Below are 109,307 nucleotides of genomic sequence, written 5' to 3'. Positions count from 1 at the left end.
TGAGATGATAGGAAGGCTACACTGACTCAAATAACCAGTCATTACAACCAAGGTATGCAGAAGAGCATCTCTGAACATACAATTATATTATACAGCGCCAAATCACAACAACAGTCTCAAGGCGCTTTATATTGTAAGGTAGACCCCATCATAATACATACAGAGAAAAACCCAACAATCACATGACACACTATGAGCAAGTAAGACAGTGGGAAGGAAAAACTCCCTTTTAACAGGAAGAAACCTCCAGCAGAAGGCTCAGGGAGGGGCGGGGCCATCTGCTGTGATTGGTTGGGGAGAGAGAAGGAAGACAGGATAAAGACATGCTGTGGAAGAGAGAAAGAGATTTATTGAGAAAGGTGACTGAAGAAACACTCAGTGCATCATGGGTCACCTGATCCAGCACAACCTATACGCTATGAGCATCATTTAAATGCCACATTTAAAAGCCTGTGTGAGTATTGTTGCAGACCAGGGTTTTTATGATGTATTTTATGACTGTATTATGTTTTTACCTTGTAAAGCACTTTGTGACATATGTCTGTGAAAGGTGCTATATAAATAAACTTTACTTACTTACATGTCCATTTTTCACCATAAATGTGCAGAAACTGTGTCATCCTATCCTGCCAACGTGGACCAAAATCACTGTTTTGTTTTGTTTTCAACATCTACGCCAAGAATGAAGGCAGATTTGAAGGGAACAGGGGTACCTAATAAATTGGCCAGTGGTGCGCATTCCAGTTTTTGGTTTTACATTTTCATTTCCACTGTTCCGCCACCAGAGGGCAGCCTACCCCAGCTAGTGAAAAAAAAATGTAGCGCATGCTTAAATAAAGACAGCCGTTCACAACATCATTAAGCAACTTGTTTATTTTCTTCCAAATGTTTCTAAAAGTGGACTATTTCATGTTTTCGGTCTCACCAGCGAAATATTCTCCTTTATTGGTGAAACCACGAAAAGAGGTTCCAGTCATGCTAGTTACTAAAGGAATAGACATTTACACTGTAGATTCTAGGTTTCTGTATTGTGGCTTTAGCATATAGGCAGGAAAAAAAACACTACAGATGCTTTTTTTTTTTTTTTTCTTCAAATATACAGCTGGGTCCAAATTAAAACACAATAAAGAAAACAGTGTGGCACGTCTCAAATCATTTGCCATATATAAAGTATTCAAAATTGTATAATGGCTTCAAATCGGTTCCTAGAAAAAGGACACTTTAAAAAAAAAAAATCATACTTTGATTATTATTATTATTATTATATATATCTATATATTTTAACCCTTTAATTGAGAGTACCAAGGTGGACAAACGGGTAGCCTCAGAAATGTTCTAATTTGGAACAAATAACACTAGAGATGGGAGAGCCTGAGCTGTCGAGTCACTCGGCAAACTCATCAGACAACTTTAATAACACGAAATCCGTCTGATGAGTTTAAAACGTGACCGTTCAGTTACCAACTGCGCTCCCATCTCTATCTCACTATGTTACACCTGGCAATAAATACACCGACAAACAGTATTTGTTCATTCTGACATCAAGAAAAGTTTTTTGTTTTAAATGTTAGTGTTTTATGGTACGGAGACATTAAGGGGAAGACTTATCTCATATTCTAAAAAAGAAAAAATAACTTCAATAAAACACGCACTGCATAAACACACCTGCTGAATCCATGATGCGAGAAACGGTCTAATATCCATCTATGTGACTTTTCTTTCCCTACCCTTATCGTCAGAGATACAGTGGTGTGAAAAAGTCTTTGCCCCCTTCCTGATTTCCCAGTGTTTTGCATATTTGTTACACTTGCATGTTTTGGATCATCAAACACATTTTAATATTAGGCAAAAACAGCCCGAGTAAGTATAAAACACTGTTTTTAAAATGGTGATTTCACTGATTAGGGGAGAAAAGTTATCCAAACCTACCAGTTCCTGTGTGAAAAAGTAATTGCCCCTGTTGTTAAATCAGGAATTAACTGTGATTAACCACAGTTCAGTTAAAAAAAAAAACAAACAAACAAAAAAAACCAAAAAAAACCCCCCAAACAGTTCAGTTTCACTAAACACACTCGGGCCTGATTATTGGCAGACCTGTTGAATCGAGAAATCACTTAAATAGAACCTGTCTGACAAAGTGGAGCAGGCTAAAAGATCTCAAAAAGCAAGACATCATGCTACGACTCGAAGAAACACCTGAGAAACAAAGACACTGACAGCTTTCAGTCTGGAAAGGGTCACAGCGGTAGTGTGATGGGCTGGAGCTGCTAATCCGCCTCAGGAGGAAGACTGGCTGTTGTAAATGGAGCCATGAATTCTGTCGTCTACCAAACCATCCTACAACTGTCCGGCCATCTGTTTGTGACCTCAAGCTGAAGCGCACTTGGGTTCTGCAGTAGGACAGTGACCCAAAACACGCCAGCAATACCACCTCTGAATGCCTTAAGCAAAGTAAAATGAGTCCTGACCAGAATCCGATTGAGATGCTGTGGCAGGACCCTAAAAAGGCGGCTCATGCTCGAAAACCCTCCAATGTGACTGAATTACAACAATTCGGCAAAGATGAGAGGGCCAACATTCCTCCACAGCGCTGTCAAAGACTCATTGCCAGTTATTGTGAATGCTTGATTGCAGTTGTTGCTGCTTTATTGCGGTTTTTGCTGGCCCAACCAGTTATTAGGTTACCAGTTATCACTTTTTGCACACAGGCCCATGCAGGTTTGGATTTTTTCCCCATTAATAATAAACACCTTAATTTAGAAACTGCATTTTGTGTTTACTTGTGTTTTCTTTATCTAATATTTAAATTAGTTTGATGATCTGAAACCTGCAACTGTGACAAACATGCACTTTTCAAACCACTGTATTAAAAAAAAGTTTCAGAGCAGATCAAACTGAGTGGGGAGGTTCAGGATATTTTAGTTATTGAATTACATTTTATTTTGGATGGATTCAGAAAATGTCTTCATCAGCCTTCAATCGGGCTGTAACCAGGGTTCAATGGCCCAAAAAAAGAGGATTCACAGGCAGATGCTACAGCTCCAACCATTCAGTCTCCTCCCACACAGACTCACACTCTTAAACACACTCACACACATGCGCGCACGGTCACAGATGGGCAAAGGTAAAGCTGTAGCCCTCCCAACCTGAGAGAATGATTGTCAAGCATGCACACAGCATACAATTTTTAGCCCGTTTCACAAAAGTAAGAAAATTTATCTGTTCCTTAATAAACAGAGCGAGACGGCAGATTCAGAATGGCCCGGATACATTTGAACGAACATTACAGAGAGAAGGAGTAAGAGCAATTCATCTGGAAAAGAATGATAATGATAACAATGACAATAACAAAAAAAAAGAGTATTACCAAAAGCAAACCCTGTTTGAGGTCTGTGTGTGTTTGTATATGTAGGTGTGTATGTGTGTGCTTTTTAAAACTCAATTGTTGATCACATGGCCACGCTAGAATACAAAATAAAGTCAAATCAACAGAAACAATGACGTAATGCTATGGTTTTATACATAATATACACGAGTTAACAGCGATCTCTAGACTTTATTATCCATAGACTTGTCTTACGAGCAAAAAGGCGCTAGGTCACAGTGGGTTTCACTTGGCTAACATTATAGAATGCTAATGCTAGTTATACTCATTGACCGCTGGAGGAAGTGGGGAGGCGGGGTCATACATGTGACAGGAGCTCGGGAGGGGATGGGGGTGTCTCTCTCCATAGAAACTAGTATTAATCGCCTCACTGTTGCCAACTTCTGCCCCCCCACCCCCGTCACCTGTGCTCGAAACCACGTCTCATCCCTAGCTTATTACAGCTCAGCTAAGCTCTAAAGGAGCGAAAGCGGGTGTTTGTTTACAGAGAGAAAAGAGAAAGCCTCCAAACCGATGCAGAAAAGTGGCGGGTTGGTGACACTAGCTGCCGGCTGTCAACATGTCAGCGCAGAGATCCAAAAACGTATACAGGCAACAACGAGACTAACAGGTCCATTCTGTAGCCAGTCTAAAAAGAGAGCGTTCGCCGGAGGAATGCCGGGTGCTGTCGGCAGGTGGGAGCACGGTGGCGTGACGGGTCCGTGTAGGTGCAGGTGGGAAGGTGGCGTTTCAGGTGAGTGTGGATCCTGATATCTCTCCGTCTCTCTCTAGGGCTGATATGCTACAGCGGGCCTTTGAACTGGTTACCAGAGAGGTGCTGTCTGACGGACAGCTTTGATCCTGCTGCATCACCCAGTTTTCTCCACACCACCTGCGAACAGAAGAGGAGAGAAGAGGAGCTGAGCGAGGAAGAGGAACAGCGAGAGAAAGACGGGCAGACACAGAGGCTGGAAAGAAAAGACTTTCTTCTTCAAGAGGGAAAACTTCAAATGCCCACAGTTTGGCTTTGAGCTGGGAGGACTACACACACTCACACTACAGTAGAGCTTCAGTGCAGTGCAGAAGTCTCGAGCTTCTTTATATTTTGCTTTCAAGAAGCCGGATTTTCTCATAATTTTTTTAAGTGGTCTTGAGCAACAGTCCTGCAGCCTTTCTGAAGGTCTTTCAAAGTGTTTCTTTGGACTCATTCTTCAGTTGATACGTCTACTGTTCACTGAAACCTGATCAGAAATGGCTTCAGTAGAAGGGGTGGCCCATTCTTAAGAAAGGCAGGGTGTGTATGTATGGCCGAGGTCAGGAGAGAGGGACAACAGCCATGTGTACAACACGGTGGAGGCCCTGTCATGGTTTTGGGCAGCGTTTCAGCCAGTGGTGTTGGAGATTTATGGAATTTTAAAGGGAGAAAAGCACAGTGAGGTTTTAACCCACCGTGTAGCACCATCTGGAAAATGTCTGACTGGCAACAGCTTCATTTTTCAGCATGACAACGATCCCAAACACACTCCCAGTGCAGTAAAAGCGTACACGGATGGAAAAAAAAGCACACAATGGAGCCGTATCAGTCATGGACAGGCCTTCCTCTTCAACATTACTGAAACAGCGTGGGATCAAAAAGCAGCCATGAATGGCCTTCAGGAAGCCTGGAGAACTATTCCCAAACACCACTTTAAGAAATGCTGCTTAAGAGAGTTATTAAGGAATAAAGGTGGACACATCAAATATTGACTTTTAAGCTCTTTGGAGTTATCCCAACTGTTATCTTATACACTGTATATGTTTGAACATTTCAATGAAGCACTGCACCCATTTTCCAATTCTATCAAAGCATAAAGACAAGAACGGGACTCTATCTCAGTCCGTGTCGTCTCTCCGGTGCTGAAATCTCTCTATGAGAGTGAGAGGGGCCCCCGCGGGACCCCGGTGATGTTACAGAGGTACTATTGTAGTGCTTCCCCATTCCTGGCCTGTCACATACCTCTGCAGGGCCCAGATAACCCCACTCTCGTACTCGCTCTAATCAGCAGACCTTTTTATCCTGGGAAAGGCCTTTTCAGCACAGACAGAGAAAGATGAGGGGAAAATGAGAGGTGGAAGAATAGAAGGGTGAGGTGGAGGAGTGCTATTGGGAGGGAGGAGGGGGTGGTGCTCTTTTTCCTGCCGCACCAGTTTAATTGCTCTGACAGCTCAACTATGAGCCTCTATACTTTGGGCTTTCAGCTTTGGAGTGGAAAAGGGGGGCACAAAAAGAGAGACAGAGGGATGGATAGAAAGAAAGAAAGAGGGAGAGCTGCTGTGTCATTCCAAACCAAATGAGCCCAAACGAGTTCCTCATTAGCCAAAAAGGCTCAAAACTGACCTGATTTGAATCCAGTATAATGAATTTAAAAAGCTAATGAACAGACTGAATTTACAACTATCAAATTCCTCATTTTTCCATTGTTACACTAATGGTCTGCATATAGTGCACTTTATATTATTGGCACTACATCAGTGACAAACCTGTGGTGTGATTAGCTAAGTGGTTCTGCAGTGATGGCAACAGACCTGTGTGAGAGCTCAGACACCCACCTAGCCCCCCACTTTCAGGCTCTCCAATAATCATGACAACACACAGACAATTAGAATAAAGACCGGGATGCGAGTACATCTGTGGGAGCAGGAGGTGCACTTACATTGCACATCTCTCGCACAATGGCCTTCTCTTTCTCGCTGAGATCATCCTCATAGTCCTCAGGAACCTGCTTATCCAAGTTCTCGTGGACCTCCAGCACCTGATGGCAGACACAGGGTTGGACATGTCTTATTTTCCTTCTGTATTTACAGAACTACATTAGGCAACGCTGTTATCTTCCAGCCTAACTGCCAATGTGTTCTTGTTTTTTTCCATAGCGCTACCAGCCTGACCCACTTGAACATGGTTAAGTACTTCTAGGCATGGTCTGGTACTACTTTATCTGCTAATATAATGCTACCCCCTTTTAACCATTTAAAAGAAAGTAACATTACATTAGCAACAAATGTGTTTTTCCCACATTTGAACTGTCACGCTGGTCGCAGCTATACCATAATAGCCTTCAGGCATCATCCTGCAAATTCTCCAGGAACAGCACTATGATAGCATCACAGCTGCATCAATGATACAAAAGCTGTAACACAACAATTACACCCTGTGATTGATTTCCCTGACTAATATTACCTTCATGGCATGGACCACAGCCTCAGGCTTTTGGACGCAGGACAAATAGCCTGTAGCTGGAGAGGACTCGCTAGTTGGTAGGCGTCCAGTCCCCTAAGGGGAGAGAAAAACAGAGAGTGAGAGAAAGAAACAATAACATAACAATGATGAAGATGTTAGGGAGCGGGAGAACTGTGACAGAGGTTAAGAGGCAGGTGCAAACCTGCACCAGCCAGGACATCTGCAAAGAGCTCTTCATTTGAGTCAAGATACCAAAAAAGAGGCCCCACTCGTCCCATCAGGGGGCACCTGTTCGGATTTAAAAAGAGAGTATTCCTGTACTGTCACACTGAAAATGTCACCCCCTTCATACCAGCTCAAATCACCAATCCTCCACTGGTGTTTTTCTTCCCTGTTTCTTTTGTATTCCACTCCCTCCTCTGGTCTGCTACCTGCACAGAGTGATTTAACCTGGTGTGATGGGAGCAGCCAGCCAGGAAAGAGACTGAGGGGGAGTTTGCTTGACTCATCACCACCCCCCTCCCGGGTAGTTCCAGACAGTGGGTCTCTGTCTGAGGGACACAGAGATCACTGGGATACACAATGGGTCCCATTCACCGTAACCTGGCATCGGGGTCTTGCATTAGACACAGATCCCTGGCTCTGTTAGCCTGGGTTAAATTCTCTGCTCGCTAGTGATGCGCCTGTCAGCTCCCTCCATGCCCGCTGGCCCCATTTGGGTGCCAGAATGATCCCACGTAACCTGATAGCACGGAGATAAAATAATAATCCCACTGCACCCAAGAGGACCGATTTGTGGAAACTGCCCAGCAGTTTATTCACATCACATAAACCGCACAAAGCACTGATTTACATCTAGAGGCTTTTGGCCATACAAACCAATAAGAAAAGTATTCTTTCAACCATTGGACAAGAAAAGGTCAAAGTGGCAAAAGAGCTTAACGGCACGTTTCCATGTTTTTAAGCATAATTTGATGTTATCCTCAGACAGGTTGAGCATTATATTTACAAGCTCTGACATGAGAAAAATAGGATGAAAGTGAATGTGAGTGTACATTTGCACATTTTGCCAGCACTTGAACTGACGCAGTGTCTTAGTTTAGTAACTACATCAAAACAACCATTTATGACATCCACTTAATTACATACAGTACCAGAAAAGCTTGGACTGGTTTGATACTTGATGTAATCCAGTGCAGATGCCAGTCCAAGCCCCCTTTTTTGCACATATTTAGTATATTAAATTTACCCACCGTTTTGTTTTTGCCTGTGTGGATTCCAAGGTTTCTCTTTAAATCTGCAACTGTCTGATCAAAGAGCAGCTAAACAACACAGCAAATTCATCCAGACATCCGAGGGAAACATTTTGTTTAGTATTCCACAGACACAGTTGAGTTCGCTCGTTGCAACAGCTGCTCGCTCATGTTTGACCTAAAAATCATGCTTGCAAAACTTTGTGTGTAAAAACACGTAATACAAAAGACAAATGGAGTTGTTTTTAAAATTTATGCCATTTATGATATCCAATTATCTGTGTGTGCATCACAAAGACCCATCCATACTTTACAAGCGCTTCAATTTTCCAGTGAGTTAAGACTGTGTCTTTATACCAACAAAAGGTAACAGCTTCCATACAGTGAAGTGGACTTTGGTCTGACTGAAAGTATGAATGTATAATTCATCGTTAAGCCTTTTGTGATATTTAATATTTGAAATATGTAAACATTCACTGCAAGCATTTGCCAAGAGCAGTGCAGTCAAGAAAAGGATTTGGACACAGATAGCTCGGGGCAGTGTTTACTGCTCGTAACTGTAAGCATCTCCTGCATTAACAGGGCTGATTTGGGTCATTGCAGCAGGAGGCAGGCAGGGGGACAAACACTGTCAGGAGCAATGGTTTGAAGTTTAAACATACGAAAATGAGCACAGACTGTTGAGCGTCTTCTATTCGACAATCTCATGTACGCTCACTGACCTGAAACTTTGAGTAAGACAAAGAAGTGAATATAGAGGATGAGCTGATCGATTGGGAGGGACACACACAACTAAGAGTCCACTTCACTGAAGTCATTCTGAAGTCCCACATCTCATCTTCGATTTTATGCCTTCTTTCCCTGCTCCTCAACATGAACTGGGCAAACTACAGAGCTCAACGTTAGTGCTGTTCTGTGGGCTTGTCACAAACAAGGCCATTATCAAATCAAATCAAATCAAATCAAATCACTTTTTATTGTCACATCACATGTGCAGGCACACTGGCACAGCACATGCGAGTGAAATTCTTGTGTGCGAGCCCCACAAGCAACAGAGATGTGCAAACACAACAACACAAACGAGCAAAATACAAGAATGGCCAACCTGAAACTAATAAATATATGTACAATATATAATAGTGTATGCATTTCTGGATGTGTATACTAAATATTTTCCTACGTGTGTGTGTGTGTGTGTGTGTGTGTGTGTGTGTGTGTGTGTGTGTGTGTGTATACACATTTTTACAAATTAAATAGTAAAAAAATAAAATAAAATAATAATAATAATAATAAAATATATAAAATATACAGAGTTGAATATGTGCAAAACAAGTGGCATTTATATACAGTGTGGAGTGCAGAAAAAGCTAAAAATAAATAAATAAAATAAAAAAAATCTGCCTTTATTGTACAATTTATAAACCCACAAGAACATATTACAGTCATGGTGGTGGATTATTTTACTGTCAAATAGCTCCAGACGAGCCATTTCTCACCGCTTTATCACTAAGCTAAGCTAAGCTAAGCTAGGCTAACTGACAACTAGCAGCTATTAGCTTGCCACTCTCTTTACTTCCTCTCTTCTCTCTCTGAATAAGAGTTTCACAGCTTTTTATATTTATATAAGCATATACTAGCTGCTACGCTTTGCTAATGTTTAGATTTAGATTATTATTTTATGCTTTATATTTATATTTAAATATTTCTAAGATTATATATGTTGCTCTTTAGATTGAACGACTTAACTCGAAATTTCGAGTTAATAACTCAATATTTTGAGAAAAGTAACTCGAAACTTCGAGTTAGCGCTGCCAATCAGTAATCTACTGTACGTGAATTATGTCATTTCCTTGTTAACCGGAAGCTGAAGCCCTCAGCTACAAATGCTACAGCTAAACTACTAGTATTACAGCCAGTCATGAATGCACAAATTACTGATAATTTTCAGCGTGGCTTCACAAATGATGAAATCTTTGTGTTAATAGCTGAATCACATGGTGTTACTATCACCAAACGTACTCTCAAAAGCACCAATTTGTTACGATCTGGTTTTGAGTGCGAATTCTACGTAGATCACTGATTGGCAGAGCTAACTTGAAATTTAGAGTTATTAACTCGAAATTTTGAGAAAAGTAACTCGAAATTTCGAGTTAAGTTGTTCAATCTAAAGAGCAACATATATAATCTTAGAAATATTTAAATATAAATATAAAGCATAAAATAATAATCTAAATCTAAACATTAGCAAAGCGTAGCAGCTAGTTTTCAGGAAAATGTTACTATAACGATCATAGGATGTGTACATACATAAACTATCTCCTCCTTAACAGAGCGACAGTTAAGAAAGAACTTTGAAATATTGTCACACATACTTATTAATATCTATACATTTTTTCGATTTATATTACATCCCAATTCTTATGGATGTAACATAAATATAAATATGTTCTTTTCTGATATATTATGTACATTTAATCATCTCAATGTTATCTTCATCGCTTGCGTTTGTTCGGCGTACGTCACCCATACATAATTTAACAGTCACCAAAATTGGTGTGGACTGAATTTTTAAGACGCACCACTAAATACACAATGAAATGATGAATAAATGAAACAATGAATAAAAGGCGCTGCTGCTAATAATTCTAATTTAACAATACATAAAAATCTATTTTAATACCAAATTCATGATGCTAAAGCAAAAATATAGTTACATGATGATTTAATCAAATATATCCAACATTTTTATATCCAGCATATTTTTTCACAACACATGCCTGTTAAATGTCTTATTCATAGCACATCAAAAGTTTGACCTTATTTCATATAAAACTACACTGTAAATATGGGGAACCTACAATTCACAATTTACCTCTGTGCTGCAAAATGACCCTGTGATTAAAACAAAAATATATATATATTTTTTTAACACAAGGAAGATTTAGTCTTCTGAGGAGCGGCACAGCCCGACTCTGACCTTCCTTAATTGCCAATCCTCTCCTCCTGAAGACATTGGCAGGGTTAAGGGTGGAGGTGGAGTGGAGAGGATTATTATTTTCATAGTGGAATTTGGTTCAAACAAGCTCCAGGGAGGAAGAAAAAGCAGGGACAGGATATGAGGAAGAGTGCTGACTATGCTAAATTTCTATCCTGGTCTCTGCCTTAGTTTCTCTTCTGTCTAAGACTCTGTCTGGATCATCCCCCTTATGCCCCATTTCCTTTCATTCCTTTTCTTCTCCCTCTCTCTTTTTTCTTCTTCCTGTCACGTGTAAGCGAGAGCGAGGTTGCCTGTGGAGGTTTAATTGGAGTGTGAGAAGTAAAGTGAATTAGAGCTGACTTGACTTTGCCGTGGAGGCACTGGCATAGCGCTCCCTACAATTAAGCATGTGCATGTCTGTGTGCAATTAAGCCCTGTCTCTTTATGTAACCACATCTGTATAAGCAGTGTCATAGCGCTGACTGATTGCTGTGACTATTGTCTTAGCGGTTAGTGTGAGCGGGTATTCATCTAAGCGTGTCAGTGTGAATCTTAGTATAGGTGGTTAGCCTTCTCCAAATTTGTGTGTTTGCGTATGTGTGTGTGTGTGTCAGTCTTCTCATTACTGACCATGTGCATGGCTTCCTGGCGCTGGGGCAGTGAGGACAGCTGGGACTCTGAGTGGTACAGAGTCATTCCCTTCCTCAGGGCACGAAGGTCACCTGGGTTACACTGCTGGACACAAACGGTCACAAAACAAACACCAAAGGAAAAAAAAAAGAAAAATAAGACTTCAATGTGAGTTTTACCTAAAATTACCCAAAGAGTGGCTTCACTGCATGCTAATAAATCAAAGTTAATAATCCAAGACAGAGTGCAAACACACAGGGAATCCTGTCAGTTTGTTCACTTTGGCACTAATTTGACTTTAATATTCATTCTGACAATGTTGACAAAAATCAATGTATTTGCCTCTATGAGAGATATTTTAACATAAAAACGGCCACTTTTTACTCAAATACTCAAAATCCTGAGGTACTCGCAAGTACCATCACCAACATTTGATAGAGATTAGCCCAGTTTTGTGCACATAAACAGAGAAAACACTGCCTGTGAAGCAATTTTACACCAATTTTCTCTTCTTGCATCTGTGTCACTAGACGCACAACTACTAGCATCTTTGTTACTACCCAGGTTTTGCCCGTTGGTATTTCCATCCAAGGGGGTTTATTAAAGTCTTTGGCTGTGTCTCCCTCACCATACAAGGCACTTTTCCTCATCACTCTCACGCCATTGCTCGTGTGCGGAAGTATCCCGTTTTGCCTTCATTGAGGTTCACTACATAGGGGCAACATGCCTAAAATTTGTCCTCATTAGCAGCCAAAGACCACTGGTTCCTGGGGGGCAGTTACCAGCCCAGCTTCGCTCTGCAGGCAGGGACACGGCAAACACCACTGTTTCTTGTGACATTTCTCGTGTCGCGCACTAGTGTTCCCTCTGTGCGTGGCGCGGTGCATGAACACACGTGATGCCTGGGAGCGCTCAGCTATAAATAATGTGTGTGTGTGTGTGTGTGTGTGTGTGTGTGTGTGTGTGTGTGTGTGAGAGACGCACTCAGGTGCACGCTCGCACGCACAAAGCCACAATCAGCATTCCCCTCGTCTTCCCAGTCCTTTGATATTCCTGCTCCTCTTCTCTCCTCCAACTCAGTATCCTTGTAATGTTCCTCTAACCTTTTCCAGTCCTCCCCCTGGCGCTTCTTGATCTATCCTTTCAGTTTCCATATTCATGCCCTCAATAGTGCATCTTTTTTGACATCTCTATAAGCTTTGTGTCTGGTAACCTTAAATGTCAAAATCAAGAGGGGTGACATAAACGCATAGTTGATCACCTGAATAAGAAGGCTTGCTAAAGAGTTTTATGTTACCGATGCAGACCTCTCCCTGAGTCTAGTTTTTAATTTAACCATCACACATCTCCAACTTTACTTCCCACCCCGACATGACCTTGACCGCTGAGACCAGCAAAGCCATTTGTTTGCCAGACAGCTGAGGACAGTTGGCTCGCTGCAGTCTTCCTGGCTAAAATTCAGGGGCCCTGCATCTTATCCATCCATCACAATGTTCTTGGTGCTGACGGGAAGATGCTGTGGGTGTCTTGCATCGTTTCCTGTTTGAATTATGAGGGGCAGGGGTGATGCCACTTTGACAAAAGGGTAGGAAGGACAGCGGGATGCTCCTCCAGAGCCGTGATTTAATCAAATACAGGATGGAAACTGTTAAATCAGAGTAACTCGTGCTAGACTGAAATAAGAGGCGTTTCCTTATCACAGTTACACCGTTAGACAGTTGGGCTGTACATCATATGCCGGTGCAGTATGGATGCTAATCTGGGACAAGCAGCTTTAGCCTCAGTATTTTTGCATCTGAAATCAATGACCTGGTCTTTAAACTTAAATACGTCGCTCTTCCATCATTATTGTTACCTAATTATGCCATGAATGCAAAGCCTGACAGCCATAACATTAAGTGTTTGAGAGTTTGGGGCTTATTGCAGTGACTCAGGGGACGGAGCATCATCTGATATACAGATCATTACGTGCTTACACTTGTCAGTTTCATGACAAAGTGTCAGTGTGGATTGAGGAGGAGCGCATGAGTGCTTCACACACTGTAGTGAGTTGACAAAAGATATTTTCTCCACAGGTCTGAGCCTCTCTCAACGACGGCGCAAATTTCTGACATTGGGTGATAAAAGTGCTTTGGGTTGCAAGCTCCCAAATGCAAAGTTTACAAGATGCCTGACTCACCCTGACCTAAACCAAACAGTATTTACCAAGAGTGAACTTCCGACAACGTCCGGACCAGATTATCTCAACATCGTCCGGAGTTCGTGTGCGAGCTCGACTAGAGACAAGTAACAGCTGGAAGAAATGGGAGAGCTTAGTGGGAGAAAGCCTGAGGAGGATGCGCGTGTCTGAGCATGTCTGAATGTGTGCATCTGAGTGCACACACCTGTTTTTCTAATTGTGTTTACACCTGGGCTGCGTAGGCCCTTGTTAATGTTAATATCCACTGTGGGATCCTGCTGTTAACTCCCTCCACGCTCCCTTGAGTATGGTTAAAATACCTCAGCCAAGCTGGTCTGGAGGGTCAGCATTCCTGCACTAAGAGGCCATTGTTTCCTCTAGCTGAACACAAGTTTCGCTGGGCCGGTTTCATAACACAGGAAGTTAGGCAATACAATCCACTGGGGAAGATAATCCATTGTAACAATTGAACCTGCTAATATGCACACACGTCATCAGGTAGGATATCATGAAATCTAACTGAATGGTAAACTTCAGTAATTCTTATTTTCACCCAATATTTTCCTGTTATCACCTCTGTGGGAAAGTCATGTTTAGTAACAACAACCAGAGATTACAGATTCATATTTTTCAGCTTCAGATTGACAGTCCTTCATTGTTCAGTTGCACTCCCACAAAGGTTTCAGCCATGCATAACAGATGCCTGAATCTACCTGGCTTGCCCCCCGGATCTTTAATTATTCAGCCCTCCAGACGTCAACACAAGCTAGGACATGCGTGTGTCATTTATGCACCAAAGCACAATATAGCATTCATTCACTTAAGTTACCTTGTACCAAACACTGTGCGGAGCAGTTCCAAGGACAGATAAAAGCTTTCTTGCCAAGAAAGGCCACGTACAAGCAAGGGCCACCTGTGTTCATTCATTAGCACAGCATGCTAGCAGCACAGAAAGGAAACCCCTGGACACAGAAGCCACAACCCTGCAAGGCGGTGCATTTAACTTCCTGTGTTCTCGGAAAACCGGCACAATCACAAGGTGAATCATTTCTGTGGTGATGTTTGTCAATGCACTTTACTGTATTACGAAAAGTTGGAGATCAATATCAATATTAGGTGTGTATCAATGATATGAAGTCACAACCAGAAACCGGTTAGTTTAGCACTACAGGACGAGAGGGAGTGATGGGGACAAAGCTCGTTTGAGTCTGATAACACGCTCTCTCATGATTTGACCACTGATAAGCAACAGAAGTTATGTGTTATTTAACTTTTTTTAATGGTATAAAACATGAGATATATTATGTTAATTAGAAGTTCTAAGTGTTAATAATACTGTTATGTTAGCACTTTGAACCACAGACAGTGGGTAAATCCAAAGTGTTTTTACGGTGGCCCTGAGAGGCCAAACGGACTGCAACTTAAGAAATAAGAAAAATGCTGCAAAAGCACACAAAGTGTTTCTGGCGAGACAATAACCCGACGGACCAGTTACAGGAACCAAAACATGCTAAGTAAGTGTGTTTTAATCTCATGATTCATAAAATACTGATGACGGATTTTTAGGCTAATAGTTAAGCTAACACACTTACCTCTCATCTTTTCTTTTCTCACAAAACTAATAGATCCTCCACTTCTTTTAAGTGTTTATCGGCAAAATTATTGGCATATTTTGTTTCCTGCAAATAGTCCGTCGGGTTATTGTCTCCCCAGAAACACTTCCCTTGTGCTTTTGGAAATCAGTTTTTTCATATTTCCGTTGTGTTTTGTGTGCTTTTGTAGCGTTTTTCTTATTGCTGGTGTTTTCTTAAGTTGCAGTCCGTTTGACCTCTCAGTTCCACTGTAGTTTTTGCTTAAAAACAAAATGATTTCAGGTCCTGTAATTTATGTGAAAATGGATTTCTGAGTTGACTTTTGTAAATACTTTCCAGCTGCGTTTATGGGCTCAGTCGCTCATTTTTGGTCATGAAAATTAAGTGTATTTCATAAATCCTGGTCCTAATAGGTTTCAAACTGGAGGATTATCTGCGGTATGCTCATTAGCTAACGATTTGATATTGACAAATTCATAGCCGATGAGCAAGTGGTTTGACGGTCAGACCCACCCCTCCTCGTCATATTAGATTTGTTTTTTTAACCAAAGTGGAAATGGTTTCTTCAGAAGCCAGTGGATGATGTCACAGTCCCGATCTTTGCCGCAGTCTAGCTAGCGTCTAGCCTTTATGCTAAGCTAAAAAACACTACAGGCTGTTGCGTCATAATAACTTAATCCCATCAAGGGAACAAATCATCATATTCCTACCCTTTAAACATTACCACAGAGGTGATTCCTTGTCTGAAAGGCACAACATAAAACATTACTGCAAAGAGTCACCTTGCCTTGCACAGCTGCTGCTTTGATAGTGTCAGCCCTCTACAGAAGAGAAAGCAAGAAGCTCAAAGATGTGAAAAGTCCCACCACCAAACGAGTAAAAAGAGTGAAAGGGCCAAACAGACTGAACCAACCGGCCAGCAGAAGAGCCAACAAACACAGACATCACAGAAGATTACCTTTCTCGTCTGTATTTGCGATAAGCTATAGCGGCTATAAGCCTAGGGAGAGAAAAACATAATGGTGGAATGGTTTATTATGTTGTTTCGCTCTGTGAGGAGCCGTGAACAGCAATGGAAGCAACTGTTTTGCTGATGGATTTAAACACATAAAATTAAGGTAATGTATTTGTTAAAAATAAATAAATAAATCAGTCTCAACAGTTTCACATTTTGCACTGCACTTGAACGCATTCATATCCCAACATCACGTCTGCAGAAAACAACGTGAACAAAAACTATAAGACGGGAGTTCATATTCTATGCTTGGACTGCTGCGAGACAATGTGTAACACCTAACTGTAGCGCGTAAGAGATAATTATGAGGATCGTTTAGGTTTCATGTCAGTGATAACAGCCTACACTCTGCCTACACATGAATCTGCTGGGATATAAGTGGGAAAGAAGACTTCAAATTATAGTGTGAAATTCAGCCTCGTCTCTGTGCAACCTGATTTGCATTAAACGAACCGACTCGCACCATAAAATGATGCGATAAAATTAAAGAGGCCAAATTATAAACTTAAAGCCTGAGCTGTTTTTTTTTTTTTGTTGCCAATAATTAGTCGAACACTTCATGAATCAGATTTCCCCTCACGTGACCAGATTAGTGTGCTTCGATTTCGTCATCTGCTGTTTGTGCTCGACTGGGTAAACACACCTCCGCAGACTGACATGTGACCTTCTGGTGAACCACACCAGCATTCCACACACACCCCACCCCGTTTTTGCACACACCCCCTCCCTCACCGAGCCCTCCATCCTCCAAATTTGGGAGAAGTCAGAGCAAGGTCAGCTTTGGGGATAAATCCTTTACTCTGTCACTGTCACTTAATGCCTCTTTCCCCTTCTTTTTCCTCCTCTCATCTCTGCTCCGCTCCCACAGTTCGCCTCGGGGGCTAACATCAGTGCACGCTACTGAAGCTTACTGACTCCCTATGAATTAAACATGGATAAACATATTCCCCAACTAACAGGGAGCCTGTTGCAAGGGGTAGCTTCACAGAAGCATTAGGCAACGATTTTATGTCATCGCAGCTTCCTGTCATGCGTTGAGGATGAGTTAAAAATTCGCACAAGAGGAGTTTAGCGAGGGTATAAGTTTAGACGGAAACTCAAGTGGGCTAATTGCGGCATGGCACATGTGCCTGTGTGTGTGTGTCCTTGTGCAAGCCTCACCTGTGAGAGGAGCTTATTGTTATCGTCTTCCAGTATCCGCACTTTCGTCTCCAGCTGCCTGATGTAGTTGGTGGAAGAATCTGGAGGAGAGATGAAGAGGAAAAAAAAGAGAAGAGGAGAAGTGATTAGCATTTCAAAGACCTCAAACGGAAAACGGGCAGGCAGGGCCACTGAGGCAGAAGGACCACAGAGAGCTCCAAAGGTTGCCGTGCAGTTTGAGATGCACATCATATCCTTGTGAAAGAGCATTATAATATTAGCTAATATTAGCTAATATGCTAGCTCTGACACTCAAAGATCTAAAAATATTAAATTGGCACCCAAACAAAAGACAAAAGGTACAAATTCTCCCACCTTTTACATTTATGCACTATGGATGCAAATGTTGGTATGGGCTTATATCAGGTATTTATCTCGTGACTTACATTGGCATAAAAAGAAAGATGGCATCAGCTTTTAGACGGCTAAAAAAATTGTTGTAATAGTAGTAAAGATTTCATCCCTAATTTTAATTTTTTAGTAATTTTAGTTGATCCAAGTATTGGTTCCATCCTCAAATTCAAGCCTATTGGTCGCTTTGCAAAATAAGTTCTTGCAGCTGATGTCAAAGGTCAAGCACAGTGTTCACGCTGACCCATTTTTTGACCCCATACTCGACCGCTTTTTCCTTTCCCAACTTGGTGCACATTTCTCCTGTTCTCTGTATGAAAGAGAGTCAACTGTCATATTTGAGATTCGTCACAGAACTGTCTGTAATCTGCACATCTGACAGTCTAACTGCAGCCTAATTATCCCACAGAGGTTTACACAACCAAGGTTGATCCCAATAAAGCGGCACTGTGCTGACTTGAATCAACTTTACCGAGTTCAAATCAGGGACGGGAGCGGATGTGAAGCGCGGAGGTACAGTTTGACTCTGCAGGTGCCAGGGAGCCTGTTATCTAAAAAGGCATGTTTAATTTACAGAGAGAGATCAAAGCCGAGTTACGCACAGGAGCCGCGCTCTGGTAGCTACTCGGGAGCACAACACCGCACGCACGGCTTTATTTTGTTTTGTTTTCTAAGTGGAATTACAGAGAGGCTGAGAGCGGCGACGGCGGGGAAGCTGCTGATGAAAATGATGGGTTGAGGTTTAACAAGATGCACATGAGGACTCACAGCTGCAGGGTGCCGCACACGCAAATGAAACAAAGCTTCTCGCATCTGTTTGGCAACTCTCGTCTTAGTTTGCCTCGACTTAAATGACCCTCACAAGTCCAACACGCATTTAAGCAAGTCGACAAGCACTTTGCAAGCAGGGGGCACCACTGTTCACAAATCAGCCCACTCGAACGCCAACCTGGATTCAGCAGGTTTGCAGTTACATGCACACAGCCACAGATGCTATCAGTTTCAGACATACTTTAGAAACCTCCTGCTGTTTGCATAAACACGTCAGACAGCATACACACTCAGCTGTCTGCAGATCCATGAAGTTTTGGTCAAGCTTATGCTTAACTGGTGTCCTAAATCTACCTTACATTATAGATGCAGAACAACATTTTCAGAACTGAATCTGGAGCCTGTAAGTGTTCTCATGTCAGAATTGGTGCTCTGTATTAAATGCACTTTACCAGAACAGCAGTGGTAAAGCCCTCGTTGTCTTTCATTCAACTACTGTTGTCTTTTATCTTCTTTTGCATCATTTTTCTTTGTGTAATAATGTGAAACAAGTATGAAGAAAGGGAAATATCCTATTTTAAAACCCACGGGATCATCAATCTTTTCCCACAACTTGAAAGCAGACAGAGCCAAGTCCAATCGGTCTAACCCCATGACTTTTTTTTTAAGAAGGGCCAGTGCAGACAACACTTGTTAGCCAGTGACTGGACACCTACAGGAGGCCACAGTGGGACGCTGGCCAGATCTGGTAATCCTCTCTTACTGCCTTGTGACACTCTAATCTGTATTCATCTGCTTGCCTGACCTGCAGCCAGATCTCAAGCTGATTAGGATGAAGGTTCCTCAGCGTTCAGTCAGCAAACAACAAACGAAGAAGACTCTGAAAGGGGAGGGGGAGGCAGAAAATGGATGTTAACTGCTGCTTTTCTCCCCCACTGTTGTGTATGTTGAGATTATTCACAGGGATTAAGATTAAACCATCAGTGTTCGAACAAACTCGTATTTTTTATCTTCTTAAGACCAAATAAATAACAATAAGATGTAAAGATGTACAGTCGAAGGTAAATATTGATGCAGTTTTCCATTTTAACTAGAAAAACAAAACAAAAACAGAATTGGCCCTAAGTGATGGGTTCCACAGACGCGAGCATGAACAGCTTCTTCACATAACACAGCACCATCCCTCCCCTTCTACTCCCCACAAGCCTTTGATGTGTTATAGGAGGCTAAATCTCAAAGTGCATCCCTTCAGCATCACGCACGGCATGATTAAGTTGTCTTTCTCAAATATGTGCAGATCTGCTGTGAGAAAATTCACAAGAACACACACACACACACACACACACACGCTCAGAGCTGCGGGGATCTGCTCGTGGAATCCAGCCGTCACCCTCTCTCTTTAACACCCGGCTCCGGAGTCATCCTGGTGGGAGAAGGGTCAGGCAATTAAACTGCTCCCTGGCTCCCCTGCCACTCCTTCATCCTTTCATCCCTGCAGCCCCTCCAGCAACACATCCTCTCCCCTGCATCACTCGTCCACAAGGAAACGCTACAGATCATACAGAGATCACACAGCAGAGCCAAAATAACCGCCTTTCAAACCCCAGCTCGGTGCATCTGCTCTTTCATGCACACACAGCCCAACAAAAACAGGATCATGGGAGAGGCTGTTATTATTTATGCACAGCCTGAATGCAATCTTAAACAGGTGAATAAGCGAGTAGAAGATGCTGTGAAGCAGTGAAATATTTCCAACTAGGCTGTAAACAATGCAGCATGAGAATGCCGGAGGCCCTGACAGAGAGAGGAAAATCCGGCCTTTACGTGAGCTATTTTTATATCTGTGCTACTGATGTTTACCCGCTGAACTGAGCTGATGTGAGACTGTATATATCTGTGTGCGCGCCGGACAAAAGGTGACGCAGACGGCGGCACGAGTCCATCCCCCCTTTCAGCGCGTCGCTTTTTATCACGTCAGTGCCACTGTGACCCACTTCCAGCAGCCACTCCCCTCCTTACCTCCACTCCACTCCCACTTTTCCCTCCATTTCACTACATCCCATTACTTTAACGACTCTCTCCATTACAGCTCTTTTGCTGCTCTGAAAGAAAAAAAAAAAAAAGAGGCAGTTTTGAAGAGACTGACCTGATATTATGTCACAACAATAAAAACACATATGAGGCCGTTAATCTGACTGAAAATAGAGTTACAAAAAGTTGTTGTGACCCCGTTTTAAAAGGGTCTGGGCTCCACTAGCTCCCGTTTGGTTGCTACAAGGCTCCAAGCAGCCTATGCCCATCTGTCTATAACAGCCCATCTTGCTGTCTTTGCTGCACGCCTCTAGCAGACAAAAATATCTGCGAGCCAAATCACAAGTGAAACAAGTGTGGAATTTAATACTGCACAAGACAGTGTATGTGTTATAGCAGCGGTCCCCAACCTTTTTTGCGCCACGGACCGGTTTATGTCCGACAATATTTTCACGGACCGGCCTTTAAGGTGTCACGGATAAATACAACAAAATAAAACTAGTACCGGTATTGAAAAAAAAGACGATTTATTCATAACACACGTGAAAAGACCCAGGAAAACCGAGTTAACGATAACAAAATAACGCTGAAAACCGATAAAAACCCTGAAAACCATACATTTCACACCTGAGCCTCAACTCTCGCGGCCCGGTACCAAACGACTCACGGACCGGCACCGGTCCGAGGCCCGGGGGTTGGGGACCGCTGTGTTATAGTATGAACTGTAACGCACTGTAACATTTCATAGTATGAAATTTAATGCATAATGTCTATTCAGTGTTGAATGGACTTCTGTCGCCATGAAAAAATAAAGACCTTTAAAATAATTTAAATGTTGGAACCTCCGAGGCTGAAACCTGCAGCCAGTGCACTCGTGCCAAAAACTGCAGTTCTTCAAATAGCCGTTTGAGAGCGTCTCCAAATACAAGTCACTCAAGCATAGACTCCTTATGTTTAAAAGACCAACTTTACAGCACAAATAAACAAGTTTATAAACTTTTTATACAAGTTTGTAAAACTTTTAAACTCTAAGAAAAAAGGTGTTGCATTTTTCTCCTTTTGCAACAACAGTATGGTAGTCAATGCTGGCCATTTAAATGATATATTAAGGCTTAAATTGGTAGTTGTTTGGCCACTTTGAGCAACAGTTAAACAGGTCGCTACCAGAAGACATCTAAGAAGCTGGCTGTCCACTTCAGTCAGTAAGTGATTTTAACTTAAGCTAAGCAGCTAACTAATAAAGCTAATGCTAGCTAACAATTACGCCAAACCTTTTGCCCAATTGTGGCACATCTGGTTTAGAAACAAATAAATAAAAACAAACAAAAACAAGTTAGCAACAGCCAACTTTAGGCTTCATAGCAAAAGTCCACAAACCAATGGGTGATGTTAGAGTGTGTGCATCTTTTTCAGTAAGTGTGAGATTTTGTACGTTACACTGCTGATTAGCAGGACAAGGTGGGAACATTGCAGCATTTCACAATACAAACAAACGTGAACCCTCTCATAAAACCGTGCTCCGCCGCGCTACAACTGGCCAAACCTCCAGAGAGTTCCTTTAGTTTCTGTTTGAGTACTGTTACCTTCCAGGATGATTTATATAGCCTGCACTGAATCACCTCATAATGATAATGTATCATCCACAAGAAATGGCAGAATTAGTGTCACTGTGATGGATAGCGTATGTATAATATCATTCTCCTCCTTAAATCTGTAGCCTGCTTTTCCATCTCTTTATTAGTTCTTTTTCTCTGTCACACCCTCGGTGCATATGTTTCAAACCCCCGAGTGGAACAAAAAGGTACGCCTGATGTTATCGGAGGTCACGGCAGAAGAGGGGGTTTCAACAATTATATTGACGAGTCTTAAAATTAGACCACACATATACATTTACAATCGACATTGGGCAGATAGTGGCGGGAATGTTACAAAAACCAGCCTCCGAGGTCTTTGTTACATCAAAGTAGCTTTGGTAAAGCAGTATGGTTAAAAAGGACCAGGCTTTGGAATCCCCTTATGTTTTCAAGTCAGATCCCAGGGCTGTTTAGAAAGCCTGCAGTGCATTGAAATCACTCTGCTTTTATTATTCCTGGCTCGGCTCTGGCTTTCATCTCCTATTCACAGCTGTATCTCAGTGTTTTAGTGCAGAGACATGTATATTCTCTCAGCGACGTGCGTGTCTGTGTAGCATGTATGAGTGCTTATGCACAACATTTTGAAGACAGGGAATGCATGTGGGCTGTATGGGTGTCTAAGCTGACAGTGTGAGCTCATGTGGGAGGGTGAAAGGATGAGTGAGAGGGTTCGAGCGAGAAAGGGGATTTTTTTTTAACCCATCTGTGATACGTGTGTGTGTGTGTGTGTGTGTGTGTGTGTGTGTGTGTGTGTGTGTGTGTGTGTGTGTGTGTGTTCGTTCAAGGTGGGAATAGGTTGGGTCAATTACCTCAAGATGTTGAAGAAAGTGAAACAGTATGGACTGTTTCTGCTTTTTTCTACACTTACACCCGAGTCAGTGGTCAAATCAGTTCCACTGGTTACATAAAGCTTAAATCGTTATACTAAAATAGCTTTATTAACCGGCAACTTTAAAAATCTCAGTTTGGAACGAGCCGTATTCATGGTGGGAATCTGAAAGAGGTCCACCTTAAAAGCTGAAAAAGGGGGTGGAAAAGAGCAAAGGCAGAAGAGAATCAAAGACATGGAGAGACGCCACTCCCTCCAGCCAGCAGTCAGAGCAGCAGTAAACATTTAAATGTAATGTTTGTCTAAGTAGCTGCAAAAGTAATTCCTTGAATTATTGTTCCATCACTTTATTGCTTTTGTAAAAACCCATTAATTGCTGAACTTACCCTTAAACCCAGTGAGGATGGAGCTTACATGAGTGCGTCATCATAAGGTGTGTGAAGTACAGTCACCACCTCCAGTCACGGTGTTGTAACTGTTGGAAATGCATTGCTTGCATAACATGCCACATTAAAAGTGGCTTTTCAAGCACCTTCAGCTGCTCTTAAACAGTGTGCACAAAATAAGATGCTAAATTTTAACCTGTGAATACAGATTAGCCTCCATTTGCGTTGCCAGGTGCAAATTTGCATCAACTCAGTTGATTACATAGGCTTTGTATGAAATCAAGCATGACGAAAACAGGTTTGGTGTGAAGGCACCATTAATGCTAGCCCATACCAAGCTACACACCCGTTCACCACAGTCTCTTCTCATAATGCATCTTCTGGCTTAATAAATGGTGTATCTGTCGTGACTGATGCTCTCACTTTTCTGCGATGGGGTCTCGCTGCCTCCAACTTTCCATGTAGCACTTGAACGGCGAGGAGTGCAGCATGACTGATAAAGCATTTTTAAGAGTGATACCAGTGGCTATATTTGTTGATTAAAAAAGAAAATGTAAAAAAATTGTGAAATTAGCTTTTTTCCATTTTTGGCTTCCAAACATTAAGATAGCAAAGATGACAAACAGACGGTACATTCATTTCACAGCGTTGCTTTCTTTTTGTCTTGATGTTGCAAGTCTAACAAACCTCCGCCCTTGCGTAAAAATGAAACTTTCATTAAACATTCATTGGCCAGTTCATCAAGATGATGGAAAAGGAAACTGTGTTCAACAAACAAAGAAACAAAAAGGAAAAGTATTCAGTGACATTTGCCTGCAGAGCCTTTCTGTGCTCCATAATGTAGTACTGTGTACTGTCAGCTCAACGAGATGTTCAATTCAGGCAGATTAGTTGGGAAAATCCTTCCCTAAGGAGACTGGTTAGAATGGTCAGGAATGTCAGATTGAAGATGGAAAAGTTGAGCTATAAGAGTTATGTCCAAGAAAGAATTTTTGATTACTGATGTGCATTTGTGTCAAAAGTGAAGAAATTAAATGTTTGAGATTTATTTATTTTTTCCTGTGACATTTTAGCCTGGAGTGGCTGAGGAACCCAAAGAAACAGGGTTTCAGGCTTTCCTTTCTAGATGAACAGTTTTAATTTATCAATTACGTTTATAAAAACTGCAATAAAAACAAGCTAACATTTCATGTGCTGCATTCTGCAATCCACAAATACAGGCATGCACTTGGCCAGTTAGTTCCTTTGCTTGGATGCACAGTAATCGGTCATAGCCAGGGTGAACTGGCCAAGGGAACAGAGAAGAACAAGTTAAGTGTGCAACCATGCTGCATTAATGAGGGGGATGGCAAAACCTGGCAACCCAACCACGTAAACCACGGGCTCCTGGAAGGTCTTCAAAGCCTCAACTGGCTCATCAGCCGGCGGGGAGCTAACCCCATCTGACAAGACATGGCACCCACTCCAAGGGAGCGAGAGCGCCTCACCTCCCCACGCACTCCCCCGTGCGCGAGTCCGTGCATGTGTACGTGGGAGAATGTGCTGCGGAGAGAAGCGAAACATGTTTTGTTTTTTTGTTTTCTGTCATGTGCATGAAAATGTGAAAGTGTGTCTTCGCGTGTGACAACAGTGCAGCGTTGCTTTACGCTCGAGGGGAGACGACCCCTGCCGAGTGACTAGCGTGAAAGTTAAAATTGTCAAACGAGCTCCAGAGGGAAGGCTCGTGCGCGTCGACAGCTTAAACACTGACCAGGTGAGATCGGCTCTTTAATCATTTGCTGCTTGTCAGTTGGAAACAAAACCAAACACCAACAGCTCAGCGCGGCTTCAGCGCAGAGAGAAACTACTAGAGGAGGTTTTTGCCTCGGGGAGTTTTGGGTGGCATAAATATTTCACGCACTTTGGTGTATCACATGAATAACGTGGCCTTACGAAGCATTGTGCGGGCATGCAGTGGAAAGTAGACAGTTGAATGGATGTAAAGTGCACCTTGGACCTTGACCACAATAAAAATACTGAATAAACAAGCTTTGTGTTCTCGGTTTAAGAGTAACAGCAGGTCTTCCTCTCTGCTAAGCATTAACTTTCAGGACTTGTGAAGAGAGAAATGAATCTGACCATCAGTAAATTAAATCGGCAATTACAAGGTTAATATTTGGTTTACACGCCGTTTTCTGGACAGTTTTCTTCCTATGGAAGATGGAGTTTGGTTCAGTGTCCCATCCTGACAGAAAAACAACATAAAAATTTTTAAAAAGTCACATGCCTAAAAGTGAAAGCACCGAATCACAGCAGAATACAGCGTCCCCTTTTCTCTGATTTCAAAATAAAGACCAAAACTTTCAAAATCAAGGTTTTCAAAGTAAAACATAAAAATATTTGTGTGTTAAAAGAAGGACAAAACTCTCAAATAAATAAAAACATATGGAAAGGCCGGCCCTCCGAACCTTGTTAAAAACAAGTTTGGAGAGAAAAGCAGTGGGACACCCAAACTGCTCTTCAAGTACACTAACAGGCTTCTGTCAGTTGGAAAGGTTCTCTCAGTCCAGAAGTCTAAACACATTACAACATAGGCTTTCCACTTGTTTCCTGCTTCTTGCATCCTCGTCTGGCCTCATATTTTCCAACGCAGATCAATCTGTCTGGATAAACAAACGGATGCTGGCATCGAATCCCTATCGACTTTGTCCAATTCCCCACGGTAATCATATCCTGTTATGCATCTAATCATGACAATTTCAGACATTCACAGTTACGCACAGGTCAGCTGGGGCTCTTCATAATGTCAGAGGTTATTCGCTTCCATTGAGTGGAAATTGAAAACTAATTCTCTGACGTCCAACGATCGATCGCTCTGTCTGCTTCGACGGTGGCAGAGAAAGAGGGAGAGAAGCCAGATTTATTTATAGGTACTCCAACAGACAGCGACGCTGACGCACGCCTTGTTCCCATCGCACATCCTGCCCGACAAAGTGATGCCTCCCTCCGCTGTCTCCTCAGCTCGTCATCACCACCCTTGCAGGGTCAGCGGATGCCTTTGCACGTCTGCACCTACGGGCGTCGGGCTGAAAATACGGCTGCAATACAGTACGTGTGATATCCGTGTGCGTCACTGATTACGTACACGGTATGAGGCCACACATTAACGCACAGACATTTTTGTATGTTTTTTTTATGGGAGATCTCCAGGGTGACTGCTAGCAAGGCTGTCAAAAATCAATACATATGGTTTAGCGCTTGCATTGCTTAAGTGCTCTACAGTACTAGGCCACTTCTCAGACTACTGCCCCATGCTCTTAATCTTTTGATTAGGCTAAAAGAAAGGCAATCAGGCAGCTAGTTGAGTTCAATCCTGTGAAATCAAAGCTGTGGGCTTAATTTAGTCCGCACCCTTACTGTCCGTGTGTGTGTGATGGCTATTCACTGCGAGACAAAACAGAAAAAGATTAGTGACATTTTGTAGATGGATTAGCTGGTAGCTATTGTTTGCCTTCACACTGCCGTCCCGAAACCCTTCAGCCTACTCCTGCACAGCGCGTAAGTTCTGTTATTTAGCAGATAAACCTTTTTAAAATCATCCTTTACTCCTTGGTTTACTGGCCGATCAAGGTCAGGAGCCAAACTACAAGATAAATGGACATTAAAAGCGCTCCAGTACTAATTTAAGAAGCTGTCAAGGGCTCGCTAAAGCTTTCAGGGGTGAGCCATATATTCTGTTCAGTCTATGCTGATTCCAAGGACCAAAAAAGGCTTTACCGATATCTCACGCTCGGCAGCACTCAAGGCCCTCGACAATGAAGGTCAAGGGTCATAACTCTTGACTGACTCGGGGACGGGACGCGTCCTTCCTCTAGATCAGCAACCATTTTCTGCTGGCGCAGAAGATGACGATGGTGGAATTAGTGCGTTTCTGTGTATTTATTTTAAATAACAGCACACAAAACTGCACAATCCCCTTTGTCTGAATACATTCCAGTACAATGCAGCCATTTAGATGGGATGATTTGTTCGGGGGATTAGGAGTGCTTTATGAATATTTACTTGTTGAGTTAAATCATGTTTTAGCCAACAAAATAAAATGAAAAAAAATAATAAAAAGAACATTTTTGGAAATGTCAGCGAAAACAACAATTTAACACGTGAGTCTGGACGACAGATTCAAAGATATGTTGCCTGTAAACATGTGGATGTCATCAACGTGAAACCCCACAGTGCCCACGGAAGGCTTTGCAGAAGAGGCTTAAGAGATGGCTGGCTTTACCTCGCACAACCCACAACCCACCGCAGTGTGTAAACAAACACCAGAGGGCATTGTGGGTAGAGAACGTCCCCCCAGAGCCCACGGCCCTATTTAACCTCATTCCTCTCCCGTTACCACGGTTTCAGCACCGCAAACCCAATAGCAGCCTCATTTGCATAAATCTGCATTCTTTTAAAAGCCTGTCTGACTGACTGCTGAGCTGGCAAAGGTTGTGCTTATGTAAGCAGAGTCTAAGAGCGAGCAGTTAGATGGTAAATACAGGGGACGTTCAACACTGAAACCCCTTTATTATCGGCCTCTGAAAATCCCATCTCCCGTGTGGGTTCTGATGCAATCCGCAAAGCGGGGCTTTTTCTTCCAATCCTGTGAAAATAACATTTCCAGTGACATCATGCGGAGGTTTCATTACTGTTGATGCCAATATCAACCGCCAGTGATTTCACTGCAATGTAAATCGGAGAAAACAAACGGGAAAAAAAATGAGGGCAAGATTCAGCTTGTGACTGCGCTATTTAATCTATGAGCCGACAACATCTGTCTTGCTATGTGTCGACATGGACGGTATTTATGTCGACTACATCTCAAAACAAAGAATTACATGTGACAACATGTAGGAAATCCCGAAAATGACTTTGCATAAGAATAAAAGTAAGAAGGGGTAAGTTAACTTAATGCAGAGTCGTATAGGTGCAGCTCTCACTGCTGCCGGTGCAAGGACAGAAAGAAGCAAGAAAGTTTGTTCAACGCTTACGGTTTAGCGTCTGGTCAGAAAAAGTTTTCGACCAATATATGGGTCCTATCAGTCGATATCAGAGACGGGGAAACACCACTCAAACTTTCTATGAGTGTTAACGTTGCATCGTTAACACTCTGCGATGAAAAAACTAAATTATTTTTAAACGCATACTTTTTTAGGCATGTATCGATATCGGTATTGGTATCGGTCTTAAACATCCTACATCAGTCGGGCTCCATTTCTAATTGCACAACTAGTCGAGAGTTTTGTAACAGCATGAGGACAATTCTCACAAACGAACATAAAAGCCTGTCCATGCGCTGGAGTCATCTGGAGATGTACCAAAAGGGGCTATTGGCACAGTTACTGCCACAAAGAGAAAAAAGGTCTTATGTAAGAGCTGTTCAGATAGACAGTATCTCATCCAAACCACAGCTTAAAATTGGATTGATGCTGGATCCGAGTTCGCTCCCATAACAGTGATTTGAGAAACGGTGAAGCTAAGCGAAGGCGACAGCACTTATACTCTGCAGTCGTCAGGAAAGAGGGCCATTAGAAAGGAAACAGGAGAATGACAGCAAGGCGTACAGTAGGGAGACAGGAGACACTGTGCAGGCAGGACAGAAACAGGCATAATAACAAAGGGAATTCTATTATAGCCTCCATTATGAATGGTTAGAGCTGGCTGGACTGAAGTCTCCACTACAGAGGAAAACAACACAAGCCAGGAATCATTATCCACGCCACTGATATTATCCCCTCAATTTTGTTGTTTTTAGCTCCAAGTAAAACTGGCCAGTCTGTCTAGCTTTGAAACGTCTGCATCCTTTTCTGCAGGAGAAGCGTTCATAACAAGTCCAAACAGGGGCGCGCTGCTAATAAACACATTCGCAGACACAGGATGTGTTTAACCTCTCCCCGACGTGAGGTTCCTGCAGCAAAGTAACAATTTAATCGAAGCGAACAAGTCCTCCTTTTCCCTTTGATGGCAAGATGACACCTAGCTGTTCCAGATGGATACAAACAAAAGACTTCTTCATCTAATATTTAAGTGCATGAAAGATAAAGTCAAAGGTGTGAAACCTGAGGGAGAAGAGGAGTCAAGTGAGCGTAAATGCCGGCGACCTTTGAGGAAGAAAGTATTACGAGTTGTGACAAGCACACATTAGGCTCCACTCCTGGTTATTTTGGTCACGTGGCAGGCCTGAGAGAGCAGGGCAGCACTGAGGCCTCGCCCAGGCCTGCTAAGCTTTCCTGAGGTGCCTGATCAGTCCAAATGTGTGCAGCTAAAACTGATCTAGAGCCAGTGTCCTTCAAGATGGACCACTAGTCTCTTCATAGCTCTGCTTCAGTGGCATCTTTAGTAAAATCCCTGTGCCGAATTGAGCGAACACTGAAATTTGCTCCTTTTCTCTCTCTCATAAATTGAGTGCGGACCCCCCCCCCCCCCGGTTGAGAACAACTGCTTTCATATTATTCCAATATGCCAATAACGATTTGTTTCAACGCTAAAATGAAAAAGTTAAAGAGAAATGGAGCCCGTGGTGACAAATACCCGAGCGGCGCTCTGTACTGGCAGAGGTTTAAATACTTTGTAAAGAAGCCCAATCAATAAAGTAAGCAGCTCCAATCATGTGAGGGTGATTAATTATACGAGTAAACACTTAACTAATGAAGCTAATGAACGGCTTCGTGGAAGCGGTGCCGTTGCAAACATTAACTCTACTTCCAGCCGACCGCCGGTGCCGCCACCCGTGTCGGCCGACCCTAAAATTTAGAGCTTTAGATTCAATCGGATAATGGAGTGGATTAAAGCATTATAGATAACTGTAACCCAGCATATAGGGAGAGTTTAAAATCCCATCGCACACACCATGCGGTGGTACATCACAAGGGTCCCAATTCCATAAGTGCCAGTGTAGCAGTGAAGCGCTCCATGCTTTTAATAGGCCTAAACCCTGCCTCTGACTTTACAGTCATTAGGTTTATTAGTGTAGCTTGTTCACGCGCACACATACACGCATGAGTTCAGAATCCCAGGAACAAATTCCATTAGCGAGTAAGAGTAGAGGTTTATGGCCAGATGGTTAACCTGCCTTGAATCAGCCTACAGTAAAAGACACACATACAGACACACACACATAAATGCCTCATAAAGCTTAATGGAAACTCATCAGTTGGTAATTTTATTATACAAGACCTCCCCGGCACCCCATCGTCTGGTCGTCAAGTCACACTTTCTCTCTGCGTGATGCATGGCTATCGTTCGCACAGCGGGGTGGTTACACAGGCTGTTTGGTTTGAAGCCTCTGATGGGGGCAGGATCTGAAGCCCGTTTTATGTCAATCTGACAGATGCAATCTTTGAAGATGTTTTTTTGGGGTCTGGCTGTCATAAATAAAATGTAGAAGAAGAAAAAAAAATGTGAGGGGACCATTTTTCACTGGGAAGTTATAAGTGTGGCAGGAGCTGCCGCTGGCTGCTGAAGCCGCTGAACTTTAGAAGGTGGTTGAGTGAAATATGCACAGGACTGGGATAATAATTTTAACGACCAGGATTGGATTTTTATTTCACGAATGCCTCAAAACGTCTCCAGAAACTTCATGCAAAAACTATTTCAGCTTGTCCAAAAGTAACAACTTTACAGGCTTAAACAGAAGCGTCACCTCCACACCGAACGGTCGACCTACTTCAGTTGACAAAATCGAGCTACGTTGATCAGCGAGTTCATCGGCTATCTGGAGCAAACTCTCCCATTAAGCCCATTAGCCGTTCTTCTCCTGATTGGCCGCCGCTGTTAAGCAGAAGGTTTGAACTACTGGGGAGGCAAAAGGCACCAGACACCAGTCAAGAACAAAAGCGGGGCTAACTTTATCTCGGCGAGCACGGTTGGGTCACGCGCTGCTTGGCCTCCATTGTCGTTTGCGGAGCCAGCTGTCCTCTGGGAGTCGCCGTGTCAGCTCAGATTAGCAGTGAGTGACACAGATCAGAACAAGACAGCGGTCACCAGGTGGTCTCTGACTCCACTGATTGTACTAACAGGCCTACAGTAAAAACAGAGGGTGGTGAGCAGTAAATCTCCAACAGAATCCAGTTGGGAAAAACGTTAGTGTGTCAAAAGGAAAACGGAGGATCAGGCTGGGGGCAAACAAATTTGCACACACTTACAGATGAACAGAGTATATAGGAGTTCCAAAACATAAGCGGGAGGTAAATCTTTCTAACTGGACTCAGCCCTCAGCGTTTTTGTGTTTCATTTTTAAATGGAGGCTTTTCAAACCTCTAATCATCTTACTGTAAAAGCTCCAGATTAGCAAACAGGAACATATGTTAGCTTTTTTTTTGTCCTTGACAATATTCTCATGTCTGTCTCCGTTTAAAAATTCCACTTAATCCAACGTGTTCAGCGAGAGGAAGCTTCTCCTGTTGGGAGATTTTTTCCCCCCCCTCTTCTTCCTTTGTTCTCATGCTCTGCGTCTTCAGATTTCCTCTCAGTTTAAAAACACGCAGGCTGTGAGCGTCTTGGCCTTCTTGTCTGTGTCAGCCCTGTGACAGCCTGGCCTTTCACTTCAGAGTGTGCGTCGGGAAAGCTTCAAGCAATGCTGCACAGGACGGGATGGATGGGATGGTGTTCAGTCCATGAGGTGTCCGCACAGAGACCAAAAAGACGCGCAAAAATGAAAACTTAAACCGCTGCAGGCTGACAAACTGATGTCAGCTGCTGTGTCTTCACCAGTTTAAAAGTTAGTTTCACGTACATTTCTAATGTTTCCTTGCCAACCTAGTGGAAAAAAAACGAATCCGTGCATAAAATTCTCAACGCTCTCACACAGCACGGAAATTAAAATGACGACATTAAGGCAAAGCGGCCGATTTGCCTTCCCACCTGGTGGAATATGACCTCTTCTGTCACATTTTTCTTTCCGCATGTGGAATCCCACGAGGCAGCTCAGCAAAAAGGCATCTTCACAGACACAGAGTTACGTTACTCACCTGTTTGTTTTTTAAACAGCGTAACAACAATAGACTGCACTCACTGTACCTTTCATCCAAGTTCCTGTCAGCACGCCATTCTTATTGACTTCCCACAGAAATGTAAAGAGTCAAAGAGGCCCCACCCGAGAGCCATTAACATCTGCGGCCTTGCAGCAATCACAAGTTCACATTCCATATTTTACAGTGAAAGCCATAATTCACATTATAAAAAACATGTAAATAAGCGAACTTCAGACCACCACGGAGACGTCTGATGGTGACAGAGCAGTTAAGAAGTTGGATCCGCTCCAAGCTGGATCAGTTGTGAAACACACTGATGGCGATATGCAAGTTTATGAAAGCCTGGCTACAAAAGAGATTTGCATAGCGTTGCATTTGGTGGATTACGCTAAAGGCTGGAATGTGAAAAGGGGAGTGTACAAGCCAGCCCTTTAAAAAGCATCAATCATTCAAATCAGCGTCGTGGGAGCACTTTTAATAAGCCAATCATCGCTGAGACCGAGGGTAACGCCACTCACAAAGTGCTGTCAAACCCTGACAAGCTGTGCGGTGGGACACTGGCCTCCAATGACTGGTTAGTGAGCATTAGGGAGCTAATCTTGCTAATGCCTCCAGGCAGCTATCCGGGCAGTTATTTTGAAGGTGCTAGCTCAGGGGTCTGCAACCTTTAAGACCCAAAGAGCCATTTGGAGCCGGTTTCCACGCAAACGAAAACACTGAGAGCCGCAAATACTTTTTGACATCTAAAATAAGATAACACTGTATATATTGTTTTTTACCTTTATGCTTTGTGTGAGCAACTAAGGTGTGTTGCTTATGAAATCCATGAAGTGCTACAGAGAAAATTACATTTTATTTATGTAATTAACACATTTTGAACTCTTAAAGAAATATAACCAAAGGAAAGCTGAACTAAAATGATCCATGTAGCAAACAAAAACTGTTGGGAGCCACCACCCTCATATCGCCTTTGGGCTTTTGGAGCCTTGACCTGACTTTTAAAAAAAAAAATAATTGGGAAAAAAAAAAAAAAAAAAAGCACGATGCTGCTGAAAAATGAGTATTTTACCAGGTTAATGTGTGTGGTCGGGTGCGGTCGCAGCACCGCTGCAGGGGAGGGGACGCACCTGAGCGGCACCCGCAATCACGCCTCGCCGCCTTAACGTCTGTGCTCTCTATGCTGTTGTTGGTGTGTGTCGGGCTGTGAGCTGAAAAATACAGCCGGCTGTATGCGTACAGCAACCGTGTGTGAAAAGTGGTCAATAAAGAGATGCTGAAAAGCGTGTTCATGGAAACATCGTCGGGTCTGCCGTGATATGTTTACAACGGGACTTCTGCTCCTGAACCTCTGCGCACAGCGTCTGCAAATCAGGGCTTTCATCTTTACGCAGGACTGTAAGCTGCCATCTGTGAGGCGTGAGCGGTGTTTGTTTTTAACATAGTTCACGGTGGAGAACAGCTGCTGACAGCTGGGTTGGAAGTCTCGATAAATGCACGGCGTTTCGGCGGGTACACCGGCTTCCGCGAGTGTGACGCTTATTTTGAGCGATGAAATTTTATTTTTATATTTCAATGTCACAATAATCTTCCAATTTAGAACTACAAGTTAAAAAAAAAAACAACTAACATAAATAAAATACACTTCAGCTAAATACTTCTAATTTATTTCCCAAACCAGGCGGAGCCGCACTATAAGGACTAAAGAGCCGCAGGTTGCCGACCCCTGAGATAGATGAATTGGGAGAGAAAGCCACAACTACAGTTTCAGTGGTCACCAGGACCCAAAACTGCATGTGTGAAATCTCAAGGCAAATTTTATATATAGAAACAAAAAAAAACACCTTAAAGCAGCTGCCCAAAAATAAGGTTTCTAAAGCTATTTTATCCCTCTTGGGTTATATTAACTTTACAGCTTTGTTATCAACACAGAGAGCCAAATGTCTCAGGATCATCCATGCAAAGCACAGATATGAGAAGAACTCATCTGCATTTTTACTACGATAACATGTAAATATGCCTGCCTCTGCCGTGTGCGCGCATCAATGCAATCACCTGATTGTCGACTCGTGTTACAAGTTTTCGTTTCTCAATTCTTGAAGTGCCAAGTCCCCTACAGCGTGGCTGATATCGGGAAAGAAGTGAACAGTGTGGAATCCCAATCATCAGCACCCAGCAGGGCCAGCCTAAATTACTAATATTGTAGAAAAAAAACAAAACAAAAAAAAAAATACATTAAAATTGAGCGGATTCATCAGATTCCTTACAAAAAAAAAACTTTACTGTGTTCGGTGCTTGGTAGAAGAGCTTTAGGAATCACTTATGTGACTCAAAAGGTATGCAGGGCAGAATGTAACTTGCACTTTGTACCTCCAATGTAAAACACAGTGATAAAGTGGGAGCTGTGGAGCAGAGATAAAAGGCTTTCCTCTGGTGAAATATTTACTCCTCTGAAAATGAAAGTATGTTAAGTCAGTGCCAAGTCCTTTTTTCAGCACTTAGTAATGTGCATTGTTCAGTGCGCTGCAGGTGTAGTGATGTTTCTAGCTCCTTAGTCTTTTTCTGTGCGTCTTCTTCAGACGTTTTTTTAAGCAGAAGCACTTAAGGTTACTGTGGATAGCCTGTTTTGTCTCTTTTAAAGCCGTGAGATATTTCCTCTCTTTCTTTTATACTTTGCCCCTCGTCCTTCCCATCAGCTCCACCAATAATTTGGTCTCTTCTTTATTTAGGCGCCTTTAATGCTTTTGGTTTTCTCTCCTGTTCATGTTTCCACGTTCATGTGCTCAGATCTTCTCTCCCTCTTGCACATTTTTCTTAAGCTTTAGAATTTCTCAGATTTCCCCTCATCAGCTGATGGTCACTGATGTGAGCTCCCTGAAAACCTCCTCTGTCAGCCTTTCCACTCGCTTGCTGCACCGCGAGCTGCATGTCTGTGCTTTTATTTTACTTTGTGGCTTTCTATGAAAGTGTTATCTCATCCAGCATTTCTCCCAAACAGTGAATGAAACTTCTGCACGGAAAGTGCTTACACTGTATCTTTCATCTTGTTACACGTTGTATAAATGCTCCACCTTACGTAGCTTAACTGAGCTCAAACCGCTACCACATGGCACAGCCTCCCTTTTCGGCTCTTTCCGCTGAATGCCCAGTTATTGTTCAGTGCACATGTGCTGACTACGAGGAGGCCCCCGCAGGTACGGAGCGCACATTCCTGCTCAAGGGAGGCCTGATTTAAAGTCACCAGCCTCCATCGAGATACATTCCTCTGCAGCAAGATTCAACCTGTTTAGAAGTTCCCCCCCCAAAAACAAAAATAACTAAAGCTGACAGGAGAAATTTGTCAAGATGTACAGCGAGATGTATGGCAGGAATGAGCACAGCAAAAGAGGTGCCTCTCTGTGGAGAAAGCGCTGTAAAGCACACCCCATAACGCTGAATAAAAAGGGTATAGTATCCTAGCAACTGGCAAAAAGGGAACACTGCTTGCTCTGCAGTGTCCTCCGTTGCTCCTGGATCTTCAACCTTGCATCGTTCTTACAGAGGTTCCCCCTCAGCAGCCCCCTCCCTTCTCTCATACTCTATTCTTCCGCTTCCTGTTAGGACACTCTATTGCACCCCAGTGAGGGGCACTTTCATCAAGCACACATGTCATTTAACACTGCTATGTCATCTAAAGGGTTTAAGAGAGTGCATCGGTTTATTCAGCGCCTATCATACGCAGGGCTACATGCCACGTATTCAAAAGAGTGGTGGGCAGAGATATAGCACTGGAGCCTGCTCTTCAAATCCTTTTTAAACAGAAGCCCTCCCCTCCAAACCCTCTGCCACGTTTGAGATCCGTGGCACAGCTACAACATCAAGCGGTTTAATCCACTTCCATGTTTTGCAGACTGAGAGGAGATTTAGCAAAGAGGAGTGGGTATACAGGAGATAACGTAGGGCGAAATGTCTCTGGAAATTCCCCATGGCTGCTTTTGCTACTCCGTCTACAAATATAGTGACGGGTGTCTGCGAAGACAGACACGGGGTCAGAGTGGCTTCCTCAAGAAAAAGGACGGTTTTAGAATACAAGATGTTTGTTTGTGGGCAAAAATTAATAGGCCAAGTGTGACTGGACTTGATGGTGAGGTAGTGAAGTCAGTTCTGGTGAGTCACTTTGCTTGAAAATCACAAACTAAAGCGTTGGCCTTGGTGAAGGACACACTCTGCAAGCGCCCTTTGTGTCCTTCTGTGCTGTGGCATCTGCATATGAGGATGTGTGGGGTCAACCGGTCCACTCAGACAGACGGCGTAGAAAATATCCCAGCTGCAACGTTTCCGTAAATTTCAAGAAGATTATATCATATTTAGTTTTAGTACATCTTTGCTTGTGGATGTTTTTTTTGGACACTTTGAGATTAGGCACATTTTGATTTTAAGTTAAACCTTTAAGCCATCGTTAAATTTATGTGAGACTTCTAAACAGTTACTGAAATTTATGAGTTATGTGTGACAAACATGTTGTCTTTTACGCCAAATTCTTGACTGGCTTTTAATAAACAGAAAATAATAATAGAAGTACCGCTCAGGAAAATATTTTTCCAAACCAAGCTCGAATAAACAGATCTGACTGATCGGAGAACTGTCTTACTAAATGTGCATTCACAGCTCAAAACGGCGACCTGTACTGAATATATAAATTGTAAAATAACACTATGGGTGAACCCTTTTCTTGTTTAGACACACGAGGACCCACCTTCAGATCTGCAAAGTGCTCGGCCTTAACGCGTTAAAATCAAATAAATTCTGCAAATTTTTCCAGTGAAATTACACGGTCGGCATTTACGCGTCTGGTGTGTAAAAGCCTCAACTCACTTTAACTGAATTTGGATAACATTCAGCTTATCATTCCCTTAGTTAGCCATCGATAACCATTAGCCTATTCTTGCAACCACTGATTTAGCCTGCTAGCTTTGGCTACAGCAGCTAATTGCTTCTTTAAGACATCTACCCGTGTTTCACTAACATTCATTTCTAGTGTTTGCTTTTAGCTTTTTAACATTTATTTGAAGTTGCAGGCATATATTTAGCAAAAAAGTTTTACTCATAATTTTAGCTACTCCATTTCAATGGTTTATTCATTATTTTTAGCTAATGTTTACATTTTTCTTTTTTAAATTAGTAAATCATTTAAATAGCTGTACTTTTAGAACACTTTTGCAAACACTTATTTATTTACTTTGTGACAATTACTTTTCCATTTCAACCAGTATAACTAGTTTTTGCTCTCTTGGGGGGGGGGACACTTCACCCGTTGCCTACTGGTGGTGGTCAGAGGGCCCGGTGGCGCCAGTGTCCGGCAGCCTCACCTCTGTCAGTGCGCCCCAGGGTGGCTGTGGCTACAATGTAGCTGCCATCACCAGTGTGTGAATGTGTGTGTGAATGGGTGGATGACTGGATGTGTAAAGCACTTTGGGGTCCTTAGGGACTAGTAAAGCGCTATACAAATGCAGGCCATTTACCATTTACATGTGTTTAGCTCAGTCATTCGGTGCAATAGCTAAGTTAATCTTTCCACATACCCCCTTCCTATTGCAGCAGGACCTCACACTTAAGCCACTGGTTAGAAATCGCTGTTTCAGTCGTACCGAGAGCCTGATGAGGATGAGTTCTTGTGGTGCCTTGTGAGAAACACTCGAGATGAAGTGCTAGCCAACCTCTTTTGCCCTGCAAGCAGATGTCTGACTCAAAATGTGCCGATGCTGAACTTTCCCAAAAAGAAAGAAAAAAACAAAAACCAGCAGGCGAGGAGAACAGATCAGAACCAACTAGGCCACAGAGCTGGGGAGGAGAAATAGGCTGGCTATAATTGGCTGTCATAAGTGTCATCTCCTCTCAGTGTGTGAGTTAGAAGAGATTTGAAATATGATGTGTGATGCCTCTCTGAAGATGAATAACTGCCTCAATTTGCCTCATATGACACCTACCAACTTTACACCAAGCTCGAAACCCGTCTCTATACAGAGAGGCTTGAAAAGACGGAAAAGAGAGGGCGATTTCTTTCCCCTCCGTTTCCCACTGCAACACTTTTAAACCAAATTGTCTCACATCCTTTTAAGAACCATGATTGCGGCCAACCATAGCCAGGCAGCCTGTGCTTAATCAGACATTATCTGCGCATCTGCAGAACCCACAGCTAGCTCTGATGGAGTCAAAGAGGATCGGAGGGAGACCCAGGAACATGTCCAGATTTTCAGATAATCACACAGACTTTCCCTGGCGGCTAGTCCATAACCGTTAATACCAGCACAAACGGCAAACGCATGCCAGATAAAAAGCATCTGCATCACTCTCCCTCTGTTGCCAGTCATCGATTTAGTCAGGTAAACGCCTTTTCTTCCCGTGAGCTTGCATTTTCGCCCGATTATCAGCTTTCATGTAAGCTCTTTACGATTGTCACGGTGGAATCAAATGCCCTACATTTGGCTCGGTTTGAATAAATAATGACTTTGATCAGGCTGTATAATCTGAGGCCGAGCTCAGTTAAGTGGGGTGGTCTTAATACCTTTTTTGATGGACTGTCGACAGCTGTCAGATCGTCGCTGAGCATTTGTGGTGAGAAGTGGGATGTGGTAAAAGACAGATGAATACATATTTAATGTGTTGGGAAGACGTTTGATGCGTATTGCAGCTTCAAAGCCAACCTCTGACCTTCTACGTTCTGACTTACCTTCTTTTCATCTGTTGAACTTTCTCTTTACGATCTTTTTCCCTTTATATATCCAAGTTCAAAACAGACATGCATTTCCCAGCACACCTAGACTTTATGTATAAGCCTGGTGGTTCAGTTCTTTGCGTCATTGTCCAACTTGACCACTTCACTATTAAAGCTCTACTTTAAAGCATAACCAAATGGTTTCAATTGGACTTTCTTTCCAGCGCCCAACATGAAATAGCCGAGAGAAATGTGTTTCTCAAGTGTCGTGCCAAACCACAACAGAGATGTTTAAGTTACGCAGCCCAGCCTGCAAGAGGAAATTAGCCTCCAGAGCAAACCAAAGCAATGTTACCTGAAACCATCTAAAAAAAAAATAAAAAATTCCTCAGGATGGAGCAATAGTGCTGTAGACTGTATGATTGATTCCAGATGTTTTAGCCGAGAGTCAGACCTCCACATTATCTCATCCATCTCGATGGCCAATGGCCAGTTTCACTATTTTACAAGTGCTCCAGTGAACATCCAACTAGGAATGTGACGCTATTCTCATCCAAGCAACAAAGCAAGCGTTTCAATAATTCTTTAATTTTCTTTTTCCTTCTTCACAAAGAAGTGAAGAAAGTTCATTCTCCTGGCTCCAAAACGAAAAAGCCCCATTTAAAGAGCCCAAGCACTCACAAAAACACAATCTATAACTGTTAAGACTGGAGGCTGGAGTAAGGTGACAGCGCTGTGTAAACTGAAGCAAGGCGAAGACATCTGCTGACTCCAATGTCACAGCGACCAAAACAGAAGAGCTGACAGGCAGAAAATCCAGATAAACGCCTCGTTCCTCCCGGGCCCTCGAAAGGAGCTGATGAAGAAGTGTTCCATCTACGAGCTGCTGACTTTTGGCAACCTGTTCTACTCTCGAAGGTCACTGGCGGTGTTGCGTAGACAAAATCAAATTGCTGATGGTGACTTTACAGCGCGGCCCAGACGAGTTTTTGCCACCGCGCCAATTGCACCAATTGAGGTCTGTCCAGCTGCTCTCATTTGCATCCTAATCAGCTTGTTATCGGATCTAGTGCCATCTGACGTGAAGCGTGAATCGATAAGGGTCTCGCCAGGAGCACAGCGTCTTTCGCTTACCTCGACTTTAATCGAGAGGAGGTCGCCAACCAGGGATGATGAGGGTGTGAGTTAAACTGCACTGCATTCGAGACAAGTTAGCCACATTATTTTAGAAGAGAAGCAGGAAAAAAGATTTTGGACATGATCTCGGAAGGGTTTATGTCAGGAAATTTAAAGTGCATTCTACATTTAATTGTTACAGTGTGACCTGTTTTACCTGTATAATGCTGTCGCAAAATATTGTTCAACTTCACACGACAGTGCCCACATAAAACGTGGTCTGGTGATGAGTAAGCGCACAAACCACGCCCTGCTTGTCTATTGTGAGCGAGTAACTCACACACAGACAGAGCTGACCTCACTGGGCTGGCATCATTGTGCACGGGTCAACCACCATGGAGGCCAACCATGCCCAAACCAAGCCCCATCCCCCCAACCCCTTACCTCTCTCCGCTTCAGTGACTCTGAGGCTAGGCGTGGGAGCCATCGACTCGCCCCACTGATCACTGCTTGTTGCCTTGGCAACTGAGCAACCAAGCCCCTCCAGCAGCCCGCTGTCCAATGATCAGAAGAAAAGGACAGCCTCTTAGATAGGCACGGTCGCAAAACGGCGGCACAGCGTGAGGACGACAGAGCCAAGTGCTTTTATTAATTATATTAAATCACAACATCAGCGGCACTTTTATAGATTCCAGGGTGTCACTGATGACCACACGAACATTAAAGCAATCACGACGTGTTGTAAAACTTTTTGTTCTATTAAAAGGCCTCGCATTGGATCTCTGAGCCAGCCCGTGTGTATGCGCGAGCCTCACGCTGGCTCTGTAACCTCATTCTGTCGGCCGGGTGCTGCGCTGACGGGAATGAAAGGACAGTGAATAAGACAGCAGGTTCACAGAAATCGGCAGAGAGACGGATGAGGATAGAGGCAACGACTGGAATAGTCTGTCACGTAAGAATAGACGGGGAGGCAAAAGTTCAAAAAGCGGCCTAGAGACACGCGCTTTCCTCGATTTTTTCCATCCTGCTGCTCCTCTCTCTGCGCAGTCTCATTCCTGCTGTGTCACAAAGAGGAACGGGACCCACTTCCTCTTTTGTTTGTTCAGGAATGTGGGACGTCCTGACAGGCAGGCTTTTCATTGACAGTGAACAGCTGAGTTTCCCCACTGAGGCTCTCTCTCTCTTAACCTGTCCTGCGTACATCAGTGAGTTTGTGTTTCTTCTCCATTATCTGTGTTATCAGCCCAGCAGGCTTCACACAGATAGTTTGCTGGAGGAATAGAAGCCACAGATGCTGGCTATACTCCAGGGACACGACATGTGACACAACCCAAGTCACCACTGGGTCTAATTATGTTTTGTGGGGTATTTTGCAAACTATGAAATGGCGAGCCACGGCAATTTTACGTAGATTTATAGTTTTGTTTTAATTTGATGTGGTGAACCTTTATTCACTTTGGCAGTTATGATGATCTCAAAACTGCCGTTTCAGTTTAGCAGCAGAGAGCAGCTGCTCTCTAAGTTTTGACTAGGCAACATGGAGGTGTTTATCTTTACCAGAAAAAGCGCCACTAAGCAGGGGAGAGGTTACAAGAAACCACCTCAGCGTCTTGGAACACAGAAACATGAATCTCAGCATGGACAAACAGGATATCGGTGACAGAAACATCCTATTCCTGCTTAGACGCCCTTTTTCTGCCACACAGACTTCCACACAATGACTTGAAACGACAGCAGAGAGGAAAAACACCATTGTGTTGCTGGTCCTACGGTTTCCTTTGAAACAAGAAAGGAGCTCACACAGAGAAACAGAGTCGCTGGCTGAGATATAGTGAAGAAAAACATGGGAACCATTCAAAAACCCAACTTTCCTTAGAAGTAACAAACTCTTCTGTATGAAGACTTTGAACTAATGCAGACAAAATAGGCAGAGACTGATTTTCCCCATAAAAACTGACTATAAAGGGTGTTTTAGTTCAGGACTACTGTGAGGAGATGAAAATAATCCTTGATCCTTTGCTTTTAAAGTAACTGATCAATCATAACGCAGAGAAAACTGCTTCTGTCACACATGAATGTGGACATGACTAATTTTCTTTAGTATGATGAAGTATACAAACACACGCTGGTGGCCAACAAAGACGGCTGGCTCTACACTTTTATTGTGAGCTTTTAGGTCATGTCACTCCCTAAGGGTAACGAAAAAGGAAATGAAAACAGAGTGAAAGAGGAAGATCGCTACATGAGAGAGGGGAATAGTTCACACCGACTGTGGCACCTCATACATTAAAGCACACATACATGTAGCAACGGCAGGTGCTAAAGACCCCAGTTTAAACATGCATTTTTATGACTTCTCAGTCAGTTAATTAGGAGTAATTTGAACCTAATTTCAGCCTGAGTGGGTTGGTTTGGTGGATGACTCAGCCGAGTGACTAAACATATTGTACTAAGGCACAGCTTCTCAGGAACAAAACGTTTTACTCAGGAAAGTAGTTGCAGGAGATCGGGGCACGCTTCAATATATAGAGTACTGGGGAAAACGTTTGAGCCACTCCTTAGTATTTTCCATTTTGTTATGTTTTGAATAGAGTGCAAACATACATAGATATACATGCACATACAGTATATAAAAGTAAGAACCATCTTAGACCAGATTTCTCGTCATTTCTTTTAGTCTTCAGGAATAGTTCTCCAGGTTTCTTGAGGCTGAAAAATGAAGCTGTTCCACATAGACTGATTCATCTGCATTCATAACTCCAACACCACTGGCTGAAAGGCACCCTGAACCATGAGATAGCCTCCGTGTTTTGAAGATGGTTGTAGACAGTCACTGTTATCCCACTCTCCTGACTTCCTCTGTATACACTCAGTTTAGATTCATCACTCCACAAGTCCTGTCACCACTGATTTTCAGTCCAGTTCTCGTCTAATTTGGTGTAATTACCCAACACATCAGCATTTTTCTCCCCCTGCTTTCCTTAAGAATGGCGTCTTGACAGCCACCCTTCCAATGAATCCATTTCTGATGATGCTTCAACAGTAGAGGGCCATTTTCTATTTCCTAAGAACATGATGTTCATATACGGGTCGTCTGCTACAGATAGTTTAAAATCCTGACATTTATTTGTTTATCTCTAAGGACTGAGTTACAAATGAAGCGAAAAGCAGCCAATGTCAAAGAAAAAAAAAAAAGAGCAAAAGCCAGGAGAACTATTGCTCAAGATCACTTTAAACAAATAAACAAACATATACAAAGAAATCTGGTTTCCTGGAACCAAAACGTAAAGAAAAGACGGGCGGCACAAGTGTTTTGCATGACGCTCTAAACCAAAATTCAAAAGTAGTATCTTGACACATCTTAATCTCTGGTGAATCACCAACCTATCTGACTGGTTTCTGCGAGCAGCACACACAGCTGAGTGGGCTGACACACTGGGCGGTAACAAACTCTAAATAAATAAATGAAAGAAAACTCATCGCAGAGCTGACGAACTACGTCAGCTAGTGAGCCAGTCGCTAACATGTCAGCCACTCACTACTGTGGCTTCTCTGCAATGTGCACTTTATCCCCCCTTTGTTCTCAAGCTTGCACACTATTCCACTCAAGCATTTTTACTGAATAAGGAAAATAATCTATCCAAGCTTGCTAATTGCTCGCCAGCCAGCTCATTAACTAAGCTACTAGCAAGACAAAGTCCCCATTGTTTATTCAGAAGCCATACTTGCAGCTTTCTGCCTTCCTGTAACGCTCTGCAAACTTTTATGTTTATAGTGAAACAGCAAACTAACATCCTGAATTTTGGACTGTAGGGCTCAAAGGTCAGCTCTGGATGGCTTGGTGCTCACCCAATCTGAATTTTCTTCTTTTTTTCATAGCAAATGAGCCCACCCACTGCAGCAGTGTGACTAGAATAATACGAACTGGTAAAAACAAGCCTGTGGGAAAAGGGAGGGGAAAAGTTTTAATAATCAAGTATACCAGCATTTTGGTATACTTCTGCAGCTGTCACCAATGATTGGGCTTTATTCCAAATTTCACTGGCCCCAAGCACGCACACATTTACAAAGAAAACACTCGCACTAGGCTGTGTGAAAGTAATGGATTAACCAGCTGCACCTGCATAGCCCAATTAAAAGTATTTACTGAATCAGAGTCTTATTTACTACACGTTTTATTCATCTGTGTTGGTACACAAGTGTCAGCCAATGAAAGGGAAGATTTTTTGTAGAATGGGAATAATTTATGAGAAGTGAAATCCACAGCACAGCGGGGGCTGCGATACTGCGGATAGATCTTAAAATGTTACAAGCGGCCAAAAATATGCCGATGACAGCGTAAATTTCTCTCTTTCTTCAACTGAGTCTGAGAAACCTGATCCTCCGGGTTAGCTGGGCCGTAGCCACAGTAACAACTTTCACTAAAACCCATCTCCATCTCTAATAACACGTCCTATCATAGTGATCATTCGTGTGCACCTGCATGGTGGTTTGACATCTGCTTTACACCCAGTCCCAAGCCTGGAAAAATGGGAAGAGCGTCCAGTTTAAACTCTGTGCTAAATCAAGTATGTGGCTCTCGCCTTAAACATGGCAAAGCTCGGACAGTTTGAGTTATCAAATCAAAACTGGCTCATTAGTAGTGTGGACACTGGTAGAAAATAATTAAAGCTACAAGCAAACACATGCAAGTAGCATGTTTACACCTTATTATCTGGGGCAGTTTTAAAACAGAAAACATTTCCTGTCCAGGTGAGAGTTTCAGCAGATTATTAGATTGGAAGTCTTGATAAGTGCTGCAAAGAATGCAGCAAATGCAAGTCAAGTTAATTCATCATCAAGGCGTTTGTTTCCCAGAAAAGGAAGGACACGTAAACTGATGGTTCCTATCAGCGTGTCATGTCTAAAGTTTATAGACTGAAACGTGCTCAGCAGCACTTGCAAAAGTCAGGAAACTGTGGACATCAGGCGTAAACGTCGTTGTGTGCGACAGACTGCTCTTTACAATCCCTGGCAGCTAAAAGGTCAGTGGAATGTGTAAGAATGTCTAAAGGTCAAAGAAGCACTACTGCAGAGAGGATCCTAATCAGTTCATCTGGACAGCCTTTCCCCCTGACTCGTTTGGAGACCGAGTGTGGCTGTGTGAGTCTCAGGTAGGGCTGCCACAAACGATTATTTTGATAGTCGACTAGTCACCGATTATTTTTGCGATTAGTCGACTAATCAGATCATCATCCATTGGACGTACAGCGTACAGCTTATTGCACCAGCAGCATCTGGTCTTATATAACTATCATTAGCTTACAGCTTGAAGTGTTTGTGCTAACTAAAAATAAAGACAAGATGGTAGTTTATTAATTTTTAATGAAATTTGCAGATTGTTTCGGTGAAGTTTAATAAACTCCTTGCTTTCTAAAATATAACAGGACACCGGAGTATATTCTCCAGCGTCTCACACTTCTGATAATCAGCTGTCTGCTTGACAGTTTTAGCTGTGCAAAAACTATAACTTTAATCTCAGCCAAACCGATTTACTCAGGAACAAATAAAATACTAAAGAAAGCCAAACAATAACATTTTTAAGTTATCTAAGTGACTTATATATATATATGTTTAACCTGACTAGCGAAAGACGGCGGTGGGTTTGAAAACAATTTGCCGGGAGTCCGGTGTTCTCACGGCTCTAGTTAGCCTAGCCCCCGGCTAGCTAACGAGCTAGTGGGTAACAGACGTCTCCGAAAACGTCGGAGCGCTTTTGAAAATATGCGGTGTCTTGATAAACTGAGCAGATATTTGAGGTTTACACAGCTACATTCTCGCCTGAAAATATGTTAAACGTTTATTTTGTGACCCAGAAAGAATAATAAGAGTAAAGTTAAAACTAACTAGCTGCCGCCATTGTCGACAACTGCGCTGGGCTGCGCTATGAATTCTGGGACACAGCTTCTTCTTCTTCAGGGTTTAACGGCAGCTGGCATCCTTGTACATGCAGTGCTGCCATCTTCTGTTTCAGTCCGTTATTACACTCTTAAATCCTACTACTTATTCCTGCGTCCTTTGTGATCTTACAAAGCTTCAAACGATGCGTCGACTATTAAATTAGTCGTCGACGATTTTAATAGTCGACATAATCGTGACTAGTTGACTAATCGTGGCAGCCCTAGTCTCAGGCAATCTGTGCGGCACTGTAGGGGAGCCTAAAGCGAGCCCTCTGTGACAGCATCATGTTTCAGGCGGTCTTTGACTGGAACTAAGTTCCAGACCACCAGAAGCGAATGCAAACGTTAAAAGTCTGGAAATATAAGTCACTGTTTTAGATTAGAAAACTGAGCTGTACTCAAAGCAACCCCCAATGCTTTTTCTTCTAGGACTTCTAAACAGGAGCCTCACAGTTAACGGCGCACACCCCGTCTCACACACACACACACACATTGTCCTTATATCCACAAAAGAAGAAGAGTTGGTAGGGGGAGTAGGGTGGGGTGAATCGGGGTGGGGGTGAGCCATGTGAGTGCACAAGAAATTCAATTAAGCAGACAGCGGGATAGCTCCACAACCCAACCTCCTTTGAGCACAATGTGCCCTCCAACAGTCCCGGCTCCACTCCCAAGCTTCCCAGCCAACCCCTTACCGCCATTCAGCCACTCCCCCAACACCACCAAGACCCACTGAGGACCCTTTGCTGGGCTCCCTTTCATGCACCCCCTACCTCCCCCCACCCTCTTCCCAGTTGTCTCTTTTGCCTCAAAGGAGATGAAAATCTTTAAGATGTGCAACAGCCAAGATGGAAAAACGAATTTAAATAGTTGACATTAAAAAGTTTAAGGCAACTTGGCTAAAAAAAGAAAGTTGTTCGTTTTAGACACACAAAAAAAATCTTTTTGTTTTCTGTGTGTGTGTGTGTGTCTGGCAAGCTGACAGATGCTGTTCATTTAGCACTTGTGCAGCAATCCTCGAGCTTGTCTCCTAAATGCCCAGGGGAGCCACTGGCATTTGGACAGCATTAAATAAAAAGCCACTCTGCAGACCTCACACCACGTCCAGATCTGACCTCGCAAAGATGGCCACTCCGCTCGGATTTCAACCAGCCAACTGACTAAATCTGTGCCGGTGAAGAAGCCCGTTCTACTCACCCTCCCCTCAGCCTCGCTCTGGCATGTAACAAGTAGCCAGGCTGCTATTCGAGCAAGGTTTTAAGAATTATTTACTCGGGGTGGAAGCGATGAAACACCTGCTCGACCGGCACGCTTCTGGGTAAAGCAATCTAACGTGTGTAAATAACAGCTTCCTATGAGAGTAGCCTTGCTTTTTCCTGACATGTTAGGAAATGTCAATAGCTGTTCTGTTACTTACCAGACCCGCGCTGTTTACAGCACAAGAATAATTTGCGATTCTCAGGGTTGTTTGGGACGACGCAGCGTCAGTCTCATTACAAATGCATAGGTTTTAACAATGAGATAATAAACCTCTCAAATGAGGCGGCCCTTTCCCATGCCAGCGTATTGTTAGAAATGTGTACATCATTGTCAGTGATGAACACACAGAGCCCGAGACTCAGGGGCGCACAATGTCACACACACACTCGCACATAAAGGCTGAGAGAGGCGCTAAGCTGCCGCAGACACAATGTGGATGTTACATAATAACAGCAGAGCACAGACCAAAATGTTGCGTGTTGTGCGAGTATACGTGCGTGTGTGTTTGCGGATTAAGAGCCCCTCGTGCATGCAACCATTCTTTTATATTATGTTACCTTCACGGTTTTCTCAGCGCACAATTCCAGGAATGTCCAATGGATAACATGTGACCGGTGTGATCTGATTTGAAGCTGCTTGCTTTGAGCCTAAATTCTGCTGCGGTTGCCCTGTCCTTGTAAATCGGGGTAAAATAAGGTCCAACCCCCCCCCCAAACACACACACGTGAAACAGACTTTATTCCTCTCACAAAACAGATCACAGTGGGTTATGAGCCCGTGTGCTTGCTAAACGAGGCTTAGTGTCCTCCTGTTCCATCATGGCTTTTTCATCCCCACTTGCAGCTTTCAGTCATGTATTTAGGTCTTAAAAACAGGGACATTGACTTCTGGTCCCAAGCCACGCATTTCAAACGGGGGCCCTAAGCAGATATGAGTCCTCTCCCACAGCCAGAGACAACAAAGATAATCAGTGAACAACCCCAAGGAGAAAAAAAAAAAATCAATCTGCTTGATCCCCTTTTGAAAGCTATTAAGATAAGTCTCTTTCATTGAGAAGCACAAGTGCAGTGACCTAAATCAGTGCAGACATAAATGACAGGTTGGCGTGGGGGCTGAAAAGGCCACTTAAGAGATGCTGTGTGTTTCATAATCACCCCAATCAAGACTTTACAGTGAGGTTAAGCCAAGACCCCATGGGTGTTAATCCATCCCAACAGTTCTGATCAGCATATGCGGCCACAGCAAGCACATACGCGCAGTAACTACACAGTGTGTCTCTATTAGCAGCAGAGCCCAGGAATACAGGTGTAAGGGCCAATTCCCCATTGTTTAAAGCAGGGGTGTCAAACTCAAATACACAGTGGGCCAAAATTCAAAACTGGAACAAGGTCGCGGGCTAACATTAATATTTATTGAAAAATAAATCTCCTCCAGATTTAAGAATGAATCTCTTCTTATGGACTCAAACAAGTTTTGCTGAAAAACTGAATATGGAACAAGCAAAGCTTAATACTAAACAATATATATTAGCTGTATAATACCAGTAGGCCAGCTCTAATAATAACTTGGTATGGCTTCGAGGGGCAAATGTAATTAGGCTGCGGGCCAAATTTGGCCAGCGGGCCAGAGTTTGACACCTATGGTTTTAAGAAAGAATTGGACCAAAGTTTTTATTTAGGAACTTTTAGATTCCGATTAGTTGACGACTGCTCTACTTCCCTACAGAAACCCCATAATGTGGGGCGTGCATGATGACTGTGGCATCCAGGTGTGTTTACAAGTGCATGTACTCACCATTCAGTCCATTGGGGATGCTTCTGTGATGATGTGGTGCTGATAGGTCATCCATGGATCTTCTTATCGTGGTCCCCATCTTACCGTTCTCTGAGGGCTTGTGCATGTGGTTGTGATTGTGGTGATCGGGGCTACCGGCACTTCCTGTGCTGGACGTGCTACTCCCATCTCCAACATCCCTGACCGTGCTGGTGCCCCCGTTCAGGTTGGTCAAGCTGGACTGACTATCTATGGAGCTCCGGGACCCTGCCCCATTCCTCTCTTCATCCAGCATGAGGATGATCTCCTTCAGTTCAGAGTTCTCCCTCAGCACAGTCTCCTGGTTGGCTTCCAGCTCCTTGAGCTTCATCATGTAGGTGCCCACCTCCTTCCACATGGCGCTGGCTGTGTAGCGGCCGAAACGCTGCCACTCCCGGGACAGCTTCTTGCCCTTCTGTCGGTCGTCGTCCAGGAAGCAGCAGAGTTCCCGGAGCTCGTGGTTGTCATCTTGGAGCTTCTGGTTGATTTCCTTCAGGTTCCGGATTTCATGAAGGTGCACCTGCAGCCGCCGGTTAATGTCCTTCATCATGTTGCCATGCTCGATCATCAAGTTCATTTTCTCGCCGTCAACCCTCCTTAATTTCCTAACCAGCTCCTCTTTGCTGCACCGCAGCAGCTCGTCGTCCGTCAGCTGGCTCAGGTCATCCTTCGGCCCCTCGGACGGATTTTTAGCCATGACTGTGGCGGCTGCGAGTCTCAGTTCGTTTATGCAGCTGCTTAAAATTAACTCTCAGAAACTCACTAACCTAACCTCAATTGCGGAATCGTGTTAAAAAATGAATACATTGTCCAAAAAGGGGGGAAAAAAAATCTGAAAAGTATCGATAATGCCCTGATCTTCAACAGGCCGATAATAAAACCGAAAGAATAAACAACACAAATATGACTGTGATGCTTCCACAACCCGAGCTTTTAAAGAAATGACACCACTGATCTGGTAAAATAAATAAAAAATACTCACAGGAACAACAGTTGGTGGTCACAGTCGGTCAGAAACAAACAAGCGATATAAAATCGATTATCAGGGATTTCCGATCACCGAGTCCTGTCGGCAAAAACACAGCGACCCGTAACAGTGTGCACAGTCTCTGCTGGACATCACAACATTCACATGATGGAAAACGTGAAATCCGCCAGCTTCTTCCTTTATGTTTAGGTGAATTCAACCTAATTTCGCGCAAAACAGCGAATGTTCGAGTAAAACGCGCAACCTATAAGAAAAGTCCTCTTGGACGTGTTTCACCGTCTCCTCGGATAAAAGCGTCTTCAGTGAGGCGGTGTGATAGTGGACGGACGACTCAATCCTTTCCACCCAGCAGCCTCGGAATTATCAGTGGACCCCCCGCCTCTCTCCTCCCTCTTGTCCAAACACTCGGGTTTGAAATCATTCAAGAGGATTCAGCTCGAGACGACCAATCAAGACGCGCGAGAGAAGTGGGCAGCAGGTAGATGAAAAAGTGCGGCGCAGCCTCGCAGAGCTCAGGCTCGGCCTTCTTAAAGGTACAGGAGGACGCGCTCGCCGTAAAAACACACTGGATTCATTAAAGAAGAAAAATCAGACTACGCCTCACGACTTTTATTCTTTATTGTTAAATGAAGCACAGATGTATTGTGTGCTTTTAATGGCCGTGATTTCGTTGACAATACTTGAGCATTAAAAAGCTGGGCTGGTTTACTGAAATGAAGCCCCAAAATATTCATTTAGTTAAAAATCAAAAATACTTTAACCTATGACAGTAGGCTTTAGCTACATGCATATTTGATTAAAGATTAAAAAAATATCATCTGTGTTTAAACCAGAGACAACTTCTGGGAGAGTTCTTTTTCTGAACATTGAATTTAAACAGCTTTTTAAAAGTCAGAGATCTCTGCAAGATCTCAGCGCCCCCATGTGGACACTGTCCGTAAAGGCATTAAGACAGCAAATCGGGTAAAGAAATATAAAACACGCTTGTTTCCAAATGATTTCCATTTACACACATATTAGTTTTGTAGGCACAAAGAGGTTTGTGGTTATGAAAAAAAAGACACTACACACCGCTATATAATGAGTTTGTGCATGATTAACAAACAAGTGCAAATGGTATTTAACCCAGCTGTCCCCCTCAAAAAAATAAAATTATATTGTAATGAAAAAAATATATAATATATAATTATCACCATCATTTCATTTCGCTTTACCATGTAATTCATATCTGATACTGTTTTTATTATAACGATTTATTTTTTTAATCACAGCTTTTAGGCAGGAGTAGATCAACAGTTTTACCCTACAGACCACTATGATTTCTTTTTATGTAAAGTCCTTTAAGATCCTTTATTTTTGTAATCCCTGTGACTCAAAGTGCACAACACTCCACTCTTTGGTCTGAGTGTGCCAGCATCCAGGATGTCAAAGGTCTGTCCCGGGACGAGAGTGAAGTCAAACCTCTGGAGCAGTTTGGCCATCACCACTTTAGCCTCCATCTAAAAAACACAACAGCGCCCACAGAGATGAGTCAGTGTGTTTATAGGTGAGTGGGTCTTCATGTTGACTTACGCTGTCATCCTCACCTGAGCAAAGTTCTGTCCCAGACACGAGCGAGGACCGAGGGCAAAGGGGTAGTAGCAGTAATAAGGCCTTGAACAGACGAGAGACAGCCTCAGTTACTGTGAACCGTTTCACTCATTTAGTCTGAGATAATAAAGTGTGTGCAAACATGAAACGTAATAAAGTCAGCATGGTGAAACAGTGTTTTTCTTACTTGGGAGCATCTGGGTGAAATCTGTCTGGATCAAATTTTAGTGGATCCTCGAAGAATTTGTCCAGTCTCCCGCTCACATAGGAGCTGAACTAAATAGGAAAAAATTTCACATTTTAACCATAAATGTATTTGTTCTTGCTTGAATAAGATCTCATTTTTTATGTTTTTCTGGCAACTTTGTGACAGTTTTGTTTATACATACGCTACCAGTCAAAGGCTTGGACATATCTTCTTATTTTCTTTATTATGGGTTTTTCTTTTTTTCATGACTATTTACATTGCAGATTCTCACTGAACACATCAAAACTGTGAATCAACACATATGGCATTATGTAGTAAACAAAAAATGTGAAATAACTCAAAACATGTTTATATTTTAGATTCTTCCAAATAGCCACCCTTTGCATTCTCTTGATGAGCTTCTTGAAGTCATCGCCTGAAATGTTTTTCCAACAGTCTTGAAGGAGTTCCCAGAGATGCTGAGCACTTGTTGACTCTCTTGCCTTCACTCTGCGGTCCATCTCATCCCAAACCATCTCCATTGGTCAGGTGACATCTGGTGCAGCACACCATCACTCTACTTCTTAGTCAAATAGCCTTTACACAGCCTGGAGGTGTGTTTGGGGTTCAGTGTGCCTTCAATTCTGAATAAATCCCCCACACCATCACACCTCCTGCTCCATACTTCATGGTGGGAACCATTCATGTAGAGACCATCCGGTTACATTTTGTGCATCACACAAAGACACAGCAGGTGGAACCAAAGATCTCAAATTTGCACTCATCAGACCAAAGCACAGATTTCCACTGGTCTGATGTCCATTCGTTGTGTTTCTTGGCCCAAACAAATTTCTTCTGCTTGTTGCTTTTCCTTAGTCCTGGTTTCTTAGCAGCTATTTGACCATAAAGGCCTGATTCACAGTCTCCTCTGAACAGTTGATGTAGAGATGTGTCTGCTACTGGAACTCTGTGTGCATCTATCTGAGCTCTAATCTGAGCTGCTGTTAACTTGCTAATTCTGAGGCTGGTGACATGGATGAGTTTATCCTCAGCAGCAGAGGCGACTGTTGGTCTTCCTTTCCTGGTGCCGTTCTCATGTGAGTCAGTCTCGTCGTAGCACTTGCTGATCTTTGAATGTGTCCCCAAAGTTTAAGCAATTTTCCAGACTGACTTTCAGTTCTTAAAATAATGAAGGACTGTCATTTTTTCTTTACTTAGAATTCATATTATGGCGAGAACCAATCAGATAAGGGCTGTCAGCTGTGTACCAACCTGACTTCTGCACAACACAACTGATTATCCCAACTCTATTGAGGCGGAGAGAAATACCACAAATGAACCCTGACAAAGGCAGACCTGTGAATTGAAACCACTTCATGTGCCTACATCATGAAGCTCATTGAGAGAAGGCCAAGAGTTTACAGCGCTGTCAACAAAGTTAAGGGACTTGAAGGACTCTATAAAACATATTTAGAGTTATTTATCTTTTTTTCTTCGCTACATAACTCCATATATCTTGCTTCATATATTTGTTGTCTTTAGTATGTAGTTATCATTTAGACTTACAAACATATTAAAAAGAAAATGACTCACAACAACGCTAAATCCCCCGGGTATGTGGATACCGTCAATCACCATGTCTTCAGCAACATCACGAGACGTGCCTGGAGCTGGGGGGTAAATTCTTAGAGTCTCTTTTAACACCTGAAGGAAGGTTACAATGAGAAGTGCACACTTTGGGTGAGTTATTAAAATAAATAAATGAATAACTAAATTTACCACATGTACCTGTGACAGGTAGACCAGCTCTCCTAAGTCGTCATAGCTTATGTCACGTTTCATCCCAATGACATCATCGACCTCTTTCTTCGCTCTAAGAAATAAAAATACAATTTAGAAAACCAAAATTCACTCTATATATTACACAGTTATAACTGCAGAAATATTACCTAAATCATCTTTAGAGGTTAACACAGGTCATAGGAGTAAATATGTAGAAACAGATGTAAAACTACATTTTTTATAGAGAAAAATGCACATCTACATAAATGTCTGTGGGCTTGAGATTTATATAATCTCAGGATTGGGAATATTTTTGATGTTTGATATTTTGATGGATCAAATTAGAAGAAGTTGTTTTCACACAACGGGTTGACAGTCAGATCTGAGGGACACATTGATTGTAAGAACTGGATCTATCAGACTGACTGTACAACAAGTGTGTCACGGCAAGAAGCTTTCTGAAGATCTCACAGACTTTTGTTTAAGTCCTCTTTACTTATAGGTTCAATCAGATGATGTTTCAGGTTATATTCATGCAAAGATATAGAAAGTTGTAAATAGAAAGTGTAAATTGTTGAGTTCTGTTTGACTTCTTACTTCTCCAGTATTTCAGGATGTCTTCCAAGCGCCATGATGCAAAAACCCAGTTGATTGGCTGTTGTTTCTTGGCCTAAAATGTTGCCAGTTTGTCAATAATGCATCAGAATATTACCTCAATCAAGAAGTTGTAATCCTAATTTCTACATCACAACTCTTTGAGTCTTAAAAAGCCTAGTTAACTCAAAATCAATAATATCATTATGTAACAAAAACAGATCATATGTTTCTTTTTCTTGATTGATATTTTACTCATTTGCAAATGTTATGGTCCCGGTCAAGATTGAAAAGAGTAATAAATATGTATTTTTTTTACATTTGAGACAAACAAGTTTACCCTGCCCGGGATAGGGTTACCGGGGCCCCGCCCTGGAGCCAGGCCCGGGGAGGGTGCCCGAGGGCGAGCGTCTGGTGGCCGGGCCTTAGTCCATGGGGCCCGGCCGGGCACAGCCCGAAGAGGAGACATGGGCCCATCCTCCCGCAGGCCCACCACCCGCAGGAGGCGCCATAGGGGTCGGGTGCATTGTGTGCCGGGTGGCGGCCAGGAGCGGAGGCCCTGGCGGACTGACCCCCGGCTGCCAAGACTGGCAATAGGGACATGGAATGTCACCTCTCTGGTGGGGAAGGAGCCTAAGTTAGTGCGTGAGGTTGAGAGGTACCGGCTAGATATAGTCGGGCTCACCTCTACACATGGCTTGGGCTCTGGAACCAGTCTCCTGGAGAGGGGCTGGACTCTGTCTCAGTCTGGAGTTGCCCCTGGTGAGAGGCGGCGGGCTGGGGTGGGTATCCTAATATCCCCTCGGCTTGCTGCCGGTACGTTGGGATTTTTCCCGGTGGACGAGAGGGTTTGTTCCCTGCGCCTTAGGGTCGGGGAACGGGTCCTGACTGTCATCTGCGCTTATGCGCCGAGTGGCAGTTCAGAGTACCCAGCCTTCTTAGAGTCCCTGGGGGGGGGTGCTGGAGGGTGCTCCACCTGGAGACTCTGTTGTCCTGCTGGGAGACTTCAATGCTCACGTGGGAAACGACAGCGAGACCTGGAGGGGCGTGATTGGGAGGAACGGCCTCCCTGATCTGAACCCGAGCAGTGCTCTGTTATTGGACTTCTGTGCTAACCACAGTTTGGCCATAACGAACACCCTGTTCGAACATAAGAGTGTCCATAAGTGCACGTGGCACCAGGACGCTCTAGGCCGTAGGTCGATTTTGTAATCGTATCAGCAGACCTGCGACCATATGTTCTGGACACTCAGGTAAAGAGAGGGGCTGAGCTGTCAACTGATCACCACCTGGTGGTGAGTTGGATCAGGTGGCGGGGGAGGACGCTGGACAGACCTGGTGCACCTAAACGCGTAGTGAGGGTGTGCTGGGAACGTCTAGCAGAGGCCCCAGTCCGCGAGATCTTCAACGCACACCTCCGGCAGAGCTTCAACAGCATTCCGAGGGAGACCGGGGACATTGAGTCCGAATGGACCATGTTCAGCGTCTCCATTGCCGAAGCTGCTGCATTGAGCTGCGGCCGCAAGGTGGTGGGTGCTTGCCGTGGTGGTAATCCCCGAACCAAATGGTGGACACCAGAGGTGAAGGGAGCCACCAGGCTGAAGAAGGAGTCCTATCGGGCTTGGTTAGCCTGTGGGACTCCGGAGGCAGCCGACAGGTATCGACAGGCCAAGCGGAATGCGGCTCGGGCAGTGGCTGAAGCAAAAACTCGGGTGTGGGAGGAGTTTGGAGAGGCCATGGAAAAAGACTTTCGGACTGCCTCGAAGAGATTCTGGCAAACCGTCAGACGTCTCAGGAGGGGAAAGCGGTGCTCTACCTGCACTGTGTATAGTGCTGGCGGAGCGCTGCTGACGTCGACTGAGAAAATTGTCAGGCGGTGGAAGGAATACTTCGAGGACCTCCTTAATCCCACTGACACGTCTTCCGAGGAGGAAGCAGAGTCTGGGGATGAGGGGAATGACCCGCCAATTTCCGGGGGCGAGGTCACTGAGGCAGTTAAACAACTCCTTGGTGGCAGAGCCCCTGGTGTTGATGAGGTCCGCCCCGAGTTCCTGAAGGCTCTGGACGTTGTAGGGCTGTCCTGGTTGACACGCCTCTGCAATGTTGCGTGGAGATCAGGGGCAGTACCTGTGGACTGGCAGACCGGGGTGGTGGTCCCCATCTTTAAGAAAGGGGACCGGAGGGTGTGTTCCAACTACAGGGGGATCACACTCCTCAGCCTCCCTGGGAAAGTCTATGCCAGGGTGCTGGAAAGGAGAGTTCGTCCGTTAGTCAAACCTCGGATACAGGAGGAACAATGCGGTTTTCGTCCTGGTCGCGGAACACTGGACCAGCTCTTTATCCTCTCCAGGATACTTGAGGGTGCATGGGAGTTTGCCCAACCAGTCTACATGTGTTTTGTGGACTTGGAGAAGGCATTCGACCGTGTCCCTCGGGGTGTCCTGTGGGAGGTGTTGCGGGAATATGGGGTGTCTGGCCCATTGCTACGGGCCATTCGATCCCTATACAACCGTTGCAAGAGCTTGGTTCGCATTGCCGGCAATAAGTCGGACTCGTTCCCGGTGGGTGATGGGCTTCGCCAGGGCTGCCCTTTGTCTCTGGTTCTGTTCATAATTTTTATGGACAGGATTTCTAGGCGCAGCCAAGTGGCGGAGGGCTTTCGCTTTGGTGGCCTCAGAATCTCATCTCTGATTTTTGCAGATGATGTGGTTCTGTTGGCTTCATCGGGTGAAGGCCTCCAGCTCGCACTGGAACGGTTCGCAGCCGAGTGTGAAGCAGCGGGAATGAGGATCAGCACCTCCAAATCTGAGGCCATGGTTCTCAGCCGGAAAAGGGTGGAGTGTCTACTCCGGGTCGGGGATGAGTTCCTGCCCCAAGTGGAGGAGTTCAAGTATCTTGGAGTCTTGTTCATGAGTGATGGGAGAAGGGAGCCGGAGATCGACAGACGGATTGGGGCTGCGGCTGCAGTAATGCGGACGCTGCACCGGTCCGTCGTGGTGAAGAGGGAGCTGAGTGTAAAAGCGAAGCTCTCAATTTACCGGTCGATCTACGTCCCTACCCTCACCTATGGCCACGAGCTGTGGGTAGTGACCGAAAGAACGAGATCGCGGATACAAGCGGCAGAAATGAGCTTCCTCCGAAGGGTGGCTGGCCTCTCCCTTAGAGATAGGGTGAGAAGTTCGGCCATCCGGGAGGGGCTCAGAGTAGAGCAGCTGCTGCTCCACATCGAAAGGAGCCAGCTGAGGTGGTTCGGGCATCTGACAAGGATGCCCCCTGGGCGTCTCCTGGGTGAGGTGTTCCAGGCATGTCCCACCGGGAGGAGGCCCCGGGGCAGACCCAGGACACGCTGGAGAGATTATATCTCTCGGCTGGCCTGGGAACGCCTTGGTATTCCCCCGGACAAGCTGGAGGAGGTGGCTGGGGAGAGGGAGGTCTGGGCCTCTTTGCTTAGGCTGCTGCCCCCGCGACCCGGCCCCGGACAAAGCGGATGAAGATGGATGGATGGATGGACAAACAGTCAGTAACACAGGAACTAGAGTTGTGTGACACAGTGTGTGTGTGCAGATATTATGCAGCCCCTCTGGATAAGAAAGGACAGTTTTGTCCATGCTAAGTGAACACGTGACAACAATTCACAGACAACAGTGGCCACATTGTGTAAAATTGAAAATAAAACACACTCTTCAGTGCAGTGAGCTTCGTCTGACGCTACAAAGGAGCTTCCAGCTGCATTTCACACATCAAAGCTGAAACAACAGAGACTCACCTGCAATGAAAAATGTCACAAAATTGTCCAGCATAAATTCTTCATCTTCTTCAGTCATGTTTTCCTCTGAAATGAGGAGAGAATGGACAGATACATCGATATTTAACTTCTCCTGGTTTCCAACATTACTTACAAACCACATGCACCGAACTGAGAAGGCATCAAAAACTGTGGGTCACATTTGTTCTATTCACTTTGTCTCGTCACAAAGAGAATAAAATATTGCTCTAGTCTAGTCTAATGTGAAATTTGGGAACTCCAACCTTGGCTTGCAGTTTTGATGATTTGTGTCAGGATGTCTTTGGGGACCTCATCACCGTTTTGCATGGCGGCCTTTCTCTCACTGATCCACTTGGCTCCAGTTGTACGGAGCAGGCGGCACGCTTCCCTCACCTCATTAACATTTCGTCTGTTCTTTGGATTGTACTGGAATGGCAGACTGAAGGGTTTAGCCTGGCATCCTGATAACAATGTTGTTGGCAGACATACTTCATAACAACAAACGCTGAAGTAATACCTCAAAAAATATGTCTCTAAGGTAGGTAACCATTCCTTTCAGACATGTCTCAATGGCTTTAGGGAAAGGTGAACTATTCTTCAAGAGGTCCAAGTCCACCCCGAAGGCAACCTGCCTGACATGCACAGCAATTCACTCACGCTTAGAACATGATTGTAGCCTTTATAAAAAGTTAGAAAAGTTAGAATAAACATATTTTTTATTCTTCAGTATTAAGAAAAAAAACAGCATGTTAAGGAAGCTCTAAAAACCTTAGTAATAACATCCAGGGTGACACAGTTGATGAGATGGAGCATATTAGCTTCTGTTTTACTGTCAGCAAGCTCTGCAAGTTTATCCATCAGTTTCTCTGCTGTCTCATTGAAGGTTCCCATTAGACCTCTCAGATACCTGGAAAAAACAAAAGTTTGAGACAGAGGAACAGCGACTAAAGGATTAGGATGTATAATTTCATAACTCACAGGCTGCTGAACGCAGGGTCCATGATGCGTCGCTGTTTGTACCACCGCTCATGATCCCGTGCTGTTACCAGACCATCACCTAAAAACCTTGAAGACAGTTAAGACAATGATTTAAAAAAAAAAAAAAATCTGTGAAGTGACTTCAAGAACAAACTAAAAGTCGCTGAGGGGCAAAAGAATCCAAAACTCAGTGACAATAAAGAAATAATAAAAACATTAAACAAATTATAGCAACACATTCACCCTCTCTCCTGCCAGGCAGGTGCCTGATACTGGCAATCACTGTCCCAACCAACCACAAAAGTATTATGCAATGAGTTTCAAAACAACAACCCTGCAAACATCACTGTTAAAAATTACGATAGACAGCATGAAAATGTCATCATCATAAATTCGTACATGGCTCCTATAATATGATCACTGAGGTCAGGAGTTAAATAAAATGCTAAGATGTGACACAAGGAAAGTATCACAACATGGTAATACTATCAAGTTCTATTCATTGTGACTAATAAGGTATGTACACACAACTACAATAAAGTGACTCAGATAATCTGATACATCACCTTTGACCAAACAGGTTGAAGAGTCTTTTATAGACAGACTTCTGTTTAAGGTATTTTGGGGACATCAGGATTTCCTGAAACCAGAAACAAAATGACACAAAAGTGTGACGAAGAAGAAGAAGAAGAAGAAGAAGAAGAGGGCTTTAAATGTGAACAAGTCCCCAAAAGGCCAGTAGCTGGCACTGTTTATTAGCAGGGACCTCTGCCAACAGGATTGATGGGTGCACTTTCACACACAACAGGTTTGTTGCACTGTAGTCATTTTAAACTGAAACAGCAGAGATACACAGGTACTGCTAATCACAATAATTCACAGATTTACAGAAATAGACCCTTTATTAATGACACCTGTGTACTGATGTGAAAACAGTCAGGTGACAAGTGTTTACCTTGGTGGCCTCTGGACAGTACGTACACAGTGAAACGTAGTGAAGCACATTTAACCTGTAAACAGGTCCATACTTCTCGGCCCTGCAGGTGACATCTTAATTAGATCTTTTAAAGGCGAATGATATTAATACTGTAATACAAAGAGTACAGTAAGAACTGCAATGTATTTGTTATATAGGCAGAAATTAACAGGCAATTAGCGGCAAAATATGCTGTGAAAAAGGAAACTGCGTCAGTTCAATACAGCTAGGCTAGCTAGCATTGGCTGGCAGCAGTCCCAAACACTGACCTACATATTGTGTTAGCTTAATGGTTTGACGTGTTTTCTGTATAAAAACTTTGTTTGCGCTAAACTTACCACTCCAGAAATCTGTCGTGTATAAATCCGTGATTTTTCATCGCCTTCAACATCGTTGGTGAGTGTCCGAAGAAAAAACTGAGGAGGAAACAGCGAGTTACTCTCAAGTAACGTCCGCATAACTGCTTCAGCCGACGACCTTTCCTACCTGTCCCTCGGCGGCCCGGGGATGTGGTCATACTTCATATGAATATATTTAATGTACAAGCAGTAGCCAAGAAACGCAATGACGAGCAGAAAGAAGAGAAACGTAAGTGCCCGAGCAGCCAGGCTCAGAAGCAGGCTGGAAAGTGCCATCCTGGAAAATGTCCCGGAGACGTCCGTGTTAAAGCTGGTTGTCCTTTCAGTTAGAAAGTCCACGGCCAGATAAAAGCAGCGAGCCTGTTATCAGTGACTCTTCAGACTGAAGTAGCCTACGCAGTTCAGATCATTAACACGACACTCCATCACAGTATCCCACTTAAACTTCAGGAATATCGATATGTTAGGAAGCAGAAACCATAGTGCTTCCAGTTCAGCTGCTTTGGTGCAAATAAAGCAACAAGAGGTTCACTGGAGCTGCAACAAGAAAACCTGGCTTTTCAGCTGGACCTCTGCAATGCACTCCTCATCGATCCCAGTCCCTTTAAAGCTAAGCGTATCGTATTTGATACATGTGGTTTTGTGAGTTTTATTTGTGTGACCTTTATTTACCCTCAAAAAAATGATACAAATTGCATGACAAGTTTTTAATGACTAAGTTGCAAAAATATGGCTAATGTAGCAAATGTGATACAATTTAAACACATGTGCAGATTATAATTTTATATATAAATATTTTTTAATACATGTAGTCTAAAGGTTCAACATACACTCCATTATCAGAAAAATAATGATTTCTGGCAGTTATTTCATGGTTCAGGTTTTAAAGGGCTGGTTTTGCTGGTGCCCGTGTCACTGCTGGCAGCATCATGAGTTAATGTTACAGGCATTAAAAGTCCTGTTGTAGTCATGAAAAAGCAATGACAGAGCTACATTAAAGTAAAGAGAATATTAAAGTCAGTGATCATCAAAAAGATATAAAACTGTATTCATTATCGTTTTTTTTATTTATTATTATAATAAAAATAGATTTATTATATCAAATTACAATCACATTAATGCTTTTAGATTTGTTTTTGTTTACATTAGTAAAGAGTAACCCATTTTTCTTCTATGGTCTACTACCACTTGTGTGATGTTGCCTTATTTTATTTTTTTTTTAATCCCTGTGAATCAAAGTGCACAACACTCCACTCTTTGGTCTGAGTGTGCCAGCATCCAGGATGTCAAAGGTCTGTCCCGGGACGAGAGTGAAGTCAAACCTCTGGAGCAGTTTGGCCATCACCACTTTAGCCTCCATCTAAAAAACACAACAGCGCCCACAGAGATGAGTCAGTGTGTTTATAGGTGAGCGGGTCTTCACATTATTTAGCCATTCTCACCTGAGCAAAGTTCTTTCCTAGGCACGCACGAGGACCGAGGGAAAAAGGGTAGTAGCAGTAATAAGGCCTTGTTGAACAGACAAGAGACAGCCTCAGTTACTGTGAACCATTTTTCTCATTAGGTAATAATGACCGAAAACAAGAATAAAACATGTCAGCATGGTGAAACAGTGTGTTTCTTACTTGGGAGCATCTGGGTGAAATCTGTCTGGATCAAATCTCAGTGGATCCTTGAAGAATCTCTCCAGTCTCCCACTCGCATAGGAGCTGAACTAAACATTAGAACAGTTTATTATTTCTCGATTCCAGGTAACTTTTTTTTTTTAAAGGACTTAAGCTGGTGGGGGGGCTGTTTGGGTTCTGTTTGAGTAAATGATTAGAAGCATACACACACCCATCTTCAAACCAAAAGGTATTAAAACATATTTAAAATCTTCACAACTTACAAGAGCAACAAATCCTCCAGGTATGTGGATCCCATCAATCACCATGTCTTCAGCAATATGACGAGATGTGCCCGGAGCTGTGGGGTACATTCTCAGAGTCTCTTTTAACACCTGGGGGAAGATTACAAGGAATACGTGTAATGTGTATGTGTTAGTCTGCATTTAACCCAGTGAAGCAGTGGGCAGCCACTGACTACTGAGCTATCCCTGCCTGTAAACTGGTCTTGTGTCATAACACACGAGATGCAGCCTTTGATTGTTAGTTGACAAACTTTGATTTTTAATCTCATGGATTCACACTAAAAACATTACCACAATTTTCAAATTGCCACATGTACCTGTGACAGGTAGACCAACTTGCCCAGGTCATCGTAGCTTATTTCACGTTTCATCCCAATAACATCGTCCACTTCTTTCTTCGCTCTGAGAAATGAGAAAACTCCATAAGAAACCAAAGTTCACTTGTTCTAATGGAAACTGATGTCTGCTATATTTTGAGTTCTTACCTTTCCAGTATATCAGGATGTCTTCCGAGTTCCATGATGCAAAACGCCAGCTGATTGGCTGTCGTTTCTTGGCCTGAAATAGCACAAATGCTTTAAAATCGAATCACAATACCACCTTAAAATGAACCAACTCACCCGAGCGTTTGTATTCTTAATATCGACACAAATCTTTTGATTGAAAAAATCAAGTGAAAGCAGTTCCAACAAACTATATATGAAGCACGCTGCTGTTTTTCAATTGCTTAGCAGTTTTGAAACTAGAGGTCAGTCAGCGTAAACAAGAACACTGGACATTCATGAGGAAAAGACCAAAGACACCATAAATACATGTCTATACAAAGACAACATAAACAATGTAGCTTTAAGGCACTGCAATACATTTGTCACTTTTGAGACCTAGAGACTATTAGTCTTTATGGACCAACTGGGTTCTGGACTTCATGACCAACAGGCCGCAGTCTGTGAGGATCCACAATGTCTCCTCATCTTCCATGCTCCTCAGCACTGGCTCCCCTCAGGGCTGTGTGCTAGGACTCCTCCTGTTCACGATTCTTACATATGACTGCTCACCAAACCACCCTGGCTGTCAAACTAAGGTTTGCGGATGCATCACAAACAACGATGAGACTGGCAACAGGAAGGAGGTGGAGCACTTGGAGGATTGGTGCAGGAAAAACACTCTGCTTAAATGGGAAGACCACCAAGGACATTATTGTGGACTTCAGGAGGGACCTGTGTGTGTGTGTGTGTGTGTGTGTACTGTGTACTACAGTTGAAGTAGTACTCAGTACTCAGCTACAAGTACCTGGGTATGCACCTGGAAAAACAACACTTCCTGTCTGATCAGGAAGGCACACCAGAGGCTCTGCTTCCTGAGGCGGTTGAGGTGTGAGAGACTTGAGCTCAGTCCACATCTCCTTTTACAGAAGTGCGGTGGAGAGTGTTCTGTGCTCCGGCATCAACGTGTGGCACAGAAACTGCACTGTGGCAGAGAGGAAAACTACAGAGGGAGGTGAAGGCTGCACAGAGTTGTCAGAGGCAGCCTACCAACCATCACAGAAATATACACCTGATGCAGGAAGAGGGGCACCTGTATCATGAAGGACCCCACTCACCCAGCACACTCTTTGTCCCACTCCCTCAGGCAGGAGGCTGAGGAGCATTACATGCAAAACCTCCAGACTGAGAACAGGCTTCATTCCAGAAGCTGTGAGACTTCTCGGTACATAATGGACGAGAAACTGCAACTGTAGCGCCTTAATCACTACGGATACTTTGCTGCTAAAATATTTATATCTATACTCCATACTGTTACTCAGGTTGCTGCACTTCTCTTACTTGTATAGTTTACTAGTATTTGATACCATTTTATTACTTGTTAATGGAAAACCGGGACCGTGGGTACATAAAATCGTTGCAACTAATGTAAACATGCGATGAGAATGACAACGCTTCCTTGAATTTCCATCTTTTATATACAGTCTTTTGTAATGTACACAGCTCATTTAGTCAGTAATTTATGTTCGTGTGCATTATATGCATGTTGTGAATAACTGGAGCAAAACTTGCCAATAAATACAATTATATAAAAATTCACACTAAAGATTGTGACCATGACGTAACTATGCGAGCTGCAGGAGCCCGTCACTGGAGGAGGGACGGGTCTGTCACACAGCATTTTAAACATTAAAGCTGAAATAGAAACTCACCAGCAATGATGAATGTCACCAAATTGTCCAACATAAACTGGTCATCTTCCTCAGTCATGCTTTTCTCTGAAATAAGAACATTGACATGTTAATTAATATTTGATTTCTTTGTCTGTCCTGTACTTACCCCGCATTTTAAAATTATCAGTCAGGTATTTATATTCTGCCTCCATTCATAAACAAAAACCTCCATGGCTAATACGATGGTAGGATGATAAATATTTAATTTATTGCATATTTTAGAGATTCTTTTGTTCCAGCAGCTGAAATACTACTACTAGTAAACTTACTAAGAATTAAGAATAACTGAGTAAGTGATTAAGCAAACAAACAAAAACACAAGAGCTACTGCAGCAGGCTGCCATGCAGCATGGCGCCGTCCCTCACGCTGACAATGCGATGTCTTTTCATTCATCTTCATTGTATTTCTTTACTCTTTGTGTAATATTGATAGCAGTTTAAAATCTGTTCTTTCCCACCACAAAGAATCTATAATATCGCTCTTATCCAGTCTAATCAAATGTCAGATTTAGGGGCTACAACCTTGGTTGGCAGTTTTGATGATTTGTGTCAGGATGTCCTTGGGAACCTCGTCACCGTTTTCAATGGCGATCTTCCTCTCGTGGATCCACTGAGCTCCAGTTGTACGGAGCAGGCGGCACGCTTCCCTCACCTCATTAATATATGATCTGTTCTTTGGATTGAACTGGAATTGCAGATTGAACAATTTAACATGTCACACTGTTAACAAGGCTTTTGTCAAACATACTTCATACTAAACAAAAAAGAATCTACATCTCAAATACCTCAAAAAATATGTCTCTAATATAGGTAACCATTCCTTTCAGACATGTCTCAATGGCTTTAGGGAAAGGTGAACTATTCTTCAAGAGGTCCAAGTCCACCCCAAAGGCAACCTGAAATTTATCAAGAAAAAATATATAAGTATACACACACTCACCCTGTAGAAACTGTAAAATTGACTGTAATATAAAACCTTAGCAATAACATCCAGAGTGACACAGTTGACAAGATGGAGCATATTAGCTTCTGTTTTATTGTCAGCAAGCTCTGCAAGTTTATCCATCAGTTTCTCTGCCCTCTCATTGAAGGTTCCCATTAGACCTCTCAGATACCTGGAAGTAATGATAGCTTTAGACAGAGAAGCAGCACATCCAGGACATCCCAACAAACCATCACAGAAATTCATTAAAGGATAATGTTCAACAGAAAAAAGGGAAATGTTTCCAACCCTGAACAAGTGGTTAATCAAGGAGACCGTTGTGTGTTTTTGTGATAACTGAAACTCACAGGCTGCTGAACGCAGGGTCCATGATGCGGCGCTGTTTGTACCACTGCTCATGATCCCGTGCTGTTACCAGCCCATTGCCTAAGAGCCTTCAAAGAAGACAGTTGACAAAATACTTTTTCACAAATTTGAAAAAAAATAAGGGTTTAAACAGTTTGGATTTGTCAGCTGATTTTTACTTTGTTAAACTGAGATTACAGGATAGTATTATATCCGTTTTAATCTTAGTAAAAGGAATTGAACCACAGCATCACAAAGCTCACGTCTACCACTAAATATTGGTAAATGAACGCAAGTCGCACACTGGTATCTGCTCATATCAGCCTTACCAAACTCAAAAAAGTGCGTGTGGTGGTGGGGGGGGGGGGGGGGGGGGGGGGGGTTAGCGTGTTATTTACCCTGGACAGGTCACCATCCTGTTAATCTAACCTGTGCTCAGACAGAACCCAAGCAAACACATGGAGAACATGCAACCCCCACGCAGAAAGGCCGGGACAGATGTTGGATTTAAACCCAGGTCTTTATTACTAACTCTGCTTTTGAATTAGTGCATCCTTATAAAAATTAAAAGCGAATGAAGCAGACTGATAAGTCAGTGTTACCTCTGACCAAACAGGTTGGAAAGTCTCTTGTAAGAAAATGCATCCTTGGAGTACTTTGAGGACATCAAGATTACCTGAAGCCAGAAGCAAAACGACAGAAAAGCATTTAACAGAAAGAGGACTTCGTGCCAATTTTATCGAGAGTTATGCTTTTTGATACAAAACAAACTTCATTATTTCACACTCTGAAGTTAACTGAGGGATTTACCTTTGTTGCTTCTGGATATGACACAGACACTAGAACATAATGAAGAGCATTTATCCTGCACACAGGCCCATACTCCTCTGCCCTGTAAACGACATGCTGTCATTTAAATGATACACTTAAACATCATTGACACTGAAATGCTATTTTCAACTGCACAAAAACATAGTTTGTACTTAACTTACCACTCTAGGAATTGTTCATGTACATTTCCACCATTTTTTAATATCCTTGAAAACGTTGGTGAATGTCCGAGGAGAAAACTGGGGAGAAGAGCTTTAAATTAACAAGATCAGTCGCACATAATGTCAGCACAAGTGTTTTACCCAACAACTTTACCTACCTGTCCCTCGGTGGGCCGGGTACGTGGTCATATTTCATATGAATGTGTTTTACGTACAAGCAGTATGCAAGAAACGCAACGATAAGCAGAAAGAAGAGAAATGTAAGAGCCTGAAGTGCCAAAGTCAGAAGTGTGCTGAAAACTGCCATCCTGATGGTTGTCCTTTCTGTTAGGAAGTCCGCTGCAGATAACGCCGCAAAAGGTCCCACAAGGCGACACAAAGGGGCCTCAGGGGGTCACAAGCTGATGTACTCTTAGTAGGAAGGTTGTGTCAAGAAGGGCATCCAGCGTAAAATCTGTGCCAAAATCAAACATGCAGATCCACCCACTGCTGCGTAAACAATGAGCTGTTCATCAAGCACTCCAAGACTAGCAGTTAATGCAACACTTGATCATTGCACTGTGGCACAAGGTCAGGTAACTTTCAAGGATATAAATCACTCATTCAGAAAATAGAAACCACTTTTTTTCCCTCAAAATGAGGAAGTAGGATATTTAAACATGTACTCTAATTAATTCCTTGCTAAAGCACACTTCAAGCAGGACAGTGTACAGAGACACACCGAATGATCAAAGCTGTCAAATTACTTCTTCTTCCTCTCAGCTCCAACAATAGCTGTGCTCTGGTGCTCAAACAAATAGTACTGCACCTCTGATTGTGTCTCCATGTCACCTGCTATGGAATAAATGGAAGTGGGAACAGGTGCGCTGGAGAGGCAACAGAAAGACAACCCCCACAATGGGTGAAGGATACAGTCCATTTCTCTCTCCTCATCTTTCCTGACTGACTTTTCTCTAGTTTTAGGGTCCTCGTCACTACACTAGGGCATGCTCCTGCAACACAGCAGTAAATGCATTTGAAATGAGCCATTCTCACAATGTGTGCTTCCCACTGGGCCGACAACTGTAGATAATAGTGTTTTTCCATGGCCTGATGGAGCGTGTTCTTAACCTGTGTGACGTCATCTAGCTCATCCTGTTAAAAGGAATATATCAATTTAAGAAAAGCGCATACATGCCTGCCTAAAAAAGTAGAAAATTATAGCATTTACAGTTTTCATTTTATTTTTTGCACCCCTGGTCCTCTCCATTTCTCTCATTCCTTCTGCAAGTCTCTCCATTCCCTCAGCCTTTGCCCAGAAACCCACCATCAAAGTACTTGTTTATAGTTTAGGCCAAGTTAAAAAAAAAGAAGAAGAAGAAAAGTAGCAGTTCTCCATCACGCTGGTTACTTCAGGGGTCTCAAGACTGACTCAGAGGGATTCAGGGTTCAAAACTCATTTTACTGTCATTCAGCACTACCTCAGGAAAGCGATGCAGAACAAAAATATGTGGCATGAGCTCAAATAAAAACACAAAAAACCTCATTGCAATGTTTAAAAAGAGGCAAGTGTGAGACATAAATAAATGTAAAATAACAAAAAACAGTGCTGCATATTTGAAAACACAAATAAAAATGATTCAATTATTGCACAAGAGAGCCGATGAGCTGATTGCACTGGAAATTCCTTCTTGACAGATTTGTAGAGTATAATAATCTACAAAATAGCAGCTGTTTGAGCTGTGCAACAGTCTGATGGTGGTTGCAAAGAAGCTTCCACAGAACTGCAATGACCTGCACCTCTACGTTACTGTCTGCCTGAAAGCAGGAGTGAGAACAGACCGTGGTCGGGGTGTGAGGTGTCCCTGATAAGGTTTTTGCAGCGTTGTTGGGCCAGGCCCTAAATAGATGGCAGGGTGGCTCCACTTGTCCTCGTTCTCATGCTAGAGATATGCTGCTTGTCAGCACACTCTCAGCGGTGCCTCTTTAGGAGGTGGTGAGAACATCTGGACTCAGATGTGACCTTTTCAGCCTTTCTTGATCAGTGAGGTGGTGTGCAGGGACAGACCATACATCACATCAACTCCCAGGAAGTTCATGTGCTCCATGCTCTCTGCTGCGGTGTCGTTGATGTAGAGCAGTCTGAACGAGGGGTTTCTTCCTGTAGTCAGTCACCAGTTTCTTGGTTTCATTCACATTCAGGAGAAAGTTGTTGTTGCTGATCCACACTGTGAAAAGCTCCACTATCTCTCATCGCTGTCCTGGATCAGACCCACGGCTGTTGTATTCACAGTATACAAAAATCTGTGGAACAATCGTGTCATCATGTCAAGGCTATAGTCACTTAAGCAGGTGACTGAGGGTTTCTTTGGCGCTGGGATGATGTGATTTGTAGCAGGATGGCACAGCATCTTGGAAGCATGCAGACTTAAACAAAAAAAAATTCTGTGGGATCTCAAAATTTATTTTCATTTTCATAACATGCAGCACTTTTATGAAAATCTTGGATGCTATGCAGGCACAAAAGGTTCCTTTGCTCACTGGTTATTAAAAAAAGTCACATCAAACTATGTGATGATTTTGTGCAAGATTAAAATGCTAAGTGCAAACGTTATTATACCAGCACTCCCCATGATGTTACCATATATATTATCATAATGAAGACATAAGCATGATTACATTCATTTCATATGAATTTACAGTGTAGTTCATACATGACACAATTTTTTCTTTAAATTCTTTTTTTTTTTTTTTAAATCACAAGTTTTAGACAGGAATAAAAATCAAATCAGTTTTACCCTTTAAACCAGAGGTGTCAAACATGAGGCCCGGGGGCCAAATTGGCCCACGGCCATTAATATTACGGCAATGAAATTCAGTAGTAAGTAAACAATTTAAGGACAGAAAAGTTTCTATTTTTCAACATCTACTACAGAAAGTTTAGGGTTTTTGTTATTGTAAAAACAAAAACAGCAACAAAAACAAAAAGTCCTCAGTAAAATAAAATTTTAAAAAGAGAAAATCCATTCTGTTCTTGACAAGGATCTTCTTACACATTTATTTCTACAATTTAGACTCAAAGAGTTGTGCTGATTTCAGTTACTAAAGAAGCATTTCTAAATCATGTAGCAAAACTGAGACATAGTGTTGAAGCTGTACTTTCTTTTTCCCTATATTAATATATCTCAGGGACCAAAAATAGACCACTTTTTATGTAAAGTCCTTTAAGATCCTTTATTTTTGTAATCCCTGTGACTCAAAGTGCACAACACTTCACTCTTTGGTCTGAGTGTGCCAGCATCCAGGATGTCAAAGGTCTGTCCCGGGACGAGAGTGAAGTCAAACCTCTGGAGCAGTTTGGCCATCACCACTTTAGCCTCCATCTAAAAAACACAACAGCGCCCACAGAGATGAGTCAGTGTGTTTATAGGTGAGCGGGTCTTCATGTTGACTTACGCTGTCATCCTCACCTGAGCAAAGTTCTGTCCCAGACACGAGCGAGGACCGAGGGCAAAGGGGTAGTAGCAGTAATAAGGCCTTGTTGAACAGACGAGAGACAGCCTCAGTTACTGTGAACCGTTTCACTCATTTAGTCTGAGATAATAAAGTGTGTGCAAATATTAAACATAATGTTTAATGTTTAAACATTATGTTTAAACATTAAACACACTGTTTCAGCATGGTGAAACAGTGTGTTTCTTACTTGGGAGCATCTGGGTGAAATCTCTCTGGATCAAATCTCAGTGGATCCTTGAAGAATCTCTCCAGTCTCCCGCTCACATAGGAGTTGAACTAAATATGAGAAGATTTAATTTTACATTTTAACCATAAATGTATTTGTAATTGCTTGAATAAGACCTCATTTTTTATCATCATCATCATCATTTATTTATTTATATAGCACTTTAAAAACACACCTGGTAGACCAAAGTGCTGTACACTACTAATATGCACATAATAATAAAACCAAACATAGCAATAAAGTTAAAAAACAATAAAAATGTCAGTTACCCACGGAGTTAAAAGCCAGGGAATAAAAATAGGTTTTTAATAAAGACTTAAAAACTGGCACTGATGCAGCCTGTCTAATATGGAGAGGAAGGTTATTCCAAAGCATCGGCGCGGCAACAGAGAACGCTCGGTCTCCTCTAAGTTTCAGCCGTGACTTTGGGACCGAAAGCAGCAACTGCTCAGCTGACCGAAGGGAACGAGTGGGGACGTGGGGCTTCAACAAGTCAGACAAATAAACAGGTGCCAGACCATTTAGAGATTTAAAAGCCAATAAAAGGACTTTAAAACGGATCCTGAATTCAATTGGAAGCCAGTGTAAAGAGGCCAAAATCGGAGTGATGTGATCAAATTTTCTTCTGCCAGTTAAAAATCGTGCCGCAGCATTTTGCACTAATTGCAAGCGTGACAAAGTGCCCTGCCCAACCCCTGTTAAAAGAGAATTACAATAATCTAAACGTGAGGTAATAAAGGCATGAATAACGCTTTCCAAGTCACGCTTGGAAAGAAAGGGCTTAACCTTTGATAAACGTCTGAGGTGATAAAATGCTGATTTTACCACCCCGTTTACATGGTCATCAAAGGTGAGTGCAGAATCAATTTTAACTCCGAGATTTGTGATCGAACTCTTTAGTTGGGAAGTCAAAGCTGCAAGATCAACATCCAGAGTATGAGAAGAACGATTTGGGCCAAATAAAATTGCTTCTGTCTTCCGATCATTAAAATTTAAAAAGTTTTTTGCCATCCATGCTTTGACATCAGTAAGGCAGTCAAGCAGAGGTCCAGTTGGGAGACTATCAGAATGACTAAAAGGTAAATAGAGCTGGCAGTCATCTGCGTATAGATGGAATGGCACTTTATACTTTCGGAAAATCGCGCCAAGAGGCAAGAGGTACAATGAAAACAATAACGGCCCAAGAATAGATCCCTGTGGAACACCCCAAAGCCACAGAGGATGAAGCCGACCCCAACTTAACACAAAATGTCCTATTTAAAAGATAGGACTTTAACCACAAAAGTGCCGAACCAGTAATTCCCACACAGTGCTGTAAGTGGGAGATCAGCAAATCGTGATCCACAGTGTCAAATGCAGCTGTCATGTCCAACAAGACCAGCACTGCATATTTACCACGGTCTGTCGCTATCAGGATGTCATTCATAACTTTTACGAGGGCTGTCTCCGTGCTGTGGAATGGCTTAAAGCCGGACTGAAAGATTTCTGACAATTTAGAGTCATTCAAGTAGTCCATCAACTGAGTATAAACAATCCTTTCCAGAATCTTACTAAGAAAGGGAAGCTTAGAGATGGGTCTAAAATTTGATATGACTGAACTGTCTAAGCCTGGTTTCTTAAGTAAAGGATGTATGACTGCATGCTTAAATTCCCTAGGTACTTGACCAGACAAAAGACTAGTATTAATTTTATGTTTTTCTGACAACTTTGTGACAGTTTATACATACACTACCAGTCAAAGGTTTGGACACTTTTCTTATTCAATGTTTTTTTCTGTTTTTTTCATGAGTATTTACATTGCAGATTTTCACTGAACGCATTAAAACTTTGAATGAACTCATATGGAATTATGTAATAAACAAAAAAGTGCGAAAGAACTCAAAACATGTTTTATATTTTAGATTCTTCCAAATAGCCACCCTTTGCACTCTTGGCATTCTCTCGATGAGCTTCTTGAAGTCATCGCCTGAAATGTTTTTCCAACAGTCTTGAAGGAGTTCCCAGAGATGCTGAGCACTTGTTGACTCTCTTGCCTTCACTCTGCGGTCCATCTCATCCCAAACCATCTCCATTGGTCAGGTGACTGTGGAGGCCAGGCCATCTGACGCAGCCCTCCATCCCTCTCCTTCTTGGTCAAACAGCCCTTACACAGCCTGGAGGTGTGTTTGGGGTCATTGTCCTGTTGAAAAATAAATGATGGTCCAACTAAACAAAAACTGGATGGGATGGCATGGCACTGCAGGATGCTGTGTTAGCCATGCTGGTTCAGTGTGCCTCCAATTTAGAATACTAAATTGAGACTCTTGGTCTTTCCTGGTGCGCTCCTCAAGTGAGCCAGTTTCATTGTAGCGCTTGATGGTTTCTGTGAATGCACTTGGGGACACATTCAAAGTTTTAGCAATTTTCCGGACTGACTGACAGACTTTCTTTACTTAGAATTCATATAATGGCGAGAACCAATCAGCTAACAGGTGACTACATCATGAAGCTTATTGAGAGAAGGCCAAGAGTTTACAGCGCTGTCAACAAAGTTAACAGTGGCTACTTTCAGGAATCTATAAAACATATTTAGAGTTAATTATCTTTTTTTCTTCGCTACATAACTCCATATATCTTGCTTCATATATTTGTTGTCTTTAGTATGTAGTTATCATTTAGACTTACAAACATATTAAAAAGAAAATGACTCACAACAACGCTAAATCCCCCGGGTATGTGGATACTGTCAATCACCATGTCTTCAGCAACATCACGAGACGTGCCTGGAGCTGGGGGGTAAATTCTTAGAGTCTCTTTTAACACCTGAAGGAAGGTTACAATGAGAAGTGCACACTTTGGGTGAGTTATTAAAATAAATAAATGAATAACTAAATTTACCACATGTACCTGTGACCAGTGTTGCCACAGTTACTTTGAAAAAGTAATATATTACGGACTACTGATTACTCCTTCCAAAAGTAACTTAGTTACTTTACTGATTACTTTATTTTTTAAAGTAACTAAGTTAGATTACTAGTTACTTTATTAGTTACTTTCAGAAGCTGCCAATAACACTCCCCACTGCCTCAACATAAAAACATCAACCGATTTTGCCAATACTCACTTTATTGGAAGTGTATTTTAACAGTAATGTCAACAATATATCTCCTGACATTTGAAGTTGAACTTAAAACTTTTTTCCTGACAGAAATACTTGTTTGTATGAAAATAAAGACAGTCTTGTTACTTCACTTAACATAAATACTTTTTATAAAAAAACAAACAAACAAACAAAGAGTCTTTCTTGACTTCCCTTAAGATACTTTTTATACCATCCACATGTAAGCACTATTGTCCGCTTTTGTAACTTTGGACTAATCTTATGAAAAAAAAAAAAAAAGAGACTGCAGGTCCAACTTAAATTGCCTTACTTCCTTGCAGGTAATTGTTTTAAGTTAATCAACTTGAAAACTTTAATAAGTTTATTAAGTGACTTTGATAAACTTAATTCAATTACTTGTAAATAGTTATTTAAATTGGATTCCCCATTCTCTGTTTTTTCAGTATATGTTGTCATCGCATGTTATGGGGGAAACAGTAGAGTGGAGCGAGTAAACCAGTGGTTGTACCTCATTAACAGAAGCTTCTCAAACCTTTTGTCAGAAAGTCGATTTCTTTTAGGCGTGAGCACCAAACCTCCCAGACTAAAAAGTCGCTCCACAGGAGCACTTGATGGGGTTGGAGTGTTATACTTTAAAAAAATTGTCTTTATGCTTGAAAATTTATGCAGAATCTGAAGGTCGTAGCCTGACATCAGGTAGTCCATGACTTCTTTTTCTGCAGAATAGGTCTCCTCCTCTGGCTCTGCCTCAAAAGTGAAAAAGTCCATCTCACCTTGGCTGCTAGATGTAGTAGCACTGGGCACACTGGCAGGGTTTTTTGCCAGAGGAGCAGTGGTGCAACACTCTGCTGTCAGAAGCTGTTTTACTCGCTCCCTCCTTCCTGCATCTCTCAGCCATCGGAGTTTGAATTTTGGACAACTGGCAGCTGCAAGAAGGGCATCTTTGTCATCCAGCACACCGGCGAAACGAGTCTGAATAGCCTAAAAAACATAATTGATATTTTTATGCCTATGTTATTGAATTATTTGCAAACCATGCCTAATATGAGATCAGTATTATGGATTAATTTTGTTTTAGGTTACTTGTAAACATTTTAATTGTTTTAATCTTATTTTTCAATGATAATTAATATTCTGTTCCATGTTTGTGAATTGTATGAAGCAAAAAATCTGACTAATTTCAAGATAGAGCGTACCTGTACAATGGCATCTGGAAGGCCTGCAGTCATCCTGGAGAGGTCATCTTTCACAGCCTGGGTCTTCTGCATCAGAACTTCAAGTGTTGGTAGTAAAGTTCCATATGGACAGTCGCCTTGTAAAATGTCCAGTGCTGCAGTCAGAGGTTTCATGGCCATGCAGTACTCATGCAGGAACTGGTATTCTTGATCTTTGAAGCACTTCAGTCCTAGCTTTGTGCACAGAGTATTCAGCTCACCCATGGGGATTTCTGCAATTCTCTTTACAGCATCAAAAAAGGAATTCCACCTTGTGGATGTTGGTATTAGGAGCTTTCTTTTGCTGATTTCTTCCACTGTTTCTGATGCAAGTGTAGATCTACTCGATTTGGTCCAAAGAGCTGTGCATTTTGCTGTGCTGCTCCTATACACAGCCCTGCTCTCTGCATTGGTTGTTAAATGTTTCTCCACATCACGTGTGCAAATTATGTTGATGGTGTGCGAAGCACACCTGCGGTGCGGGGGAAGAGACAGCTGACCATCACTTTCATTCTCAGCCGAGAGGATTTCTGACAGATCAGAAAAAGTGACATCATCGTCTTTGGGGCTGGACTCTTCCTCCTCCGTCTCATCATCGGACTCCGTGACAGGATGATAAACTTGAAACGCCTTAACAAAGTTGGATCCATTATCAGTAACTGTTGCAACTACTTTGTTGAGTAATCCATAAGAGGAGTGGATGTTTTCGATTTCTGTACCAATGACATCATACGTGTGTCTACCACGAATTCGCCTACATGCTAATGCAACCTTGTGACGCTCTAATGTGGTTCTACTGATCCAGTGGAGCGTTACTCCCATATAGCTTCTGTTGTTAGCAGTCCAAATATCCGCAGTAGTTGAAACAAAGTCAATCTCATTCAGTGTGGCCTTCAAATTTCTCTCCATTTCTGTAAACTCCTTCTCCAAGTAAGAAGTAAAAGTCGTTCGGTGAGGCAGCTCGGCATTAACAGAAGTAGGGATCTTTTTTATTATGGCACGAAACGAGGGCGAGTCAACAGTGTTTATAGGTAGCATTTCTTCTACAATATACTGCGCGACCAACTTCTTCAATTCTTCATCACTTACTGGTTTTGCACCAAAGTCCAACTTTTGTTGTTTGGGGGGTGTAGGACCTTCTGCGGAAGTCACGGCTCTCTGCTTCGGACCACTTGGTGGGACTCTCTCTGTGAGTTTGACTGTGCTGTGCTGCGACTCCAAATGTTTCTTTAAGTTTGACGTAGTGTTTTTGAAGGTAGATAACACTTTTTCGCCAACACAGAGTGTACAACGAACCTTAATATTTAAATCTTTAGTTGACAGAAACTCAAAATAGTGACCATATTTCCAGCTAAAGAACGAACATCTCTCTCCCTCCATTGTTGTTTACACTTTTTTACGTCGCTGGCTGCTTGTGAGCGGGAAACGTGACCTGTCGCTTATGTGACGTTTCACGACACGTATGCGTTTGTCATCCGCTGAGACGAAAAGAAAAAACCAAATCTTTTTGCTTAAAAAAAAATAGTAACGCACAGTGGTTTGGACAAGTAACTTTAATCTGACTACTGTTATGGAAATAGTAACGCGTTAGATTAGTCGTTACTGAAAAAGGGGTCATATTCGGAGTAACGCGTTACTAAGCAACGCGTTACCGGCATCACTGCCTGTGACAGGTAGACCAGCTCTCCTAAGTCGTCATAGCTTATGTCACGTTTCATCCCAATGACATCATCGACCTCTTTCTTTGCTCTAAGAAATAAAAATATAATTTAGAAAACCAAAAATTCACTCTATATATTACACAGTTATAACTGCAGAAATATTACCTTAGTCATCTTTAGAGGTTAACACAGGTCATAGGAGTAAATATGTAGAAACAGATGTAAAACTACATTTTTTATAGAGAAAAATGCACATCTACATAAATGTCTGTGGGCTTGAGATTTATATAATCTCAGGATTGGGAATATTTTTGATGTTTGATATTTTGATGGATCAAATTAGAAGAAGTTGTTTTCACACAACGGGTTGACAGTCAGATCTGAGGCACACACTGATTGTAAGAACTGGATCTATCAGACTGACTGTACAACAAGTGTGTCACGGCAAGAAGCTTTCTGAAGATCTCAAAGACTTTTGTTTAAGTCTTCTTTACTTGTAGGACCTTATAGGTTCAGTCAGATCATGTTTCAGGTTATATTCATGCAAAAATATAGAAAATTGTAAACAGAAAGTGTAAATTGTTGAGTTCTGTTTGACTTCTTACTTCTCTAGTATTTCAGGATGTCTTCCAAGCGCCATGATGCAAAAACCCAGTTGATTGGCTGTTGTTTCTTGGCCTAAAATGTTGCCAGTTTGTCAATAATGCGTCATGTAACAAAAATAAATCATACGTTTCTTTTTCTTGATTGCTATTTTATTCATTTGCAAATGTTATCGTCCTTGTCACAAACAAAGTTTGAAAAGAGTATGTGGCGGAGCGTGGTCTGTGGCGCGGCTATGGGGAAGGCGGACACACCTGAGTGCCATCAGCTCATAACACCTCAACTGCATTTAAGTCTGGACTGGTGTCTTGGGTGAGTTGTTGTTGGTGTGTTTGGCTGACAGCTTAAAAGCTGCATCCGAGTTGTAAATGACAACCGAAATAAAGAAGAAATGCTGAAAAGTGTTGAAACGTGGTCAGGTCTGTCATGCATCTTTTACAGAGTAATAAATATATATACACATTTTTTTCTTTTGGGGGGGGGGAATTTGAGACAAACAGTCAGTAACCAGTGTTGGTCAAGTTACTTGAAAAAAGTAATCAGTAACTAATTACTGATTACTTCCCCCAAAAAAGTAATCCCGTTACTTTACTGATTACTTATTTTCAAAGGTAATTAATTACTTAGTTACTTAGTTACTTTTTAAAAACACGATTTGCAACCTGAATAGGTGATAAAGTGATAGATCTTTCAGCCCAATTCTACTTTTTCTACATAATCCATCATACAAAATGTAATCAAATGGAAAAGTCTCTTTTTAAAACTTGTTTTATTAGTTTTAATCTTTTAACTTTATGCATCAAGCAAAAATTTAATTATCTGCAACATTCTCTGACTGGAAGAAATTTGTTTAACATTTAAACCTATTTTCTGCACATTCCAGCACATAAAATAATTTGTGTTTACACTCAGTCTTTCAAATAGATGCAAGTAAAACACAGCAGAAAATAAATAAAGTCAAAGACTCAGCGGTCCTGTTGCTCTATTTTCACCTGTAAAGCAGGAGTGGGGTAGGCGGAGGTTTACCCTGGTGCAGGTGGGCCGCAGCGGTCAGTGGAAGAATCCGCGAGTTTCTCTGTGAGTTTCCCATTACGTCGTTGCGCACTCGGTGCTTGTTTGGAAGTTTAGGGGTTTTTTTCGCTGTAAAAAGAAGTTTTCTTCCCACACACTAATGTTTTTGTCACTTTTTATGGAATCAAACTCAAAGTAAGGTCAGTACTTCCACGCTTTAAACGCTGCACGCTCATACTCTCTCTGCACTCGATATATGATCCATTGTTGATGCACACAGCTGTTGCCACGAACGTCGCACTCGCTTACGTCAGTGTCATGAGACATTCTCGCAAAAAAAAATAAATCACGGTTTTAGTAACGCAGTAACGCAGCGTTCCTACGGGAAAGTAACGGTAATCTAATTACCGTTTTTGCAATAGTAATCCCTTACTTTACTCGTTACTTGAAAAAAGTAATCGGATTACAGTAACGCATTACAAGCAACGCGTTACTGCCCATCTCTGTCAGTAACACAGGAACTAGAGTTGTGTGACACAGTGTGTGTGTGCAGATATTATGCAGCCCCTCTGGATAAGAAAGGACAGTTTTGTCCATGCTAAGTGAACACGTGTTTGAACGGTGATATCAGGATGCTCTACAATTAACATTAAACTGCAGCACACAGCAGCAGGATACAAATTCACAGACAACAGTGGCCACATTGTGTAAAATTGAAAATAAAACACACTCTTCAGTGCAGTGAGCTTCGTCTGACGCTACAAAGGAGCTTCCAGCTGCATTTCACACATCAAAGCTGAAACAACAGAGACTCACCTGCAATGAAAAATGTCACAAAATTGTCCAGCATAAATTCTTCATCTTCTTCAGTCATGTTTTCCTCTGAAATGAGGAGAGAATGGACAGATACATCGATATTTAACTTCTCCTGGTTTCCAACATTACTTACAAACCACATGCACCGAACTGAGAAGGCATCAAAAACTGTGGGTCACATTTGTTCTATTCACTTTGTCTCGTCACAAAGAGAATAAAATATTGCTCTAGTCTAGTCTAATGTGAAATTTGGGGACTCCAACCTTGGCTTGCAGTTTTGATGATTTGTGTCAGGATGTCTTTGGGGACCTCGTCACCGTTTTGCATGGCGGCCTTTCTCTCACTGATCCACTTGGCTCCAGTTGTACGGAGCAGGCGGCACGCTTCCCTCACCTCATTAACATTTCGTCTGTTCTTTGGATTGTACTGGAATGGCAGACTGAAGGGTTTAGCCTGGCATCCTGATAACAATGTTGTTGGCAGACATACTTCATAACAACAAACACTGAAGTAATACCTCAAAAAATATGTCTCTAACATAGGTAACCATTCCTTTCAGACATGTCTCAATGGCTTTAGGGAAAGGTGAACTATTCTTCAAGAGGTCCAAGTCCACCCCGAAGGCAACCTGAAATATCAAGACACGGATGGACCTGCACTCACACTTACAACACGCTTAGAAACTTTTTAACAGTAAATTAAAACAAACGTAAAAGCTTGTGCCTTCATCAGAATTATGAAAAAAAACAACAAAAAAACCCCACGTTGCATCTGTAAAACTGACTATGATACCTTACTAATAACATCCAGAGTGACACAGTTGACAAGATGGAGCATATTAGCTTCTGTTTTATTGTCAGCAAGCTCTGCAAGTTTATCCATCAGTTTCTCTGCCCTCTCATTGAAGGTTCCCATTAGACCTCTCAGATACCTGGAAGTATGATAGCTTTAGACGGAGAAGCAGCACATCCAGGACATCCCAACAAACCATCACAGAAATTCATTAAAGGATAATGTTACACAGAAAAAAAAAAGGGAGATGTTTCCAACCCTGGACAAGTGGTTAATCATACAGACTGTTGTGTCTTTATGTGGCAACTATGAAACTCACAGGCTGCTGAACGCAGGGTCCATGATGCGTCGCTGTTTGTACCACTGCTCATGATCCCGTGCTGTTACCAGCCCATTTCCAAAGAACCTGAAAAGATATTGAGAAAATTAATAAAAATAGCAAAATATGATTGCAACACAAATGATTTTAACTCTGTAAAAGTCAGGAGCTCAACAGATTACATTGTCACACAGCAGGTTTTATTATTATCATAGTTAAATTGGTGCTAGCATGGCTACACAGCATGTTAAGTTACTGCTGAGTTGCATTTAGTTTGAACAGTAATGTATGGATACATAAATACAAACTACTTGTGGTCAGATGTTTACATATATTAATCATTGGCATGAATGTCAATTCATGTTTTAATGATTTCTTTGAACGTTTCTTTCTCTGGGGTGGAAAGACTGTGCAGTATATAACTGGCTTCACAAGTGTAAATTAATTTCACAGTGGGTCAAAATTATACAAACATCTTCAAATATCTACATACACTACTGTCATGATCCGGAGTTTGTGACTCCGTGTTTTGTTTTAGTAGTTATTATTATTCTGGGTTTTATTTTCATGTTCCTATGTGTTCCCCAGTCTGTGTGAAGTTTGTGTGTTGTGTCATTGCGTGTATGTGTTTCCTGTTTTATTTTGAAGGTCTGCGTCTTATGTGAGTGTTAGTATTTAGTATTTATTTATTTATTGTCATTGTCAAGAACAATGAAATTGCGTTTGGGGCTTCCATACAACCCAAAAAAAAAGAAGAAAATAATAAATACCCCTTAAAACCCAAGTGTACATATTTAACCCAGTGTGACTCCAATGCAATAAGACAATCCTTAGCAATAATGTTCGTAGAAATTCAGACAAAGACCTGAGAAACATGACAAAATACAACAATGCAACCCATTCAATATTATTGTACTGTGAGATATGATATCAGATATGATAGTTATCTATTTAAGAAAGGGGGGGGGGGGGCAGGAGGGGGAAGAGAATAAAGATATGATGCACCAATGCAGACCAGTTCATTGCTATTAAGAAGTTGGATATGGTTATTGTCCGTGAGAGGGGGGCAGAGAGTTCAGGAGCCTCACAGCCTGTGGATACAGGCTGTTGGCCAGTCTGGATGTTCTGGCCTGTATAGACCTGTACCTTCTCCCTGAGGGCAGCAGATGGAAAATGTGGCGCGCAGGGTGATGTTGGTCCCGCAGGATACTGTGCACCCTCCTCAGACAGCGAGTGGGGAAGATATTACTGATCTCTGGCAGACTTGTTCCACTAATTCTGCCAGCTTCCTTCACCACCCGCTGGAGTGCTTGCTGATCGGCCTTGGTGCAGCTGGGGAACCACACTAGAAATCCATACGTCAGAACGCTGCTGATGGCACAGTTGTAGAAGTTCAACATCAGAGATCTGGGAATGTGTGCGCTCCGCAGTCTCCTCAGGTAGTAGAGGCGCTGTTGGGCCTTCCGTACAACTGAGGTGATATGGTTGCCCCAGGACAGGTCCTCGGTCACAGTTACCCCCAAGAATTTAAAACAGCTCACCCTCTCCACCGCCTCACTGCCAATGAAGAGAGGCAGATGGTTGTTATGGCCCCTCTTCCGGAAATCTACAATGATCTCCTTGGTCTTTTTGGTGTTTAAGACCAAGTTATTGTCGTGGCACCATGACTCTAGTTGTTGCACCTCTGTCCTATAGTTTGTCTCATCATTGTTGGATATAAGTCCGAGCACTGTTTTCAGTTTGCCTCCCTAGTCTCGTCACGTTAATCACTCCCAGCTGTGTCCCCCACCTGTGTGTAATCTCCCTGTGTTCTTTGAGTGTTTTTAAGTCGTGTCTTCTGTCTTAGTCGTTGCTGGTTCGTCTGTGTTGTTTCCCCTCGGTCTCCCTATGTATTTCCCCGGACCTCCCTGCATCTTCGTTCAGGTTTGTTTTCTTAGCTCTGCCCAGTTTAGGTTTTCCAGTTTTATGTTCACCCACCATTGCTGTTTTTACCCACTCCTGTAAATAAATACTCACCTGCACCAGAGCTGCCGCCTTTTGGGTCCTTTCTACAAACTCCACACGTCTGCCACACCGGACGTGACAACTACACTCCAGCTGAAAACACTACGTCCAGATGAACAGAATTAACTTTCTTGTACACTGCAGAAACTTCACCACCAATTAAAGCATTTATGAATGTATGTATATATATCCTAACCCTAAATAAATTCTAACTTGTGCACTCAATTCTTATTGAGTCAGCAGCGTAGTATGCTGTACAATCATTCCACCCTGGAAAAAGAAAAGCTCAAAGAAATAATTAAAGCCCAAAATTACCATGACCATGAGAAACGTAAGTGCCCGAGCAGCCAGGCTCAGAAGCAGGCTGGAAAGTGCCATCCTGGAAAATGTCCCGGAGACGTCCGTGTTAAAGGTGTGTAACAAGTGTCCCTTGACAGTTCGCTGACTTCTGCCGTGTGATTGGCCCAGGAGCTTTAAAAGGTAGTGGGTGTGTGAGGGGAGGTCAGTGGTCTTCTGTGGGAAGTTCCAGACCTTTGGAGATTAATTATTAGATCTGCAGTCTGCAGATCTAATAATTTATTATGGTAGGTGCCGGTTTTTAATGCGTGCTGCTGGACTTATTAGTGTGAACACGAGTTTTAATGGAGGAATCAATCAAGCTCTAGATCGACTGCGCGCGGGGAAATCGATCAATATTGTAGGTATATTGAGTGTTTGTTTTATATCTGTGATTTTGAATCGTTTAATAAAACTGATCTTTTATTGGATAACATTTTAATCGATAGTCTTGATCGTGGTTGTTGTGCTGCCTCTGCTTTAAAAGTCAGGTTTCTGTGCAGGAGCTTAGCGCCCCCATGTGTACACTGTTGGTAATTGCATTAAAAGAGCAAGTTGGGTACATAAGAAATCACTACACCGCAAACACAAATAACATCACACTGACAAACATTAAAGTTTCAGTTTTATTTTCATTTACATAAAACCTGTGCTTAAATTAGTTACAGACACTAAAGCTTCTGTGGTTCAATGGCTATGAAAAAGCAACTACATAATATAAACTAAAAAATATATATCAGCAGTGTATAAAAGTAACAAATGGCAATACCTTAGAGACCAGCGCCCCTCAGAAATGTTTCTATATACTGACTATTGTAATGGGTGGCTCTGAAGTGTAGTGGTTAACACAAGCAAAAGATCTGGTCATTCGCACAGACACAAGACTCCTTTTGTTGTTGCATCAGAAAGGATTTCTTCCTCTTCTTTTTCCTGCTTCCTTTAGTAGTTTCCAGATCATCTGCCTCCACCTCATTCCATCCCTAGGATCCTCTTCTGTCACACCACCTCCACCAGTCATAGTCCCTACATTTTAAATTCCTACTCTCACCTCCACTCCTACCTTCTCTCTCTCTCTGCCTCCAAACATACCTTCCCCTTTTACTCTTCCTTTGTCTTCAGCCAACAGCAGCACAGTTTCTACAGACTCCCTGTTGGCCAACAAGTAGTTTTATATTCATTATTGTAATAAATAAAAAACACGACATAACTTCATATGAATATGCTATGTATTTAAATCACACCATTATTGTTTTCATTACAAGGTTTTCTTCTTCTTTTTTAAGTGACAGTTTTAGATATGAATAAAAGCCCAGTTTTACTCTATAGACTACTATGACCTCTTCTAATGTATTGGTGCTTTATGGCCATTTATTCTTTTTATTCCCTGTGAGCGAAAGAGCAAATTACTCCACTCTTAGGTCTGAGCATTCCAGCATCCAGGATGTCAAAGGTCTGTCCCGGCACAAGAGTGAAGTCAAACCTCTGGAGCAGTTTGGCCATCACCACTTTAGCCTCCATCTAAAAAGCACAACAGCGCCCACAGAGATGAGTCAGTGTGTTTATAGGTGAGCGGGTCTTCATGTTGACTTACGCTGTCATCCTCACCTGAGCAAAGTTCTTTCCCAGACACGAGCGAGGACCGAGGGCAAAGGGGTAGTAGCAGTAATAAGGCCTTGATGAACAGACGAGAGACAGCCTCAGTTACTGTGAACCGTTTCACTCATTTAGTCTGAGATAATAAAGTGTGTGCAAACATTAAACGTAATAAAGTCAGCATGGTGAAACAGTGTTTTTCTTACTTGGGAGCATCTGGGTGAAATCTGTCTGGATCAAATCTTAGTGGATCCTTGAAGAATCTCTCCAGTCTCCCGCTCACATAGGAGCTGAACTAAATATGAGAATAGGTTATTTATTCGTCTTGATTCCAGGTAACTGTCTTGTAGGGCAAGACACTTTACCCTACCGCCTACTGGTGTTGGCCAGAGGGGCCGATGGCGCGATATGGCAGCCTCGCTTCTGTCAGTCTGCCCCAGGGCAGCTGTGGCTACAACTGTAGCTGCCTCCACCAGTGTGTGAATGCGAGAGTGAATGAATAGTGGCATTGTAAAGCGCTTTGGGTGCCTTGAAAAGCGCTATATAAATCCAATCCATTATTATAAAACAGAAGTTTATTTTCTGCTTTGAAGCTAGAAACACATAAAAAAAAAATATCTATGACTCACTACAGCAACAAATCCTCCAGGTATGTGGACACCATCAATGACCATGTCTTCAGCAATATCACGAGATGTGGCCGGAGTCACGGGATAAATTCTCAGAGTCTCTTTTAGCACCTGGGGGAAGATTACAACGTTTATGGTGCATCTTGTTTTATAAAAACAAGACTGAGAGCCTAAGTTTACTGTTGATGCAGTCTTTCATTGTCAGTTGACTAATTTTGAATCCATGGGTGAACATGAGATTACAAATCACACTAAAAACATTACCACAATTTTCAAATTGCCACATGTACCTGTGACAGGTAGACCAACTTGCCCAGGTCATCGTAGCTTATTTCACGTTTCATCCCAATAACATCGTCCACTTCTTTCTTCGCTCTGAGAAATGAGAAAACTCCATAAGAAACCAAAGTTCACTTGTTCTAATGGAAACTGTTATGTGCTATATTTTGACTTTTTACTTTTCCAGTATATCAGGATGTCTTCCGAGTTCCATGATGCAAAAAGCCAGCTGATTGGCTGTTGTTTCTTGGCCTGAAATAGCACAAATGTATCAAAATTGAATATTACCACCATGAAGCTCAATAAAATGTTACAACATACACTATATACAAAAGAAGCTGCTGTTTTTCAAGTTTCAAGTTTAGCATTTCCTCCATTGCTTAGCATTTTTGAAACCAGGGGTCACAATCAAAAGACAGGGGTCACAATCAAAAGACAGCTCAGACGGTGAAGCCAAGAGCACTGCACACTCATGATAGCAGCAAGCCATTATTTAGATTCCTGTTGATGCAGAAATCTACAAATACCATGTACTTCAGCATAAAGACTCGAATCAACAAGGCACAAGAAACCTGTAACTCCTTGATGCTGCTCTGGACTACAAAAATCAATAACATCCACCAGCAACTCAGTTCAATTGTTGTGTCTACCCCCTCTCCAGAACCTTTTCTCTATTTTGAGCCGTTTTCCACTTTCCATCTTCCTGATTTATCTGATATTTCTGAGTTTATATGTAACTCAAAGCCTGCCACATGTCATCTTGACCCTATGCCTACAGGGCTTGTGAAATCCTGCCTCTCTTCCTTACTCCCACTCATCTCTGCTATCATTCACTCTTCACTCACCACCGGTGTCGTCCCCTCCTTAGTCAAGATTGCTTCAGTCACTTCGTCAAAGGAGCTTGCAAAGAAGGGCGTCTGGACTTCTTTAAGTTACTTGAAGACGTTTCACCTCTCGTCCGAGAAGCTTCTTCAGTTCTAAGGTCAAATGGTGGAGAGTCCCAGATATAAACCTAGTGGGAGTGACCCCCCACAGAGGGACAAAAGGACCCCCTGATGATCCTCTTTGTCTCAGGCGATTAGAGGATCATCAGGGGGTCCTTTTGTCCCTCTGTGGGGGGTCACTCCCACTAGGTTTATATCTGGGACTCTCCACCATTTGACCTTAGAACTGAAGAAGCTTCTCGGACGAGAGGTGAAACGTCTTCAAGTAACTTAAAGAAGTCCAGACGCCCTTCTTTGCAAGCTCCTTTGACTACGATGACCTGGATGACTGAGAACCTTCACAGACTTCAGTCACTCCCATGCTGAAAAAACCTTCTTTAGATCCTAACAACTTTAACAACCGCCGTACAATTTCTAATTTACCCTTCATCTATAAAATACTTGAAAAAGTAGTTGCAGTTCAACTTCATTCACACCTGGATAATAATAACATCTACGAGAGATTTCAGTCTGGTGTTCGTTCATGTCACAGTACAGAAACTGCTTTATTTAAAGTCACTAATGATCTTCGAGTCGGAGCTGACTCTGGTCTTCTCACCATTCTCGTCCTTTTGGATCTGAGCTCAGCCTTCGACACGATCTCTCATTCTGTCCTTCTAAGCAGACTTTCCTCTCTCGGCATCTCTGACCCACTCCAGTCAGTTCAGTCTGTAGTCCAGTCTCTGGTCCAGTCACTCATTCATCATCCTGTTCAGCTCCCTGACCTGGTTACAACCATAGCTCCTTGACCACTCCCAGTTTATTCAACTGAAAGCATTCCACTCTCGTCTATTCCCGGTCACTTCTGGTGTACCCCAAGGTTCAGTGTTTGGATTTAAACCAGTCTTTGATGAAGGGGGCTTCATATATGTGGACGAATATGCTGTGGCAGTTAAGCCTTGCAGTGTGCCAGAAGGAAGCACAACATCCAACTTATTTTGTAACATTTCACAGATCCATCCAACTACCCATCTACTTTGTTAACCGCTTATGCTCTTCAGTATCACAGTCTGCTGGAGACACACGAAATAACAGAGACTCACCTGCAATGAAGAATGTCACGAAATTGTCCAGCATAAATTCCTCATCTTCTTCAGTCATGATTTCCTCTGAAACAATAAGAAAATTGACATATAAATTAATATTTGGCTTCCTTCTCTTTTTTTCATTTATTACACGTCAGATGATACAATGTCTTCTGTGTTAATGTCTCTATCAGTCATCTGTTTATATTCGGCAAAGCTTCCAAAGTGTCCATTTTCAAGCGAATCACAGAGCCAGCCTTCCTGATCAGTTTATTTAGTTTGCTGGTGTCATCGGCATGATGTCGCTTCTTCAGCATCAGCACGCAGACCACAACAAAGAACACTCCACTCGCCACAACTAAAAACTCAGTGTATTTGTTTACTCTTGTGTGTACTATTCACAGCAATTTAAAATCAATGCTCAAGGCTTACTGAGTCTATTCAAATGTGAAATTTAGGGATTACAACCTTGGTTGGCAGTTTTGATGATTTGTGTCAGGATGTCCTTGGGGACCTCGTCACCGTTTTCAATGGCGGCCTTTCTCTCAGCGATCCACTGAGATCCAGTTTTGCGCAGCAGGCGGCACGCTTCCCTCACCTCATTAATGTATCCTCTGTTCTTTGGATTAAACTGGAATGGCAGATTGAAGAAGTTAACATTCCATGCAACAAGACTTGCAGTACATACTTTCTTCTTCTTTGGCTCTTGGAGGAGGCGGACGCCTCCCCCTCTCCCTCCCTTATCTTCTCTGCTGCTGCTTCTAGGTGTTTGTCTAGTCTCGTCTAACTCTAACCCTCAAAGAGTTTCTCGGTCTTGTTCTCTAAAACCTAAAGAATTATGGATTTGATCAACTGGTCCCGTAATGGAATTGACAACCTGCTAGGCTTGGGAGAGCCCGATTGTCCTGCGGAGACGTTTGCTGCCGGATACTCCATGGTCGGTTGCGTCGTGTGTCTGGCAACACTCGACGGAGGACATTGAACGACATCTACCAATTTGGAACCACGATAACGGAGTTCGGGCTGATTGGAGCTGGCTTGGAGCTGGCTTATCGAAGAACAAGAAGCGGCTACAGCTGTTCAAAATCCCATAAGGCTGGCCAACATGATAGACGATTGGCAGGGCTGGGAGTACTCAGACTGTGTTTTGAACGCAATATGGATAACATCTTGGAGAAGAACAATGGGAATTGAGATAATTGGTGACCAGTGATGGACATTAAACCAACTGTAAAAATTGGATGCCGTTGTTTGCGCTAAACCCAAACATTCACCAGCTTCACTCATGTGGCTATCCCACCGGCGCCAGCTGAAGGTCTGCCAAGGTCGAAGCTGACTGGAACAACAAATTCTTCCCATGATAACAGGATTGTTGTCGAACTCTTTGTACCTCATTCAAGGCCACCTGGGTCAACTGGAGACTGTTGACTGATGCTTAACCGGGCGTGGTGACATTTTCTCTCAGCTGAACATGGGATACACACACACACACGCACAAAACATGTACGCTGATACTCACTATCACCCTCCCTCCCCCGAATCCAACGCCTCCTCCCATGCTTACCTCCCATCCGATGTGGACACCGGATCAGCTGGAGGTGCAATCGAAGATTGCAGTGGACCCAGATCAGATGTACACACTGGAATACTCTCCCATGTTGCTTGTCTGTGTTTTATTGTGTTATGGTGTGTTGATATCTGTGCATTCCTGGATTATCCTTTTGTGTTACACATTTCGATGTTTTTTTTTTCCTTGCTACCTAGCCTGACCTGTCTCCCCAATGTGATGTTTGTGTATTCTATGTACGGTCGGCAAGGTCTGTCATCTCAGTTGTGGGCAACTGCAACTGACAAATAAAGGCTATCTCATCTCTCATCTCGCTCATCAAAAAACACTAAAGTAATACCTCGAAAAAGTTGTCTCTAATGTAGTGAGCCATCCCTTTCAAACATGTCTCAATGGCTTTAGGGAACTGTGAAGTGTTCTTCAGCAGGTCCAAGTCCACCCCGAAAGCAACCTGAGATTTATCAAGGAAAAACACAAACATGAGGAAATATTATTTGGATAAAGACTGCTGTAAAAGCTGTAAAACTGACTGTAATATAAAACCTTAGTAATAACATCCAGGGTAACATAGTTGACAAGCTGGAGCATATTAGCTTCTGTTTTACTGTCGGCAACATCTGCAAGTTTATCCATCAGTTTCTCTGCCCTCTCATTGAAGGTTCCCATCAGACCTCTCAGATACCTGGAAGTAATGATAGCTTTAACCGGAGGAGCCAGAACCTGCCAACAAACTACCACAGAAATTCATTTGGAAAAAAATCAGTGGTTGAACAAACAAACTCTTTTGTCTTTTTGTGATAACTGTGAAACTCACAGGCTGCTGAATGCAGGGTCCATGATCCGGCGCTGTTTGTACCACTGCTCATGATCCCGTGCTGTTGCCAGGCCGTTGCCTAAGAGCCTTCAAAGAAGACAGTCGACAAAATACGTTATTTTATTCCTCTGAGTTTTAGTTACTGTTAGTTTTGCTTACTGTTGGCATTCAGGTTGCATCTAATCTAAATGTTCCTATCTGGTCCTCCTATAGTTTTAAGCTGTGCGTGCCATCTGCTGTCTTCTCTTATTATCCTGTGAGTATATATTATCTCTGTCTCCCTTTGTTCATTGCCACATTGCCCCTCTTCCCTCATGGTTGCGTATTACCTTATTCTGTGTTTCCCAGAAAATTCCTAGTGTTTGGATTCCTCGTTCCTGCCCAGTTATTGTTTGAGATTTTATGATTATTTTTGCTAGATTTGAGTTTATGTTCTGTCTCCTGAATCCACATCCTGCCTGCCATACAGCGAATACATGACAGAACGACGCGATCCTGATGGACTCACCGAGCTTTCTCAGACTGCCTCCACAGTGAGGGAAAAAGGCTACTTAAGTATGTGATAAAGTATTAGTACGTCATTGATTCCCATCTCTGCAGTACAGTCAGTGTTGGGGAGTAAAGGAATACATGTACCGCTGTTACGTATTTAAAACATAAAATATGAGTAACTGTATTCGGTTACAGTTACTGTTTATAAGGGTGGTATTTAGAATACAGTTACTTTGTTGAAATAAAGGGATTACACGGCGGTCTTTTCCTGTTTCATATGTTCGGCTCTGCCCTCTCTATCTTTGGTAATTCCACACCGGTGGAAACAAACAAAACACGCATTAAGAGGCTCAAATGCCCGTGTCTCAATCTCGCGTCTCATAATGACGTGAAGAAATATTCAAAAAATGATTTAATATGAAGGCAATAGCAGAGTGTTACATGCATAGCCCTAAAGCATGTAGCCTCATGGGCAGTGTAGTCCGTGCTGCAGGGAGAATGGACTGCCATACCCGTTATGTGTCTGTAAGCGAGGGAGGGAGAAAAAGGTGAGTGGAAAAGTACGAGCTGTCACCGAGCAGAAACGGGAGCTGCAAGCATGTAAATATAATAATAACCACTGCAGCCAAACAGAGAGCCTGACGAGCCCAGTTGTAAGTAAGCTATTAAGACTCGACTGTACGCTGTGTTCCTGTTTTCCTCCGAAACAATAAGTTCCATTGAAGCAGCCTTTCAACGCCTCTCTCTGTCTCTCGCTACCAAAGTTGACCCAGACAACAAAGTAAAGCTAGTTTTTGGCTACGAGCCCGACACGAACCCGACGTATTAGCCAGAGGTCCTTTACTACGGTTCAGAGCCACAGACCTGTTTTATATACGCGCGGAATAGTTTTCTATATGAGATCGCTGCAAAAAGTGCAGCCTTACCTAATGTCCACCTACTGTTACTCATTTATATTAAGATTTAAACATCTAGTTGCTAATGGTATGGTGAGTAGCCTTCAGTAATAGTAATAAATCACACAGCAATAGGACATTCATTAGTTGTTAAAAAGCATGATAATATATTAAGTAATCCAAAGTATATTACTTATATATTAAGCAATTACAAAATACATTTTGGGGCATGTATTCTGTAATCTGTAGTGGAATACATTTCAAAAGTAACCTTCCCAACACTGAGTACAGTGGTGGTCTGTATTATACCTGTGAGTCTTAATCTTAGTCCAGGTGTTAAACAAATAAGAGTATTGCAAAGCTCACTCCACCTCTAAATATTGGTAAATGAATGCAAAGTATCACACTGGTATCTACTGATATCTGCCTTTGTTGATCAATTCCAGCCAGTAACTGAAGTTAAAACGATATCAGTAACAGCACAGCCTTTTAGAACTGGTGCATCGCTACAAAAAAGCGCCTGATAAGGCAGTCTTACCTTTGACCAAACAGGTTGGCAAGTCTCTTATAAACAAGTTTATCTTTGGGGTATTTTGTGGACATCAATATTTGCTGAAGCCAGGAGCAGAAAGACAGAAAAATTTTTTTTAGAGAAAGAAGATTTGATACGAATATTATCAGGAGTTATGCTTAGTGAAACCAAAATGTCAGTAGTTCACACTTTGAAGTTAAGGGCAGGATTTGTGCCAAGCACTTTCACACACTCAGCGGCGGTCCTAGCCTGTTTGGCACCCTGGGCGAACGGATGATCTGATATCGTCGCGTTGTTGTTCCTGGAACAGCATAGTAAATGTTGTTCCAGGAACAACATTGCAAGTGACCAATCACATTCTTGTGACGTTATTCTTTTGCGCGCCAAGCCATTCGTGCATTTATGAAATTCCAATGTTCCAAGGACAATATCAATTCTGCTTAGCGTTTATTAAAGGGTTAGGGTCAGGGTCCGTTGATCGGCGGACAGAGGCGGTTTCTCGCAGCTTAAGTTTTTTGTTTTACGGCGGTTTTTCCCGAAGTCGCAAAAGTATGACGTCACAACATTCTGATTGGTCACTTGCAATGTTGATCCTGGAACAACACCAGGGCCCTGTTTCAGGAAGCCGGTTTAGTGGAAAAACTGAGTAAGTATACCCTGAGTTAACGAAAACTCTGGGTTTTCGGTTTCACAAAGCGAGTTCAGCTGCAGCCTGAGTGAGTCACTATGACGACACACGCCGTGAAGCTAACCTGCCCCCTAGCAGGTTTACCACAACTAACCCTGACTGTCTCCGCCCCTTTGTCGGAAACCTGACAGTAGGAAGTGTCAGACATGGCGTGTCCCTTCCTTGAAGAGCCGGTAGATATCGAAGCCCAAATTCTCCGCAGAGCTCTCCGCCGGGAGAGAGTGATTCGAGCGCGTCTGGACATCTTATCATTACCTGATGATTTCCTGTGCGAACGTTACCGTTTCTCAGCACAATCAATAAGTTATTTGGATAACATCCTCAGGCCATATATTACGCATGTGACACATCGCGGACATGCGCTCAGTCCATTACATATTCTTTGTACCGCACTCCGTTTCTTTGCAAACGGGAGCTTCCTGTACAATATCGGTGACGCTGAGCACGTTTCCAAGGCTACCGTCTGTCGGGCAGTCAGGAATGTCACAGTAGCACTGAAACGTCTCCTGCACTCGTTTGTGGTGTTCCCCGGTCACAGACCCACAAGATTCATCAAAGAGGGATTCCACAAAATTGCAGGTATCAGGAGGACCTAAACGTAATGTATGATGTGGTGATACTTGAACTACTACTTAAATGGTACATAAATTTACAGGGTTCCCAGGCGTGATTGGCTGTATAGATGGCACCCACATCCCAATCATTGCACCCTCAGCAAATGAAGGAGACTTTGTGAACAGGAAGTCTTTCCACAGCATCAATGTACAGGTACATAATTCCCTGTAGCATTTCACACCAACAAGTGATGGCATCATGGTAACGGATGCTAATTTGTGTTCTCTGCACTGTGAAGATCATATGTGATGCTGCCAACATCATCACAAATGTGGAAGCCAAGTGGCCAGGCTCTGTCCATGACTCACGGATCTTCCGAGAATGTACACTGAGCAACAGATTTGGACATGGTGGGTCGAAGTAACTGTGAAATATACAGAGACCAATTGCCACAGGGACGTTTGCACTGACATGTATTCTTCTGTCCTAGGAGAGTTCACTGGCCACCTGCTCGGTGATAGGGGGTACCCATGTCTACCCTATTTGCTCACCCCTTACCCTGACCCTGAACCGGGCCCACAGCAGCGTTATAATCTGGCCCATTGCAGGACACGGGCCAGAGTTGAGATGACCATCGGAATGCTCAAGGCCCGGTTCCAGTGCCTTCGTGGACTCAGAGTCACCCCAGAAAGGGCATGTGACATCATTGTGGCATGTGTGATCCTACACAACATTGCCACGATTAGAGGTGAACAGTGTCCAGCTGAACCAGACGACAGCAGTGATCCACATGATGAACATCCTGACCCACCCACGAACGTACAGGATGGGCGAGCAGTCAGAGACACCATATGCCACAACCATTTCCTGTGACCCGGCAACCCAACATGTCACGAGACAAATACACAGATACTGTGGTCAACTTGTTTTATTGGTCACCCTGTATGTCCTGTGCACAATGAATAAATGCGAATATTAGTATGTTGTACGAACACTGACATGATTCGTCCATCTATGATCACTCCACCCACCCTTAACTGTTGTTCCAGCAGTACAATCTCCAGCTTCGACTTCTGGATCTGCAGCTGGAGGTGCACCATTTCCATATCACACTTCCTTATCCTCCTGGCCAGATATGTTCTATACAGCTGCTTCACAGGGAGCTATTGCAACAAAGGACATAGCATTGGCATCCATAGTACATGCCTACTTAGGTTGGTTGTGAATGTGTGCTGGACAACCCACTGCGGAAAGCTTCGTTGTAGGAGTGGCTGGACCCTCTTCCTCCTCATTTGCAGCATCACTCTGCCGGGGACATAGTAGGTCCATGGTGTCATCATAGTGCCACATTGTAGTCAGTTGTTATATTTTCCACTGTACACTGTATACCTCATAGTGTGGCACTGATGCGGCCTCCTCTGTAGCAGCCGTCACTGTGTCGTCATCATATGCCTGTGGTGGAGACATTTAACAACATTGCTGTTCTACTGTTGACACATGTAGTCTGTGGAGTATTACGAGTACTCACAACTGCATGTCGGTCTGGCTCAACAGGGGGCTGCACCAGATGCAGTACACCATCACCGTCAACTGGGGGAATATGGGGTTCATACAGGTCACTCATGACTTATGTGGGCGCAAATGGCAATTACCAGACATACCAATCACCATACACCTCATTGTCAGTGTGCTCTCGGAGACAACCGACACTGAGGGAAGGCAAAATCAGTAGGTGTCAGGGTGGGAACGCCTTTATGAGCTCTATGTTGCATTGAGGTATATGTTCATATGTTACACTCATTGGGGAGGGTACGGAATGTACTACTCGCTCTGTCTCTGGGAACAGGGAGCTCACCCTGTGGGGGGTTGACACACACACACGCATGTATGCAAAATTAACGGACACCGCTATGCACATAATAAAGACGTACCACTGCAGCTCGGTGTGTGTGAGTCTCTCCCTGGGCCCTCACCCGTGCAGCACGTTAACAGTTCCCAAGTGTCTCAGTGTTGTCTATTCACCTAACTGTTTGATGACTGTCATTCTCTGTCAGTAGGACAGTAACTGCACTGCGACATAGTTCATTTTGGTCATGGTGACTGTGCAGAATGGATGTGTGCACGCCATGTATTGTTTTGGATTTACCCCTTATGTAGGCACTTGTGTCTTGCGGGGTTATTGACTCAGAGGATGTCCCCGCAGAGATGCCTTCAGCCACAGGGCGCCCACTGTTTTGGCTGAGGGCCAACTGCTCAGCCTCTGTGAGTGGTGGTGGTGGAGGACCCCCACCTGTTTTCCGGGCCTCCGCTTTTTTTCTGTTGGCTGTGACAGCACACATTTGAGCATACAGAGTAAGCAAGTATGTACTTGTAATGTGCTCAGATAGTTTCAATAAGTGCTCACAGGGGGGAAATTACTGTGGCCTCTAACTGCAATTGATCTACATAGGACACACAGACCAAGCACTATGGCTCATGATACAATTACACCTCACCTGTTTGGACTATGTTCTTGTATTTCATTTTTACTTGCTGCCAGGTACGTTTGGGGCCTGTTGGGTTGCACCTGCGCTCACATCACATCACAAAATAAAATGTATAAAATAACAAATAAAATAACATATGATAAAATAACGTGTTAAATGGGTGGAAATCCCTAGATCAATGTTTATATTAACACTCACGCATTGACTCTGTCGGCTATGTTTTGCCATGCGTGCTCCCTTTCCTTTGCAGCTGCGGCTGTGTTGCTTTTTTTCTGCATGATGTGCATGTTATCGGCATATGCTGCCATCAGAATTTCCGCCTCGAGCGCTGTGAAATACGTCGCCCGCGCCTTCTTTCCCTCCGTCTCCATGGTGACTCGCTTACTCTGTGCTCCGCTTATCAGGGCTTTATGTATCCTCGTCCGCGCGCTTCACTTGGGGTTAAAGCAACTCCGCCTTGATTGAACTAATTGTTATCAGCCTTTCTGAAACGGAATATTCCGAGTTGGACAGTTCGGGGTTACTCAACCGTGAGTGTCGTTTTTCACTCTGAGTTTTCCAAACCGGCTTCCTGAAACAGGGCCCTGGGGCCCGTTCTTCGTACCTCGCTAAGTAAGTTAGCCGGATTTGACTGTTGACGATTTCGCGTGATCCTGGATCGTTCGGTTCTTCGAAGCCCATCCGGGACTTGCTGTCATAGCAACAGAGCCGTAAGCGTAAACCTGCTCGGGAGCAGGTTTACTTTATGTAAACAGGATTAGATCGCGGCCACTCAGGTATTTCCGCTTCATGTATACGAAAGCAACAGCGATATTTTACCACTGTTGTACCATAAATAAATAACATCAATGTAACTAAAGATAATGCAGCACTTGATCCTTTTATTGATGTCACACAGATACATACAGGTCATTTCCTAAAAAAGGGAAATGTACTATTAACATTCTATTACATGTATGTGATTATTACAGATGTAATTCAGATTTCAGAGTAGTAATTGCAATTTACTTCGTGTAATCAAGATGAGAGACCACGGCTATAAAAGCGAACGTGGATTTGGGAAGCCTGTTGCAGCCATATCCTGTCCGTTTACGCGAGCAACCCATTGCGGAAGGTGCAAGATTGATAAGGAGAGTCCTCAGAATCCAGCGTATATTGCGGGACAGACAGGATCCTTTAGCTCAGCGCGACAGTGTGCTCATAGAGAGATATCGATTTTCCCGTGAGGGTATTATTCACTTAACCAACTTGTTGACGAGGGGGTGCAGGACCACCACCTGTCTTTTTTTGCGCTGCCCCTTTTCTTGGTTGCTGTTATAAACAAACAAACAGATTATTCCAGGGTCTCTTTCCAAGAGACGAAAAGCAATATAAGTGATAAATATTACCATTCTGTAGAATATTCTTATATTTCCCTTTTACTTGTTCCCATGTTCTAGTGGGTCCTGTTGTGGCGCTAATGTGAAAGGGGATATAATATAACATAATGTAATATAATATAATGTAATATAATATTGGATAATATAGTGTGATATGATAAATCTACCCTACCACCTACTGGTGTTGGCCAGAGGGGCCGATGGCGCGATATGGCAGCCTGGCTTCTGTCTCAGGGCAGCTGTGACAGCTACCAGTGTGTGAATGTGAGAGTGACTGAATAGTGGCATTGTAAAACGCTTTGGGTGCCTTGAAGAGCGCTATATAGATCCACTCCATTATTATTGTTATTATTAAATTACTTACGAGTTTGATTTGTCAGCAACTTTCTGCCAGCCCTCTCTCCTTGCTTTTGCAGCCTTTGCAGTGTTCCCTTGCGTTTTAATTAAACTCTGAAACTCCTGAAATCCCTCACTCAAGAGTTCTTGCTCTGCTGCCGAAAAATACCGAGCGCGCTCCTTCGACATTTTCGCCGACCAATCAAAGGGTTGCCGATCAATGTTTCTACTATCGATGCGTAGCCCCTGTTGGGCCACCCAGTGATCTCACATTACTTCATCCAGCTATACTAATCGTCAACAACAGGTGTGTTCGGGGAACCGGAATAGCGAGCTCAGAGTTAGCGCGATGATTTGATCTTGGATGTAGTAAGCGACGTACGAAGAACGGGCCCCTGATCGTGCCTGGGCGAACACTCCCTCTGGCGGAATTATAAAGTGGAATTGTAAAGCGCTTTGAGGGTCTCAAAAAGCGCTATATGAAAGCAATCCATTATTATTTAAACCAACTGTTAACTGTATATTTCTGTACATTTAAGTATTATTATTATTCATATTGCCGCATTCATTGGCCTTTTTTACAATTAATTTTATTGTTTAATCACATTAAAATGTTCCTAATTTAATGTTTAACAGCACTTGAAAAAGGCAAAATCCCATGTAAAATTAGGGCAACAAACTGTATTGTCATTACTGAAAATAACCGTATTTTCATGAGAAAGTTATTTTCTGTTATTTTGTGGTATTATTTTGGCGCCCCAGCAAATGGGCGACAGAAAACCGATCGGTGCCTATGCCATTCCCAATACGCGCTGGCATGATGTCGGGGCAGCATGAATACGAGCAATTTGTTTTTATTTTTTGCCGATGCCCGTGATGCCGCCCCCCACTGCGATGCCGCCTCGGACCCATGTCGCCCGTATCAAAAACCGCTACTGCACACACTCATGCTGTTGTCACAGTTTACCTTTGTTGCCTCGGGACAGGACACACACACTACAGCGTAATGCAGAGCATATATCTTGTAGACAGGCCCATACTCATCCGCCCTGTAAAAGACATACTACCGCATAAATGATACGTTTTATCATTATTTATTAATCACTCCTACACACAACCATCGTTTACGTTCAAATTACCACTCCAGAAGTTTCTGGTGCATATTTCCGCCATTTTTCATTATCCTCAAAAGCGATGCTGAGTGTCCGAAGAGAAAACTGGGGAAGAAATCAAGTGGTCAGCGTCGAGCAGTGTCAGCAAAAGTGCCGAGAACTTTACCTACCTGTCCGTCGGTGGGCCGGGTATGTGGTCATATTTCATATGAATGTGTTTAACATACAAGCAGTATCCGAGAAACACAACGACGAGCAGAAAGAAGAGAAAAGTTAGCGTCTGAGCAGCCAAAGACAGAAGTAAGCTGAAAACTGCCATCCTGAGAAATATCCCGTAGACGTCTGCGTCAAAGATGGTTGTCCTTTCTATAACACCGCGAAGGATCCCTGGTTCAAGACCGAGGGGAGACACAAACAAGCCTCAGTGAGGTCACAAGCTGGTTTACCCCAGTGTCGTCGTTCTAAACTCGCATTAACGGGAGATCCAGCCGCCGTGGCTGTGGCGACCCTTTGGGAGGAAAAACAAGGGAGCAGCTCCAAATACCGACCGCACACAGCCAGATCTAATTAGGCGGAAGTTCGACATAGCGTACTTCAGAGAAGAGAGCCCACGGAGACGCACTGAATGTCACAGCTTTCGTGCTGTTATTTTGCGAACATTGTGAACAAGTGCAAAAACCCTCTACAGTTTAAAAAGGCTACTGCTGGGATTTATTAAACAGGCGCAGTTTCGATTTTGCGACATAAAGGAGTGGGCCTTTTTTCGGCTTTGTATTTCATATGTGTTTGCAGAAGTTGTGCTTTCAGAGCGCAATATTTTGGGAAGAGAAAGGCGTCTAATTGAAGCTGAATTTCAGGCCAATAGAGGGCTTTGAGCTGGCGCACACACTTGGTAAATCTGCCTCTAAGCATCATCTTTAGTAAATAAAATGCATTCCACCTTAAAAGCTGTCGGCACCTGCAGGTTTATTAATTACTTAAGGTTAAGAGATCAGAGTCCCGGAACACTCTGCTTTGTTCATATTAACATTATATTCAAGTCTTCTTCATCAAGAACACAAGAAACAAGATAAAAGCAAATAAAATGCATTCATTTCATCTTATAGTGCGAGGCGTTTATTTATCTCAGCAGATGAAAATGTCTGACATCTTCACTTTTCGTTTGACAGCCAATAAACTCATCATCCACCAGTCTTTCATCACGACTTCTGAACCTCTCCCGCTGTGAAATTTCGTACCTTACGCCGTTTATGCAAACTTTCTGGATTTGTTTCAAATTAAAAGCGCTCACCAGACAGTAATAGAGCTTTTCTTAACTGGGCTCTTATTCTGAAACATTAGTAGGAACCTCTTGTGAAAAACTAAACCGTTAAGAAAAATGGCACATAGGATGTGTGCCTCTGAGATTTCACTCTCTAATAACAGTTTGTTAATTCATGTTATTACTGTATACAGTTTGTCTGAGGTAGAGAAAGGGGGCAACTTCTCAAAACAGACATTGTATTTCAGTTTTATTTCATTTACACAAAAGTCATGTTTAAATGAGTGCTACAGGCAGTGGCTATGAAAAAGCAACTGCAATACATTTTGCAGTTCTCTCCATATTTTGCTTACAAGGAGCCAGATTTTCCTTTAATTATTTAAAGTGGTATTAATCATTCAAGCATACAATAGGCACCTATAACTCAAGTGATGAATCAGTGATGTGTCTGCACATAACAGACAGCTTTGAAAGTGTCTTTTATATTTAGGAAATTTGTTACTAACAGAAAAGAAGTTCCTATGTTCTAAGCAAAATAAAAGAAATTAGCTTTGCACAGTATGTGTCTGTGTATATTTATATGTGTGTGTATATGTGTGTACATACATACAGTGGCAAATGGTATTGATCCTAGCTTCCTCAAAAATGTTTCCATAATAATAATAGATTATTCCAGTGAAGACATAAAAATAGTTATAAGCATTTCATATGAATATATTGCGTGTATTACGATCATACATGAGACTATTTTCATTACAAGGATTTCTTTAAAAAATCAGTTTTCAGACAAGAGTAAAAACTCTGCCCCACCATATAGATACCTATGACCTGTTCCAATGTGAAGTCCGTTAAGATCATTTATTTTTGTAATCCCTGTGACCCAAAGTGCACAACACTCCACTCTTTGGTCTGAGTGTGCCAGCATCCAGGATGTCAAAGGTCTGTTCTGGGACGAGAGTGAAGTCAAACCTCTGGAGCAGTTTGGCCATCACCACTTTAGCCTCCATCTAAAAAACACAACAGCGCCCACAGAGATGAGTCAGTGTGTTTATAGGTGAGCGGGTCTTCACATTATGTTGTCATCCTCACCTGAGCAAAGTTCTTTCCCAGGCACGCACGAGGACCGAGGGAAAAAGGGTAGTAGCAGTAATAAGGCCTTGTTGAACAGACAAGAGACAGCCTCAGTTACTTTGAACAATTTAACTCATTTTATCTGAGATAATAATGGGTGTACAAACATTATTATGTAAAACATGTCAGCATGGTGAAACAGTGTGTTCTTTACTTGGGAGCATCTGGGTGAAATCTGTCTGGATCAAATTTCAGTGGATCCTCGAAGAATTTGTCCAGTCTCCCACTCACATAGGAGCTGAACTAAACATTAGAAAATATTGTATTTACTTATCTTGATGTTTATACAGAAGTGTATTTCCTGCTTTGCTAGAAACACATCAAAAAATACATGTCTCACTAAAGCATTTATTCCTCCAGGTATGTGGATCCCATCAATCACCATGTCTTCAGCAATATGACGAGATGTGCCCGGAGCTGTGGGGTACATTCTCAGAGTCTCTTTTAACACCTGGGAGAAGATGTATACAATTCATACGGCACATCTTGTGTATATATATATATATATATATATAACACCGTTCTACTCAACAGAGCAGTGAAAATGCTTAAAACCACAAATCTCATTAATGCAGAAGACCAAGGATACTTTAAGATACAGAAAAATAGTACCACAATTTTCAAATTGCCACATGTACCTGTGACAGGTAGACCAACTTGCCCAGGTCATCGTAGCTTATTTCATGTTTCATCCCAATAACATCGTCCACTTCTTTCTTCACTCTGAGAAATGAGAAAACTCCATAAGAAACCAAAGTCTATTTGCTATAGTGGAAACTGTCGCGCAATATATTTTGACTTTTTACTTCTCCAGTATATCTGGATGTCTTCCAAGTTCCATGATTGCAAAAGCCAGCTGATTGGCTGTTGTTTCTTGGCCTGGAATAGCATAAATTACACACGACATTAGGCAGTACAAAAGATGTATGCAGCTATTGTAACATCATTCACTGGTCTGATTGCAAAGCTGCAAGATGAGAGTTTCCACCATCTTGATTCCAAAAAGAAAAGGATGTGATGATGAGGGGGTCAGCCCACACACCTGACATTTGACTGACAAACCAATGAATGTGTTGTTTAATACTACAGATCGGCCCCAGCCACCTTCTCCTCAAAGACAGTATGGCTAGCATACTGGTTTTTGATTCAGTGTTGACCCAGGATGAGTGCCTGAGCCTATAAACTCTGCAGGTTTTACAAAATCACATTAAAAACAGCACCACTGAAAGCCATTTATGGAAAAAGTCATTTTTCCATAGACTTCTATAGGAACAGGAGCAACCGCATATATCGCCATTTCGTGGGCTTCAGAAAGAAAGCAGGTTTAATTCACTTCCATTTTAAAGTTCACTTTTAAGACACTGTAAATGACCACGGCAGACCCGGGTGCAAGTTCATGCTTTGCAGCATACTTTATTGACTCACACGGTTGCTGTTCACAATGCTCACAGAGCTGCAGCTCTCCCGCTGCCTGCTCAACATTATCGCAACCACAAATACAGCACCCATTACAATGCGTGATTGCACGCCCCGCCACAGACACAAAAGCTATTTCCATCTTTGATATACAGTCTATAACAATACATCCATCATCTGGATGGTCAGTAGTCCATGAAAATGAATGTATGTTGTGAATACCTGCAATAGATAACATTTTATAAAGATGAAACCATTTGGCATTAAGTTAAAAATTGATGCTTAAAGTGGTGACTGCATTGTGCGCCTTTTAACACAGCAAACCTTTTGGTGTTCCACAAAGATAGAGCAGGCCCAAATTATTGTGTAATATTTCATACATCAGTCCATTTTCTTAATTGTTTTCTTAACCTATCCCAGCTGTCACTGAGAAAAAGGCACTATCCTCCCTGATCAGATCGCCAGTCAATCACAGGGCACTACTTCTAACATCAAAGATGAAATAACAGAGACTCACCAGCAATGAAGAATGTCACAAAATTATCCAGCATAAACTCCTCATCTTCTTCAGTCATGCTGTCCTCTGAAATGATAAAAAACTACCTATAAATGATTTGACATCTACCATGTTAAGATGTGCTCTCATCATGAACAGGTACTAACACAAACCTCCAAGGAGAGTTCATATGGGAGACACTGAACTTATGCTGTCCTATCATTTTTTTTCAGTGTGTTTATTTACTCGTTTTTATGCTCTTCACACAGATTCAACAAGATTCTATATTATTGCTCTTATCTAGTCTAGTCTAATGTGAAATTTGGGAACTCCAACCTTGGCTTGCAGTTTTGATGATTTGTGTCAGGATGTCTTTGGGGACCTCGTCACCGTTTTGCATGGCGGTCTTTCTCTCACTGATCCACTGAGCTCCAGTTGTACGGAGCAGGCGGCACGCTTCCCTCACCTCATTAATGTATCCTCTGTTCTTTGGATTGAACTGGAATGGAAAACTGACAGGTTTAGGATGGCATTCAGATAACAATGTTGTTGGCAGAACTACTGCATAACAACAAACGCTGAAGTAATACCTGAAAAAATCTGTCTCTAAGGTAGTAAACCATTCCTTTCAGACATGTCTCAATGGCTTTAGGGAAAGGTGAACTATTCTTCAAGAGGTCCAAGTCCACCCCAAAGGCAACCTGAAATTTATCAAGAAAAAAGTATACACAAATATGCACACACACACTCACCCTTTGGAAGGGTAAAAATGACTGCAATATAATACCTTAGTAATAACATCCAGGGTGACACAGTTGACAAGATGGAGCATATTAGCTTCTTTTTTACTGTCAGCAACATCTGCAAGTTTATCCATCAGTTTCTCTGCCCTCTCATTGAAGGTTCCAGTTAGACCTCTCAGATACCTGGAAGTAATGATAGCTTTAGACGGAGAAGCAGCACATCCAAGACATCCCAACAAACTATCACAGAAATGAATTAACGGATACTGTTGCACAGAAAAAAGAAAAACCTTCCTACTATCTGCTACTATCTCCCTACTGTTTCTACTAGTTCTCTGGGTGAAATTGCCTTGTTGATGCCAGAGATGGGATGAGAACGTCCAGACTGCTACAAACTGAGTAACTACTCATTACAAATCCTCTTAAACTGGTTTCTTCCACCTCTTTCCATCTCTGTAATATTCTTTGTCAATATTTTTGATATTTAAAATTGAGCGATTTTTGATAAATTTGTGCTATTTGTCAAATTTGTAAATTCTGTAACATGTTGTATTATTTAATTAGTGTAGTCTGTTACTGTAACTGTCTTGGAGCAACTGTAATCCAAATAGTTTCCTTAGGGATTAATAAAGTATTCAGAGTCTGATTCTTAACCGTGCTAATGAGTTCACTGTGTTCAAATGGGCTCCACAGTCAGCTCTCTAATTCCAGCTGAGGTCCTTTAGGATGTGGCGGATTTGAATGATGGATGCACAGCCAACAAATGTGCAGCAACTGCATGATGCCATATGGACCAAAATACCAAAAATCAACCAAAACGTATTTCCAGCACTGGTTGAATGTATGCCATGAAGAAATGAGGCAGTTCTTAAGGCAAAAGTGGTTTCAGCCTGGTAAAGGCAAGGTATACCTTATAAAGCAACAAATGCATAACTCACGTGCTGCTGAACGCAGGGTCCATGATCCGGCGCTGTTTGTACCACTTCTCATGATCCCGTGCTGTTACCAGGCCATTGCCTAAGAACCTTCAAAGAAGGAAGTTGAGAAAACATTCTCACAAAACCCAATTCCTAATTGCTGTTAAAATAAAAGCATTTTTTCAAAATGTCTTCAAATGGAATAATCATAAAAATATATAACATTTCTCATTTTTTAAAGTATATTATAGTGCACACCAGATCTGCGCTGGCTAAATCAGCAGAGGTAGTGTATTGAAGAGCTGGATGACTTTAAAACAGTTTGGTTATTTATTCATGAAAAGACATCATTTTATCGTGAGAATTTAATTTTGTTCCACTGATAAAGCAAAATGTAAATAAACAAGTCTGATGCTAATGTAGAGAAGCAACCTAAGTAGCCTGATAAGGCAGTCTTACCTTTGACCAAATAGGCTGAAGAGTTTTTTGTAAACAAATTTATCTTTGGGGTACTTTGGGGACATCAGGATTTCCTGAATCCACAAACATAAAGTAGAATCAGAATCAGAAGACTTTATTTATCCCCAAGGGGCAATTAACAAACAATGTTCAGCATATGTTGAAGATAAGAACAATAAGAACAGGAAATAGGAGTGAAATAATAAATACACAGAATATACAGTATATACAGTTTTAAAATTAAAGTGACTGAAGGTGAATAAATAACTCTAAGTGACTAAAAGTGAATAAAGTGTCAGTAGTGTAGGAAGAGTGTAGTTTATGGGTGTGGGAAATGAAATGAAACATTGCAAGAAATTGGATTTATGCAAATATTATCGAGAGTTAGGCTTAATGTAGTTATTTTTTATTATTTGGCAATTTAACAATTGCAGGATTTCTGCCCAGCACTTTCACACTGTTTCACCTTTGTTGCCTCTGGACTGGACACGCACACTACAACGTAATGAAGACCATTTATCCTGTAGACAGGCCCATACTTCTCGGCCCTGTAAAGGACATGCTGACCTTTAAATATTATTAATCACAACTTTTTAAAAACCGCACAAAAACATCGTTTACGCTCCACTTACCACTCCAGAAATTTGTCGTGTACAACTCCGCCATTTTTCATTATCCTCAAAAACGACGGTGAGTGTCCCAGAAGAAAACTGAGGACAAAAACAGCTGGTCATTCTCTGGTAATGCCAGTACAGGGGTTTCGACGACGGCTTCACCTACCTGTCCCTCGGTGGGCCGGGTATGTGGTCATATTTCATATGAATGTGTCTAACATACAAGCAGTATGCAAGAAATGCAACGATAAGCAGAAAGAAGAAAAATGTAAGTGATGGAGTTGCTAAAGTCAGAAATACGCTGAAAACTGCCATCCTGAAAAAATGTCTGATATATGTCCGGGTTAAAAATTGCTGCTCTTTCAGTTAGGCAGCCCCAGCCTGAAAGAAGACGGACTTGTTTTTCCTTTCGTTCACCACTTCCGTGTTCCTCAGGAGTAGTAATAAATAGCTGTTTTAAGACTGGCGATACCAGCACAGGCTCCATAGCTCAGTGGTTAGAGCACTGGTCTTGTAAACCAGGGGTCGCGAGTTCGATCCTCGCTGGGGCCTGTCGCGGGACAACCTTTTAATCCCTTCAACATAATTTAAAAAAAAAATTCAGGTATGTTACATTGTTGCTGTTTTTTCTTTTCGTTCTCTAATAACCATGTTGATCGACAGAGACGGATTTACGGCCGTGTCATTGGTGGCAAATAACATTTATATCTAGAATGTTTCAGTCAGTCATGTTTGGCACTGATCACCACCTGCACTCATGTATATATCTATCTACTTAGCACTTTTAATTCTTATTCTTATTTTTATTTTCATGTCTATTTAAGCGTAATTTATGACAGTATGTTTGCACTGAAGCACCGCAGCAATTTCCTAATGTTGTAAACCTGCTCAACATTTGGCAATAAAACCCTTTCTGATTCTGATTCTGATTCGCTTAACTCAAATTGTACAGGTTCAATTATTAGCTGGCTTTTTTGTTGTTCGTCAACTACGTAGTGTTACCACGACGAGCAAAACATTTCTCGTGCTACATCAATATTAAATGAATAGTCACAATAGTTATCACTAGGTAAACGCTATAATCGTCTTATAAACAGTTTAAGACATTTAACTTCCGAGTCATCATAATTAAAATGGCATATTAATATTCACAGATCAAAACCTACATGCTTGACTGAAAAAGACTGAGGTACTTTGAGTAATAATAATCATAAATAATCCCTCGGTTACATAAAGCGCTAATGAAAACAGAAGGCTTGGGCTTGATATAATTTCATGTTATAGCATTAGAAATACGATCCAACAGCGACCCCTGTCTCCGACTCTCGAAAATTGGTTCAATTTCTAATCTGGCGAGCCTAAATTTCTGAGTAACACAAGCAAGAGTCATCGCCTGCATGAAGCTGTACAGTACATAAGCATCATTATTACAGCTATGAAACATACCAAACAATAGTAGATGGGTCGATGGACTCAGTCACACTCAGAAGGGAATGTGATTTTTGGGTAACTCAACGTCAGGATGGCCGAGCGGTCTAAGGCGCTGCGTTCAGGTCGCAGTCTCCCCTGGAGGCGTGGGTTCGAATCCCACTTCTGACATCAGTTATTTTCTTGAACAACTGAGGTTCTGAAGACGGTTTTCCTGTGAAATGCTCGTACACGGTCCATGATGAGGCAAACTTGCTCTCAAACCGCATGTAAATGTGCTCTTATCCCCTTGGATGCTGGGAATTTGAAAACAGAAATTTTTAATTTGCAAGAGCTCTTAATCTACTAATACGAATCAACATTGCTATAAAACACTTGGCTGGAAAATATGAACCCATGAAATGTCAACAAGGAAAAGAAAGCTGTTTTTATTGTAATTATTTTTATGTGGTAAATACCATGACCATAACCAACAATAATAAAAATGTAATTAGCAGAATTTCTAAGATGAATGTAGGCTATGCCGCAAAAGTGCTTCCTTAGAATACGTATGTTAGGTCACCCCATGAGCCATATGAATTGAATTAATGCACCAAAAGTTTAGCAGGAGCAGGCTTGTGTGGCACCGCGCCCTGTAAACTTCAGCGCACGATGTGACGCAGATGCAGTTTTGACTCATCACAACTTTTAAAACAAACTGTAAATGGGGGAAAGGCAGGGAATTCCTTCGAAACATAAAACAGGATCAATTTTGTGCTTATTACAGAGATAGATGTGCTTCACACATCAGATCCCGCCTGCCTTTTCCCCTCTGCTGGCGAAGCGGGAAATACTCTCTCGGTTCATGCGATTACACTCATTTCCAGGAGCGCCGGGTAATTGCTTGAGTCAGCACAGAATCTCACGTAGATGTGATGAAGACACGCGTACAGAAGCGACGCGCTGAGTGATGCGAATGGGCATTGTGACTCAAATGCGCACTTATGTTCGCTCGTGTAAATGTGCTGGCTGAGCATTAAGCACACTGCGCGGTGCTTAAGCGGGCTGAAAGGCTGTGACTAAGTGAGCGTATAAACTGTTACTTTAACTCTCCTAAACTGATTTCTTCTCTCTCAGTCCCAGCAGCATGAGCCTGTGCAGCATCCTATTTATAGGACCCAGTATTGCGATCCATGTGATTAGGCTGACACAAAGCTAGAAGAGGAGATCCATGATTACTATCTCCAGACGTGGGTGGTGATATATACGCACACTGTGGGATTATTTTGACATGCTAAGCCGAGTTGTTGATTGCTTTTTAGTAACAGTGTGCTGGGTGAATTCACCAGTGTGAAAATCTAAGGCGGTTTAATACGCTATGGTTTCTGATTTACGTGGATCTTTTTTTAGGTCACTTATTTCAAAAAGATTTAAGTGAAATGTGATTTCTAGAACAGGCCAGCAGTTTATATACATCACCTGCCGACTGTAAGCTAAAACATTTAGCCGCAAAATACATTTTATTTGTTTAAATTATTTTATTTTTAATTTCATTTAGTGGTTTAAGCTTCATAGATATGACTTTTTCATCTCCCTGTCATGATATTAAAATGTTTTCTTATATGGACTCCTGTCAGAAAGAAAGCTTTCAGGCTGGACTCTGTGCAGCTAAATACTCCCTGTGATTCTGTAGCTTGTAGCATAACTTTAAGTTATTGTTTTCTGTATGTTACTTCAGTTCACTCAGGTTCTTTTAAAGCCCTGCCAAGGTTTTTCAGTCAGATTGAGGTCTGGACTTTGGGCCACTGCATCACCTTAATCCTTTTTCAGCCATTCTGTTGAAGATTTGCTGCTGTGCTTGAGGTTGGTGTTCTGCTGTATGACCCAGTTTCAGCCAACCGTCATCTTACAGACAAATTGGCCTCACATTAGACTCTAGAATACTTTAGTATACAGAGTTCATGGTTGAATCAGTGGTTGCAGGGCTCAAACCAAACCCAAATCATCACCCCTCCACCACGGTGTTTCTGCAGATATGCTGTCTTTGGTTTTCACCAGACGTGGTGCCCTGCATTAATGACAAAACATCTCCACATTGGCCTCATTTGCAGGGGCGGAGCGTGGGGGTGGCTTACTGGGCTTAAGCCCGGGTTATTTTGTCAGAAGCCCGGGGTCTTTTGGAGTGTAATTTTTCATAGTTAGATGCCTGGCTGACAACTGTATAAAACAAAAAGTACACACAATATTCGAAGCACATAGTGCACACTGTGGGAATTTACGACTGTGCGTGAATCCCCCCCTGATATTGGTATGATTCGAGCTCAGACACTAAGCAACTGAGCGAGGGGGCGGGACAGCTGCTGCCAGCAGTGAGTGCGCTGTTGGAGAAACGGAACTAGCCATACTAAGGAGAGCTTAAGTTCGACCAGGTACCAAAGCAAATCATTCGTACTGTACAAATAATGTAAATATGACGGTGCATCACGAAAGATTGATATCAAACTGATCACTTGACCAATATTACGTTACTTGCTCTTCGAGTGAATCAACAAATGGCGAAATGAAAAGCCGAACAAATGCTGTTTCTTTAGAGAGTCTTAGCTTACGTGTGTTTATTTCATATTTTCAGTTCTTACCCTCCCCGACTAATTCGGTTTCAGTTATGTACTGAAATATAAGAATGGACATTAGAGGGTTCTTTCAAAGAAAAAACTCAGGTAAATGTTATTTTATATATTATGCTTTGTATGTTGTTCAGTATATTTCTATGCAAAACAAGAGGGATTTCAGTACACAGCAGGATATTCACATTTGTAACCAGATATTTACACTTTAGGGAGAAAACATAAAACATTTTTACTGTACAACATCAATTTAGAGTAAACTTTTGTTTTAGATAAATATTGAAATATATTTTGAATTAGTTAAATGTCAGAATAAAGAGAGACAGAACTGTCTATTTATTATCACTTTCATCATATTAAGGAGTACATATACACTAAGTTTATTGTTAATTAATAAGAAAACTCCAGACGATTCCATTCTGAGCTGAAGAAGCT

At 42.5% G+C, this 109,307-nt stretch overlaps 7 protein-coding genes across 17 annotated transcripts; 1 reads left to right on the top strand and 6 right to left on the bottom strand.

The window, feature by feature from the left end:
• Window positions 1-2,025: 2,025 nt before the first annotated feature.
• On the bottom strand, window positions 2,026-50,663 carry ccdc85cb (coiled-coil domain containing 85C, b). Of its 5 annotated transcripts, none has more exons than XM_080883700.1 (7): window positions 49,220-50,663; window positions 17,389-17,468; window positions 16,171-16,212; window positions 11,442-11,546; window positions 6,582-6,674; window positions 6,058-6,156; window positions 2,026-4,256 (listed from the first exon to the last, which is right to left on the bottom strand). In XM_080883700.1, the coding sequence occupies exons 1-7, from the start codon at window positions 49,932-49,934 to the stop codon at window positions 4,167-4,169; spliced, it is 1,224 nt and encodes a 407-aa protein (XP_080739826.1). In that variant the 5' UTR covers window positions 49,935-50,663; the 3' UTR covers window positions 2,026-4,166. The 5 variants fall into 5 exon arrangements, with proteins under 5 accessions (XP_080739826.1, XP_080739827.1, XP_080739828.1 ...); XM_080883701.1 differs by having other exon boundaries at window positions 11,442-11,543; XM_080883702.1 differs by lacking the exon at window positions 16,171-16,212 and having other exon boundaries at window positions 49,220-50,662.
• Window positions 50,664-50,848: 185 nt separating this feature from the next.
• LOC308397147 (cholesterol 24-hydroxylase-like) lies at window positions 50,849-61,034 on the bottom strand. Of its 2 annotated transcripts, XM_080882913.1 has the most exons (15): window positions 60,585-61,034; window positions 60,437-60,514; window positions 60,078-60,159; window positions 59,689-59,762; window positions 59,123-59,209; window positions 58,913-59,051; window positions 58,662-58,772; window positions 58,408-58,570; window positions 58,145-58,210; window positions 54,382-54,454; window positions 53,791-53,875; window positions 53,596-53,706; window positions 52,003-52,091; window positions 51,812-51,878; window positions 50,849-51,724 (listed from the first exon to the last, which is right to left on the bottom strand). In XM_080882913.1, exons 1-15 carry the CDS (start codon window positions 60,731-60,733, stop codon window positions 51,566-51,568), a joined length of 1,533 nt encoding a protein of 510 aa, XP_080739039.1. In that variant the 5' UTR covers window positions 60,734-61,034; the 3' UTR covers window positions 50,849-51,565. The 2 variants fall into 2 exon arrangements, with proteins under 2 accessions (XP_080739039.1, XP_080739040.1); XM_080882914.1 differs by lacking the exon at window positions 60,078-60,159 and having other exon boundaries at window positions 60,437-60,674.
• Window positions 61,035-61,625: 591 nt separating this feature from the next.
• Window positions 61,626-67,609, bottom strand: LOC308397148 (cholesterol 24-hydroxylase-like). The gene is made up of 15 exons (XM_080882915.1): window positions 67,020-67,609; window positions 66,862-66,939; window positions 66,680-66,761; window positions 66,472-66,545; window positions 65,872-65,958; window positions 65,558-65,696; window positions 65,367-65,477; window positions 65,104-65,266; window positions 64,561-64,626; window positions 62,852-62,924; window positions 62,684-62,768; window positions 62,346-62,456; window positions 62,083-62,171; window positions 61,900-61,966; window positions 61,626-61,817 (listed from the first exon to the last, which is right to left on the bottom strand). Exons 1-15 carry the CDS (start codon window positions 67,166-67,168, stop codon window positions 61,677-61,679), a joined length of 1,515 nt encoding a protein of 504 aa, XP_080739041.1. The 5' UTR covers window positions 67,169-67,609; the 3' UTR covers window positions 61,626-61,676.
• A 1,767-nt stretch (window positions 67,610-69,376) lies between these two features.
• On the bottom strand, window positions 69,377-76,547 carry LOC308397146 (cholesterol 24-hydroxylase-like). Of its 4 annotated transcripts, XM_080882912.1 has the most exons (5): window positions 74,879-76,547; window positions 73,274-74,663; window positions 70,544-70,632; window positions 70,311-70,377; window positions 69,377-70,223 (listed from the first exon to the last, which is right to left on the bottom strand). In XM_080882912.1, the coding sequence occupies exons 2-5, from the start codon at window positions 73,316-73,318 to the stop codon at window positions 70,065-70,067; spliced, it is 360 nt and encodes a 119-aa protein (XP_080739038.1). In that variant the 5' UTR covers window positions 73,319-74,663; window positions 74,879-76,547; the 3' UTR covers window positions 69,377-70,064. The 4 variants fall into 4 exon arrangements, with proteins under 4 accessions (XP_080739038.1, XP_080739037.1, XP_080739036.1 ...); XM_080882911.1 differs by lacking the exons at window positions 69,377-70,223; window positions 70,311-70,377; window positions 70,544-70,632; window positions 73,274-74,663 and adding an exon at window positions 72,896-72,955; XM_080882910.1 differs by lacking the exons at window positions 69,377-70,223; window positions 70,311-70,377; window positions 70,544-70,632 and having other exon boundaries at window positions 73,358-74,608.
• Window positions 76,548-83,292: 6,745 nt separating this feature from the next.
• LOC308397053 (uncharacterized protein) lies at window positions 83,293-105,254 on the bottom strand. The gene is made up of 30 exons (XM_080882774.1): window positions 105,008-105,254; window positions 104,860-104,937; window positions 104,694-104,775; window positions 104,228-104,301; window positions 103,790-103,876; window positions 102,896-103,034; window positions 102,699-102,809; window positions 102,445-102,607; window positions 102,130-102,195; window positions 101,003-101,075; window positions 100,835-100,919; window positions 100,537-100,647; window positions 100,351-100,439; window positions 100,155-100,221; window positions 99,922-100,072; window positions 97,975-98,224; window positions 97,832-97,909; window positions 97,660-97,741; window positions 91,255-91,328; window positions 89,329-89,415; window positions 89,058-89,196; window positions 88,855-88,965; window positions 87,416-87,578; window positions 86,966-87,031; window positions 85,119-85,191; window positions 84,951-85,035; window positions 84,661-84,771; window positions 84,238-84,326; window positions 84,044-84,110; window positions 83,293-83,956 (listed from the first exon to the last, which is right to left on the bottom strand). The coding sequence occupies exons 1-30, from the start codon at window positions 105,154-105,156 to the stop codon at window positions 83,816-83,818; spliced, it is 3,141 nt and encodes a 1,046-aa protein (XP_080738900.1). The 5' UTR covers window positions 105,157-105,254; the 3' UTR covers window positions 83,293-83,815.
• Window positions 92,424-93,364, top strand: LOC308397150 (putative nuclease HARBI1; the record flags this gene model as incomplete). Its single annotated transcript, XM_080882919.1, has 3 exons — window positions 92,424-92,704; window positions 92,790-92,901; window positions 92,982-93,364. The coding sequence occupies exons 1-3, from the start codon at window positions 92,573-92,575 to the stop codon at window positions 93,362-93,364; spliced, it is 627 nt and encodes a 208-aa protein (XP_080739045.1). The 5' UTR covers window positions 92,424-92,572.
• On the bottom strand, window positions 93,304-95,556 carry LOC308397149 (uncharacterized protein). Of its 3 annotated transcripts, none has more exons than XM_080882917.1 (7): window positions 95,170-95,276; window positions 94,987-95,058; window positions 94,638-94,814; window positions 94,020-94,081; window positions 93,881-93,943; window positions 93,737-93,796; window positions 93,304-93,654 (listed from the first exon to the last, which is right to left on the bottom strand). In XM_080882917.1, the coding sequence occupies exons 1-7, from the start codon at window positions 95,177-95,179 to the stop codon at window positions 93,427-93,429; spliced, it is 672 nt and encodes a 223-aa protein (XP_080739043.1). In that variant the 5' UTR covers window positions 95,180-95,276; the 3' UTR covers window positions 93,304-93,426. The 3 variants fall into 3 exon arrangements, with proteins under 3 accessions (XP_080739043.1, XP_080739044.1, XP_080739042.1); XM_080882916.1 differs by having other exon boundaries at window positions 93,308-93,654; window positions 94,987-95,057; window positions 95,176-95,556; XM_080882918.1 differs by lacking the exon at window positions 94,638-94,814 and having other exon boundaries at window positions 93,305-93,654; window positions 94,987-95,057; window positions 95,176-95,556.
• Window positions 105,255-109,307: the final 4,053 nt, after the last annotated feature.

The sequence above is a fragment of the Rhamphochromis sp. 'chilingali' genome, assembly GCF_963969265.1.
Source record: "Rhamphochromis sp. 'chilingali' genome assembly, chromosome: 5".
NCBI classification, from domain to species: Eukaryota; Metazoa; Chordata; class Actinopteri; order Cichliformes; family Cichlidae; genus Rhamphochromis; species Rhamphochromis sp. 'chilingali'.
Note: the sequence above shows the minus strand (reverse complement) of the source record. Positions and strands in the feature narration are given on the sequence as shown.

Coding starts and splice junctions, on each gene's coding strand:
- LOC308397149 (XM_080882916.1), bottom strand. CDS start 95,348: ATGGAGACGGAGGGAAAGAAGGCGCGGGCGACGTATTTCACAGCGCTC. Junction 95,058..95,175: donor ATAGCCGACAGAGTCAATGC/GTGAGTGTTAAT, acceptor ATGTGAGCGCAG/GTGCAACCCAACAGGCCCCA. Junction 93,797..93,880: donor CATCAGTGCCACACTATGAG/GTATACAGTGTA, acceptor TGTCCCCGGCAG/AGTGATGCTGCAAATGAGGA.
- LOC308397148 (XM_080882915.1), bottom strand. CDS start 67,168: ATGGCAGTTTTCAGCACACTTCTGACTTTGGCACTTCAGGCTCTTACA. Junction 66,546..66,679: donor CATATCCAGAAGCAACAAAG/GTAAATCCCTCA, acceptor TTCTGGCTTCAG/GTAATCTTGATGTCCTCAAA. Junction 65,267..65,366: donor TTAGAGACATATTTTTTGAG/GTATTTGAGATG, acceptor CTGCAATTCCAG/TTCAATCCAAAGAACAGATC.
- LOC308397053 (XM_080882774.1), bottom strand. CDS start 105,156: ATGGCAGTTTTCAGCGTATTTCTGACTTTAGCAACTCCATCACTTACA. Junction 104,938..105,007: donor CCCGGCCCACCGAGGGACAG/GTAGGTGAAGCC, acceptor TTTTGTCCTCAG/TTTTCTTCTGGGACACTCAC. Junction 87,032..87,415: donor CATCAAAACTGCCAACCAAG/GTTGTAATCCCT, acceptor TTATTGTTTCAG/AGGAAATCATGACTGAAGAA.
- LOC308397146 (XM_080882909.1), bottom strand. CDS start 76,276: ATGGAGGGAGAGAGATGTTCGTTCTTTAGCTGGAAATATGGTCACTAT. Junction 74,664..74,878: donor TTCCAGATGCCATTGTACAG/GTACGCTCTATC, acceptor TATGTTTTTTAG/GCTATTCAGACTCGTTTCGC.
- LOC308397147 (XM_080882913.1), bottom strand. CDS start 60,733: ATGGCACTTTCCAGCCTGCTTCTGAGCCTGGCTGCTCGGGCACTTACG. Junction 58,211..58,407: donor CATCAAAACTGCAAGCCAAG/GTTGGAGTTCCC, acceptor TCCTCATTTCAG/AGGAAAACATGACTGAAGAA. Junction 54,455..58,144: donor TGTGACATTTTTCATTGCAG/GTGAGTCTCTGT, acceptor GCAACATTTTAG/GCCAAGAAACAACAGCCAAT.
- ccdc85cb (XM_080883700.1), bottom strand. CDS start 49,934: ATGGCTAAAAATCCGTCCGAGGGGCCGAAGGATGACCTGAGCCAGCTG. Junction 6,675..11,441: donor GCCAGGAAGCCATGCACATG/GTCAGTAATGAG, acceptor CTCTCCCCTTAG/GGGACTGGACGCCTACCAAC. Junction 4,257..6,057: donor TTGTGCGAGAGATGTGCAAT/GTAAGTGCACCT, acceptor TTCTGTTCGCAG/GTGGTGTGGAGAAAACTGGG.